General features: G+C 45.5%; 2 protein-coding genes and 1 non-coding gene across 3 annotated transcripts; 1 reads left to right on the top strand and 2 right to left on the bottom strand.

Moving 5' to 3' along the window:
- Positions 1 to 2,182: 2,182 nt before the first annotated feature.
- TRNAF-GAA lies at positions 2,183 to 2,255 on the bottom strand. The gene has a single exon. It is a non-coding gene; the product is annotated as a tRNA-Phe (tRNA).
- Positions 2,256 to 6,973: 4,718 nt separating this feature from the next.
- TGDS (TDP-glucose 4,6-dehydratase) lies at positions 6,974 to 93,763 on the bottom strand. Its single transcript, XM_040425314.1, has 12 exons — positions 93,480 to 93,763; positions 49,055 to 49,121; positions 48,427 to 48,495; positions 46,026 to 46,116; positions 36,923 to 37,065; positions 34,679 to 34,777; positions 32,662 to 32,721; positions 29,001 to 29,044; positions 27,189 to 27,354; positions 18,917 to 18,975; positions 17,063 to 17,160; positions 6,974 to 8,911 (listed from the first exon to the last, which is right to left on the bottom strand). Exons 1-12 carry the CDS (start codon positions 93,548 to 93,550, stop codon positions 8,835 to 8,837), a joined length of 1,044 nt encoding a protein of 347 aa, XP_040281248.1. The 5' UTR covers positions 93,551 to 93,763; the 3' UTR covers positions 6,974 to 8,834.
- A 51-nt stretch (positions 93,764 to 93,814) lies between these two features.
- GPR180 (G protein-coupled receptor 180) lies at positions 93,815 to 110,668 on the top strand. The gene is made up of 9 exons (XM_040425313.1): positions 93,815 to 94,009; positions 94,501 to 94,659; positions 99,578 to 99,778; positions 102,986 to 103,166; positions 104,517 to 104,566; positions 105,707 to 105,864; positions 106,564 to 106,755; positions 107,372 to 107,449; positions 109,915 to 110,668. Exons 1-9 carry the CDS (start codon positions 93,877 to 93,879, stop codon positions 110,071 to 110,073), a joined length of 1,311 nt encoding a protein of 436 aa, XP_040281247.1. The 5' UTR covers positions 93,815 to 93,876; the 3' UTR covers positions 110,074 to 110,668.
- Positions 110,669 to 118,444: the final 7,776 nt, after the last annotated feature.

Raw genomic sequence — 118,444 nt, 5'->3', positions numbered from 1 at the left:
GAGCACAGCAGTCGGCTTTCACTGGTCCCATAGACTTTGGAGTGGCGGTGTACATACCTGACCTCTGCTCCATTCATCTCTATGGAACTGCCGAAGATTCCTGGGCACAGCAGTCAGCTATCACTGGTCCCATAGACTTTGGAGTGGCAGTGTGCATACCTGACCTCTGCTCTGCCAGCGATTCCTGGGCACAGCAGTCGGCTATCTCTGGTCCCATAGACTTTGGAGTGGCGGTGTACATACCTGACCTCTGCTCTATTCATCTCTATGGAACTGCCGGAGATTCCTGGGCACAGCAGTCGGCTATCTCTGGTCTCATAGACTTTGGAGTGGCAGTGTGCATACCTGACCTCTGCTCTGCCAGCGATTCCTGGGCACAGCATTCGGCTATCTCTGGTCCCATAGACTTTGGAGTGGCGGTGTACATACCTGACCTCTGCTCTATGGAACTGCCGGAGATTCCTGGGCACAGCAGTCAGCTATCACTGGTCCCATAGACTTTGGAGTGGCAGTGTGCATACCTGACCTCTGCTCTGCCAGCGATTCCTGGGCACAGCAGTCGGCTATCTCTGGTCCCATAGACTTTGGAGTGGCGGTGTACATACCTGACCTCTGCTCTATTTGTCTCTATGAAAATGTCGGAGATTGCTGGGCACAGCAGTCGGCTATCACTGGTCCCACAGACTTTGGAGTGGTGGTGTACATTCCTGACCTCTGCTACATTCAAATGGAGACATGGTGCCCTTGTGGTTAGACCCCACTGATCTAACAGTTATCCCTTATCCAGTAGATAACTTTTTCTAGAATTCTCCGGTAAAACGGCAGCATATGCTGTAAAATAAAAACTAATACTGCCCCTCTTCCATCACCGCCGATCCACGCAGATGCTCTGGCATTTCCCCCAACTTTATTTACAACCAGCTGGCACATAACCATTACAGCCAGTTAGTGGCCTAAGTGGTCATGTGTGTAATACTGGCATCGCCGCTCAACGATGGGAGCCATGATGCCCCATAGCGTTTTGTCACAAAACCACTGCACTTTCTTGTTGCATTTTTCTTGACATTTTTGTTTTAAATGTTAGCTATATAAGATGCAAATATTAGAAGCATGACAAACTGGCCAGATTTACGTAGCCTATAAATGGTGTAAACTAAAGTCGCTATTACACTGCCTGATGTACGCTAATGGGTGAGAACACTAATTACACTGCATGTGGAGGAATGATCGCTACCGCAGTCGTTCCTCCCTCATTCTGTTCTATTCATTTTCGGCTGCACATCCGTGATTACACAGGGAGAGGCGCTGCCGATAATCAGGTATCAGTCATCCTGATCGGCTGCTCAATTATACAAGCCAATTATCGCAAACTAGCGCTTTTGTGAACGCTTGCTCTCGATAATTTGCTGATAATTGTGCTATCCCAGATTTATCACGGGGCTCAGGCTGGATAATACATGGGGTGCAGGGATGGACACCTGTTTAATTCTATATCTACTATTGGTTGACAGAGTTTACACCAAATTTTATGCCAGAATTGTTGTGTAATTTTGGCGCAAATGGAGCATTTTAGGCAGTGGCCCTTTCCCACCGAGCTCTGCCCACGTTCTAATAAGTCCTGCCCCTCATTGAGCAAGTAAAAAAAAGTGTAAAAACCCTAGTTTCGCCAAATTGTGTCACTTTTTAGACACATTCCAGGCCCTGACACATTAGTAAATCTGGGCCAGTGTGTTTTAGGGGTGGGGTGGCCATGTATTTGGGTCCATTACCCTTTTTCACATCACGCTCTGATTATAGCTTTCTTCAGAGACAGTCTCTGGCAACATGTAGACGCCGGTGATGTTGGCTGATCACACTGGGCCGCGGCCAGCCATTTTCCCTGCAGCGGGCATGAGCAGTGTTATACGGCGGCCATTCAGATGAACACCAGGAACGGCGCAAAGATACAGACAGGGGTTGTATCCATGAGACAGACCCTTTCACCAGCACATCTGGACATGCTGGAAAGGTGGCACATGTCTCCTAATAAAGGGATACATAACACAGATGACAAAAAATGTGTTTTCCAAGGCTCATGACTATTAACTGTGACCTAACGACATAAAAATGCACAAATAACTAAGAAACGTAATTATTACATCAGACTGACATAAATATACGGAGAGGAAAACAGAACCCCTGCTGCCGAAACCCGGGATCGAACCAGGGACCTTTAGATCTTCAGTCTAACGCTCTCCCAACTGAGCTATTTCGGCTCTGTACTCCCTGGCCTGAGACAAGTAGTGGTAGGAGCCCTAGTGGTCGTCTCTGTGTAATTACACCTTTCTGTGGTACATTTTCTCCCCTGCATTTCCCTCGCAGTTATAACACCACCCGCCTCCGCATATGTGCCCTGCGGAAGAGCGCCGTACACAGCCGCGCATGCGGGGTGTAGAACAGGCGGATGCCGTGAAGCGTCTGCATGGTGGTTGTAATACTTGCTGGTCAGAGCTGACTGGAAATGTCGTCGGTATCCACCTCGGGTCATGCAGACACGAGACATTTTCCAGTGTGTCTGTATGGGTCCATTCACGGATCCGCAAAATACAGACATCGGCGATGTGCATTCCGCATTTTGCGGAGCGCACGTCGCCGGCACTTAATACAAAATGCCTAATCTTGTCCGCAATTGCCCCGCAAGGAATGGGTCCGCAATATAAAGGAATGGGTCCGCAATTCCGTTCCGCAAAATGCGGCATGAAATTGCGGACGTGTGAGTGGACCCTATAATGGAGGCTCTGTATATCTTCTCTCCCTACATAGTGGCGTGCGTGCACAAGGGATGTCAGCCTTGTCCCCGTGTATAGTGAGCGTTCACACCTGTGTATAGATGCGGTTTGGTGCCTGTGGTATAGTGAGCAGGGTTGGAGCATTTTGGTACACTGCACATGTCGGGTGTACCAGGAGTTACAGCTTGTGATGACACTGTAGGCTTGTATGCCATATATAAGGGTGGCGGCGGCGACAATCCCATAGAAATGAATGGTTTGCGATTCAGGGGTCGCAGTGACGGGACACATACGACAATTCATTTCTACGGGATCACCGCCACGAAGCAGTGCTCCTGCGACCAGTGTCCCTGTACGCTTAGGGCTCATGCACACGACCATTGCCTGTTTTGCAGTCTCAATAGAACAGTCCTGTCCTTATCCGAAATATGGACAAGAATAGGACAGGTTCTGTTTTTTGGGGGGCCACGGAACGGACATACAGATGCAGGCAGCACACAGGTGTCCGGTGCGCATCTTTTGTAGCCACATTGAAGTGAATAGGTCCGACCCGCGGATCTGATGCTGCCAAAAAGTACATTGGTATGCATGAGCCCATACATGGAAGGGGCAAGGCTGTGAAACATGCTGGACACAGGCAAAAGTACAATGGAACCCTATGGTGGCGGGTGCCTAAGGCATTTGTCAGAGGCATCCGTGTATACGTGAAACTTGGGACAAAAGGGGCTGTCCCATTTAGATAACTTACCCCGCCGATCACAAGAACGTGCCCATGCTGTATGCGACTGCCAGAGATGGCACAATACAAGCGTTCAGCTAGAGATCTGAATAGAGCGGCACATGCATGACCCCCACTCCACGCAAATGAGAGAGCACGTGGATCCGTTTTTGTGACTGGCGGGGGTCTCAGTGATCGGACCCCCACTGAGCAGACACTTATCCCTTATTCTGTGGATAGAGGATACGTTGTCTTAATGGGACAACCCCATTAATGCTGAACAAAGCGGGTATCTCACCAAGACAAGCCCATTCTAAAAGAGCAGCTGGCAGAACGAGTGCCACGGCTCCCCTCGTCTTACTGTAAATTTCGCCTCCTTCCCGGACATGAGTTGTGGACATCTGGTGGCACACAGGGGCGCTCCATAGTACAAAGCAGTAGGCACTCACAGTACTTCTCAGAATACCTCCAGAGTAAGCCACGTAAGAACAAGCTCCAGCTCACACACATTTTTCTGCACATCTGCATTGTAGTGGCGGTTTTTGCAGCTCCAGGTGTTAGCTGAAGGCGTTTTATTTTACTACTGGCGTTTTCTTACTTTGGGGCCTTTTGGCATTTTTTTGGGGCTTTCTGAGATCTCCTTCACCATGGGGGAAAAAACAAGATTCACACAGCTTCGTCAGCTCCGAAGGTACATGGGGGAGGACAACACGCTACAGTGGAGCAGCTCACCAACAAAATAAACCAAGGGGCTACCAGACGTGTGGGGCACCGGAGCAAATGTCACTTCATCACTGCACCTCTAACTTATCAGCTGCAAAGGCTTCACTTTTCGCTGCAGCATCGGAATTGGACCTCCGCTAATTGGCAGAGGGTTACCTTCTCCGAGGAGCCATGGTTTCCGCTTCATCAAACTGATGGACATTGGTGTGCCAGTTGAGAAATATCAGAGAAGAAACACCCTGCAACGATTACTGGAAGAACACAAGCTGGCGATGGCAGCGTTATGGTCTGGCATTCTCTGGGTCCATTCATCCATGTAGAAGGCACTCTCAACCGATTTGGGTATGAATCCATCCTTGCAGATCGCGTACACCCATACATGCTGATTGTCTTCCATGGGGCAGATGGGGACGACGAGAAAACGTCCAACACTTGTTGGTAGAGCATGACTAAAGCCTCTTTCACACGGGCGTCATGTTTTTGGCCAGGATAAGATGCGGGTGCGTCCCGGGAAAATGAGCGATTTTTCCGCGCGAGTGCAAAACATTGTAATGCGTTTTGCACGCGCGTGAGAACAATTGACATGTGTGGTACCCAAACCCGAACTTCTTCACAGAAGTTCGGGTTTGGATTAGGTGCTGTGTAGATTGTCATTGTTTTCCCTTATAACATGGTTATAAGGGAAAATAATGGCATTCTTGATACAGAATGCATAGTACAATAGGGCTGGAGGGGTTAAAAAATAAAAAATAATAAACTCACCTTAATCCACTTGTTCTCGCAGCCCGGCTTCTCTTCTGTCTTCTTCTTTGAGGAATAGGACCTTTGATGACATCACGGCGCTCATCACATGGTCCATCACATGATCTTTTACCATGGTGATGGATCATGTGACGGACCACAGATCCTAATCCTGTGCACAGCAAAGATGAAGACAGAAGAGATGCCGGCTGCGCGAACAAGTGGATTAAGGGGAGTTAAATAATTTTTATATTTTTTTTTTAACCCCTCCAGCCCTATTGTACTATGCATTCTGCATTAAGAATGCTATTATTTTCCCTTATAACCATGTTATAAGGGAAAATAATAATGATCGGGTCTCCATCCCGATCGTCTCCTAGCAACCGTGCGTGAAAATCGCACCGCATCCGCACTTGCTTGCGATTTTCACGCAGCCCCATTCACTTCTATGGGGCCTGCGTTGCGTGGAAAACGCACAAAGAGGAGCATGCTGCGATTTTCACGCAACGCACAAGTGATGCGTGAAAATCACCGCTCATCTGCACAGCCCCATAGAAATGAATGGGTCCGGATTCAGTGCGGGTGCAATGTGTTCACCTCACGCATCGCATCCGCGCGGAAATCTCGCCCGTGTGAAAGAGGCCTAAGACTTCCAAGTATTACCTGACCCTCTTATTCCCCAGACTTGAACCCACCTTAGCATCTGTGGTACCACCTCGACGTTGTGTTCGCTGTATGGCTCCTTCCCCATGTACCCTACAGAAGTTGTGGGATGCACTGAAGTCTGCATGCCTCCAGATACCTGTGACAACCTACTAGGACCTTACTGAGTCACTTCCATCTGTCTAGCTGCAGTCCGTGCTGGATACAGTGGTTATTCCGGATATTAGCTGGTGGTCATAATAATGTGACTCAACTGCGTATTATGAGGTTCACATCTGCATCGGAGGCTGTGTTCAGGACCTCCATCAAAAACAGCTCAGAGAGAAGACCAAATGCAGGACTTCTTTCTCTTCTAAAAAAAAAAAAAAAAGCAGGATCCCGAATGCAGCCAAATATGTCCTATTATTTCCCGCAAATCACATTCTCTGGCTCCATTTAAATCAACTGGTCTGCAAAAAAACGGAACACATAAGGAATGTACTCTGTATGTCTTCCGTATCCGTTCTGTTTTTGCTGAACCATCTATTGGAAATTTTATGCCCAGCCCAATTTCTTCTATGTATATGCCGTACGGAAATAGAACGGAAAAACGGAACGGAAACAAAAAACAGAACGGATCCGTGAAAAACGGACCGCAAAATACTGAAAAAGTCATACGGCCGTGTGTAAGAGGCCTTTAACCGTTTTTAATGGACGTTTTTTCCACTGTCGTGTGAACGTGGCCTTATGTGCTAAATCCATCACTTATGTTATGTTCCAACAGAGGAGAACAATGGAAATAAATAGCAGTGGTGGGAATCCACCCTTAGTGGTCACAGTGGAAATTGCTGAATTTTAGGAACATTTTGTAAATAGAGATAATACCATGAAAAAAAAAAATATATATTTAAATCACAAAAAAAGTTTAACGTAAAAACGGTACAATAGGTCATTTTCTTACGCCACATTCTATGAGAGTGAAATAAAACCTGCTGGTAGCGCGCTCAAAGGGGCTTAAACAACAATTTTTGTGTCCACACAAATGATCTATTACCCGATAAACAGGCGTTCCCCTCGGCGGCACTTTTACACTGCCAGAGTTAGCTATTAATCTGGCGGATTCTCCACTCCTTTCCATAAAGTATGCAGGGGATCTTCCGGCTTCTCCGCGCAGAACAAAGCTGTAGTCAGATGCCTTCTAAGGATGTGTTCACATGCACAGGTTTATTGAAGACAACTGTCTCATTCATCTGAATGGGGCTTGGAGAAACCTATCTGCTTCCAATCAGATGAATGGAACGGATTTTCAGCTGTAGAAATATCTTCTGCCGCGTGTGAACATATCCTTACATTCTGCACAGAACACGGATACAGAAAGGTATAAAACTTACCATGTTTATTACTAAATTACAAATGTTTTCTTTATTAGGCACTTAATAGACAACATTTTACAGTAGAAAATTAAAAAATCTCACATTTCAGACTTCCGTTTACCATGTAATACAGTTAATTACATTTAAATAGACATTTCCATATCGGACCTGCAGCAGAAGCCTCGCTCCTCCAGGAACTGCCAATGCCAACTGAAAGGTAAAGTGCAATTGTCTATCATAGTAAATCTTCCTCTTCATATCCTTCTAGACTTTGGCGGGAACCCGTCAAGAACTTGCTGCCCTCAATGATGACCTGCTAATGTAGGTGACAAGCACTTACCGTAATGTAAAATGATAGAAGAATGATTATGTTCCCATAAAACCAGTCACTTACTAATAATAATGGGGGCCATCTACTTTTTGGCATAAAAATAGTCACAAGACTCTTTCTGCAACTTTTTTAACATTTGCGTTTTTACACTGCGTTCCACACTTCGAACATTGGCCCTGGCGAGTTTACGAACACTTACACCTGAGTGTTCGTGAAAAACTACTCCAGTCAGGCGCTGGAATCGTTTTTGCGCAAGGACTGCCGGAGGTGCGCCTAAGGCTACTTTCACATTAGCGGCAGCCTTCTACGGCCGGCTGTAGTGCCGCTAGTGCACCGTGCCGCCGGAAGTCCGCTCCGGTCCCATTGACTTTAATGCATAAAATACACTAACAAACCACGTCCCATCAATTTCAATAGGAAACACGCATTGTAGTTCATTGTACAACAAAACGCAATAAAGGCCACTTTCACGAATGCGTCAAAGAAATCCGTCAGAGAACAGCCTGCTGGAATTCTATAGATCTGGCATAGCCGGATAGTGGCCCGTGCCCGCAGGAACCCATTGACTAGATGTGGAGGGCATCCGGCTGCTTGCTAGCATATGAGCCGGGGTTCGGCTGGACAGAAATTACTGCACGTAATGGTTTTTGTCTGGCCAAATCCCGGCATGTATGCCAGGGAGCAGCCGGATCCCCACCGCATCCCATTATAGTCAATAGGGTCAAGCAGGCAAGCGGCACTATCTGGATCCAGAGGACTCCTGCCGGCTGTTCTCTGCCAGAACGGCCTGATTCCTGCCGGATTTTGACGAATATGTGAAACTAACACATGGATTTCTGATTCCGATTGCTCCCTAAATCAGTGTTGTATTTTCAGCCTGTAAAAAACATTGGGGGAAATATATCACGTTTGTATGCAAATTTTTTGGCACAGAAGAGCCATACATTTTGGCGCCATTGCTGCTTTTCACCAAACTTTTTAACTTTTTGCCATTTACCACCACCTTTACCACTTTTGAAAAGCAGCTTATTAGTTGGCGTGGCTCCGTAGGTTAGTTTCATGCTAGATTGTGGGCTCCATAGCAGCCTCTACAATAGTAGCTCTTCCAACACTTAGGGGTTTTCCAGGATTCAAATAGTGATAACCTATCCTCAGGATGGATCATCAATATCTGATCAGTGGGGGTCCGACTCCACAACTCCCCCGACAATCAGCTGTTTGAAGAGACCTCTTTTTAGGCCAGTGACGTCATGTTCACTGGTCACATGACCTAGGCGCAGCCCGCTATACAGTGTACTGTGCTTGGTTAGCTGTAAGGAGGCGCTCCTCTAAGCGCTGTGGCCCCTTCAAACAACTGATCAGCGAGGGTGCCAGGTGTCAGACACACACCATTTTAAACCCTTTGGCTATAAACTTAATTTCCTGGCAGTCAAACAGTGCTGCAGATCTACAGTTCATGTACACTGTGACATGTTAGAATCATGCCAGGAACATGCCATCGTCCACTTCATGTCCTCCAATCCGACGCTCTGTGCGAGCTATGCTTGACTAACAAACGGTTGTAACGCTTTCTCTGCATTCTTCCAGTTGTGAAAATTGTTTTTATACCATTGCACTAAAAGGGAAAGAAAAAGAATCACGTTAGGAGACCTGCCATCTGGTGATCAAGAACATTAAACACCACATTGATATTCTTTAAGGTTTGTCCCGCTTTGGACCTGTACCCCTGAGCATAACAAAGAAGACTCACCTGTCTGTGGTTCCAGCGCTGCTCCGTTCCTCGCTGCGGCCCATCACAGGCCTCAGCGGTCACAGCAGTGACGCACCATTCAAGCTTCTGCGACCGCTGAAGCCTGTGGTTAACTGCAGCCGTCATGAGACCCAGATGATTCCTGGTCTCATGGGAACTTGAAGCAGCCGGGAACAGAGCAGCAGTGGGAACATGGACAGGTGAGTATTCTCTTTTATGTTCAGGGGTACAGGACCATAGCATGAGGGTATTTGGCTCCAAGTCCAGATAACCCCTACAAATGTCTAAAATAAAAACAATCACTAGTATAAATGTATGTATGTATTAAACAAAATGGAGGGCACGAAGGTGGGTGCTACAAGCCAATATGGCCTGATCCACTGCCAAGAACAGAAGTGCCCGGCAGGCCTGTGTTACACGTATCAGACATACCTTTCTGATATACAAATGTCACAAAGAGGTAGGTACATAATATGAGTGAGAGGGGACTGCTAATCTAGGCAAAATGATTAGTTTCTGATCCATTAACGTTCACCACTTCTCCAAAGGATGGGTAATCAATGTCTGATCACTGGAGGTCCCACTCATCACTAGAAAATGACGTCAGTGAGGAGGGGTGAATGGAGCTGCGGCAGGGCAGACGCCAACCCTCTGTATTTGGCCTCTATGGGGCTGACATGGCACTGTACGCACTGTCTCCATCAGTCCTGTTGACTTTGAATGGAGTAGCACCATGACGCTCCATTCAAATTTCTCCTCAGGGAGGAGGAATGGGGGCCCTGGGACCTTGTTCTAGTGATTGTTAGTCATGTATCTCCTATCACTTTTCTCACTGGATAGGCGAAAAATCTCAATTGTGAGGAAACCCCTTTAACCCTTTGGATACCGGAGGTTTTTCATTTTTGCGTTTTCATTTTTCCGTGAGCCATAACTTTTTTATTTTTCCAGTCACAATTGTATGATGGCTTATTTTTTGCGGGAAAAGTTGTACTTTCTAATGCCACCATTAATTATGGCATAAAATGTTGTGGGAAGCGGTAAAAAAAGAACCAGATTTTCCACTTCACCACCATGACGGCCCAGAGAGATTGACCCCTGACCTCTGTAGGGGCAGGAACAGAGACAGGTTAAAAGGACCCCTCCCACCACCATTCACCAGTGTATTCCTGCCCCTATAGTGGCCAGGACAGAGAAAAGTCCTCTCTGGCTTTCAGGTAGGTGAAGTGAATAAGGACCTTTTTTATTTTCTGCACCTGGGTGACCGCATCGGCGGAAAAACTTTGCTTCCCTTGCGGGCCTTTCATCCAGGACTGCGTCCCCTGCTCTCCGGCGGACTCCGTTCCTAAGCTGACAGGGAGACGCCGGGGTCACGCTCCCTGTTGTGCGGGAGCCTGCCCTGTGCTGCCGCGGCTGTTATCACTTCCGGGCCGCCGGGTGAACCCGGAAGCTGATGTCCTCAAAGAAAAGCTCACATGCACTTTCCTGCTGCGCTCTCTGCATTGCCGGGCGAAATGTCGGACCAGGAGAAGGCACCGCAGCAGAAGGAGCAGACCGCTCCAGAGCGCCCCTGTGCGAGTAGCCCACCTGGGCATGCCAGCAGCTTAACATATGCTGATCTGGGGTCAGTGGGGAGGGTGCCTCAGTATTACTGTTCAGGTAGCCACTGGGTAGGGTCTTCTAGTATTCTGCATCTTAAGTTTATGCACCTATACTGGATCTGCACAAAATTTGATGGGTTGCTCTCTCACTTTAGGCCAAACTTGCTTTGAAAAAGCCCAGGAAGACCGCCAGATGCATCCAGTGCTCCGTTAGACTTCCCGATGACTATCCTAAGAAACTTTGCAAAGATTGTATTTCCAAGTTGGTGAGAGAAGAACAACCCTCAATTATGCAGGAATTTAGAACTATGATTCAGGAGGAAGTTAAATCTTCTCTACCCTCCCTCCGTGAGGACACCCTGGGGGCTCGCCCACCTAAGCGTCCCAGAATGGCGGACATCTCCTCCTCAGACTCCGAAGATTTGGAGGGCGAGGCCTCATCTTCCAAAAAAGAGGACGACGAATACCCCCTATCAGAGGGCGAAATAGTAGAGGAATCTAGAAAATTCTTCTTCTCCCCTAGCGAGAGGAGTGACCTTCTAAAAGCGGTCAGGGATACAATGGGGGTAGAAGACATCCAGCGACCCCACTCAGTTCAGGAAGAGATGTTTGGGGGATAGAAGGTCAAACGTTCCAGTGTATTCCCCATAAATGAAAACATTAAAGAGATGGTGATGGACGAATGGGCCCATCCAGAAAAGAAATTAGGTATTTCCAAAGAATTCAGGAACCGCCTTGTATTTGACCCGTCAGACTCTAGGATCTTTGACGAGGTTCCCAGAATTGACATCCAGGTGGCCAAAGTTAATAAAAAAAAACTAGTTACCATTCGAGGACTCCTGTCAGTTAAAGGACACCATGGAGAGGAAGGTGGACAGTCTATTAAAAGAGGAAAGATATCCTGATCCAGGGGCCGGTTCTCCATCCACATCCAGAGATCTTCAACCTCTCGGCTTGGATCCTGAGTCCGACCTTCTAAGACGCAGAGGTCTCTCAGAGGGAGTAATATCTACCTTGAAGGCCAGCAGAAAGAAAGTGACTAACTCCATCTATTTAAAAATCTGGAGAAGATTCTGCACCTGGTCAGGTGAAGGAGCCCCAGACCAGACTAAACCAAATATACAGAGGATCCTGGACTTCCTGCAAGAAGGACTAGATTCAGGGTTACGTCCATCTACCCTTAGAGTCCAGATCTCAGCGCTTAGCGTTTTTTTCGATTCTGAATTAGCCAGCCATAGATGGATCCGAAGATTCCTGAAGTCTGCAGCCAGACTAAGACCATCCCTTAAATCAAGGGTGCCTACCTGGGACTTGAACATTGTCCTTAGGGGACTCACAGGTCCGCCTTACGAACCCCTGGACTTGAGCTCCCTAAAGCACCTTTCTCAGAAAGTGGCTTTTCTTATAGCAATAACATCAGCAAAAAGACTGTGCGAGATCCAGGCATTGTCAATAAGACAACCATACCTCACAATCCAGGAAGATGGAATTACCTTGAGGCTAGACCCGGGATTTTTACCAAAAGTTGTAACAGACTTCCATAGAAACCAGGAGATCGTTCTTCCCTCTTTTTGCGAGAATCCTAAAAATTCTGGGGAGGAAAGGTTCCATACCCTGGATGTCAAAACGAACAGTACTAAAATTCCTAGAGGTCACTAAGGACCTAAGAAAGGTGGACAATTTACTAGTAGAGATGAGCGAACTTCTGTTTTAAGTTTGGCGTCTAAAATTCGGCTTCCGGTTAGCGGAGGATCCCGATATGGATTCCGAATTCCGTTGTGGTCCGTGGTAGCGGAATCAATAATGATTCCGCTACCACGGACCACAACGGAATTCGGAATCCATATCGGGCTCCTCCGCTAACCGGAAGCCGAATTTTAGACGCCGAACTTAAAACAGAAGTTCGCTCATCTCTATTTACTAGTACTCTTCAGCGGTAAAAATAAAGGGAAGGCAGCTTCCCGATCTACAATTGCCCGATGGGTAAAACAGGCTATTACAGACTGTTACATGATGGAAGGCATCAGTTGTCCAGACGTCATTCGGGCTCACTCCATGAGAGCCATATCTGCCTCATTCGCTGAAAAAGCAGGAGCTTCCCTAGATCAGATATGCCGGGCCGCAACCTGGTCCAGTATAAACACTTTCGTTAAACATTATAGACTTGACTTATCCAGGTTGCCCCACCCTAAGGCTACTTTCACACCTGCGTTCGGGTGTCCGCTCGTGAGCTCCGTTTGAAGGGGCTCACAAGCGGCCCTGAACGCAGCCGTCCGGCCCTAATGCATTCTCAGTGGAGGCGGATCCGCTCAGAATGCATCAGTCTGCCAGCGTTCAGCCTCCGCTCAGCAAGCGGACACCTGAACGCTGCTTGCAGCGTTCGGGTGTCCGCCTGGCCGTGCGGAGGCAAGCGGATCCGTCCAGACTTACAATGGAAGTCAATGGGGACGGATCCGCTTGAAGATGACACAATATGGCTCAATCTTCAAACGGATCCGCCCCCATTGACTTTCAATGTAAAGTCTGGACGGATCCGTTCAGGCTACTTTCAGACTTAGAAATTTTTCTAAGTTATAGTGCAGACGGATCCGTTCTGAACGGATACAAACGTCTGCATTATAAGAGCGGATCCGTCTGATGAAACATCAGACGGACCCGCTCAGAACGCTAGTGTGAAAGTAGCCTTAGACGTATATGATCTGTTATGTCTCTCTGGGCCGTCATGGTGGTAAAGTGGAAAGCCGGAATTAGACTTACAGGTAATTAATTTTCCACGAATCCACCATGACAGCATGATATCCCACCGAAGAAATTATTATATGGACTTGGTATGAGTTAATACCAAAAAAAACAAACAAAAAAAACCTAAATTGTTTCACTTCTTAACCAATGGTTGTGGCACTATAATCTGGAACTCACTGGTGAATGGTGGTGGGAGGTATCCTTTTAACCTATCTCTGTTCCTGTCCCTACAGAGGTCAGGGGTCAATCTCTCTGGGCCGTCATGGTGGATTCGTGGAAAATGAATTACCGGTAAGTCTAATTCCGGCTTTTGTCCCTATAGGGCCCTCAGGAGATTGTAACAAAAATCAAACCACGGTCACCTGACCAAAAACCCCTTTTAAGGGTCCTATCTATATGTTAAAACCAATACTACAAAGTAATTAAAAATATCAGGTTGCAGTTACGGGCTAAGTCAGTTACTTTATGTATTTTTTGGCCGCTGTGCTCGCTCTACATTCTATTTAAGAGGTGGTTAAGTTCATGGATACTCTGTGGCCATGTATCACCGCAGGTTAGCAGATGTGTTTTCAATGGTGAATTGTTTGGTGTCCCTATAGATCCTAAGTGTAGAAGTTTCTATTGTAAATAGATACGATGTATTCCTATATCCCTATGCGACAGACATCCATCATTCATTCACACATCTCACACGCTGGGAGATCAGGCAATTTGCCTAACAATTGCGACCCTACTGGTTGTGGATCTTGCCCTATAGTGCAACCTGTCTAAAAATTGGAGATTGTCACTACCGCACCCAAAAATGTTTGCCTGCTAACCTGTGGTGATACATGGCCACAGAGTATCCATGAAGTTAACCACCTGTTAAAGGGTTTCTGTCACCCCACAAAACTCATTTTTTTTTTTTGGATAGTTAGATTCCTTATAGCGCGATATAGGAGAATATAATAGTCTTACTTACTTTCATGCGGCCGTTTCTTTAGAAAACGAAGTTTTATAATATGTAAATCCGGTCTCTACCAGCAAGTAGGGCGTCTACTTGCTGGTAGCCGCAGCAGAAAACCGCCCCCTCGCCGTGTTGATTGACAGGGCCAGCCGTGATCTCCTCCTCCGGCCGGCCCTGTCAGTATTTCAAAAATCGCGCGCCTCTGGTCATTCGGCGCAGGCGCTCTGAGATGAGGAGGCTCGTCTCCTCAGCACTCCCTCAGTGCGCCTGCGCCGATGACGTCTTCTCTTTCGGTGATGTCATTGGCGCAGGCGCACTGAGGGAGTGCTGAGGAGACGAGCCTCCTCATCTCAGAGCGCCTGCGCCGAATGAACAGAGGCGCGCGATTTTTGAAATACTGACAGGGCCGGCCGGAGGAGGAGATCACGGCTGGCCCTGTCAATCAACACGGCGAGGGGGCGGTTTTCTGCTGCGGCTACCAGCAAGTAGACGCCCTACTTGCTGGTAGAGCCCTGATTTACATATTATAAAACTTCGTTTTCTAAAGAATCGGCCGCATGAAAGTAAGTAAGACTATTATATTCTCCTATATCGCGCTATGAGGAATCTAAATATCCCAAAAAAAAAATATGAGTTTTGTGGGGTGACAGAAACCCTTTAAATAGAATGTAGAGCGAGCACAGCGGCCCAAATAATACATAAAGTAACTGACTTAGCCCGAAACTGCAACCTGATATTTTTAAATTACCTTGTTGTATTGGTTTCTCTGAGTACTTTTGTTTTAAAAGTAAATAATAAAGGTTTAAGTTTTAACATATAGATAGGACCACTAAAAGGAGTTTTTGGTCCGGTGACCGTGGTTTGAAGCGGTAAAAAAATTCCAAATGGGGTGGAATTGGAAAACAAAACGCAATCCCTTCACCGTTTTAGGGGTTTTGTTTCCACGGCGTTTTGTTTATGGCAAAACTGACCCATGCCATTCATTCTCTGGGTCAGTACGATTACAACGATACCCCATATGTATAGGTTCTTTATGTCTAAAATAGTGTAAAAATAAATGTAAACTTTGAGAATTTTTTTTTTATATCACCATATTCCGACCCCCATAACTTTTTTATACTTAGAAATATATTTTATACTTATAAATAATAAAGGTTAAAGTTTTAACATATAGATAGGACCCTTAAAAGGGGTTTTTGGTCAGGTGACCGTGGTTTGATTTTTGTTACAATCTCCTGAGGGCCCTATAGGGACAAAAGCCGGAATTAGACTTACCGGTAATTCATTTTCCACGAATCCACCATGACGGCCCAGAGAGATTGACCCCTGACCTCTGCAGGGGCAGTAACAGAGATAGGTTAAAAAGATCCCTCCCTGAGCTGTTTAGGGCCTCATTTTTTGCGGAACAATCTGTACTTTAATTGATACCATTTTGGAGTATGCGTGACTTTTTGATCACATTTTATTACATTCTTTTGGGTAAGAGAAGCAATAAAAAAAATGGCAAATCGACCATTTTGACCCTTTTTCCGTTACGCCATTCGCCGTATTGGAATAATTTTTTTCTATTTTAATAGTATGGGCATTTTTTTCGGTCGCGGTGATACCCATGTTGTTTATATTTATTGTTATTTAGGCATTTATTCTTTAAATCACCCCCATTTCCGTATAATTAAACTTTTATATATTTTTTAACATTTAAAAAACAAAAATATTTTGTGATCATTATGCGCCTCAGATATGAGCTTATTGCATATTTTTTTTTTTTTGTTTATCAGGAATTTATTAGCTTATTTTGTTTACTTTTGCTCATTTCTTATCCTGGCCTGCCATCTGGTGGCCAAAATAAGAATTGCAGTTTGAATACTGTTAACTTACTCAGTAAGGCTACCAAGTAGCGCTTCTGGGTTTTTGCGCATTTAGGTGCCATGATCTCACTTGATCACGGCATCTAAAGCATTTAATTACCGCGATCTGCATTATTACCGGTCACGGTACTTAGCCGCAGGGCTCTACTGTATGAAACATCAGAGATCTGCTGGCCATGAAGGACGGTGCACGTGCGAGCAGGCGTCATGTTTACACATCGCACCAGCGCCGTACATGTATGGCGCTGGTAGCCTAAGGGTTAAAGGGGTTTTTCAGTATTTTGTTACTGAAGGTCTAACCTCATCACAAGCCATCAATACCACAAATTGCAAGGATCTGACACTCTGCACCCCCGTTGATCAGCTCTTTGGGATTTGCTCCAGCGCTGGAAGTTCGGCTCCATCCATTGTGCTCCCATTTCAAGCACAGCCAGCTAGAAGTCGCTACTAATTTGCTAAGAGGCCCGTAATTTGTGATACGTTTGCCACATCTTACTCCACCGCACTTTTTATTATTATTCAGTATGAAACACCAGTCTTAATATGCCCCTGTCAACAAAAAAAAAGACTAACCTTTTCAGTCCCCCACCGATCCAGTGGAGATGCTTTGGTGGCCACTCGCATGCGGTGATGTCAGTGAGTATAGTACATGACTACTGAGACTGGCAGCCTGTAAACAGAAACCAGCAGGCCACCACCACAGCATCTGCACCGATTTACAGGTGGTGGAAGATGGGAGTATTTTTTTTCATTTTAGGACATTTACTGCTTCTTTTTTTCAGGCAACCTTGTAAAATAATGGCTGACGTTCAGCTGAATGCTGGTGGAGCAACCGTTTCTATGATGAAATGATACAACATACTTGTTCTTTCAATGCCTTCCTTCCACTGTACTTTTGGTCTCCATCCCAAGCTGTGCATTTTTTCAGACTTCATCAAATAACGAAGATCATTGACAGGCCTTTATTAAACAAAACAAAATTTAAAAAAAATCTATTCCTTTAGATCAAAATTATTTGGGTTACAGGGCATGCCATGTCTTGATATACTATTCATAAATATTAAATACACTGACATGCTATACCGTATTTAAGACATATATAAGACACACATTTTTTAGCAGTCAAAAATCTTGCCAAAAAGTGCCTGCGTCTTATAAACGATAATCAGGGAGATCCAGCAGGGCCAGACCCCCTGACTGCTTCCTTAATGGCTCATCAGAGCGCACGTACAGCACTTTGCCCAATCAGTGAGAGCTATGCATCTGCACACATTTTTCTCTCCCTGCCTGCCTGCACCGATCTGTGTGACCAGCAGCAGCAGGAGAGCACATGGGGAGGAAGGTCCTACAGCTGTACTGAAAGGAAAACTCTAAGTGCAGCTTAAGGACCTTTCATGATGTCATCAATGGGAGGAGCCAGAGCAGGGAAACTATACAGCCAGCACTAGTGCAGGGAAATGTGAGTTTTTATTAAAGATGATAAATGTGTGTGTAGCAGAGCTATATGTGTGTAATAAAACTGTATAGGTGTAGCAGAGCTGTAAGGGTGTAGCAGAGCTGTAAGGGTGTAGCAGAGCTGTATGTGTGTATATTAGAGCTGTGTGCGTAACAGGGATGTATCTGTTTGTAGCAAAGTTGTATGTGTATATGGCAGTGCTGTGTGTGTACCAGCCAAATACTTTAAAATAATCCTGCAGAACAAGAAGAATGGCAGGACGCAACAGAGTAATGACAGGAGAAACATTTATTTGGATAGGTACATTTACTGAGGTGACCACATGCACCACTGCTGGTTATTAAAAGATGATACAGATGATACAGTGAAGCCTCATGCACACGACTGTGCCGTTTTTTGCGGTCCGCAAACCGCGGATTCGCAAAAAACGGAAGACGCCCGTGTGCCTTTTGCAATTTGCAGAACGGAACGGGCGGCCCATTGAAGAAATGCCTATTCTTGTCCGCAAAACGGACAAGAATAGGACATGTTCTATTTCTTTTGCGGGGCCACGGAACAGAGCAACTCCGTGTGCTGTCCGCATCTTTTGCGGCCCCATTGAAGTGAATGGGTCCGCACCCGAGCCGCAAAAACTGCGGCTCGGAAGCGGACCCGAACAACGGTCGTGTGCATGAGGCCTAAGGGTAACAGGAACTGACCAAAACTATCCCCCCCCCCCACACACAGTACACCCTAAAGTTATTTACCTTAACCGCTCCACTTCAGTAAAACACGTCCGTAAGTGTTTTGCGGCCCTATGATAGAAATGCCTATTCTTGTCCGCGACTTTTCTATCTTTTTTGCGGGGCCGCAGAACAGAACTATGGATGCAGACAGCACACATTGTGCTGCCCGCATTTTAGCAGCCTCATTGAAATGAATGGGTCTAAACCTGCAAAATTGCGGAAAGGATGCAGACCCAGAACAACAGATGTGTGAATGGACCCTAAATCACATTCCCAGTCTGTGCCTGGTGCTGCAGCAGCTTAGCTCCCCTGATATACAACAACCAGCAAGAGTGTGGTGCTGTGTCAGGTACTGTCTGCTTCTTTATTCTGACCAGGGAAAGGCCTGAGACCCCGCAATCATACATTGAATTAAAAGCCGAACTAAACCTGATGTAAGCTGTTGGCCTGTGGGGTTTTATTTCTTAAACCAGCTGCATATTTAGCAGACATATTTATAGTAAATGGCTGACATGGTTGCTGCTTGGACAATTACCTGTCATTAACATAATCCATCCAATTCTCCGTTTCTGTTTCGGATGAGGTATTCTGGATCTTAAAAACAAAACATTGGAAAAATAACTGAAAAGGCACGGAAGAAAAGTCCTTTCATTATGGAGAATATGAGAAAGTCATGAAAATAGTCATGAAGAGCGGGGTGGACATCTGGCTGTTTAGATGCCTCATACATCAACGTATAACGTTCCCTCCATAAAAGTTGTCTATTTCATTGACAACAGCTTGGCAGTAATTGGTAATCATGCATTGCTACGTGCTTTTGCTGAGATCTGAAGGGTGTAAATGAAAATCTTTAATAAAGAAGCAACATGTTCGTATAAAACTGGTTAATGTTCTTCATTGCAAAAATATTCAGTACATAGATCAGGAATGCCTTCCTCTAACCAAGCTTTCTTAGGGTACATTCACACGACATTGGAAAAGGCCATTTTCAGAATCACTGCAGTCTATGGGAGTATTCACACAGCCATTGTTTTAACGGAGTGTGAGTACCATCCTTCCAAAAACAGGACATGTTCTATTTGTGGTCGTTTTGATGGCCCCCCTGAAATCAATCGGCCCGTTAATGCCATTTAGACAGAAGTGCACAGTCTAGCGGGCGTTAAAAAGAGGTACACTATGTAAAAAATAAAAATATATACTCACCTCTCCAAAGGCACAGCTGGGAACACTTGCTCTGTACTGGAGGCAGTAGCACCTGATGCTCCCAGCGTTGTGACATCATATGATCACACTGGGAGCGTCAGGTCCTGCTGCCTCTAGTGCGGAGCAAGTGTTCCCAGCTGTGCCTTTGGAGAGGTTTCTTTTTTCTTTTTATTAAGTGGCTGGCACTGTCGTGGGTGGGTGGTTTTATATATATGGTGTTAGTTCATACACAATGGAAAGTCCACATAACAAAAATCACCTTGTTGGCAGTTCTGCCTCCAGCAGTCCATAGCAGGCTTTTAGGGGGCCCGTTTCCCTTACAGACGGGTCTCAGCCCTCCAGCACGGCACAAGCCTCAGATCCCAACACACACCTCCTGAGCTCCACTGTCAGACTGAGGTAATCCCACTCACCTGGCAGTGCTGGCTAGTTTTTAGGCCTGGCAAAACCCGGCCTGGACCATGGGGAGTAGTCACCCACCCAGCACTTTGACTACTCCCAGTAAGAGCCGTCCCGGATCAGCTATACAGCCATACTAGGTATTAAAGGTGTCAAACAGCAACTGCTGCTGGCACATAAAAACCGCCCTTACTCCACCGAAGCCAGGAACATCGGTGACACGTACCTATCATCCACGATGATTCCTTTTACCTTCTTACATACCTTGCCCCTTTGTTCAACCCTGTGGGGGTGAACACATGCCATACAGTATACTCGGGAGAGGGCATCTGCGTTTCCCTGCAACCGGCCTGCTTTGTGTTCTACTGATAACTTAACGTTTTGTAAGGACAGGAACCACCTGGTGACTCGGGCATTTCTCTCTTTGGCCTGGCTCATCCACTTGAGTGGGGAGTGGTCAGTTACCAGGCGGAATGTTCTCCCCAACAAATAATAGCGGAGAGACTCGTTTGCCCACTTGATAGCCAGGCACTCTCTCTCCACTATACTGTACCTGGTCTCGGCTGGGGTGAACTTGCGGCTTAGGAAGACAACGGGATGCTCCTCCCCGTTGACTTCCTGAGACAGTACAGCACCGAGGCCTACTTCGGAGGCGTCTGTCTGCACTATGAATTCCCGCTTGAAGTCGGGCGTCACCAAAACCGGGGACCTACACAGGGCCGACTTCAAAGTGGAGAAAGCCTCTTCTGCCCGGTCATTCCAGTGAACCATCACTGACTTGCGTCCCTTCAATAACCCTGTCAATGGCACGGCTACAGTAGCAAAGTGGGGAATAAATCTCATGTAATAGCCCATCATTCCTAGGAATGACTTTACTTGTTTAGTGGTGACAGGTCGGGGCCAATTTCTTATCGCCTCTATTTTGTTTACTTGGGGTTTGATCACTCCGCGCCCAATGACATACCCCAGGTATTTATTCTCCTCTAACCCTATCGCACATTTTTTTGGGTTAGCGGTTAGTCCCGCCTTTCGAAGGGAGTCCACTACAGCCTGCACTTTGGGTAGGTGACTTTCCCAGTCGGTACTGTGGATGACGATATCGTCCTGGTAAGCCGAAGCGTACCGACGATGTGGATGCAGCACAATGTCCATAAGCCATTGAAAAGTGGCGGGGGCACTATGCAAACCAAAAGGTAGCACCTTGTATTGATACAGCCCCTCAGGTGTGATGAAGGCAGTTTTCTCTTTGGCAGCCTCCGTTAAGGGCACCTGCCATTACCCTTTCGGGAGGTCCAAAACAGAAAAATATCGGACTTGTCCTAACCTCTCTATAAGCTCATCTACCCGGGGCATGGGATACGCATCGAGCTTAGAGATTTCGTTTAGTTTGCGAAAATTGTTACAGAACCGTAATGTTCCATCAGGCTTGGGTATTAAGACTATCGGACTGGCCCATTCACTTTTGGACTCCTCAATGACGTGTAGTTGCAGCATTAGCTGCACTTCCTCTGCGATGGCTTGTCACCGAGCCTCGGGTACTCGGTATGGTTTTAACCGGACTTTTGCCTGAGGCTCAGTGACAATGTCATGCCGGATTATGGAAGTGCGTCCAGGGAGGTCCGAGAACACATCCGTGTTCCGACTAATGAACTCCCTGGCTTCCTGAGCCTGTTTAGAGGAGAGGCTGTCAGCAATTTTTACGGTGGCAACTGCCTCTCTTGCATCAGACCGAGGAGCCTGAACCTTTTCTCCTACAAAACCCGGCCGCGGACTGTTTAGTAGAGGACCTATCTTTCCATGTTTTTTTTTTTTTTAATCAGATAATTTTTATTGAAGTAAAAGTAAATACAAATGTATTCAATAAATACAATAACAAAATCCCCCATAACCCCAACATTATAGGAGAAGAGCAGCAAATCTAACATATTAGTCAGATACATTAGAATATGTGCAATTACACAGATCACAGTAATGAATTCAATAGCGGAGACAATGGAGACGTCGGCAGACCCGCAATACCAAGCCCATAGACAGACTAGCCAAATTGATAACAATGGTTCAATAGCGAAGGTAAGAGAAATAACAATGAACTCCCCCCACATTTTACAATGAGTGACATGTACAGATGATGATCTTGGCCCCTGTATTCAAGAATAAGGAGATATCGGCACACTCCCTGTACACCTTTCTTTAACCGACAATCATACATTATTAGTTGCAGGCGCATAAGCGCCACCCATGCTTTAAGAACGACCTAGAACAATCCAGCTACTACAGTGCAAGGACAGCCATTGACTGCACACCCCTGATTTGTCTATCCATGGTCCCCATACGGAGTCGAATTTCGACAGAGTTTCTCTTCAAATATGTTCCCCTCTCTAGCCTTATAACCACATTCATCCTAGCCACAAATTCTGCAAAACTAGGAGGAGACGACTGAATCCATTTAGCAGCGATGGTTTTCCGAGCTTGATACAGGATTCTGTTGATACCTATCTTAATGGGAGGTTGCAAAGACTCAAATAATCCGAGTATGCACATTCTTGCATCTAGTGTATATGTAGCGCAGTATATTTTGTTAATCAGTTTTATTATCTTAGACCAGTACCTATGCAGAGTGTTGCATTGCCAGATCATCTTTCCATGGTTTTAGTAGATTCACATGGTACACCTGCTCATGCATTCGCCGCCCAGGCTGGTGTACCTTGTAATTTACCTCTCCCACTTTCTCGAGTACCTCGTAGGGCCCCTACCACCTAGCTAGGAACTTACTGTCTACGGTTGGTACCAGAACCAAAACCCGATCACCTGGGTTAAACTTCCGGACCCGAGCCTGCCGATTATAGACCCTACTATGGGCTCGCTGTGCTGCCTCCATAAGCTCCCTGACCAGAGGCAACACTGTCTCCATCCGTCCTTGCATCTGGGTGACTTACTCAATAACACTTTTGTGTGGTGTGGGTTGTTGTTGTTCCCACACTTCTTTGGCTATGTCCAACAGACCGTGAGGGTGTCTGCCATACAGCAGTTCGAAGGGCGAGAACCCAGTAGAGGCCTGGGGCACCTCTTGCACTGCGAACATGAGATAGGGCAGAAGAAGATCCCAGTCCCTCCCATCCTTAGACACCACTCTTTTTAACATGTTTTTTTAATGTTTAATGATTAAATCCCTCTACCAGGCCATCTGTTTGTGGATGATACACGGACGTCCGTAGCTGTTTATGTGGAGCAACTTACAGAGTTCCCTCATGACCTTGGACATAAAAGGGGTCCCTTGGTCAGTCAGAACCTCTTCAGGTAGTCCCACTCAGGAAAACATCTCCATTAACTCCTTAGCTATGAGTTTGGCTGATGTATGTCGCAGTAGCACTGTCTCCGGGTAGCGAGTGGCGTAGTCGAGGATGACCAAGATGTGTTGGTGCCCTCTAGCGGGCTTCGGTACTGGGCCTATGAGATCCATAGCGATTTGCTCGAACCGCGATAATCGAGAGAGGCACCAGAGGCTCCGAAAATGTGGCTGGGGGCTATTTATCTGGCAGGTTGGTCAAGACTTACAAAACTCTTCTACCTCTCTGAACACACTGGGCCAGTAAAACCGCTGTAGTATCCGGTCCTGCGTTTTCTGCCACCCCAAGTGACCCCCAAGAACATCTTGGTGGGATAGCTCCAATACGAGCTTGCGATACGCCTTGGGCACAACCAGCTGTTAAATATGCTCACCCCGTAGTTGGTTTACCCGATACAGCATTTCCTGGTGAAACATCGACTCGGCCCCAGGTTTTTGTGGTTCACCATTAATTATTACAACTTGCTTAGACTGGACTGTGTTTTGTGTGCCAACAGCGCCCGTCTATCCTAGGAGACGGTGATCCCGTGAGCTAATTCCGTTACAAAATATTTCTAATATATAAAGCTGAGTGTATGTATGTATGTCCGCTAAAGGAATCCGCACCGTCGCATTTACAATCACGAAATTTGGCACACAGGTACATCAGGTGTCCGGGAAGGTTTTAGACCGAGTCTCAGCTCTCTAGGACCTACCGTTATTGCATGTTTTGGAAATATCTCAGGGTCTTTCTCTTCATATCCCAACGGTCACATGTCCCTTATCAGCCAATAGAAGCTCGCAGGCCCTTAGTCTCCACATACACACAGTTTTACACCAAGTTTCCAACCCAGCCATATTACTTCACTGCTGTAGGTCCGCTATGGAGGTCAGTGTTAAGAGGCAGATTGCTGTAGAGACCACTGTTAAGGGGACGGGGTGTTGTGGAAATCACTGTTAAGGAGATGGGGTACTGTGGAGGTCACTAATAAGGGGATGGCCGCTGTGGAGGTCACTGTTAAGGGGGCTGGATGCTGTGGAGGTCACTGTTAAGGGGGTGGGATGTGATGGAGGTCACTGTTAAAGGGGAGTGGTGTTGTGGAGGTCACTGTTAAGGGGACGGGTTATTGTAAACTTCTAATGAACAGTGGCTGCTGCATGTGGCCTTAGGGTGGCTATAAGCATCAGACAAACTCTGGCTGAACTCGCCAATTTTAGCAACACAGGCCAACCATCTAATATGTATGAGGGTGTCCCTACTATCACCAACGACAGAAGGGTTGGGCTATCAAATATTAACATGTCCAATTCTTAGTTCTTAAAAAGGAGATAACCTGCCACCAGAAGTGTCTCACAGTGGCTTATTCCCCCCTCCCTATAGAGAACACATGCATGCTCAGCCAACATCTTTCTAATGTTTATGACCAGCTTTACCCTTAAGGGAGGTTGGACAGGGAAGGATTTTATGTTTTATACCTTACTAGCAGAAGGACCCGGCTTTGCGCGGGTATATTTCATCTATTTAATTTAATGTTTGTGTGTGTCGTTAAAAGATATCAACAGTATCCCCCATAACACTGACCCCCCCCACAGTGCCCCGCCACTTAAAAAATGGGACCTCCACAGCAGCCCCTTAACTTTGACCTTCATAGCAGCCTGCCCCTTTAACAGTGAGTTTCACAGCACCACACTCCCTCGAAAGTGACCTCCTCAGGGGCCCGCCCCTTAACAGTGACCTCCACAGTACCCTGCTGCCTTAACAGTGACCTCCACAGTACCCTGCTGCCTTAACAGTGACCTCACAGTACCCTGATGCCTTAACAGTGACCTCACAGTACCCTGATGCCTTAACAGTGACCTCACAGTACCCTGATGCCTTAACAGTGACCTCACAGTACCCTGATGCCTTAACAGTGACCTCACAGTACCCTGATGCCTTAACAGTCACCTCACAGTACCCTGATGCCTTAACAGTGACCTCACAGTACCCTGATGCCTTAACAGTGACCTCACAGTACCCTGATGCCTTAACAGTGACCTCACAGTACCCTGATGCCTTAACAGTGACCTCCACAGTACCCTGCTGCCTTAACAGTGACCTCACAGTACCTTGATGCCTTAACAGTGACCTCCACCGCAGTTGCCCCTGCCCCCTTAACAGTGACTGATAGGAATCTCTGAGTCCCACTTGGTACCCCTGGCACCAAAACTTCTAGTATCGGCTTGGTTTGAGTCCTTTCTGACGTCAGGAGAGCGTTTCACTCAGTAAGTAACGAAAGACACAACAGTGATGTACTGAATGAACACTCTGAGGTTTATTTTTAATGCACACAGGTTATATAGAGGGGGCTTTACCCTCTTTATTAGCATATCATCGTATGTTATGTATTTAACCTATCATATTAACACGTTTCATTCTACGCTCAGAGAAATAGAAACAAAAACGGAACTTCCATATTAGGAATATTGTCCGGGAGTAGTGCCAAAGAGATAAGATTCAGGGTTACAGAGAATAGAAACCTTACAGTATATTAGTTTCACAGCAATCAGAGTTAGTACCTAACATAGAAACAAAACTTCAGCAAAAAGCAGAATTCATTTTGACATAATAAAGAACATGTTCCTTTCAGTGACCTCCACAGTGTCTGCTTAATTGCGGAACGGATCCGGATGTGTGAATGGACCCTAAAACCTATTTTTTTTTACTGTTGGTCTAGTTTCAGTGAAACAGACATGGTGCTCTTTGCCTCTCCCCCAGCAAAGCCAATGCTTAGTAAATCTCATAACCCCCATCATAAAACTACAAACAACCATTATTTCCTAGCCTTGCAATAAGCAAAATCAAAGCTTCTTAAGGAAGTCTCAACATCTACACCACCACCAAACCACGAAAACATTTGAAAACACAATATAGAACTGGAAAATGCACAGGAGATGGCTGGGATTGCGACTTTACATCAATACCGGCAGACTTATTCCTATGAATACCCTGTTTTCGTGGCTAGAACAATGAACAGTATATGTCATATGAGGTTACAGTGAAGTCTTAGTCTGGGAATAGCTCTTAAAGAATAACTGTCATATTTTCATAAAAAAAAAAAATCTATTTTAGCATATGTTACTGCAGCAGCAGCATTATGCATTTATATTTTATATTTATTATTTTCTTTAGTTTCTTCACTTACCACTGTTTTCCTTGAGTTTTCCCCTTAGTTACGACTGTTTTGAATCCTACATTATGAGGATCTTCTCAAGATGGCTCTGCCAGTTCTCTGAGGCCAAAACTGCATTCCCTACACACTTGCTGTAGCCAGCAGCTCCCTGCCAGCCAATCAGATTGGATTACTGAGATACACGCTTCCTCACTCTGAAGCCTAATGCAGGCATGCAGTGTGAAGGACCGCCCCTCCGTATTTCTAGCCGGAGACAGATGAGCCATAGCAATGGTCTTTTAAGGGAGCAGTGGAAAGGGACAGAGGAACCTAATGAAAGCTGTTATTATAAGGTAATTACAGATCTTTTGGCAGTCATTGACAGACTAACTCAGGAATACATGCCTAGCTCTAATAAACTAGCAAATACAAAAAAAATATGACAGTTACCCTTTAAGCTGCTTACATAACAATAACAAGGGGCACAAGTCTTCTATTTCTCAGCAGTTCAAACCTTCTCCATTACAGAATCCAGACTTTTCTGTTACGCCACGCTAGACCTGAATAAGGCCAACACTAAAGTAAAGCGAGTGTGCTCCGAGTGCCTTCACTGCCCGTCCAGCAAGCTGATAAAAGCAGCGTGATCCCCTGGGAGACTAGCACCATCTCTAGGCATGTACAAGGGTTAAGGAAGGAATGATCTGAACTACTGTCCTACTACATCTTACCATTCGGATAAGTTCTTTAGCAAGCTGGGTGACAGATATTTCAAAACTGGTACCAATATTGTAGATTTCTCCAACCTTCCCCATCTTTAGAATGGTCAGTATGGCGTCCACTAGGTCAGAGGCGTACAGAAAACTCCTGGTTTGTCTTCCAGAACCATGGATACAGCTTTTAAAAAAGGGAAAAAGAACAGACAAATACTTTATGCATTCAGAAATATGCACTAGGGGGCAATTGTCATCCTCTCGACGTCAAAAAGTCGCTAACTCAGGTGCATGCTGCTGTTGTACAAAGTATTGCACTTTTTGGGGAGTTCATTCACTGCCTGGTGAGCAGCCAGAGTAGGCAATCCATCACATGTATTATAATCTATGCCAAGAAAGTGGCCTTGATTCTAGCGGAGATGTACACTAGCTCCCACGCTGGTCTAGATTTCTGCTTTGTCACACAGATGCTCCACAAATATGAAGAGGTCTGTGCATCGAAAGCAAGCAGGGGAGAGACTAAGGCTGAGTTCACACTTCAGTTATTTGATCAGTTATTGAGAGCCAAAACCAGGAGTGGAGGCTACACAGAGATAAGGTATAATGAAAAGATCTGCAACTGTTCTGTGTGTTTGATCCGCATCTGGTTTTGGCTCACAATAACTGATGTGTGAACAAGGCCTAAGACTGGCGTGTAACACACTGGTCTTGATAAATGGCACCCTAAATATTTCATACTAAATGGAAATATCAACATGGAGAGAAGCAGCAAGAGAGCTAGGCTGTGCGCTAAAGGGGTTGGCCCCACTTGTCACCTATTCACAGGATCTGTGATAAATGTAGCATTGTTGGGGATCTGGCTGCTGATTATAGAGGTACCCAAATCCCCTGTGTGAATGGAGTGATAGTAAGCATGTGGAACCACCGCTCCATTCACTTCTGCGGGACTGCCAAGTACAGCGCTCGGCTATCTCTTTCTTTCCCATAGAAGTAAATGGAGCAGTGGTCATGCATGTGCAATACCGCTCCATGCACACAGACGACTTGAGGACCCCTGTTGTCATACTCAGTTGGGGTCCCAGAGATCATACAGTTATCCTGTGGATAGGTGATAAATATTGTTAATCAGAAACCCCCTTTATGCTACGAGTGGTCAACTCCTCATATGAAGTAAATGGCTAGTGCCATTTTAATAAACCCCGTACCTGCTGCAGCTTTTTAGGGTGCCTGTACACCGCATGGCCCTGAGATCTGCATGTGGAGAACCGCTAATTGCTGGGCCATACCTGTACTTACCATTGTTTCAAACAGGAAGTGCAGATGTGGCCCCTTAGTGGTAACTTGCATCCAGATCCAGCTTCTGGGCGGCACCATGTACAGTCACCTATATGTTATCTGCATCCACATAAGCAATACTTGGCACATAAGGATTTACTAGACTAAAGGCGGGTTTAGGCGGGCCGATGGATTGTTGGGAAGGAAGCGTTCCTTTCCGACAGTTCAGTGAGGGAGAAAGCTGCATTTCCATGCAGTGATCACCTTCACAGTACGAGGACAAGGGATCGCTATAACAATCCCTCGCCCCCATACAGAATTATTGTCTCTGGGCAGCAGATCACTGTTTAAACAGCACGGTCTGCTGACCAGAAATAATAATTGGTGGTGCCTGCACGAACGACAGGATCATCCGATAAACGAGCGCTTTGCTTGTTCATCGGGTGATCGGTGGCACATTTGCATAGGCAGATTTTCAGGAACAAGTGTTCGCAGGATCGGTTGTTCCCGATAATCTGGTTGATTATTGGTTCATCTAAATCCATCTTAACTCACCATTTCCTGTTGTGCTGCAGTAAGGAGATAAACTTTGGTATAACCTGAAATCAAACAAAGACACAAATTACAGGCTTACAAACACTTTACATTTTGTTAACTCGTTTGCAACAGTGTAAAATTTAAAGGGGTTTTTCGGGTCTTCTATATTGATGACCTATCTTCAGGGTAGGTCATCAATATCTGATCAGAGGGGGTCCGACTCCAGGCGGGGTGCCTATCAGTTGGTTGAGGAGACCAGGGAGAGGCCATGGCGCTCTTGTCAAACAGCTTATCGGCAGGGGTGCGGGGAGTGAGACCCCCACTGATCAGACACTGATGACCTATCCTGAGGATAGGCCATCAGTATACAGTATGTGGGGGTGGGGTAGAAATGAGAGTACAATGCACAGCAGAATAGAAGCTGAGGAGTAGAAGCCGCCATCAATTAGACGTTTATTAGCCTACTGAGCACCTAAACACACAGAGGTGTCATTTTAGTGGGTTATTTCAGGGCCCGCGCAGATTTAGTGGTGAGTGTAAAACAGTAAAGTGCAATTAAGATCACATAATGGTTCTCTTTCACACTGTTTTACTAAAGTAATAACATGGTGTGCAGGCAATAAAACCAGAATTACAGAACAGAAAAACAGATGTTAACCACGCATTCTGCAATTAATGCCTCTACAATGTCATTTAATGCAGCATTTACAATCACGCCAGAGGAGAAAACACGTCAAACCTTCTGAATGAATCACCATCAGGAAAAAGATGGATAAAGATTACAGCAAAGTGTAAAGTTCTCCAGAAACTGAACAAACTAAGGGCTCTTTCACACTTACGTTCTTGTCTTCCGGCACAGAGTTCCGTCGTCGGGGCTCTATGCCGGAAGAATCCTGATCAGGATTATCCTAATGCATTCTGAATGGAGAGAAATCCGTTCAGGATGCATCAGGATGTCTTCAGTTCCGGACCGGAACGTTTTTTGGCCGGAGAAAATACTGCAGCATGCTGCGCTTTTTGCTCCGGCCAAAAATCCTGAACACTTGCCGCAAGGCCGGATCCGGAATTAATGCCCATTGAAAGGCATTGATCCGGATCCGGCCTTAAGCTAAACGTTGTTTCGGCGCATTACCGGATCCGACGTTTAGCTTTTTCTGAATGGTTACCATGGCTGCCAGGACGCTAAAGTCCTGTTTGCCATGGTAAAGTGTAGTGGGGAGAAGGGAGCAGTATACTTACCGTCCGTGCGGCTCCCCGGGCACTCCAGAGTGACGTCAGGGCGCCCCACGCGCATGGATCACGTGATCGCATGGACACGTCATCCATGCGCATGGGGCGCCCTGACGTCATTCTGGAGCGCCCCGGGAGCCGCATGGACTGTAAGTATACCGCTCCCCCGCTCCCCACTACTACTATGGCAGCCAGGACTTTAATAGCGTCCTGGGTGCCATAGTAACACTGAACACATTTTGAAAACGGATCCGTCTTCAAATGCTTTCAATTCACTTGCGTTTTTCCGGATCCGGCGTGTAATTCCGGCAAATGGAGTACACGCCGGATCCGGACAACGCAAGTGTGAAAGGGCCCTAAAAGCAGGTCCCCAGTGTGAGGGATCCCCCCAAAAAGTTACACATATCTATGCTTCCTGTGCTCTGTGAGTATAAAACGGGTGGAGGGCAAGACAACTGAATTGTAATTGAAATTGGGATATATAAATAATAAGTGAAATCCAAGGAGATATAGGGACTGGAAGTGGTGCTCTTTCACTTGGGTCACAACTGAGGAAGACTCAGGAACACATCCGGTCAGGACCTGAGTGGCAGAACCCACATCCAGTCCCAGTAATTGTGAGCGCGGAACAGAGATGGTGGTGGTCAGCAGGTCAGCGCGCAGCAAGATTTTTACCAAAGTCTCAAGAAGCCCATGTTCACAGATATGAATAAGACAGCACTTGGGCAAGCACAGCTTCCTTATTGAATGAATTCACACTGGAGGGGGAAGGGGGGAGGGAAATCGATGGTACATGCAACTCATGATGTTACACTTACTGACAAAAAAACATAATGCACAAAGAAGTTGTTTGTATGTGTGAATGTAATGATGATACATGTGAGTGATTACAATATTGGAGAAAATTATGTTTACTGGGGGAAACTGTACAATTGAGAGGAGACTCCAGTACCCTATTAGGCTGCCTCTAGTTTGAATACAAGAGGAGATATGGTTGGGCATGGAGGCCTACAGGTTCTATATGGCATCCTGTGGCACATATATCCACAGATGTTGCAGCTGGGCCTGTAGATCCTGCACACACATGTAGGGTGTCCCATAAATGCTCGATTAGCGATAAATTTGGCAACCAGACAGGCCAAGAAAGTGTTATAGTCTGGAGGTGCCACCTGTGTCTGTATGGTGGACAATGAAACTGTGGGAGCTGCTGTCTGTCTGGGCCATCTGGAGCCTGTTCGCCATGTGTGCGTGCCCTCATGTAACCACTAGTTTTGAGCTAGTACCTCGGAAACGAAGCGACTTCGGATGAAGCATCTGAAGCTCGCTTCACTCAATGCTAGTAACCACTGCTCCAAACACTTCCTACCAGCTAGGTTACAATGATCTAGATGGTGGGCAATTCGTCAAAAACACCATCCAACTTCTCTCAGTCCAATGACGTGCCCCCTCTCAAAGGCTGTCAACTGGGCAAAAAGTCTTTGAGTAAGTCTTAGAGGCATGTCTAGCAGTCAATGATATCTCACCAAGAGGTACACTACCCAAAAGTAGCCTCTGAAGGCCTTTTTATAGGGCAGCAAGGCAAGCACTTGTACACACCTGTAATCATTTAAATATCTGCTTGAGACATAAGTACATGCCGGGTTTTGCAGCAATCCAACATTTCTATATGGGTGCATTGTTTTATAGATTTTTGTCAGTAAGGGTACTATTATTACATAGGATCTGCTGCTAAAGGCACATTTACACTCGCCGAGGAGCAGTCAATTGTCGGGAAGGAAGCATTCCTTCTCGACAGTCAGCTGCTTGTTCAGTGCAGTAAACTGCTGCATTTACATGCAGTGATCACCTCCACAGTATGAGGAGGAGGAGGGATCGCTATTGCGATCGTTCATCTTCATACAGTTGCATTGTTCCTGGGCAGCAGATCGATGTTTAGACAGCACAATCTGCTGCCCAGATACAATCATGGATCACTCGATGAACGAGAGTTTTGTCGGGCAGACTGTGGGAAACAAACATTTGCAGGAACATTTGTTCCCGATAATCCACCTTTACAGTACACATAGCAGCATTAGGAGTGCGCATACAAACAAAGGTAACAGTGTAATGTGTGTCACAGCGCCACTTACTGGCCGCGGAGTGGAAGGGCATAGTACTGTCTACAACATCAGAGCCTGTAAGCCTGGGCCGCAATTACAGCAAATCTAGACTGAGCTCACGCTCTATGTGCACTCCATATATTGCTCCATGTTCTTTTCTTTTTTTACTATCTGGAATACAGAGGTACATTCACAACGCAGCGCTATAGTTCTGTGAAGACAACTACATGGTCATTGGTTGTTATCAGGAAGCAACCATAGAAATTCTACAAATGGTTTCAAAAATAAGTCTGGAAAATGTATTATGCAGTGAAAAAATAACTAACCCAAATGGCAACAAGCCCACTTACCTTTTCTGGGTACTGATGTGGTCCATACACATTGCTGCTTCTGGTGATAATAACTGGAAACTGCAGAGAAACAGAGTTAGGTTTGGTCATCCACATTATCAAAGACAAATATTCCCTTGGATACCTAGAACACGGATGTGGACATACTATGTGTCAGCCTCATCAAATATTACAACGCTAAAGATGGTGGGGCTCATTTACTAATCTGAAATACACCTAAATTAGGCGTATTTCAGGCGCAGATGGCCGTGCTATCTGGGACTTCCCCACTAACGCCAAGTCTAAAATTGTAGGCGTGGCAAGGAAGGGGCCGCTAGGCCTGTCTCATTCATCATTTTCTATGCCTGTTTTAGGCGTACAAAATGGTCTAAACATAAGACAGCTAGGAGGTTGTTTTATATTTAGAACTGGAGCTGGATGCACCGAAGTTATGGAGAGGCCTGCGCCTCTTCATAACTTCAGTGGTTCCACCACCAGCTGTGGGCCTTTATTAAGACCATCGTCATAAACAGCAGTCTTAATACATGTGCACCCGGTATCTTTAAAGTAATGTAATATATAACTGGACCCAGCAAGTGTGGGTGTTGTCAGGATTAGCACCATGGAATTTCTCTCTTTCGGTGTACTAAATGCAGGTGTCAATAACATGTGCACTGACCGGTATGATATGACGGTCCTCCCCGCCATCTTACACCGCAGGCTGCCGATTATTTTATAGCACAAATGAAGCAGCATCTTATTACAGTCACATGATGCCTCATTTACAATTTCAATTTTTCAGTCTTGGTGTGAAATTACTATGTGCTCCTCCTAGTGGTCGCTGTGACCTCAGTTTGGACCATAACAGAAAATAAAGGAAGCCTTTACAGTATCAATCACTATGCATCTGGTGACCTCATTTTTGGCTAGTCCTACCTATATACCATTTCATTCTGTGACACCTAGCTGAAAAATCCACCCACAAAGCAAACCTCCACCTACACTATTAGGGAACTGCAGCATTAGCAATTTCCTAATAAATACCTTATCCCAACAGTACTGTTGTCAGCAGATTACATTAGTGAAAGGAGAAATGCAATCACAAACAGCACATTGTCACAGCCCCTCTGCTCTAGTCCGCTGCCACCCTCTTAGACCCTAATGCCTTAGATTATGCTATTTTTTGCATTGTACTCATTTTGAGCTAAAAATAATTTTTTCAATTGGTTTTTATCAAAAATGATGAGCCATTTTCTCTGCACAGCTTTGAGTTTATCTACTAGCAGGATCTGTATTTTCTCTCTGCTGCAGATCCTTATCTCTGGCCTTATAAAGGCTCATTATAGCTCAATCCTTATCTTACTGATTACTTACTGGTAATTTACAGATAAGGTTTCTTAGAGGATCAGCAGAAAGTGAAAGTACCAGTCACACAGCTAGAAAAACAGTTAACCCTTTGTGAGAGAATGGCTCAAGGACATGCAGACAGAGACAGTCCTCATGACACGACCCCTTTAAGCCATTGTCTACTGTACAGTAATGCATTCTGTCATACACTTGATGACCACAGACAATGGACGCACACAGAGAAGCTCTGTGGTCCCATTACCGATACGTGGCTGGTCGTACATTTACAGGAAGGCACTGCTCATCATAAAGTATGCGGCACTGATAACTTTTCTATAATGTAAGTTTTTTTTTTTTAGAAGTGCAATTGATTAAACTGAACAATTCTCATAAGAAGTAAAAGTACCACAGATGCTGCGCTGAATAAAAAAATGGCATCAGCGTGTTTATGCCGCCATTCTGGACAGATTACGGGCTGCAGTTTCATAGAGTAAGAAATAATGACAGCTGGTGCATCGCAGAGCAGGTGGGACACTTTGGTCCACGTCCTAAATACATCCAGCAGCAGAAATAATCATTTCACACTTCACAACATATGGCTGTGTGATGCTTCATTTACACACATACCCCGCTGAATACAGCAAAGACTCCCAATGCTAATATATCCTTGGCTCTTCCCTCGCCTCCTTACCTTGTATCTTTCCCAGAAAGACAGCACAAAGCCTTCTGCAGCTGCTTTGGACGCCGCATATGGATTTGTTGGCCGTTTTGGTGATGTTTCATCAAATTCCTAATGAAATATGAATTTTTAAAGATGGCAGCGGAGTGGAATAATGTTCAGAATGCTGGGCAAAACATTCTGTAATAAAGAGATTCATCTACATAATTGTGTACTGGGAATTACACCGTCCAAACGCTGAGAATCATTGTTTACACCAATGTGACCTCTAACCACTAACCACTGGAACATGGCGAGAACAGTACAAGCCCCACAGCTCCTCGCGGGGGGGGGGGGGGGGGGGGCTGACTGCTACAACATTAGGAGCACAGTGGGGCACATTTGTAGAAAACGGCTAAATACCCCTGGACAGCCGAAATCCCAAAACTAAAATGTGGCTTTGTACTTCAGTAATAAGACCCAATTCTACCAAAATAAAGGAGTGATCGCCCATGTTACCGCACACATGGGGGCAGATCGGTAGAAAACCGCTGTTCACTAAGGAGAAGAGATTACATTTGTAGCCACATTACACTCTTAAGCTTATATTACATGGGTAGTTAATCGTTCAGATCCCTAACAAGCAATCGTAGTAACGCGCGTTAGCTATGATCTGGCAGTGCAATACTGCCGCCGATTACTCAGGCACGTGCAATCTTTTAGCAGGTTAAAAAATTATCATTTGCCGGTGGCAGATCGTGCTGTCTAATCACAAACTGCTGCCGGCAAACAATGATTTTGAATTGGGACAAGCAATGGCATTAGTGATCGCTTCTTCCATACAGTGGAAGAGATCACTGCAGGTAATAGTAGCGGTCTCCTCCGCTGACGGGCAGGCAACTGCTTCCGTTCCGACAATCACCTTGAAGATCTGCCCGGCTAATATAAGCCTTCAATAGGGTGTCCAGTCTTTACTAAGTGATGGCCTATCCACAAGATAAGCCATCACTAGCTGATTGGCAGGAGTCCGACACCCTGCACAATAATGTTAACCTTTGTGTAACCTGTGGCATAGGCAGCGCTGGCAGAGCCTTCAACATCGCAGCAGAGGATCAGACTGTCTGCTCTGCCTCATTAGTCCACTCATTCATCGGGTTCCAAAGCCCAAAAATGTCATCCCAGAATAAGAAAAAATGAAGTTTTAAGAAAAATAAGCAGATAACTAAGACATATAAAGCAAGTCCTTAAATAAAACAGACAGGCATAGATGCTGGAAGCTGTAAATCACTTTCTATGGTGAGGGCAGGAGCTTCTTCAGGGTCTTGCATTGTACATACATGGACCAGAAAAAAAAAATGGATTGCCGCTCAACTGGTGTCCAAAGGAGCAGCTGATCCTGGACAGACGGGGGCAGCACAGAACATGTGGTGTCACAGAGGAGCTACTAGACAACCAGTAAAGGTGCTTTACTAGTGAAATAGCCATGTTGATTGGGTGGATCTGAGTCTGAGACGTTGGATGTTGAGTCTAGCTTCAACTTATGATGACAATATTGTATCTTGAGGGATCACTGCATTAACCCATTTTTGAATTATCTATGGCCTATTGTATTTGATCATTAAGGTATGTTCATACAGATCCCACAGCACTGTGTCCAGAGGGAATCCACATGGCTGTTCATATGGCTACGATTTGACAGGTCACTTCTTGATGTGAAATCCGCGTGGAAACTGGGACTGGGTAGCGACATGCAGATTAGACCCCTTTGAATGAGGCTAATCTGAGGTCAGATCCATAGCGTGACAAATTACAAATCCGCTGCAGGAATCCGAGCCTTAGGCTACATGCACACGAACGTTGTTTGTTCCCATGTCCGTTCAGTTGTTTTTTTTGCAGATAGGATGCGGACCCATTGATTTCAATGGGTCCGCAAAAAATGCAGACAGCACACCGTGTGCTGTCCGCATCACTATGTCCGTTCCGTAGCCCCGCAAAAAAAAAAAATAGAACATGTCCTATTCTTGTCCGTTTTAGGCATTGTTACAATGGATCCGCGAAATAAAATGGATGGCATACGGATGTCATCCTTTTTTCTTTTTTTTTTGCGGACCGCAAATCACATACAGTCGTGTGCATGTAGCCTTAACCTCAGATTTTGGTCCCAGATCCATGTTGGGTTCTTCGGGTGTGATGTAAGCTGTGTGAACATACCCCATATTTCCTGCCACACGTTTACGCAGTTATAAACACACAGTAAAAAGTGACAATAACAGCTACCTGATCGAGACTTCCACCATAAACTTCATCTGTACTTATGTAGACAAACCTTTCCACTCCAGCTTCATAGGCAGCATTAAGAAGAACGTGCGTTCCATAGATGTTCACATACGCAAACTTAAAGGATTCCAAAAATGATAGATCTGTAGAAAAAAGGACAGTAAGTAATAAAGGAAGCCTAACATCCATAGCACATAGCTGCAGTAATACACAATGATTGCTTTAGACATACACCGTTCTCTCATTAGGATCACAAATATTAACCACCAATATGTGAATATTTCATGTCATTTTCGTTAACAAAATTGGTGGATGGTTTTCTGGATATGGTATATTTTGAAATCCCTCCATGTATTCTACTTCCTGTCCTCTTTAACGTCCTCCTTTGCTTGGACTTTTAGTACAGCAAACAGCCTCACTTGATGTTCTCAGTCAGAGAGGGAAGGGGGCGAGTGACCCAACCAGAGCATCACACATTGCACTCATACAAGACAGAGCTACCATACTGCCATCCCAATTCTACCTCTACTATTACTATGACAGATAACATTTTCCCCTCACAGCATCAGTAAACGCTACAGAAGGACAATGTTTTATATTTCATTTTTAATGGTATAGTACTGCCGAAGTGAGAAAGAAACAGTCAAAGATTCTAAATTCTAGATTTTCTATGAGTATTAAAAAAAACTTTTCTGAAGAAAGAGCCCCTTTAATATAAAAGTGAACTATTGACACTGCAAGAGGTCTTCTTGTAACTTCTGGTGTACTACAGACGATTCCTATCTGTCTGAAAGACTATCCGAAGGACAGGCCATCAACACTGGAAACTCAAGAAACCCCTTTAAGAAATCCAAGAACATAATGCCTGTCACATTGGCATCCCTGGTTATCGTTACCAACAGACTTCTGGTCGGCAGAAACAGCAAGCAGGCTATTCTCGAAATCTCAACCCCCCCGCCATATACCGTATATTTACAAAAATCACACAATTTGTGGATAAGACACATACCAAGTGTGTGTTTGTAATGTTTTTCTTAGTATCCCGGGACTGCTGGAACCTGAGCAAGAAATGGCACTGGCTCTACCTGCTCTGTATACCGCAATGGAGATGGCAAGCACGGTAAGAAAAACCATCCCCGGCGGTCACTGACTGCACGATTAGCAAGGATGTGGACTGCCAGGACATACAGTGCAAGTCAAAACAGGTTAAAGGGGAAATCCTTATCAGATCAGTGGGGGTCCGACCACTGTAGCACCTCCTGAGAGTGGATGAGGCAAATCATCCTATTCGCATTACACAAAAGGAAGATGGGGGTAATAATGACAACTCTTCTGTACTGCTATAAGCCTAGGTTTGCTAGGATAGAAAAACTATACACCCAGGTAAGACTGTATACAGTCGTGGCCAAAAGTTTTGAGAATGACACAAATATTAGTTTTCACAAAGTTTGCTGCTAAACTGCTTTTAGATCTTTGTTTCAGCTGTTTCTGTGATGTAGTGAAATATAATTACACGCACTTCATACGTTTCAAAGGCTTTTATCGACAATTACATGACATTTATGCAAAGAGTCAGTATTTGCAGTGTTGGCCCTTCTTTTTCAGGACCTCTGCAATTCGACTGGGCATGCTCTCAATCAACTTCTGGGCCAATTCCTGACTGATGGCAACCCATTCTTTCATAATCACTTCTTGGAGTTTGTCAGAATTAGTGGGTTTTTGTTTGTCCACCCGCCTCTTGAGGATCGACCACAAGTTCTCAATGGGATTAAGATCTGGGGAGTTTCCAGGCCATGGACCCAAAAGGCGTCTCCAATGCTGCTCTCCCCGCCTCCCGCCGCCTTTATTGACAAGCCGGATCTCAGTGCCGGGACCGCGCTCCCAGCCCGCATGCGCAGTAAAGGGCTGCTGTAGCGCGATCCCGGCTCCGGCTCGTACACTCAGCCGGCTTCAGTTTCGCTACTGCGCATTCGCCCGGCATCTTCTGTAACTGCGCTAGTATGTAAGGCTGGCAGGCGCATGCGCAGTAGCGAAACTGAAGCCGGCCAGAGCCGGGATCGCGCTACAGCAGCCCTTTACTGCGCATGCGGGCTGGGAGCGCGGTCCCGGCACTGAGATCCGGCTTGTCAATAAAGGCGGCGGGAGGCGGGGAGAGCAGCATTGGAGACGCCTAGGCCGCTGCCCCCATGACTTCAAACCTGACTTGAAGCAGGGGGCAGCGGCTGAATAAAAACGAGATTTTTGTGAACTCACCTGTAAAATCTCTTTCTCGCTTTATTCATTGGGGGACACAGGACCGTAGGTATAGCTTGCTGCTGCCACTAGGAGGCGACACTAGGCTGAAAGCTGTTAGCTCCTCCCCTGCAGGCTATACCCCCTCCAGCCTGGAGAGAGCATATCAGTTTGTGCTTCAGCAGTAGGAGAAACAGTACCGAAACAAAACACAACCAGTAAGGACCACTGCCCAACAAAAAAACCAAACCGGACACCAGCCCCAACCGGCAACTCGGACCCACTGGCCTCATAATAAAAGAAAAAATGGGTGGGTGCTGTGTCCCCCAATGAATAAAGCGAGAAAGAGATTTTACAGGTGAGTTCACAAAAATCTCGTTTTCTCGCTCATATCATTGGGGGACACAGGACCGTGGGATGTCCTAAAGCAGTCCCCGGGGCGGGAAACAACCACTGGCCCAGAACAAAACCAACTCCCTCCGGTAAGACACTACACTGTGGCCTGCAAAACTCTGCGGCCAAGAGCAGCATCCGCCGAGGCGAAAGAATGCACTCGGTAAAATTTCGTGAAGGTGTGTAAAGAGGACCAAGTCGCTGCCTTACACAATTGAGACGCCGAAGCGTGGTGAAGGTGAGCCCAAGAAGCCCCGACCGCCCTGGTAGAGTGAGCCGTGATACCGGGAGGAGGAACCTTGCCCTTAGAGCGGTAGGCCTCTGCAATGGCCGATCTAATCCACCGAGCAATCGTCACCTTCGAGGCTGCCAAACCTTTACGAGGACCTTCCGAGATTTCGAACAGGGAGTCCGTACGTCTAAAAGGGGCCACCACTGCCAGGTAGATCCGCAAGGCCCGTACCACATCCAGACGGTGGAGAGCCACCTCCCTAGGATGAGAAGGCTCAGGGCAAAAAGAGGGCAGAACAATGTCCTCATTAACATGAAACGCCGACACCACCTTCGGCAGGAAGGACGGCACTGTCCGGAGTACTACCTTGTCTTGATGAAACACCAAGAAGGGCTCTTTGGACGAGAGAGCCGCCAGTTCCGACACCCGCCGGATAGAGGTAATTGCAACCAGAAACGCAACCTTCCATGAAAGCATGCGAAGGGAGACTGATCGCAGAGGTTCAAATGGCTCGGACTGGAGCGCTACCAGCACCAGATTCAGGTCCCAGGAATGCAACGGTGGCCGATAAGGGACTGCGGTGTGAGCCACTCCCTGTATGAAAGTCTTGACAGGACCCAACACCGCCAGTGTACGCTGGAAAAAAAATGGAAAGAGCAGAAACCTGACCTTTCAGCGAACTCAGAGCTAGTCCCAGCTCTAAACCCGCCTGAAGGAAAGCCAGCACCGTAGGGAGGGAAAACTGCCTGGGAGGAAGATCTCTGTCCTCACAGAATTTGAGGAAAGATTTCGACGTCCGATAATAGATCTTGGCGGAGGAGGGCTTCCTAGCCCTAATCATCGTGCGAACAACCGCATCGGAGAAACCTCTTTGCTTCAACAGGAAGGTTTCAATAGCCACGCCGTTAAACGTAGCGTATTTAAACCCTGGTGGAAGACTGGGCCCTGTGAGAGCAGGTCGGGCCTGAGTGGAAGGGGCCACGGTTCGTCTCCCAGAAGAAGAATGAGCTCTGAGTACCAAGCTCGACGAGGCCAGTCTGGGGCGATCAGAAGCGTCTGAATGCCCTCCATCCTGATTCTGCGTAGGATCCGAGGTAGGAGCGGTAACGGAGGGAACACGTACAGAAACGTCAAGTTGTCCCACGGAGCCACGAGGGCGTCCACGTCGTACGCCATCGGATCTTCTGCGCGAGACAGAAAGCACGGGAGTTTGTGATTTAGCCTGGACGCCATCAGATCCACTTCCGGGCGTCCCCACCGGAGACAAAGGTCCTCGAACACCTCCGGATGGAGAGACCACTCCCCCGAGTCCACCGTCGTTCGGCTGAGGAAGTCCGCTGTCCAATTGTCCACACCCGGGATGAATATAGCCGAGATCACCGGAACATGGGCTTCCGCCCACTGCAGAATCCTTGCGGCTTCGTTCATCACCGTCCCGCTGCGAGTCCCCCCTTGGTGGTTGATATAGGCAACCGCTGTGGCTTTGTCCGACTGTATCCTGACGGCCCTGCAAGTAGGGGGTCCAATGGCAGAGGGAGAGGTAGATGGCCCGGAGCTCCAGTATATTGATAGGTAGTTTGGACTCCGATGGAGACCAAACGCCTTGGGCTGTCCGGGTACCGAAGACCCCTCCCCAGCCGCGGAGGCTGGCGTCCGTCGTGACCACCGTCCATGACACTGGGAGGAAGGACTTCCCGGAGGACAGGTGGTCCGGTACCATCCACCAGCCAAGAGCCGCGCGCACTGGGTGGGACAGAGAGATCCTGAGGTCCAGAGAATCCCGGGACTTGTCCCAGGAGGACAAAATGAGCCTCTGAAAATCCCTGGTGTGGAACTGGGCGAATGGAATCATCAGGCCCAGTACTCGCATGCAGCTGCGAATCGACACCCTGCGGCGCTGAATGAGCAGACGCACCGTCCTCTGAATGTCCGATCTCTTGTCCAGTGGTAGACGCACCACGGCAGCCTCGGAGTCCAGTGTCATGCCCAAGAATCTGATCTGAGTGGTGGGAGACAGGCATGACTTCCTCAGGTTGATTATCCACCCGAAGCGAGTGAGGGTGCTCATCGTAATCTGAAGACTCTCTTCGCATTGAGCCGCTGTAGGTGCCTTGATTAAGATGTCGTCCAGATACGGGAGAAGAGTAATGCCTCTGGACCGCAGAATCCCCAGAAGAGGGGCAAGAACTTTTGTAAACACTCGCGGAGCCGTCGCCAGACCGAACGGCAGAGCGACAAACTGGTAATGAGCTGCCTGGATGGCAAATCGAAGGAACCGTTGGTGGTCTGTGGCGATGGGGATGTGGAGATATGCATCCTGGATGTCTAAGGACACCATGTGCTCCCCTTTCACCAGTGAAGCAACCACGGAACGGAGGGACTCCATCCTGAACCTTTGAACCCGCAGATAACGGTTCAACAGTTTTAGGTCCAGCACTGGCCTCACATCGCCCTCCTTTTTGGGGACCACAAACAGGTTGGAATAAAAACCCGTAAACCGATCCTCCAAGGGAACAGGGGAAATCACCCCCCGTGAGAGAAGTGACTGGACTGCGTGCAAAAGAGCCGCGGCCCGGATGGGATCCCTGGAGGGCTGGGAGAGGAAGAAGCGGTTGGGGGGAAGAGACCTGAACTCTATTTTGTAGCCCGAGGAGACAACCTCGAGCGCCCATGCGTCCGGAATATGGGCGTGCCAAATCTCCTGAAACAGGAGAAGACGCCCCCCCACCTGTGAGGGTGGGGACAAATTTTCATGCTGAAGGCTGCTTACCTGGGGCTGTGCGAGGCTGCTGAGGCCGCGGATGCCAGGCCTGCTGGGGCTTAAAGGACGGTCCTTTCCGCCGATCCTGATTGGGCGGCCCCGCCGCTGAGGTGGGTGCTGAACGGGTGCCCGAAAAGCGGCGAAAGGACTGAAAGCGAGAAGATGAAGTTCTGGACTGAAAAGGCCGCTTTGCCCTGGGTTGGGGCAGATGGGTGCTTTTTCCACCCGTAGCCTCCGAAATAATTTCATCTAATTTGGACCCAAATAGCCGAGACCCCGAGAAAGGAAGCCTCAACAGGGAGCGCTTAGATGAGGAATCGGCTTTCCAGGCCTTGAGCCACAACTCCCGGCGGATGGAAGTGGCGAGAGCTGAGGAACGGGCGATCATAGTCCCAGCATTCAGAGCCGCTTCACAGAGATATTTCCCTGCCTGAGAAATTTGGAGCGCTGACGATTGAAGTTCAGCGGGAGGGAGGTCGGACGCTATGTCCTGGTTCAAACGGAGGGACCACTCCGAAACTGCTTTGGCTACCCAGGCAGAGGCGAAAATCGGCCGCAATGCCGAACCGCTCGCAGTGAAGATCGACTTAGAGAGTGACTCTATGCGGCGGTCCACTGGATCCTGGAGGGACGAGCCATCCGCCACCGGGATGGTAGTGAATTTTGCCAAGCGAGCAACCGGTGGGTCCACCTTCGGTGGGGAGGACCATTTGTCCACGGACTCGCGTGGAAAAGGGTAGAGTAGGTTTAGGCGTTTCGGAATAATGAAACGCAAACCTGGCTGGTCCCAAGCCTTCGTGACAACGATAGAAAAATCGTCGTGTAATGGGAACGATTTGGGGTTCTGCTTCGTACGCAGAAATGACACCCCTTGTTGGCTAGTGGAGGGAAGGTCCTCCTGAACCTGGAAGGTGTCCCTTATTGCCGATATCAGGCTAGCCACCATGGATGCAATCTGAGAAGAGTGCTCCGGATACATATCTGCATCCGAATCCCCAAGCTCTCCTTCTGACAGTGCGTCGCCTAAAAGGGAGGACGCCTGTGAATGGGATCCAGGAGCAGGGGGGATGCTGAGGCGTCAGAGGAGGAACGGGTGCCTGCTCTGGGGCGCTTACTAGGAAGTCTGCCTCTGGTTTGTGCGCTATGCGACTGTGCGGGTTGCGCCGGTGGTGATTTCTCTACCAAACGACCCAGCAATGAATGGGTGGAATGGGAGATTTTTGAGAGGTCTTCCACTGCCCGTGACAGGGACCTTGCCCAGTCTGGTTCCCCCTGGACAGGCCGCTCCAGGGCTTCTGTGGGCTGTTGTGCCCTAGGGGGATGGCTCTGTGCAGGTTTCTGAATGCAGAGCACAGTGATAGTGACTGACCACGAGGAAATTTCTCCGAACATAAGGAGCAGGCATAGTAAGTGGTCCTACAGGGTGCCTGGTGGGGGTCAGTGGCCGGGTCAGACATGGTCAAATCTGCTGCTGGATGGGGGCATCGATTGCCTACCAGTATGGAGGTCCCAGGTCCTGTGTCCTACCCACGCAGCGCCGAGGAAGAATCAGGAAGCTGAATCAGGGCGGGAGAATAAGCCACGCCCCCTTCCAGCACGGGAACGGCAAGCCACGCCCCCTTCCAGCCCGGAAGATGGAGGAGGTTCTCCTGCAGCTAGGGGGATGAAGCAGATTACTTACCTGTCTTCATCTGTGTTCTTCACCCTATGATGCAACACCAGCAGGGCCACCCTATGACCGCTGGCACCATGCGACAGGGGTCCGGGCAGAGAAGGGCTGAAGAGAGGGTGGCCCTCTTGCTGGGGGGAAGCAGGGGAGCGAGGCTGCCCTGGTCCACTTTGCCTTCTTGGGGGAGGCAAGGCGGTGACTTAGATACACCGGCCAGCCTCCCGGGGATACAGGGACGCAGGCGACCCTGTGCCCCCTTCCAGTAGTCTGTGAATTAAAGATAAAAATAATAAAATCAAAAGAAAAAATAAAAACGCCACCCTGCAAAGCAGGGAGGTCTGCCTCCTACGACACTAAGCTAAAAACTGATATGCTCTCTCCAGGCTGGAGGGGGTATAGCCTGCAGGGGAGGAGCTAACAGCTTTCAGCCTACTATCGCCTCCTAGTGGCAGCAGCAAGCTATACCCACGGTCCTGTGTCCCCCAATGATATGAGCGAGAAAGATCGATTTCTCAAGGAGGCTAAATGCGGCTAAACGATGAAAAAGTGCATTAGGAAACTACTATGCAGCACTATAAGGTACTATTAACAGCTTAGTAAGCGTTTTTTTGGTGACAGGTTCCCTTTAACAAGACGATTACTGAAATGATCTCAGCAGGTCCTTTAAAGGGTTTCTGTCACCCTGCAAAACTCATTTTTTTTTTTTGGGATAGTTAGATTGCTTATAGTGCGATATAGCAGAATATAATGCTCTTACTTACTTTCATGCGGCCGATTCTTTATAAAACGAACTTTTATAATATGTAAATGAGGGCTCTACCAGCAAGTAGGGCGTCTACTTGCTGGTAGCTGCTGCAGAAATCCGCCCCCTCGCCGTGTTGATTGACAGGGACAGCCGTGATCTCCTCCTCCGGCCGGCCCTGTCAGTAATTCAAAAATCGCGCGCCTCGCGTCATTCGGCGCAGGCGCTCTAAGATGAGGAGGCTCGTATCCTCAGCACTCCCTCAGTGCGCCTGCGCCGATGACGTCTTCTCTTTCGGTGATGTCATCGGCGCAGGCGCACTGAGGGAGTGCTGAGGATACGAGCCTCCTCATCTCAGAGCGCCTGCGCCGAATGACGCGAGGCGCGCGATTTTTGAATTACTGACAGGGCCGGCCGGAGGAGGAGATCACGGCTGGCCCTGTCAATCAACACGGCGAGGGGGCGGATTTCTGCAGCAGCTACCAGCAAGTAGACGCCCTACTTGCTGGTAGAGCCCTGATTTACATATTATAAAAGTTCGTTTTATAAAGAATCGGCCGCATGAAAGTAAGTAAGAGCATTATATTCTGCTATATCGCACTATGAGCAATCTAACTATCCAAAAAAAAAAAAAATGAGTTTTGCGGGGTGACAGAAACCCTTTAATGACAGCAATGAAATGCAGTGGAAAGTTTTTTTGGGACTAAGTTAATTTTCATGGCAAAGAAGGACTATGCAATTCATCTGATCACTCTTCATAACATTTGCTATTATAAAAACTTAAGCAGCAACTTTTCCACTTTCCAATATTTATGTCATTCTCAAAACTTTTGGCCACGACTGTACATCCCCACTGCTATGGGGGTGCCATCATTTCCTGGAGACGGGAATAATCTGACATTTCTTCCAATTGACTGCCACTGTACCGTCCATACAGGAGCAGAGTCTGTCTCCAATATGGCCGTCCACATAAACAGCTACAATAAACTAAGAAAATCTATGTAAATCTACATTACAGAAACGAGTCACGTTAAAGGGAATGCATTTCAGAGAAATAATAAAGCAGACGCTCACCTACATGGGTCTGCGCAGCAAAATGGAGAACCACGTCTATGTTTTCTGTTCCAAAGAGCTGCTTTATAAAGTGCGAGTCACAGATATCCCCCTGAGGTACAAGGACAGAGATGACAGGCAGCCATGACACATCAGCACAGTATCACATACTGACGGCACTGGAGAACACACACTGATTTCACAGCTCATTGCTGGATATGAATGGAGATATTCACTGTGCACAGAGCTGAGGCATGGCCAGGAAATCCGTGAAGTTAGGCTACTTTCACACTTGCGTTCAGAGCGGATCCGTCTAGTGTCTGCACAGACGGATCCGCTCCTATAATGCAAACGTTGGGATCCGGTCAGAACGGATCCGTCTGCATTATAGTTCAGAAAAAATTCTAAGTGTGAAAGTTAGTGAGACGGATCCATCCAGACTTTACATTGAAAGTCAATGGGGGACGGATCTGTTTGAAATTGCACCATATTGTGTCAAACGGATCCGTCCCCATTGTAAGTCTGGACGGATCCGTTTGGCTTCGCACGGCCAGGCGGATACCCGAACGCTGCAATCTGCGTTCGGATGTCCGCCTGCTGAGCGGAATGGAGGCCAAACGGTGCCATACTGATGCATTCTGAGTGGATGCGGATCCACTCAGAAGGCATTGGGGCAGTACGGATCCGTTCGGGGCCGCTTGTGAGAGCTTTCAAACGGAGCTCACAAGCGGAACCCCGAACGCTAGTGTGAAAGTAGCCTAATATGCATATTCTGCGGCAAGTAGACCAGTCCAGGATGTGACTGCATACTACATCTGCTTGCTTTATGTGAAATGTGGCAAGGACGGGGCTACACGCTGTGACTGACGTGCGGGCAAGATGCATCCCAAAACTGGTATTACCATAAAGCACCGTGGTTTTGTGACCATCTTTTTGGCCGCACAGTCTTTCCAGGTTTTATGGGGGTCATTCACTAAGAGAAATTTGCCTATTTTTGGCATATTCCTAGCACAGATTGTGGCGCAAAGGTTATTTTGCACTGCAATCTTCAACTTTTCCTCGCTCACGTCAGGTCTAAAAAAGGGGGCATGGTACGCAATGGGAAGGGTCGGCAGGCCAGTCTCACTTACCATTTTCTCCGACTGGATTAGGTGACAGCTAGGAAGTGGCGTGGATCCGCCGAAGTTATGTAGAGGACGTCTAAAACGCTGGTCTAAATAAATGACCCCTATGTGTTTTACCTGTGAAATGGCTGGTGGTAAAATGTCATGCACCTTTTTTTGCCCAGTTGCCTGAGGGTACTGCCAAATGTCATGTGTCGTGTTTTGAATGTGGCAAGAATTCATTTAAAAAAGTGCATTTTTATGCTGTTTTTTGCCACATCCAAAACGCAACACCATCACAACGTGATCTTAATCTTAAAGGGCTTCTGTCACCCCACTAAAGTCTTTCTTTTTTTTTTGGCTACTTATAATCCCTATACTGCGATATATCAATATATGTCTGCATTCAAAATCTGGCGCCTGCGCCGTACCTGTCTTCAGTCGGCGCAGGCGCACTGAGAGGAGGACGCTCGCTCGGCCGCTCCTTCCTCAGTGCGCCTGCGCCGGGTGTAGATGTGACGTCATCAGCGCAGGCGCATTGAGGATGGAGCGGCCGAGCGAGCGTCCTCCTCTCAGTGCGCCTGCGCCGACTGAAAACAGGTACGGCGCAGGCGCCAGATTTTGAATGCAGACAGGGCCAGCCAGAGGACGAGCGCGTTCGCTGGCCCTGTCAATCAACATGAGGAGGGGGCATCTTTATGAAAGTAGGATGCGACTGCCGCCCTACTTGCTGGTAGAGAGGTAATTTGCATATTATAAAAGTCCGTTTTTTTAATTAACTACTGAACCAAAATGAGTAATAGCCAAAAAAAAAAAAAATGACTTTAGTGGGGTGACAGAAGCCCTTTAAGATCCTAATCTTAAAGGGGGTTTTCCGAGACTTTTCTACTGATGGTCATCAGTATCTAAATCGGTGGGGGTCCAGCCTCCGGGAGCCCAGCCGATCAGCTGTTTGAGAAGGCACCAGTGCTTGCGGTAGTGCTGCAGCCTTCTCACAACTTAGCCGAGGCCACTGACATCCCATACATTGGTCACATGACCTAGGGGCAGCTCAGCCCCATTGAAGTGAATGGGGCTGAGTGCCATTCCAACCACAGCCTCTATACAATGTACAGCACCATGCTTGGTGAGATGACAGAAGGACACAGCGCTACTGCGAGTGCCTTCTCAAACTGTTGATTAGTGGAGGTTCCAATGTCGGACCCCCACCAATCAGATACTGAGTCCCTCTCCAGAGGATAGTATAAAAGTCTCGGACAACCCCCTCAAAGATGGTTTACAACCCAACCCAACCTGTGGTGTGTGTGGACATACCATACCTGTAAGAACTTATAATTTGGTTTACTTGAAACAGCATCAAGATTTTTCAAGCTGGCGCAATAATCAAGCTGAGGAGGAAACATAATCCATATCAGTATCGATAATTCTCTCAAACTATGAAAGATCTGTAAGCGGGAACATCTATATTATTAAAAACCCACGTGCGAATATCAGGACACTCAATTATTTAATATACTCCATACTCTTCTCTGGTTCACCAGAGACTGGAAAGGACATTTTCACAATGACCATCACATGTGGAAACCCTCCTTATACTTCAACAGTGGCCTGAGATGGGAGTGTAAGGGTGGCCTTGTTCATTAGAGGAATGCCTGCTGAACCCAATCATTTCAGCAGGGCCTGACAACCATCTAATAAGTATGGTGGTGTCCTGACTCACCCCCAGGTCCAAACATGGTTGCTGATGGAGAGGCAAGTGACTAGACCCGTCCATGAGAGGCCTCCACTAAATAACACCATGAACGAGTTTCCCACCATGCCATGCAGTGTTATTCAACTGAGGCTGCTGGCTCTGGTCAATTACCCCTCCATCTGCAGCCATGTTGGGACTGGAACGCCACACAGCAAGAAGAGTGTACTTAAACAGGGGGGTGACCCAGTACTTACCTTATCAAGATTGATAACTAGGTAATCGGAATGGTTTTCAACCAGTGAAATGATCATATGGGAGGCACTGCAAGAGAAACAGACAAGGGTATTATTCTCCAGACAGGACATTGCCTTCATGAGCATTATCTTCATTGGTCACAAACGTATTTTCTTTCTGTGTCCGTTGCATTTATTTTATTTTTTTTGCGGATCCGTGTTTTGCGGCTCACAAACTACATACGGTTGTGTGCCTGAGCCCTTATACCAGTAGATCCATACTCTACCTGTGTGCACGGTCATCGGAGCCCCGAGTTGTGACCATATGAGCTGGCTACAATACTACAGACATCTCCTATCCCCAGAAGAGTGCAGATTTACAAGGTATAAATGGACAATGTCTTTTTTTATTTCCACACTTAAAGGTGTTGTCTCATCACAGACAATGGGGGCATATCGCTAGGATGAAGTGGTGGCTGGAGGACTCCAGTCCGGCCACCACCAAGCGCTCTCCCCATAGAAGTGAATGGGAGCACACAGCGCAAGACCGGCCACCACTCCCATTCACTTCTAATGGCTCGACGGAAATAGCCAAGCCAGTGCTCGTCTATTTTTGCCGGCCCCATAGAAAATGAATGGAGGGCGACTGCGCATGCGCCCTCCACCACTTTCGGGGATCCGTTCTCGATATAGGTGTGGGTCCCAGCGGTGGGACCCGCAACTATAAGACAATGGGGAAATATCCTAGCAATATGCCCCTATTGTCCGTGATGAGACAACCCCTTTAATGCGTCTCTCCTCCATTTTTAGCGCAGTTCCGACAATTATTGCAAGATAAATGTGGGCCACGAGTTACAAAAAGTTGATAGACCTCACCTTCACCATCAACCACATATCACAAAACCAGGGAACCTCCAATTTGGAGAGCCACTTTAAGTTTTTTTAACACTGTGAAACAGAATATTATTTTCTTGGCGATATTCTAAGTATCATATTCATCATGAAAAGCATCAGATGAATATTACTGGGCCACGCACCTAAGGCGTATCCCTGCTTGGACAAATCTTTGTGCCTATTCCCGATGGATGGAGTTGGAGAAGCTCTGGATTGCGCCCATACATCCAAACGCATTATTATGGTCCCAACTGTCCGCTAATCAATTACCGCAGCTACTGGGGCCTATGCATCACACATATGATGTTTGGCAGAAGTGTAAGAGACGATTTCCCTTAGTGTCCGACAAATCCTCTCTGGTGCCCTTTCTGTTTAATCCATTGTTTCCGCCTGGTATTGAAGCGTTTTTTATTAAAACATGGTTCACTAATAAATTATATAGGTTTGTGGACATTGTGGATTATAGATCGCTCCAGATAATCCCCTTTGACACTCTCAAGACCACATATAATTTGCCGGAGGGTGCTAGGTACCAACATTCGCAAATACAACATTTTTTTAATACGCTGTTCCGTGCTGCCCAAGTGTCTACCCCAACGACGTTTGAGAAATTATGCAAGCTTTCTGACTCCACTAGGGGACTGATATCTGAGATATATGCGATTCTTTCCTCCCCATCCCCGCTGGCTATTATCAGTTATCCTTATATGTCCAAATGGGAGACGTTCCTGGGGCGAGAGATCTCTCCAGAAGCGTGGCAATTAATTTGGAGGCGGACAGCCCTGACTTCTTCCTGTACCACACACAGGGAGAACTCATATAAAATTCTGATGCTTTGGTATCACACCCCCCAATTGCTCAGAAACTTGAACCCTACAATCTCGGATAGATGCTGGAGATGTGAGTCGGAGGTTGGATCTCTGTTTCATATCTTCTGGTCGTGTCCCCTTATAGTACCATTTTGGGAAGACACGCGGAGGCTCTTGGCACAGTTGACGGAATTAGATTTCCCACTGGATCCATATATGTACCTGTTGAACATGCCCCCTCTGGTGTTGAAAAAACATGTCCTTATACTAGTGCTCCGTGTACTGACAGCAGCTAGACGCTTGATAGCTGGCTTTTGGAAACGCCAAGCCAGACCCTGGAGCACTGACCTTACTGCTAGTATCATGGAGGTTAGACGTGTGGAGTACTTAACAGCGCTTATGACGGATCAGGTGACCATATTTGACAAGATCTGGCAGCCTTGGGATACGTATACGGCCCCGCAGCTGTATTCCTCATAGTGGATCTCCTTTACCAGACCATCTTTCCCTATTCGTGTCTTGTCCTGTTGAGGTTTGTCTTCCCCTTTTGTCTTAATTTTATGTCCTGTTCTACCATTTTCTTTCTCATGGTTATTATTATTCCAGTATATGCTACTACTTTGCTTTATATATTAAAAACCAAATGCCGATGGTTGCAGTTATGTTGATGTTCTCAGGACTTTACTACTGAGGTGATACCGACCTCCCTTTTTTTTTTTCTTTGATTATATTATACTGAGATTCATATATTCTTTGGATATGCCATCCTTCTGTTACTTTTACTTACTTGAAAAAAAAACATGTAAAAGAAATGTTATTACTACATGTCTGTTTACGCATCTTTCAATAAAAAGACAATTGAAGAAAAAAAGAAAAGCATCAGATGGCCATTTCTAGTAGCACATGATCTCGGAGCAGCTGAATAACCCCCATGTGGTAGATTGCTTGCAGCATTTCTAGATACAGCAAACATTTACTAAAATATGGAATGCAAGCCAGACTACACGAAGGCACAAGACCCGCACAAGATCAAGAGGCCACCGGAGTGCTGGGCGCACAATAGGACACTTATGTCAGGGAACAAAACTGCTAGAAAGAAAGACAATTTTGTAAGAAATACTGTATGTCTGAGCATATTAACCGCTTTATGACCAATGTCTTTGCATTCCTGAACAGTGAAGTAACTGTATGCCATTAACAGTATTCATTTAGAATTATATACAGTACCGCACAAAGATTTTAGGCCTAAAACCCCCACCGATCAGATAGTGATTACTTATCCATTGGAATAGGTCATCGGTTTACGATCCAAACTCAACCTGTGATACGCGTGGACATACCGTACCTGAAAAACGTATCATTTGGTCTGTGAGAAAGTCGAGAGGGAGGGGAGGTTCACACAGTTTTTTGAGGGATTACTTTACCACATTTTTTCCACGTTACAGCCACAAACGTAAATGTATTTTATTGAGGTTTTATGTGAAGTAGCAAGTATGTGTGAAGTGAAAAGGATACTTGGTTTTCAAAAATTGTAATAAGTACAAATCTGGAAAGTGTGGCGTGCATTTGTATTCAGCCCCCCTGAGTCAATACTTTGCAGGACCTTTCGCTGCAATTTCAGCTGCAAGTTTTTTGGGGGTATGTCCCTACCAGCTTTGCACATCTAGAGGCTGAGATTTTACCCATTCTTCTTTGTAAAATAGCTGAAGCTCAGTCAGATGGATGGAGAGCGTCTGTGAACAGCAAGTCTTGCCACAGATTCTGAATGGGATTTAGACCTGGACTTTGACTGGGCCACTCTAACACGTGAATAGGCTTTGATCTAAACCAGAATGGATAAAAAACAATGATTTAAAAAAAAAAAAAAAAAAAAAAAAAAAGGATTTTTTTAAATTGAAATCTGATTTTTTTTTATACAAGATGCTTTTTGAGGAAAATATATTACCATACAAAGTTTATTCCATCATGAAATAAAAATTAGTTTTTTAATTATGTAGAATAATTATAGGTTACATTTTTTTGGTAAATAAATTCCATTAACCGCCTCCCGACCGCCTAACGCAGGGATGCGTCCTGCGGGCGGTCGATTTGTTCCTCGTAGACGCATCGGCGCGTCATCTCGCGAGACGCAAGATTTCCTGTGAACGCGCGCACACAGGAGCACGCGTTCACAGGATCGGAAGGTAAACGAGCTGATCTACAACCTGCCAGCGGCGATCATTCGCTGGCAGGCTGTAGATCCAATTTTTTTAACCCCAAAAAGGTACGGTATATCAGACGCTGTTTTGTTAACAGCGTCTGATATACCTGCTACCTGGTCCTCTGGTGGTCCCTTTTGCTTGGATCGACCACCAGAGGACACAGGCAGCTCTGTAAGTAGCACCAAGCACCACACTACCCCCCCCCCCGTCACTTATTAACCCCTTATTAACCCCTGATCACCCCATATAGACTCCCTGATCACCCCCCTGTCATTAATCACCCCCCTGTAAGGCTCCATTCAGACGTCCGTATGTGTTTTGCGGATCCGCGGATCCACGGATTCGCAAAACACGGACACCGGCAATGTGCTTTCCGCATTTTGCGGATCTGCACATTGCCAGAACTATATAGAAAATGCCTTTTCTTGTCCGCAATTGCGGACAAGAATAGGACATGTTCTATATTTTTGCGGAACGGAAGTGCGGACCCGGAAGTGCAGATCCGCAATTCCGGATGCGAGCGGGACAAAGTCTGTCCCCATAGAAATGAATGGGTCCGCAATTCCGTTCCGCAAAATGCGGAACAGAATTGCGGACGTGTGAATGGGGCCTAAGGGTCCCTTATCACCGCCAGTTACTTAGCCACTTGTTAGGTAGTTAGCGCCCACCGCACCGCAGTCACTGATTAGCGTTATCGCTGTCGCTAATCAGCACTAGTACTATATAGTATCTGTAAGTGATCAAGACTGATCGCAATCAGATCTATATCAGTACATTAGGGTCACCTTAGGCTCTACAAAAAACGCAGTGTTCACCCGATCAGGCCTGATCTTGTGCGCACACTTGCGTTCACTCCGCCCTACCGCAGTGAAAGAAATGTTTTTTTTTTCTGATCACTTCAAAAATACCGTAAAATCGCTGCGGCGCTATAAAGATCCCTTTTAAGCTTTTTGGATCTTTATTAGCAGCTTTTTTTTTTTGCACATTTTTTGGCAGAGATTTTTTCATCCACGTTGATCGATGCGAATGAAGAAATCTGTGCGTTCATTTTTTCTTTCAGCCCAGAGGCTGAACTAAAAAAAAAATATCTCATTACCCGTATGCTCAATATAAGGCCTCATGCACACAACCGTGCTGTTTTTTGGGGTCCGCAAACCGCTGATGCGCAAAAAACGGAAGGCGCCGGGAATATAAATGCCTATTCTTGTCTGCAAAGCGCGGACAAGAATAGGACATGTTATATTTTTTTAGCGGGAGTGCTAAAAAAAAAGCACGGAGTGCTGTCCGCATCTTTTGCGGCCCCATTGAAATGAATCGGTCCGCATCCGAGCCGCCAAAACAGCGGCTCGGATGCCGACCCAAACAACGGTCGTGTGCATGAGGCCTAAGGAGAATAGCAGAAACTCCTAATGCTGGCCATATATGTAATGATTGCGGAGACCCTCAAATGCCAGGGCAGTACAAACACCCCACAAATGACCCCATTTTGGAAAGAAGACACCCCAAGGTATTCGCTGAGGGGCATAAAAGACCATGAAAGTCCATGAAAGATTGAACTTTTTGTCACAAGTTAGCGGAAAGGGAGACTTTGTGAGAAAAAAATAAATAAAAAATTTCCGTTAACTTGTGCAAAAAAATAAATAATCTTCTATGAACTCGCCATGCCCCTCATGGAATACCTTGGGGTGTCTTCTTTTCAAAATGGGGTCACATGTGGGGTATTTACACTGCCCTGGCATTTTAGGGGACCTAAAGCGTGAGAAGAAGTCTGGAATCCAAATGCCTAAAAATGCCCTCCTAAAAGGTACTCGCTGGACTTTCGGCCCCTTTGCGCACCTAGGCTACAAAAAAGTGTCACACATGTGGTATCGCCGTATTCAGGAGAAGTAGGGCAATGTGTTTTGGGGTGTCTTTTTACATATACCCATGCTGGGTGAGAGAAATATCTCTGTAAAATGACAACTTTGTATAAAAAAAAAAAATGGGAAAAGTTGTCTTTTACAGAGATATTTCTCTCACCCAGCATGGGTATATGTAAAAATACACCCTAAAACACATTGCCCTACTTCTCCCGAGTACGGCGATACCACATGTGTGACACTTTTTTGCAGCCTAGGTGCGCAAAGGGGCCCAAATTCCAATGAGTACCTTTACGATTTCACAGGGCATTTTTTACGCATTTGGATTCCAAACTACTTCTCACGCTTTAGGTACCCTAAAATGCCAGGGCAGTATAAATACCCCACAAGTGACCCCATTTTGGAAAGAAGACACCCCAAGGTATTTCGTGAGGGGCATGGCGAGTTCATGTAAAATTTTATTTTTTGTCACGTTAGTGGAATATGAGACTTTGGAAGAAAAAAAAAAATAATAATTTTCCGCTAACTTGTGACAAAAAATAAAAAACTTCCATGAACTCACTATGCCCATCAGCGAATACCTTAGGGTGTCTACTTTCCAAAATGGGGTCATTTGTGGGGTGTTTCTACTGTCTGGGCATTGTAGAACCTCAGGAAACATGACAGGTGCTCAGAAAGTCAAAGTGCGTAAATTAATTTATTTGCACCATAGTTTGTAAACGCTATAACTTTTACCCAAACCAATAAATATACACTTATTGCATTTTTTTTTTATCAAAGACATGTAGAACAATAAATTTAGAGAAAAATGTATATAGAAATGTAGTTTTATTTGAAAAATTTTACAACAGAAAGTGAAAAATTATATTTTTTTGCAAAAGTTTCGGTCAATTTTGATTAACCACCTCAGCCCCCAGTGCTTAAACACCCTGAAAGACCAGGCCACTTTTTACACTTCTGACCTACACTACTTTCACCGTTTATTGCTCGGTCATGCAACTTACCACCCAAATGAATTTTACCTCCTTTTCTTCTCACTAATAGAGCTTTCATTTGGTGGTATTTCATTGCTGCTGACATTTTTACTTTTTTTGTTATTAATCGAAATTTAACGATTTTTTTTGCAAAAAAATGACATTTTTCACTTTCAGTTGTAAAATTTTGCAAAAAAAAACGACATCCATATATAAATTTTGCTCTAAATTTATTGTTCTACATGTCTTTGATTAAAAAAAAATGTTTGGGTAAAAAAAAAAATGGTTTGGGTAAAAGTTATAGCGTTTACAAACTATGGTACAAAAATGTGAATTTCCGCTTTTTGAAGCAGCTCTGACTTTCTGAGCACCTGTCATGTTTCCTGAGGTTCTACAATGGCCAGACAGTACAAACACCCCACAAATGACCCCATTTCGGAAAATACACACCCTAAGGTATTCGCTGATGGGCATAGTGAGTTCATAGAACTTTTTATTTTTTGTCACAAGTTAGCGGAAAATGATGATTTTTTTTTTTTTTTTTTTTTTTTCTTACAAAGTCTCATATTCCACTAACTTGTGACAAAAAATAAAAACTTCCATGAACTCACTATGCCCATCAGCGAATACTTTGGGGTCTCTTCTTTCCAAAATGGGGTCACTTGTGGGGTAGTTATACTGCCCTGGCATTCTAGGGGCCCAAATGTGTGGTAAGGAGTTTGAAATCAAATTCTGTAAAAAATGACGAGTGAAATCCGAAAGGTGCTCTTTGGAATGTGGGCCCCTTTGCCCACCTAGGCTGCAAAAAAGTGTCACACATCAGGTATCTCCGTACTCAGGAGAAGTTGAGGAATGTGTTTTGGGGTGTCTTTTTACATATACCCATGCTGGGTGAGATAAATATCTTGGTCAAATGCCAACTTTGTATAAAAAAATGGGAAAAGTTGTCTTTTGCCAAGATATTTCTCTCACCCAGCATGGGTATATGTAAAAAGACACCCCAAAACACATTCCCCACCTTCTCCTGAGTACGGAGATACCAGATGTGTGACACTTTTTTGCAGCCTAGGTGGGCAAAGGGGCCCATATTCCAAAGAGCACCTTTCGGATTTCACTCGTCATTTTTTACAGAATTTGATTTCAAACTCCTTACCACACATTTGGGCCCCTAGAATGCCAGGGCAGTATAACTACCCCACAAGTGACCCCATTTTGGAAAGAAGAGACCCCAGGGTATTCGCTGATGGGCATAGTGAGTTCATGGAAGTTTTTATTTTTTGTCACAAGTTAGTGGAATATGAGACTTTGTATGAAAAAAAAAAAAAAAAATCATCATTTTCCACTAACTTGTGACAAAAAATAAAAAATTCTAGGAACTCGCCATGCCCCTCACGGAATACCTTGGGGAGTCTTCTTTCCAAAATGGGGTCACTTGTGGGGTAGTTATACTGCCCTGGCATTTTCCAGGGGCCCTAATGTGTGGTAAGTAGGTAAATGACCAGTGAAATCCGAAAGGTGCTCTTTGGAATGTGGGCCCCTTTGCCCACCTAGGCTGCAAAAAAGTGTCACACATCTGGTATCGCCGTATTCAGGAGACGTTGGGGAATGTGTTTTGGGGTGTCTTTTTACATATACCCATGCTGGGTGAGAGAAATATCTTGGCAAAAGACAACTTTTTCCATTTTTTTATACAAAGTTGGCATTTGACCAAGATATTTATCTCACCCAGCATGGGTATATGTAAAATGACACCCCAAAACACATTCCCCAACGTCTCCTGAATACGGCGATACCAGATGTGTGACACTTTTTTGCAGCCTAGATGCGCAAAGGGGCCCAAATTCCTTTTAGGAGGGCATTTTTAGACATTTGGATACCAGACTTCTTCTCACGCTTTGGGGCCCCTAGAATGCCAGGGCAGTATAAATACCCCACATGTGACCCCATTTTGGAAAGAAGACACCCCAAGGTATTCAATGAGGGGCATGGCGAGTTCATAGAAATTTTTTTTTTTTGGCACAAGTTAGCGGAAATTGATATTTTTTATTTTTTTCTCACAAAGTCTCCCGTTCCGCTAACTTGGGACAAAAATTTCAATCTTTCATGGACTCAATATGCCCCTCACGGAATACCTGGGGGTGTCTTCTTTCCGAAATGGGGTCACATGTGGGGTATTTATACTGCCCTGGCATTCTAGGGGCCCTAAAGCGTGAGAAGAAGTCTGGAATATAAATGTCTAAAAAATTTTACGCATTTGGATTCCGTGAGGGGTATGGTGAGTTCATGTGAGATTTTATTTTTTGTCACAAGTTAGTGGAATATGAGACTTTGTAAGAAAAAAAAAAAAATTCCGCTAACTTGGGCCAAAAAAAAGACTGAATGCAGCCTTACAGAGGGGTGATCAATGACAGGGGGGTGATCAATGACAGGGGGGGGATCAATGACAGGGGGGGGATCAATGACAGGGGGGGGATCAATGACAGGGGGGTGATCAATGACAGGGGGGTGATCAGGGAGTCTATATGGGGTGATCACCCAACTGTCATTGATCACCCCCCTGTAAGGCTGCATTCAGACGTCCGTATGATTTTTACGGATCCGATCAGTCTATCAGTGGATCCGTAAAAATCATGCGGACATCTGAATGGAGCTTTACAGGGGGGTGATCAATGACAGAGGGGTAATCAATGACAGGGGGGTGATCAGGGAGTCTATATGGGGTGATCACCACAGTCATTGATCACTCCCCTGTAAGGCTGCATTCAGACGTCCGTATGATTTTTACGGATCCGATCAGTCTATCAGTGGATCCGTAAAAATCATGCGGACATCTGAATGGAGCTTTACAGGGGGGTGATCAATGACAGAGGGGTAATCAATGACAGGGGGGTGATCAGGGAGTCTATATGGGGTGATCACCACAGTCATTGATCACTCCCCTGTAAGGCTGCATTCAGACGTCCGTATGATTTTTACGGATCCGATCAGTCTATCAGTGGATCCGTAAAAATCATGCGGACATCTGAATGGAGCTTTACAGGGGGGTGATCAATGACAGAGGGGTAATCAATGACAGGGGGGTGATCAGGGAGTCTATATGGGGTGATCACCACAGTCATTGATCACTCCCCTGTAAGGCTGCATTCAGACGTCCGTATGATTTTTACGGATCCGATCAGTCTATCAGTGGATCCGTAAAAATCATGCGGACATCTGAATGGAGCTTTACAGGGGGGTGATCAATGACAGAGGGGTAATCAATGACAGGGGGGTGATCAGGGAGTCTATATGGGGTGATCACCACAGTCATTGATCACTCCCCTGTAAGGCTGCATTCAGACGTCCGTATGATTTTTACGGATCCGATCAGTCTATCAGTGGATCCGTAAAAATCATGCGGACATCTGAATGGAGCTTTACAGGGGGGTGATCAATGACAGAGGGGTAATCAATGACAGGGGGGTGATCAGGGAGTCTATATGGGGTGATCACCACAGTCATTGATCACTCCCCTGAAAGGCTGGCTGCATTCAGACGTCCGTATGATTTTTACGGATCCGATCAGTCTATCAGTGGATCCGTAAAAATCATGCGGACATCTGAATGGAGCTTTACAGGGGGGGTGATCAATGACAGGGGGGTAATCAATGACAGGGGGGTGATCAGGGAGTCTATATGGGGTGATCACCACAGTCATTGATCACTCCCCTGTAAGGCTCCATTCAGACGTCCGTATGATTTTTACGGATCCGATCAGTCTATCAGTGGATCCGTAAAAATCATGCGGACATCTGAATGGAGCTTTACAGGGGGGTGATCAATGACAGAGGGGTAATCAATGACAGGGGGGTGATCAGGGAGTCTATATGGGGTGATCACCACAGTCATTGATCACTCCCCTGTAAGGCTGCATTCAGACGTCCGTATGATTTTTACGGATCCGATCAGTCTATCAGTGGATCCGTAAAAATCATGCGGACATCTGAATGGAGCTTTACAGGGGGGTGATCAATGACAGAGGGGTAATCAATGACAGGGGGGTGATCAGGGAGTCTATATGGGGTGATCACCACAGTCATTGATCACTCCCCTGTAAGGCTGCATTCAGACGTCCGTATGATTTTTACGGATCCGATCAGTCTATCAGTGGATCCGTAAAAATCATGCGGACATCTGAATGGAGCTTTACAGGGGGGTGATCAATGACAGAGGGGTAATCAATGACAGGGGGGTGATCAGGGAGTCTATATGGGGTGATCACCACAGTCATTGATCACTCCCCTGTAAGGCTGCATTCAGACGTCCGTATGATTTTTACGGATCCGATCAGTCTATCAGTGGATCCGTAAAAATCATGCGGACATCTGAATGGAGCTTTACAGGGGGGTGATCAATGACAGAGGGGTAATCAATGACAGGGGGGTGATCAGGGAGTCTATATGGGGTGATCACCACAGTCATTGATCACTCCCCTGTAAGGCTGCATTCAGACGTCCGTATGATTTTTACGGATCCGATCAGTCTATCAGTGGATCCGTAAAAATCATGCGGACATCTGAATGGAGCTTTACAGGGGGGTGATCAATGACAGAGGGGTAATCAATGACAGGGGGGTGATCAGGGAGTCTATATGGGGTGATCACCACAGTCATTGATCACTCCCCTGTAAGGCTGCATTCAGACGTCCGTATGATTTTTACGGATCCGATCAGTCTATCAGTGGATCCGTAAAAATCATGCGGACATCTGAATGGAGCTTTACAGGGGGGTGATCAATGACAGAGGGGTAATCAATGACAGGGGGGTGATCAGGGAGTCTATATGGGGTGATCACCACAGTCATTGATCACTCCCCTGAAAGGCTGGCTGCATTCAGACGTCCGTATGATTTTTACGGATCCGATCAGTCTATCAGTGGATCCGTAAAAATCATGCGGACATCTGAATGGAGCTTTACAGGGGGGGTGATCAATGACAGGGGGGTAATCAATGACAGGGGGGTGATCAGGGAGTCTATATGGGGTGATCACCACAGTCATTGATCACTCCCCTGTAAGGCTCCATTCAGACGTCCGTATGATTTTTACGGATCCGATCAGTCTATCAGTGGATCCGTAAAAATCATGCGGACATCTGAATGGAGCTTTACAGGGGGGTGATCAATGACAGAGGGGTAATCAATGACAGGGGGGTGATCAGGGAGTCTATATGGGGTGATCACCACAGTCATTGATCACTCCCCTGTAAGGCTGCATTCAGACGTCCGTATGATTTTTACGGATCCGATCAGTCTATCAGTGGATCCGTAAAAATCATGCGGACATCTGAATGGAGCTTTACAGGGGGGTGATCAATGACAGGGGGGTGATCAGGGAGTCTATATGGGGTGATCAGGGGTGATCAAGGGCTAATAAGGGGTTAATAAGTGACGGGGGGGGGGGGGGGGGTGTAGTGTAGTGGTGCTTGGTGCAACATATTACTGAGCTGCCTGTGTCCTCTGGTGGTCGATCCAAACAAAGGGGACCACCAGAGGACCAGGTAGCAGGTATATTAGACGCTGTTATCAAAACAGCGTCTAATATACCTGTTAGGGGTTAAAAAAATCACATCTCCAGCCTGCCAGCGAACGATCGCCGCTGGCAGGCTGGAGATCCACTCGCTTACCTTCCGATCCTGTGAACGCGCGCGCCTGTGTGCGCGCGTTCACAGGAAATCTCGCGTCTCGCGAGAGGACGCACCGGCGCGTCCACCCAGAACAATAGGACCGCCGCAAAGACGCAATCCTGCGTACGGCGGTCCTGAGGTGGTTAATATCACAAAAAGTAAAAATGTCAGCAGCAATGAAATACCAGCAAATGAAAGCTCTATTAGTGAGAAGAAAAGGAGGTAAAATTCATTTGCGTGGTAAATTGTATGACCGAGCAATAAACCGTGAAAGTAGTGTAGTGTAGAATTGTAAAAAGTGGTCTGGTCATTAAGGGGGTTTAAGCTAGGGGAGCTGAGGTGGTTAATCCATTCACAATGTCATGCTCTTCCAGAGGTTTTTGTAAGATTATTGGACAGTTTCTCTGCCTACAAGATATTATCACAGATGCTTGGCTTACTTTTGCAGTTCTCAAAACTGAATTTGACTCAGCAGAGATCATATGCCTCTTCTTCACAGCAAAAATGTTATAACAAATCGCTAGTCAGACCACACATGGAGTACTGTGTACAGTTCTGGGCTCCTGTAAACAAGGCAGACATAGCAGAGCTGGAGAAGGTCCAGAGGAGGGCAACTAAAGTAATAACTGGAATGTGGCAACTACAGTACCCTGAAAGATTATCAAAATTAGGGTTATTCACTTTAGAAAAAAGACGACTGAGGGGAGATCTAATTAATATGTATAAATATATAAGGGGTCAGTACAGAGATCTATCCCATCATCTATTTATCCCCAGGACTGTGACTGTGACGAGGGGACATCCTCTGCATCTGGAGGAAAGAAGGTTTGTACACAAACATAGAAAAGGATTCTTTACGGTAAGAGCAGTGAGACTATGGAACTCTCTGCCTGAGGAGTTGGTGATGGTGAATTCACTAAAAGAGTTCAAGAGGGGCCTGGATGTATTTCTGGAGCGTAATAATATTACAGGCTATAGCTACTAGATAGGGGTCGTTGATCCAGGGAGATATTCTGATAGCCTGATTGGAGTCGGGAAGGAATTTTTTATTCCCCTAAAGTGGGGAAAATTGGCTTCTACCTCACAGTTTTTTTTTTGCCTTCCTCTGGATCAACTTGCAGTATAACAGGGCGAACTGGATGGACATATGTCTTTTTTCGGCCTTATGTACTATGTTAGAGTTGAGAAAAAGACCTTAATCCTAACTTCTACAAACTTATGAATGCAGAATCAACCTAATCAAACTAATATGAAAAGTTGTTATTCTAAAAATCTTCATCTACTTGCATATTATAAGTTATACCAGCAAGAATTAGTCTTTATGTAGAAAATGATGATTACACTTACCGGTAATCAAATTTTTCTGACTGCACGACAGCACCTTAGAGAGATGGCTTCGCCTCCAGGACAGGAAACCTGCAGCATTAAAAAAGGTGGAGCCACTCTCCCACCTCAGTGAGTTTCCAGAGCATGAGAGGGACTCCCCTTTATATTAATTTAATTTCACAAGCTTAAATATATATATATATATATATATATATATATATAAATATATATATTTTTTTTTTTTTGCGACACCCGTGAACACACAGAACCACCACCATAGGGAGGGAATAAAGAGGTGCTGTCGTGGGGTAAGGAAAATCCGATTACCGGTAAGTGTAATCATCATTTTTCCCCTCTCCACGACAGCACCTTAGAGAGAGAGATTTCAGAGATAACTCAAGGGTGGGAAACAGCTTCCAAAACCTTTGTGCCAAAAAGTAGGTCAGAAACAGAATCTAGTTGAAGCCTGTAGTGCAGGGCTCGACAAATCCCGGGCGCCAGGTCGCCATGGCGACCAGGAATTTGGTCCTGGCGCTTCGGTATTTGTCAGCCCGTTTTCAAAGATGCGCTCTCGGCGCGCACCATGGTTTCCTGAGCCGGCACAGTGGAGAAGGAGGAGTCCCTCCCTCCCCACTGTGCGCGGCTGCCGCTGGCCACTAAGAACAGAGTAGGAGGAGGAGGGGAGGGACTGTGGCCACTGCGCCACCAATGAATGTGCCGGCCATATCCCGGCCCCTATGACTGCACGCTGTGATCCGCGCGATTAACCCCTCAGTTGAGGGGTTATTCGCGCGGATCACAGCGTCCTGTCAGAGGTCGGGTGCCGGGAATGTTCTTCAATCTCGACTCTCTGCATTGGTGGCAGTGGGCAGTTCCGATCGGAGTCCCAGCAGTGTAATGCTGGGGCTCCGATCGGTTACCATGGCAGCCAGGACGCTACTGAAGTCCTGGCTGCGATGGTATGTTAGTAAGCAGTATTATACTCACGTGCGCCGTGGCCGCCGGGCGCTCCTTCTTCTCATAGGTCTGTGGGGCGCATTGCTAATGCTATAAGCCTTAGCAATGAGCCGCACAGACAGAAGAAGGAGCGCCCGGCGGCCACGGCGCACGTGAGTATAATGCTGCTTACTAACATACCATCGCAGCCAGGACTTCAGTAGCGTCCTGGCTGCCATGGTAATCGATCGGAGCCCCAGCATTACACTGCTGGGACTCCGATCGGAACTGCCCACTGCCACCAATGATGGGGGGAGGGGGGGGACCCTGTGGCCACTGCCACCAATGATTAATACTGGGGAGGGAGGGGGGGTGGGTTTGTTACCAGAGGGGGCTGATAAGAAGGAGGGGGGGAGGGGCTGATAAGAGGGAGGCTGGAGGGGCTGATCAGAGGCTGGAGGGGCTGATCAGAGGCTGGAGGGGCTGATCAGGGGCTGGAGGGGCTGATCAGAGGCTGGAGGGGCTGATCAGAGGCTGGAGGGGCTGATCAGGGGCTGATCAGAGGCTGGAGGGGCTGATCAGAGGCTGGAGGGGCTGATCAGAGGCTGGAGGGGCTGATCAGGGGCTGGAGGGGCTGATCAGAGGCTGGAGGGGCTGATCAGAGGCTGGAGGGGCTGATCAGAGGCTGGGGGGGCTGATCAGAGGCTGGGGGGGCTGATGTTAAGGCCACCAACAAAACTAGCTTTAGAGTAAGCAGTTTAACTGAACAGGACTCCAATGGCTCGAAGTGGTGTTTAGTTAAGGTGTTCAATACTAAATTCAGATCCCAAGGAGGGAATCTGGGGCCCTTCACTGGTACCATCCTGCCAACTGCTTTAAAGAATCTTATTAGCCATGGGTTCATAGCTAATCTTTCCACCCCCCCCCCCCCCCAACACCAAAAGTGCAGACACTTGCACCTTCAGTGTGCTTTCTGCCAACTCCAAGGATAATCCTCTTTGGAGGAATTCCAACACCTGCGTCCAAGGGCCAGGAGACTCTGTCTATACCTAAAAAAGACAATAATTTTCCCCACACTCTGGCATAAATGACATTAGTCACCTCCTTCCTACTTTTCATCAATGTGGAAACTAACTCTTTTAAAAAACCCTGGCTGGCTAGAAATGCCCTCTCAAATTCCACGCCGAAAGATGTAGGGATTTCAATGTCGGGTGAAACACTGGACCCTGCGATAACAGGTTTGGGATCTCTGGTAGAATCCAGGGGTCCGAAATTGTCATGGCTCTCAACAGTGAAAACCATGCCCTTTTCGGACAGAAAGGCACTATCAGGATTACTCTCGCCCCTTCGTACCTGATCTTCCTTATAACTAGCGGAATTAACTGCAGTGGGGGAAATGCATCCACCCCAGATGGGCACTCCCTTGGATTGAGGGAAAATAATTTCTCGACTTTCCTGTTCTCCCTTGTGGCGAACATGTCCACAGATGGATGACCCCACAGATCCACTATCTGGGAAAAAACGCCTGGATTTAGTGTCCATTCTCCTTGTCGTAACCTGTGTCGACTCAAAAAATCTGCCTGAGTATTCTCGATTCCTCTTATGTGGAGAGCTGACAGATGCAATATTTTCTCTTCTATCTCCTTGAAAATCCGTCTCTTTTAGTAAGGAAGTTGACCTGGTAACCCCTTGGCGATTGAGGTACGAGACTACTGTTCGATTGTCGGACATTATCCTGACGTGCTTGTTCTGGACCTCTGGTAAAACTGCCCTTAGTGCCAGCAGGACCGCTCGCAATTCTTTCCGGTTGGAAGAGAAACATTTCTAACCCTGGGACCACTCTCCCTGAAAAATCTGGTCTTTGACGTGATCCCCCCAACCCCATGGACTGGCGTCCGTAGTCACTATCACTGGATCCGGATAGGACCAGGGCACTCCCTGAGCTACATTCCTTGCATCCTTCCACCAACTCACGGATAACAATGTCTGATCTGACAAGTTAAAGACTGACTCCAGGGATGTACCTATCCGTCTCATTGAGGTCAAAATCTGTAGCTGGCGAGAGTGCCTCTGAGCCCACTGCACTGCTGGTATACAAGACGTTAGGACTCCTAACAGGGACATCGCCTTTCTTACAGTTAGGGTTTCTCCTGAATGTACCCTGTGTGCTCCCTGCTGAATCCGGACTATCTTCTCCTCTGTAAGGAAAGTCCTCTCCTCGAATCTAGCACTAGACCTAAGAACACCTGCCTCGTAGATGGTTTCATTCTGGATTTCTGAATATTCAACAACCATCCCAGCTTCTTCAATATACTCACTACATGTTCTACCCCTTTGACACACGCTTCCCAAGACTGGGCAACTACCAGGAAATCGTCCAGATAAGGTAGGAAAGCGATATCCTCCTTCCGGATGAAGGAGGCCATCTCCGCCACCACCTTGGTAAAAATTTGCGGTGCAATAGCGAGGCCAAAAGGCAATGCCTGAAACTGAAGGTGAAAGATCCCGGACTCTGTCCTTATCGCTACTCTGAGAAATTTCTGGTGGTCTGGATGTATCGGAATATGGTGATCAGCATCCTTTAGATCCAGAACCGCCATATGACAGCCCGGAGATAAAAGATGAATCGCAGATCTGATCGTCTCCATCTTGAATCTCCTGACCTTCAGAAATTTGTTGAGATGCTTTAGATTTATAATTGTTCGATACAAACCATCCGGCTTCTTTACCAGGAACATAGTTGAATAGAAACCCTTCTCTTCCTCTGACCCCGGAACTGGAAGCAACACATTTTTGCTTGTTAATTTTTGTATTTCTTTCATCAATACATGAGAGGAGTTTGAAATAATGAACCTTTCTGGTGGATATCTCTTGAACTCTAGCCTTAGTCCATCCCGCAGGAGTCCTACCAGCCATGTTCCTGCAATTTTTTCCCAAGCAGGTAGGAAGAACTTTAATCTTCCCCCTACTGGGATCATGGCATCATTGTTTGGATTGTTTATCCGAACGCGCGGAGGCTGATCCAAACAAAAAACCTTTATTCCCAGGTCTAGCACTTGCTCCCTGTTCTCTAACTCCCGTTTGCCTTTTACTTTGGAACCTGGATGATGGCCGAAAGGGCCACTTATAATTTTTAAATTGAACAAAGGTTTCTTGAGGAAAAATGTTTTCTTCTTATCTGCAGCTTTTTCAAGTAACGTGTCTAGCTCAGACCCGAACAGAAACTGACCCTCACAGGGAATGCTGCATAACCTTGACTTTGAGGGCATATCCCCACCTCTCCAATTCTTCAGCCATAGAGCACGGCGCGCAGAATTAGAAAGGGAGGCTGCTCTGGCCTTCAGTCTCACTGCATCCATGGAGGCATCAGCAATGAAATCCGCAGCCTTCTGGAAGGTAGGAATAGAGGCCAACAACTGTTCCCTAGGACACTTGTCTCTGATCTGTCCCTCCAGCCTATCTAACCATATCAACATGGATCTGGCGGCCACCGTGGCGGCAATACTGGGCCTGAAGAAGCAGCTGAAGCCTCCCAAGTACTCTTAAGGGATGAGTCTATTCTTTTGTCTAAGGGGTCTTTAAGGAAACCCATGTCCTCAAAGGGTAAAGAAGGTTTTAGATATAAAGGGCTTCTTATCAGGTTTTTTCCATTCTTTTTCGATTACCGTTGCAATAGCTTTGTGCAACAGAAAACATGGGCGTTTTTTCTCTCGAAGACTTTCAAATACTGAGTCCGCCACTGATCTATCTTCCTTGACATCCTCTAATTCCAGGGTGGATCTTATTACTTTCAATAACTTATCTGTATCCTCTGCAGGAAACAGAAACTTTACTTCCTTTCCTTCTTCCTCTGAAGAGGAGGAATCGTCAGAGTCCCCATCTCTACAGGGAGTCTCAGTATCATCAGATGACTCCATTTCCGACTCCTGCTCTACCGTTTTTTCCTGCTTTTTACAAGCTTTTAGGGACCCTTTGACTTCGGATCTTATAAGCGATTTTAAATCCTTTAAAAAACTCTGCGTCTCTTCCACCACTGTTTTCTCAATACACTGCTGACAGAGCTTCTTTGCATACGAAGACGATAGCGGACATTTGCAGATAGCGCACTCTATTTTTTCTCTTGGCCACCACCTTCTTAGGCGCCATCTATAGAGAAAAAATATATCCATATCTAAGAAAACGACCTTAACCCTTTAAGGACCAACTAATACCGGTGGCAAAATTTCAATGTCTGTGTTCTCAGACCTCTTCTCTTCCTCCATACCTGCCGCTAAACCTGCATGCAAGCAAGATTATCCATTACCATCAGTTATCAGAGTTTTCTTTCACCTGAGAGTCCTTCTTCTCTGTCTCTGCAGACCCACCATGCACCGGACGCCACCTGGAATAGGGATATTGCCGCCAAATTCAGGCTTATTCCTCTATCCTTCCGGTACCAACACATACCTCTTCGTTTCATCCTTCCCGCCCTTTTCCTGCGTTCAAATGCCGAACTTCCGGTCAGCTGACCGGAAGCTCCCGGCCGTGAAATGCACGCTACTTCCTGCTGATGTCATCAGCCTGCGTCCACCTCCGATCCCGGCCTGTGGCGTCCCGGTCGTTCTGCAAACATGTTGGGGCCTTCTGGTCACGCTTCCACCGATGCTGTAATCTTCCTCACCTGAGGGATCGACACCTCCTGCCTTCTTGAGGAACAAGCGGTCCCTGGATTACTGCCGCTCCCCACATTTCTCCAATCCCCAAGCCTATGGGAGAAGAACTACGGCAGGTACACCAATCTGCCCATGACCCTCTGGCAGCTACTGGTCATGGGCCCCTAGAATGCCGAAAACTGCAGGCTTCCCGCTCCAGGACAGGAAACCTCACTGAGGTGGGAGAGTGGCTCCACCTTTTTCAATGCTGCAGGTTTCCTGTCCTGGAGGCGGAGCCATCTCTCTAAGGTGCTGTCGTGGGGGAGGGAAAAAACTATGATTTAAATCAAGCGTTACTGACTAGTGATTTAAATCGTGATTTAAATCAAATTCACCCTGATCTAAACTATTGCATTATAGCTGTGGCTGTATGTTTAGCGTCGTTATCCTGCTGTAAAGTGACCACCTCCCCAGTCTGAAGTCTTTTGCAGCCGCTACCAGGTTTTCTTCCAGCTCCATCCATCTTCCCATGAACTCTAACCGGCTTCCCTGTCCATGCTGGAGAAAAGCATCCCCACTGCATGATGCTGCCACCACCATTTTTCACGGTGGGGACGGTGTGTTCAGGGTGATGTGCAGTGTTAGTTTTCTGCCACACATAGCATTTTACATTTAGGCTAAAAAGTTAAACTTTGGTCTCATCTGCCCGGAGCACCTTCTTCCACATGTTTGCTGTGTCCTCTATGTGGCTTGTGGTAAACTGCAAATGGGACTACTTATTGCTTACTTTCAAAAATGGCTTTCTTCTTGCCACTCTTCCATAAAGGACAGATTTGTGGAGTACACGACTAAAAGTTGTCCTGTGGAAAGAGTCTCCCCCTTTCCCTGAGCTGTGGTCCTCTGCAGCTCCGCCAGATTAACTGTGGGGCTCTTGGCTGCTTCTCTAATTAGTGCTCTCTTTGCCTGGGCTGTCAGTTTAGGTGGACAACCATGCCTTGGTGGATTTGCAGTTGTGCCATACTCCTTCCATTTTCAGATGATTGAACAGTGCTGCATGAGATGTTCAGAGCTTGAGATATTTTTTTTAATACTTCTCCATAACTTTATCCCTGTCCTGTCTGGTGTGTTCCTTGGTTTTCCTCATGCTGTCCATTAACAAACCTCTGGGGCCTTCACAGAACAGCTGTAGTTATACTGAGCATAAATTGCACAGGTGGACTCTATGTACTAATTAGGCGACTTCTGAAGGCAATTGGTCACACTGGATTTTATTTAGGGATATCCGAGTACAAGGGGGCTGAATACAAATGCATGCCACACTTCAGATTATTATTTATTCTAAATTTTGAAAACCACGTGCCATTCTCTTTTCACTTCATGCATATTTGCTACTTTGTGGTGGTCGATCACATAAAATACATTTAAGTTTGTGGGTGTAATATGAAAAAATGTGGCAAAGTATGAATACGGTATGAATACTTTTTCAAGACACTGTATATGATTACTGGGACCCGCAACACAATCAACAACCACAGTTCCATTTACTGTCTATGGGAGTGCCAACTACAGCACCACAGAAGTAGGGCCAGACTGGGCACAAAGTTGGCATGTCAACACTGCCAGAAGGCGAAGCAACACAGTTAGGCAGGGCCTACAATACCACAGTGCAGCATAATATACACAATCATAGCTGTATCCATGTGTGACATCTATACACAGCCATGACCGTATCCATGTGTGACATCTATACACAGCCATGACCGTATCCATGTGTGACATCTATACACAGCCATGACTGTATACATGTGTGACATCTATACACAGCCATGACATGTGTGACATCTATACACAGCCATGACCGTATACCAGGGTGGATAAAAATAAATGATTTTTTTTATTTTAATAAAATGCTTTTTGAAGAAAATATATTACCATCCAAAGGTTATTCCATCATGAAATAAAGATTAGTTTTTTAATTATGTAGAATAAGGCTGTATATGTTTAATTTTTTTGGTAAATAAATTCCATTAATCCATTCACAATGCCATGCTCTTCCAGAGGTTTTTGTAAGATTATTGGGAAGTTTTTCTGCCTACAAGAGATTTTCACAGATGCTTGGTTTACTTTTGCAGTTCTCAAAACTGAATTTGACTCAGCAGAGATCACATGCCTCTTCTTCACAGCAAAAATGTTATAACATGAACAGAGTTGAGAAAAAGACCTTAATCCTAACTTCTACAAACCGATGAATGCAGAATCAACCTAATCAAACTAATATGAAAAGTTGTTATTCTAAATATCTTCATCTACTTACATATTATAAGTTATACCAGCAAGAATTAGTCTTTATGTAGAAAACTATGATTTAAATCAAGCCTTACTGACTAGTGATTTAAATTAAATCCACCCTGCTGTATACACGCGTGTGACATCTATACACAGTCATGACATGTGTGACATCTATACACAGCCATGACTGTATACATGTGTGACATCTATACACAGCCATGACATGTGTGACATCTATACACAGCCATGATTGTATACACGCGTGTGACATCTATACACAGCCATGACATGTGTGACATCTATACACAGCCATGACATGTGTGACATCTATACACAGCCATGACATGTGTGACATCTATACACAGCCATGACATGTGTGACATCTATACACAGCCATGACATGTGTGACATCTATACACAGCCATGACATGTGTGACATCTATACACAGCCATGACATGTGTGACATCTATACACAGCCATGACATGTGTGACATCTATACACAGTCATGACATGTGTGACATCTATACACAGCCATGACTGTATACATGTGTGACATCTATACACAGCCATGACATGTGTGACATCTATACACAGCCATGACATGTGTGACATCTATACACAGCCATGACCATATACATGTGTGACATCTATACACAGCCATGACTGTATACACGCGTGTGACATCTATACACAGCCATGACATGTGTGACATCTATACACAGCCATGACATGTGTGACATCTATACACAGCCATGACGTGTGACATCTATACACAGCCATGACATGTGTGACATCTATACACAGCCATGACATGTGTGACATCTATACACAGCCATGACATGTGTGACATCTATACACAGCCATGACATGTGTGACATCTATACACAGCCATGACATGTGTGACATCTATACACAGCCATGACATGTGTGACATCTATACACAGCCATGACATGTGTGACATCTATACACAGCCATGACATGTGTGACATCTATACACAGCCATGACATGTGTGACATCTATACACAGCCATGACATGTGTGACATCTATACACAGTCATGACATGTGTGACATCTATACACAGCCATGACTGTATACATGTGTGACATCTATACACAGCCATGACATGTGTGACATCTATACACAGCCATGACATGTGTGACATCTATACACAGCCATGACCATATACATGTGTGACATCTATACACAGCCATGACTGTATACACGCGTGTGACATCTATACACAGCCATGACATGTGTGACATCTATACACAGCCATGACATGTGTGACATCTATACACAGCCATGACGTGTGACATCTATACACAGCCATGACATGTGTGACATCTATACACAGCCATGACATGTGTGACATCTATACACAGCCATGACATGTGTGACATCTATACACAGCCATGACATGTGTGACATCTATACACAGCCATGACATGTGTGACATCTATACACAGCCATGACATGTGTGACATCTATACACAGCCATGACATGTGTGACATCTATACACAGCCATGACATGTGTGACATCTATACACAGTCATGACATGTGTGACATCTATACACAGCCATGACATGTGTGACATCTATACACAGCCATGACATGTGTGACATCTATACACAGCCATGACATGTGTGACATCTATACACAGCCATGACATGTGTGACATCTATACACAGTCATGACATGTGTGACATCTATACACAGCCATGACTGTATACATGTGTGACATCTATACACAGCCATGACATGTGTGACATCTATACACAGCCATGACATGTGTGACATCTATACACAGCCATGACATGTGTGACCATCTATACACAGCCATGACATGTGTGACATCTATACACAGCCATGACATGTGTGACATCTATACACAGCCATGACCATATACATGTGTGACATCTATACACAGCCATGACTGTATACACGCGTGTGACATCTATACACAGCCATGACATGTGTGACATCTATACACAGCCATGACATGTGTGACATCTATACACAGCCATGACATGTGTGACATCTATACACAGCCATGACATGTGTGACATCTATACACAGCCATGACATGTGTGACATCTATACACAGCCATGACATGTGTGACATCTATACACAGCCATGACATGTGTGACATCTATACACAGCCATGACATGTGTGACATCTATACACAGCCATGACATGTGTGACATCTATACACAGCCATGACATGTGTGACATCTATACACAGCCATGACATGTGTGACATCTATACACAGCCATGACATGTGTGACATCTATACACAGCCATGACATGTGTGACATCTATACACAGCCATGACATGTGTGACATCTATACACAGCCATGACATGTGTGACATCTATACACAGTCATGACATGTGTGACATCTATACACAGCCATGACTGTATACATGTGTGACATCTATACACAGCCATGACATGTGTGACATCTATACACAGCCATGACATGTGTGACATCTATACACAGCCATGACATGTGTGACATCTATACACAGCCATGACATGTGTGACCATCTATACACAGCCATGACATGTGTGACCATCTATACACAGCCATGACATGTGTGACCATCTATACACAGCCATGACATGTGTGACCATCTATACACAGCCATGACATGTGTGACCATCTATACACAGCCATGACATGTGTGACATCTATACACAGCCATGACCATATACATGTGTGACATCTATACACAGCCATGACTGTATACATGTGTGACATCTATACACAGCCATGACTGTATACATGTGTGACATCTATACACAGCCATGACTGTATACATGTGTGACATCTATACACAGCCATGACTGTATACATGTGTGACATCTATACACAGCCATGACCGTATACATGTGTGACATCTATCAAACTAATATGAAAAGTTGTTATTCTAAATATCTTCATCTACTTACATATTATAAGTTATACCAGCAAGAATTAGTCTTTATGTAGAAAACTATGATTTAAATCAAGCCTTACTGACTAGTGATTTTAATTAAATCCACCCTGCTGTATACACGCGTGTGACATCTATACACAGTCATGACATGTGTGACATCTATACACAGCCATGACTGTATAAATGTGTGACATCTATACACAGCCATGACATGTGTGACATCTATACACAGACATGACATGTGTGACATTTATACACAGTCATGACATGTGTGACATCTATACACAGTCATGACATGTGTGACATCTATACACAGCCATGACTGTATACATGTGTGAGATCTATACACAGCCATGACATGTGTGACATCTATACACAGCCATGACATGTGTGACATCTATACACAGCCATGACATGTGTGACATCTATACACAGCCATGACATGTGTGACATCTATACACAGCCATGACTGTATACATGTGTGACATCTATATACAGCCATGACTGTATACATGTGTGACATCTATACACAGCCATGACTGTACACATGTGTGACATCTATACACAGCCATGACTGTACACATGTGTGACATCTATACACAGCCATGACTGTATACACGTGTGACATCTATACACAGCCATGACTGTATACACGTGTGACATCTATACACAGCCATGACTGTATACACGTGTGACATCTATACACAGCCATGACTGTATACACGTGTGACATCTATACACAGCCATGACCGTATACATGTGTGACATCTATACACAGCCATGACCGTATCCATGTGTGACATCTATACACAACCATGACATGTGTGACATCTATACACAGCCATGACCGTATACATGTGTGACATCTATACACAGCCATGACCGTATACATGTGTGACATCTATACACAGCCATGACCGTATACATGTGTGACATCTATACACAGCCATGACCGTATACACGTGTGACATCTATACACAGCCATGACTGTATACATGTGTGACATCTATACACAGCCATGACCGTATCCATGTGTGACATCTATACACAACCATGACATGTGTGACATCTATACACAGCCATGACTGTATACATGTGTGACATCTATACACAGCCATGACTGTATACACGCGTGTGACATCTATACACAGCCATGACCGTATACACGTGTGACATCTATACACAGCCATGACTGTATACACGTGTGACATCTATACACAGCCATGACTGTAGACATGTGTGACATCTATACACAGCCATGACATGTGTGACATCTATACACAGCCATGACTGTATACATGTGTGACATCTATACACAGCCATGACATGTGTGACATCTATACACAGTCATGACATGTGTGATATCTATACACAGCCATGACTGTATACATGTGTGACATCTATACACAGCCATGACATGTGTGACATCTATACACAGCCATGACATGTGTGACATCTATACACAGCCATGACATGTGTGACCATCTATACACAGCCATGACTGTATACACGCGTGTGACATCTATACACAGCCATGACATGTGTGACATCTATACACAGCCATGACATGTGTGACATCTATACACAGCCATGACTGTATACATGTGTGACATCTATACACAGCCATGACATGTGTGACATCTATACACAGCCATGACATGTGTGACATCTATACACAGCCATGACTGTATACACGCGTGTGACATCTATACACAGCCATGACATGTGTGACATCTATACACAGCCATGACTGTATACATGTGTGACATCTATACACAGCCATGACATGTGTGACATCTATACACAGCCATGACATGTGTGACATCTATACACAGCCATGACATGTGTGACATCTATACACAGTCATGACATGTGTGACCATCTATACACAGCCATGACTGTATACACGCGTGTGACATCTATACACAGCCATGACATGTGTGACATCTATACACAGCCATGACATGTGTGACATCTATACACAGCCATGACTGTATACATGTGTGACATCTATACACAGCCATGACATGTGTGACATCTATACACAGCCATGACATGTGTGACATCTATACACAGCCATGACATGTGTGACATCTATACACAGCCATGACTGTATACACGCGTGTGACATCTATACACAGCCATGACATGTGTGACATCTATACACAGCTATGACATGTGTGACATCTATACACAGCCATGACATGTGTGACATCTATACACAGCCATGACATGTGTGACATCTATACACAGCCATGACATGTGTGACATCTATACACAGCCATGACATGTGTGACATCTATACACAGCCATGACATGTGTGACATCTATACACAGCCATGACATGTGTGACATCTATACACAGCCATGACATGTGTGACATCTATACACAGCCATGACATGTGTGACATCTATACACAGTCATGACATGTGTGACATCTATACACAGCCATGACATGTGTGACATCTATACACAGCCATGACATGTGTGACATCTATACACAGCCATGACATGTGTGACATCTATACACAGCCATGACATGTGTGACATCTATACACAGTCATGACATGTGTGACATCTATACACAGCCATGACTGTATACATGTGTGACATCTATACACAGCCATGACATGTGTGACATCTATACACAGCCATGACATGTGTGACATCTATACACAGCCATGACATGTGTGACCATCTATACACAGCCATGACATGTGTGACCATCTATACACAGCCATGACATGTGTGACCATCTATACACAGCCATGACATGTGTGACCATCTATACACAGCCATGACATGTGTGACATCTATACACAGCCATGACCATATACATGTGTGACATCTATACACAGCCATGACTGTATACATGTGTGACATCTATACACAGCCATGACTGTATACATGTGTGACATCTATACACAGCCATGACTGTATACATGTGTGACATCTATACACAGCCATGACTGTATACATGTGTGACATCTATACACAGCCATGACCGTATACATGTGTGACATCTATCAAACTAATATGAAAAGTTGTTATTCTAAATATCTTCATCTACTTACATATTATAAGTTATACCAGCAAGAATTAGTCTTTATGTAGAAAACTATGATTTAAATCAAGCCTTACTGACTAGTGATTTTAATTAAATCCACCCTGCTGTATACACGCGTGTGACATCTATACACAGTCATGACATGTGTGACATCTATACACAGCCATGACTGTATAAATGTGTGACATCTATACACAGCCATGACATGTGTGACATCTATACACAGACATGACATGTGTGACATTTATACACAGTCATGACATGTGTGACATCTATACACAGTCATGACATGTGTGACATCTATACACAGTCATGACATGTGTGACATCTATACACAGCCATGACTGTATACATGTGTGAGATCTATACACAGCCATGACATGTGTGACATCTATACACAGCCATGACATGTGTGACATCTATACACAGCCATGACATGTGTGACATCTATACACAGCCATGACATGTGTGACATCTATACACAGCCATGACTGTATACATGTGTGACATCTATACACAGCCATGACTGTATACATGTGTGACATCTATACACAGCCATGACTGTACACATGTGTGACATCTATACACAGCCATGACTGTACACATGTGTGACATCTATACACAGCCATGACTGTATACACGTGTGACATCTATACACAGCCATGACTGTATACACGTGTGACATCTATACACAGCCATGACTGTATACACGTGTGACATCTATACACAGCCATGACTGTATACACGTGTGACATCTATACACAGCCATGACCGTATACATGTGTGACATCTATACACAGCCATGACCGTATCCATGTGTGACATCTATACACAACCATGACATGTGTGACATCTATACACAGCCATGACCGTATACATGTGTGACATCTATACACAGCCATGACCGTATACATGTGTGACATCTATACACAGCCATGACCGTATACATGTGTGACATCTATACACAGCCATGACCGTATACACGTGTGACATCTATACACAGCCATGACCGTATACATGTGTGACATCTATACACAGCCATGACCGTATCCACGTGTGACATCTATACACAACCATGACATGTGTGACATCTATACACAGCCATGACTGTATACATGTGTGACATCTATACACAGCCATGACTGTATACACGTGTGTGACATCTATACACAGCCATGACCGTATACACGTGTGACATCTATACACAGCCATGACTGTATACATGTGTGACATCTATACACAGCCATGACTGTAGACATGTGTGACATCTATACACAGCCATGACATGTGTGACATCTATACACAGCCATGACTGTATACATGTGTGACATCTATACACAGCCATGACATGTGTGACATCTATACACAGCCATGACATGTGTGACATCTATACACAGCCATGACATGTGTGACATCTATACACAGCCATGACATGTGTGACATCTATACACAGCCATGACATGTGTGACATCTATACACAGCCATGACATGTGTGACATCTATACACAGTCATGACATGTGTGACATCTATACGCAGCCATGACTGTATACATGTGTGACATCTATACACAGCCATGACATGTGTGACATCTATACACAGCCATGACATGTGTGACATCTATACACAGCCATGACATGTGTGACCATCTATACACAGCCATGACATGTGTGACATCTATACACAGCCATGACATGTGTGACATCTATACACAGCCATGACCATATACATGTGTGACATCTATACACAGCCATGACTGTATACACGCGTGTGACATCTATACACAGCCATGACATGTGTGACATCTATACACAGCCATGACATGTGTGACATCTATACACAGCCATGACATGTGTGACATCTATACACAGCCATGACATGTGTGACATCTATACACAGCCATGACATGTGTGACATCTATACACAGCCATGACATGTGTGACATCTATACACAGCCATGACATGTGTGACATCTATACACAGCCATGACATGTGTGACATCTATACACAGCCATGACATGTGTGACATCTATACACAGCCATGACATGTGTGACATCTATACACAGCCATGACATGTGTGACATCTATACACAGCCATGACATGTGTGACATCTATACACAGCCATGACATGTGTGACATCTATACACAGCCATGACATGTGTGACATCTATACACAGCCATGACATGTGTGACATCTATACACAGTCATGACATGTGTGACATCTATACACAGCCATGACTGTATACATGTGTGACATCTATACACAGCCATGACATGTGTGACATCTATACACAGCCATGACATGTGTGACATCTATACACAGCCATGACATGTGTGACATCTATACACAGCCATGACATGTGTGACCATCTATACACAGCCATGACATGTGTGACCATCTATACACAGCCATGACATGTGTGACCATCTATACACAGCCATGACATGTGTGACCATCTATACACAGCCATGACATGTGTGACCATCTATACACAGCCATGACATGTGTGACATCTATACACAGCCATGACCATATACATGTGTGACATCTATACACAGCCATGACTGTATACATGTGTGACATCTATACACAGCCATGACTGTATACATGTGTGACATCTATACACAGCCATGACTGTATACATGTGTGACATCTATACACAGCCATGACTGTATACATGTGTGACATCTATACACAGCCATGACCGTATACATGTGTGACATCTATCAAACTAATATGAAAAGTTGTTATTCTAAATATCTTCATCTACTTACATATTATAAGTTATACCAGCAAGAATTAGTCTTTATGTAGAAAACTATGATTTAAATCAAGCCTTACTGACTAGTGATTTTAATTAAATCCACCCTGCTGTATACACGCGTGTGACATCTATACACAGTCATGACATGTGTGACATCTATACACAGCCATGACTGTATAAATGTGTGACATCTATACACAGCCATGACATGTGTGACATCTATACACAGACATGACATGTGTGACATTTATACACAGTCATGACATGTGTGATATCTATACACAGTCATGACATGTGTGACATCTATACACAGCCATGACTGTATACATGTGTGAGATCTATACACAGCCATGACATGTGTGACATCTATACACAGCCATGACATGTGTGACATCTATACACAGCCATGACATGTGTGACATCTATACACAGCCATGACATGTGTGACATCTATACACAGCCATGACTGTATACATGTGTGACATCTATACACAGCCATGACTGTATACATGTGTGACATCTATACACAGCCATGACTGTATACATGTGTGACATCTATACACAGCCATGACTGTACACATGTGTGACATCTATACACAGCCATGACTGTATACACGTGTGACATCTATACACAGCCATGACTGTATACACGTGTGACATCTATACACAGCCATGACCGTATACATGTGTGACATCTATACACAGCCATGACCGTATCCATGTGTGACATCTATACACAACCATGACATGTGTGACATCTATACACAGCCATGACCGTATACATGTGTGACATCTATACACAGCCATGACCGTATACATGTGTGACATCTATACACAGCCATGACCGTATACATGTGTGACATCTATACACAGCCATGACCGTATACACGTGTGACATCTATACACAGCCATGACTGTATACATGTGTGACATCTATACACAGCCATGACCGTATCCATGTGTGACATCTATACACAACCATGACATGTGTGACATCTATACACAGCCATGACTGTATACATGTGTGACATCTATACACAGCCATGACTGTATACACGCGTGTGACATCTATACACAGCCATGACCGTATACACGTGTGACATCTATACACAGCCATGACTGTATACACGTGTGACATCTATACACAGCCATGACTGTAGACATGTGTGACATCTATACAAAGCCATGACATGTGTGACATCTATACACAGCCATGACTGTATACATGTGTGACATCTATACACAGCCATGACATGTGTGACATCTATACACAGTCATGACATGTGTGATATCTATACACAGCCATGACTGTATACATGTGTGACATCTATACACAGCCATGACATGTGTGACATCTATACACAGCCATGACATGTGTGACATCTATACACAGCCATGACATGTGTGACCATCTATACACAGCCATGACTGTATACACGCGTGTGACATCTATACACAGCCATGACATGTGTGACATCTATACACAGCCATGACATGTGTGACATCTATACACAGCCATGACTGTATACATGTGTGACATCTATACACAGCCATGACATGTGTGACATCTATACACAGCCATGACATGTGTGACATCTATACACAGCCATGACTGTATACACGCGTGTGACATCTATACACAGCCATGACATGTGTGACATCTATACACAGCCATGACTGTATACATGTGTGACATCTATACACAGCCATGACATGTGTGACATCTATACACAGCCATGACATGTGTGACATCTATACACAGCCATGACATGTGTGACATCTATACACAGTCATGACATGTGTGACCATCTATACACAGCCATGACTGTATACACGCGTGTGACATCTATACACAGCCATGACATGTGTGACATCTATACACAGCCATGACATGTGTGACATCTATACACAGCCATGACTGTATACATGTGTGACATCTATACACAGCCATGACATGTGTGACATCTATACACAGCCATGACATGTGTGACATCTATACACAGCCATGACATGTGTGACATCTATACACAGCCATGACTGTATACACGCGTGTGACATCTATACACAGCCATGACATGTGTGACATCTATACACAGCTATGACATGTGTGACATCTATACACAGCCATGACATGTGTGACATCTATACACAGCCATGACATGTGTGACATCTATACACAGCCATGACATGTGTGACATCTATACACAGCCATGACATGTGTGACATCTATACACAGCCATGACATGTGTGACATCTATACACAGCCATGACATGTGTGACATCTATACACAGCCATGACATGTGTGACATCTATACACAGCCATGACATGTGTGACATCTATACACAGCCATGACATGTGTGACATCTATACACAGTCATGACATGTGTGACATCTATACACAGCCATGACATGTGTGACATCTATACACAGCCATGACATGTGTGACATCTATACACAGCCATGACATGTGTGACATCTATACACAGCCATGACATGTGTGACATCTATACACAGTCATGACATGTGTGACATCTATACACAGCCATGACTGTATACATGTGTGACATCTATACACAGCCATGACATGTGTGACATCTATACACAGCCATGACATGTGTGACATCTATACACAGCCATGACATGTGTGACCATCTATACACAGCCATGACATGTGTGACCATCTATACACAGCCATGACATGTGTGACCATCTATACACAGCCATGACATGTGTGACCATCTATACACAGCCATGACATGTGTGACATCTATACACAGCCATGACCATATACATGTGTGACATCTATACACAGCCATGACTGTATACATGTGTGACATCTATACACAGCCATGACTGTATACATGTGTGACATCTATACACAGCCATGACTGTATACATGTGTGACATCTATACACAGCCATGACCGTATACATGTGTGACATCTATCAAACTAATATGAAAAGTTGTTATTCTAAATATCTTCATCTACTTACATATTATAAGTTATACCAGCAAGAATTAGTCTTTATGTAGAAAACTATGATTTAAATCAAGCCTTACTGACTAGTGATTTTAATTAAATCCACCCTGCTGTATACACGCGTGTGACATCTATACACAGTCATGACATGTGTGACATCTATACACAGCCATGACTGTATAAATGTGTGACATCTATACACAGCCATGACATGTGTGACATCTATACACAGACATGACATGTGTGACATTTATACACAGTCATGACATGTGTGACATCTATACACAGTCATGACATGTGTGACATCTATACACAGTCATGACATGTGTGACATCTATACACAGCCATGACTGTATACATGTGTGAGATCTATACACAGCCATGACATGTGTGACATCTATACACAGCCATGACATGTGTGACATCTATACACAGCCATGACATGTGTGACATCTATACACAGCCATGACATGTGTGACATCTATACACAGCCATGACTGTATACATGTGTGACATCTATACACAGCCATGACTGTATACATGTGTGACATCTATACACAGCCATGACTGTACACATGTGTGACATCTATACACAGCCATGACTGTACACATGTGTGACATCTATACACAGCCATGACTGTATACACGTGTGACATCTATACACAGCCATGACTGTATACACGTGTGACATCTATACACAGCCATGACTGTATACACGTGTGACATCTATACACAGCCATGACTGTATACACGTGTGACATCTATACACAGCCATGACCGTATACATGTGTGACATCTATACACAGCCATGACCGTATCCATGTGTGACATCTATACACAACCATGACATGTGTGACATCTATACACAGCCATGACCGTATACATGTGTGACATCTATACACAGCCATGACCGTATACATGTGTGACATCTATACACAGCCATGACCGTATACATGTGTGACATCTATACACAGCCATGACCGTATACACGTGTGACATCTATACACAGCCATGACCGTATACATGTGTGACATCTATACACAGCCATGACCGTATCCACGTGTGACATCTATACACAACCATGACATGTGTGACATCTATACACAGCCATGACTGTATACATGTGTGACATCTATACACAGCCATGACTGTATACACGTGTGTGACATCTATACACAGCCATGACCGTATACACGTGTGACATCTATACACAGCCATGACTGTATACATGTGTGACATCTATACACAGCCATGACTGTAGACATGTGTGACATCTATACACAGCCATGACATGTGTGACATCTATACACAGCCATGACTGTATACATGTGTGACATCTATACACAGCCATGACATGTGTGACATCTATACACAGTCATGACATGTGTGATATCTATACACAGCCATGACTGTATACATGTGTGACATCTATACACAGCCATGACATGTGTGACATCTATACACAGCCATGACATGTGTGACATCTATACACAGCCATGACATGTGTGACATCTATACACAGCCATGACTGTATACACGCGTGTGACATCTATACACAGCCATGACATGTGTGACATCTATACACAGCCATGACATGTGTGACATCTATACACAGCCATGACTGTATACATGTGTGACATCTATACACAGCCATGACATGTGTGACATCTATACACAGCCATGACATGTGTGACATCTATACACAGCCATGACTGTATACACGCGTGTGACATCTATACACAGCCATGACATGTGTGACATCTATACACAGCCATGACTGTATACATGTGTGACATCTATACACAGCCATGACATGTGTGACATCTATACACAGCCATGACATGTGTGACATCTATACACAGCCATGACATGTGTGACATCTATACACAGTCATGACATGTGTGACCATCTATACACAGCCATGACTGTATACACGCGTGTGACATCTATACACAGCCATGACATGTGTGACATCTATACACAGCCATGACATGTGTGACATCTATACACAGCCATGACTGTATACATGTGTGACATCTATACACAGCCATGACATGTGTGACATCTATACACAGCCATGACATGTGTGACATCTATACACAGCCATGACATGTGTGACATCTATACACAGCCATGACTGTATACACGCGTGTGACATCTATACACAGCCATGACATGTGTGACATCTATACACAGCTATGACATGTGTGACATCTATACACAGCCATGACTGTATACATGTGTGACATCTGTACACAGCCATGACATGTGTGACATCTATACACAGCCATGACATGTGTGACATCTATACACAGCCATGACATGTGTGACATCTATACACAGCCATGACATGTGTGACATCTATACACAGCCATGACATGTGTGACATCTATACACAGCCATGACATGTGTGACATCTATACACAGTCATGACATGTGTGACATCTATACACAGCCATGACATGTGTGACATCTATACACAGTCATGACATGTGTGACATCTATACACAGTCATGACATGTGTGACATCTATACACAGCCATGACTGTATACATGTGTGACATCTATACACAGCCATGACATGTGTGACATCTATACACTGCCATGACATGTGTGACATCTATACACTGCCATGACATGTGTGACATCTATACACAGCCATGACATGTGTGACATCTATACACAGCCATGACATGTGTGACATCTATACACAGCCATGACTGTATACACGCGTGTGACATCTATACACAGCCATGACATGTGTGACATCTATACACAGCCATGACATGTGTGACATCTATACACAGCCATGACTGTATACATGTGACATCTATACACAGCCATGACATGTGTGACATCTATACACAGCCATGACATGTGTGACATCTATACACAGCCATGACATGTGTGACATCTATACACAGTCATGACATGTGTGACATCTATACACAGCCATGACTGTATACATGTGTGACATCTATACACAGCCATGACATGTGTGACATCTATACACAGCCATGACATGTGTGACATCTATACACAGTCATGACATGTGTGACATCTATACACAGCCATGACTGTATACATGTGTGACATCTATACACAGCCATGACTGTATACATGTGTGACATCTATACACAGCCATGACCGTATCCATGTGTGACATCTATACACAACCATGACATGTGTGACATCTATACACAGCCATCACTGTATACATGTGTGACATCTATACACAGCCATGACTGTATACACGCGTGTGACATCTATACACAGCCATGACCGTATACACGTGTGACATCTATACACAGCCATGACTGTATACATGTGTGACATCTATACACAGCCATGACATGTGTGACATCTATACACAGCCATGACATGTGTGACATCTATACACAGTCATGACATGTGTGACATCTATACACAGCCATGACTGTATACATGTGTGACATCTATACACAGCCATGACATGTGTGACATCTATACACAGCCATGACATGTGTGACATCTATACACAGCCATGACTGTATACACGCGTGTGACATCTATACACAGCCATGACATGTGTGACATCTATACACAGCCATGACATGTGTGACATCTATACACAGCCATGACTGTATACATGTGACATCTATACACAGCCATGACATGTGTGACATCTATACACAGCCATGACATGTGTGACATCTATACACAGCCATGACATGTGTGACATCTATACACAGTCATGACATGTGTGACATCTATACACAGCCATGACTGTATACATGTGTGACATCTATACACAGCCATGACATGTGTGACATCTATACACAGCCATGACATGTGTGACATCTATACACAGTCATGACATGTGTGACATCTATACACAGCCATGACTGTATACATGTGTGACATCTATACACAGCCATGACTGTATACATGTGTGACATCTATACACAGCCATGACATGTGTGACATCTATACACAGCCATGACATGTGTGACATCTATACACAGCCATGACATGTGTGACATCTATACACAGCCATGACATGTGTGACATCTATACACAGCCATGACATGTGTGACATCTATACACAGCCATGACATGTGTGACATCTATACACAGCCATGACATGTGTGACCATCTATACACAGCCATGACATGTGTGACATCTATACACAGCCATGACATGTGTGACATCTATACACAGCCATGACTGTATACACGCGTGTGACATCTATACACAGCCATGACCATATACATGTGTGACATCTATACACAGCCATGACATGTGTGACATCTATACACAGCCATGACATGTGTGACATCTATACACAGCCATGACATGTGTGACATCTATACACAGCCATGACTGTATACATGTGTGACATCTATACACAGCCATGACATGTGTGACATCTATACACAGCCATGACATGTGTGACATCTATACACAGCCATGACATGTGTGACATCTATACACAGCCATGACATGTGTGACATCTATACACAGCCATGACATGTGTGACATCTATACACAGCCATGACATGTGTGACATCTATACACAGCCATGACATGTGTGACATCTATACACAGTCATGACATGTGTGACATCTATACACAGCCATGACTGTATACATGTGTGACATCTATACACAGCCATGACATGTGTGACATCTATACACAGCCATGACATGTGTGACATCTATACACAGCCATGACATGTGTGACATCTATACACAGCCATGACATGTGTGACATCTATACACAGCCATGACATGTGTGACATCTATACACAGCCATGACTGTATACACGCGTGTGACATCTATACACAGCCATGACCATATACATGTGTGACATCTATACACAGCCATGACTGTATACATGTGTGACATCTATACACAGCCATGACATGTGTGACATCTATACACAGCCATGACATGTGTGACATCTATACACAGCCATGACTGTATACACGCGTGTGACATCTATACACAGCAATGACCATATACATGTGTGACATCTATACACAGCCATGACCGTATCCATGTGTGACATCTATACACAGCCATGACATGTGTGACATCTATACACAGCCATGACTGTATACATGTGTGACATCTATACACAGCCATGACATGTGTGACATCTATACACAGCCATGACTGTATACATGTGTGACATCTATACACAGCCATGACATGTGTGACATCTATACACAGCCATGACATGTGTGACATCTATACACAGCCATGACATGTGTGACATCTATACACAGTCATGACATGTGTGACATCTATACACAGCCATGACTGTATACATGTGTGACATCTATACACAGCCATGACATGTGTGACATCTATACACAGCCATGACATGTGTGACATCTATACACAGTCATGACATGTGTGACATCTATACACAGCCATGACTGTATACATGTGTGACATCTATACACAGCCATGACATGTGTGACATCTATACACAGCCATGACATGTGTGACATCTATACACAGCCATGACATGTGTGACCATCTATACACAGCCATGACATGTGTGACATCTATACACAGCCATGACTGTATACACGCGTGTGACATCTATACACAGCCATGACCATATACATGTGTGACATCTATACACAGCCATGACCGTATCCATGTGTGACATCTATACACAGCCATGACTGTATACACGCGTGTGACATCTATACACAGCCATGACCGTATACATGTGTGACATCTATACACAACCATGACCGTATCCATGTGTGACATCTATACACAGCCATGACCGTATACATGTGTGACATCTATACACAGCCATGACATGTGTGACATCTATACACAGCCATGACCGTATACATGTGTGACATCTATACACAACCATGACCGTATACATGTGTGACATCTATACACAGCCATGACCGTATCCACGTGTGACATCTATACACAGCCATGACCGTATACATGTGTGACATCTATACACAGCCATGACATGTGTGACATCAATACACAGCCATAACATGTGTGACATCTATACACAGCCATGACCGTATACATGTGTGACATCTATACACAACCATGACCGTATCCATGTGTGACATCTATACACAACCATGACATGTGTGACATCTATACACAGTCATGACATGTGTGACCATCTATACACAGCCATGACATGTGTGACATCTATACACAGCCATGACTGTAGACATGTGTGACATCTATACACAGCCATGACATGTGTGACATCTATACACAGCCATGACTGTATACATGTGACATCTATACACAGCCATGACATGTGTGACATCTATACGCAGCCATGACATGTGTGACATCTATACGCAGCCATGACATGTGTGACATCTATACACAGCCATGACATGTGTGACATCTATACACAGTCATGACATGTGTGACATCTATACACAGCCATGACTGTATACATGTGTGACATCTATACACAGTCATGACATGTGTGACATCTATACACAGCCATGACTGTATACATGTGTGACATCTATACACAGCCATGACATGTGTGACATCTATACACAGCCATGACATGTGTGACATCTATACACAGCCATGACATGTGTGACATCTATACACAGCCATGACATGTGTGACATCTATACACAGCCATGATATGTGTGACATCTATACACAGCCATGACATGTGTGACATCTATACACAGTCATGACATGTGTGACATCTATACACAGTCATGACATGTGTGACATCTATACACAGTCATGACATGTGTGACATCTATACACAGTCATGACATGTGTGACATCTATACACAGCCATGACTGTATACATGTGTGACATCTATACACAGCCATGACATGTGTGACATCTATACACAGCCATGACATGTGTGACATCTATACACAGCCATGACATGTGTGACATGTATACACAGCCATGACATGTGTGACCATCTATACACAGCCATGACATGTGTGACATCTATACACAGCCATGACTGTATACACGCGTGTGACATCTATACACAGCCATGACCATATACATGTGTGACATCTATACAGAGCCATGACCGTATCCATGTGTGACATCTATACACAGCCATGACCGTATACATGTGTGACATCTATACACAGCCATGACCGTATACATGTGTGACATCTATACACAGCCATGACTGTATACATGTGTGACATCTATACACAGCCATGACTGTAGACATGTGTGACATCTATACACAGCCATGACTGTAGACATGTGTGACATCTGTACACAACCATGACATGTGTGACATCTATACACAGCCATGACATGTGTGACCATCTATACACAGCCATGACATGTGTGACATCTATACACAGCCATGACTGTATACATTTGTGACATCTATACACAGCCATGACATGTGTGACATCTATACACAGCCATGACATGTGTGACATCTATACACAGTCATGACATGTGTGACATCTATACACAGCCATGACTGTATACATGTGTGACATCTATACACAGCCATGACATGTGTGACATCTATACACAGCCATGACATGTGTGACATCTATACACAGCCATGACATGTGTGACATCTATACACAATCATGACATGTGTGACATCTATACACAGCCATGACTGTATACATGTGTGACATCTATACACAGCCATGACATGTGTGACATCTATACACAGCCATGACATGTGTGACATCTATACACAGCCATGACATGTGTGACATCTATACACAGCCATGACATGTGTGACATCTATACACAGCCATGACATGTGTGACATCTATACACAGCCATGACATGTGTGACATCTATACACAGCCATGACTGTATACATGTGTGACATCTATACACAGCCATGACCGTATCCATGTGTGACATCTATACACAGCCATGACATGTGTGACATCTATACACAGCCATGACTGTATCCATGTGTGACATCTATACACAGCCATGACATGTGTGACATCTATACACAGCCATGACTGTATACATGTGTGACATCTATACACAGCCATGACATGTGTGACATCTATACACAGCCATGACTGTAGACATGTGTGACATCTATACACAGCCATGACATGTGTGACATCTATACACAGCCATGACCATATACATGTGTGACATCTATACACAGCCATGACCGTATCCATGTGTGACATCTATACACAGCCATGACTGTATACACGCGTGTGACATCTATACACAACCATGACCGTATCCATGTGTGACATCTATACACAGCCATGACCGTATACATGTGTGACATCTATACACAGCCATGACATGTGTGACATCTATACACAGCCATGACCGTATACATGTGTGACATCTATACACAACCATGACCGTATACATGTGTGACATCTATACACAGCCATGACCGTATCCACGTGTGACATCTATACACAGCCATGACCGTATACATGTGTGACATCTATACACAGCCATGACATGTGTGACATCAATACACAGCCATAACATGTGTGACATCTATACACAGCCATGACCGTATACATGTGTGACATCTATACACAACCATGACCGTATCCATGTGTGACATCTATACACAACCATGACATGTGTGACATCTATACACAGTCATGACATGTGTGACCATCTATACACAGCCATGACATGTGTGACCATCTATACACAGCCATGACTGTAGACATGTGTGACATCTATACACAGCCATGACATGTGTGACATCTATACACAGCCATGACTGTATACATGTGACATCTATACACAGCCATGACATGTGTGACATCTATACGCAGCCATGACATGTGTGACATCTATACACAGCCATGACATGTGTGACATCTATACACAGCCATGACATGTGTGACATCTATACACAGTCATGACATGTGTGACATCTATACACAGCCATGACTGTATACATGTGTGACATCTATACACAGTCATGACATGTGTGACATCTATACACAGCCATGACTGTATACATGTGTGACATCTATACACAGCCATGACATGTGTGACATCTATACACAGCCATGACATGTGTGACATCTATACACAGCCATGACATGTGTGACATCTATACACAGCCATGACTGTATACACGCGTGTGACATCTATACACAGCCATGACCATATACATGTGTGACATCTATACAGAGCCATGACCGTATCCATGTGTGACATCTATACACAGCCATGACCGTATACATGTGTGACATCTATACACAGCCATGACATGTGTGACCATCTATACACAGCCATGACATGTGTGACCATCTATACACAGCCATGACTGTATACACGCGTGTGACATCTATACACAGCCATGACATGTGTGACATCTATACACAGCCATGACTGTATACATTTGTGACATCTATACACAGCCATGACATGTGTGACATCTATACACAGCCATGACATGTGTGACATCTATACACAGTCATGACATGTGTGACATCTATACACAGCCATGACTGTATACATGTGTGACATCTATACACAGCCATGACATGTGTGACATCTATACACAGCCATGACATGTGTGACATCTATACACAGCCATGACATGTGTGACATCTATACACAGCCATGACATGTGTGACATCTATACACAGCCATGACTGTATACACGCGTGTGACATCTATACACAGCCATGACCATATACATGTGTGACATCTATACAGAGCCATGACCGTATCCATGTGTGACATCTATACACAGCCATGACCGTATACATGTGTGACATCTATACACAGCCATGACATGTGTGACCATCTATACACAGCCATGACATGTGTGACCATCTATACACAGCCATGACTGTATACACGCGTGTGACATCTATACACAGCCATGACATGTGTGACATCTATACACAGCCATGACTGTATACATTTGTGACATCTATACACAGCCATGACATGTGTGACATCTATACACAGCCATGACATGTGTGACATCTATACACAGTCATGACATGTGTGACATCTATACACAGCCATGACTGTATACATGTGTGACATCTATACACAGCCATGACATGTGTGACATCTATACACAGCCATGACATGTGTGACATCTATACACAGCCATGACATGTGTGACATCTATACACAATCATGACATGTGTGACATCTATACACAGCCATGACTGTATACATGTGTGACATCTATACACAGCCATGACATGTGTGACATCTATACACAGCCATGACATGTGTGACATCTATACACAGCCATGACATGTGTGACATCTATACACAGCCATGACATGTGTGACATCTATACACAGCCATGACTGTATACACGCGTGTGACATCTATACACAGCCATGACCATATACATGTGTGACATCTATACACAGCCATGACCGTATCCATGTGTGACATCTATACACAGCCATGACTGTAGACATGTGTGACATCTATACACAGTCATGACATGTGTGACATCTATACACAGTCATGACATGTGTGACATCTATACACAGCCATGACTGTATACATGTGTGACATCTATACACAGCCATGACATGTGTGACATCTATACACAGCCATGACATGTGTGACATCTATACACAGCCATGACATGTGTGACATCTATACACAATCATGACATGTGTGACATCTATACACAGCCATGACTGTATACATGTGTGACATCTATACACAGCCATGACATGTGTGACATCTATACACAGCCATGACATGTGTGACATCTATACACAGCCATGACATGTGTGACATCTATACACAGCCATGACATGTGTGACATCTATACACAGCCATGACTGTATACACGCGTGTGACATCTATACACAGCCATGACCATATACATGTGTGACATCTATACACAGCCATGACCGTATCCATGTGTGACATCTATACACAGCCATGACTGTAGACATGTGTGACATCTATACACAGCCATGACTGTATACATGTGTGACATCTATACACAGCCATGACTGTAGACATGTGTGACATCTATACACAATCATGACATGTGTGACATCTATACACAGCTATGACTGTAGACATGTGTGACAATGACAAGGCTGTCATGTTACAAGCACAATGGCGGCGGCCCTGTCACTTACATGAAGCCCGCCCCGCCGGTCACCAGCAGCCTCTTGCTGAAGCCCCCGGGCGGCTCGCCGTCAGCACTCATAGTTACGAGGTAAGAACTACCACAGGGCCGGAGTAGAAGGACATGCTGCTGCGTCCCGTCTAATGGCCGGGTCTTGGTGACGCTTCTGTATAGAGCACATCATAAGTCGCCGACACAGGCAGCGCTCGTCTCACGAGTCACGATACAGCATTGCGACAGCCGCGCTTTACGTCTCTACCTGGTGACAGTTACACGTAGCCAGTGTTTCGCTTTCTCCAGGGCCGCCAGCTGATTGGACGCGCGGCGTGACGTCACGGCCCGCCCCGTTGCCTCTGCAGATGTGGCGGCTGGCGCTGCACATGTCGCCGGGCAGGGTATAGGAGGAGATGCTCGGGCGGCTGCTGGCTTTGTTGTCGCTTCTTCCACTCACTGCATGGGCCAAAACTGTGCATGGCAGCTTTGACAGCGCCCTGGCGTGGCACAGCCGCGGGCAGCACATCTTCACCTTCCTATTTCATGGTGGGTACACGGTGGCAGCTGATGCTGTGCAGCTCCTGGGCCTAGTGCTGGGGGGACAGAGAGCAAAGGCGCTGCAAGTAGTGATGTAACGTACTGAGCCCTATCGCATGGTGTGAACATATGTTTACCTATAAACCTGGTGTCGATGGGCAGCTCACTTACTAATTAGCGGAAGGGAAGGGGTTATATAGTGCAGATCAATCTGATGATCCCACCCTCAGTACAACCGCCCTACCACCCCTGATCACTGCCATGTTATTCCTGAGGGCATTAGATCTCTAATAGACAACTGCTGGCAGTGCAATTCCAGAATATAAAGCCGTGTCAGTGTATACCTATATGGAGGCATGTACTGAAAGTATCGGGGGATAATGCAGTTTACAGTTTGGGAAGGGTTAACACCAGCCTTGTATGAAGGGGACACTAGAAGAAGGATACTGGTGTCCTATTATATATGTGCTATGAACGTCTTCCGTGTCTCCTGTGACTAGGGGAACAGGCCGTGCTGCGGGTCCGGATCAGCAATGTGGCGGCAGCGGTCGGGAAGGATGCTGCGCTGTGTCTGTATCAGGATGAAGAATGGGTGAAGATGCACAGGAGCCTGGAGGAGTACAGCTGTCCTGAGAGACTGGCGCTAGCACAGATAACGAGTACGTATAGATATCGGGGGCTTTTATAGACCTCTAGGTGCTTTGTAAGGCGAAGGTCACATGATCAGGATTGGAGGAGGAATTAGCCCACGTTGTTGGAATAATGACAGTGCCAGCCTTGGATTCCTTGAAAAATTCAGGTTCAGAGAGTTCCTGAGTGTGAACATACCCTTAACAGTGCCACTTGTGAGTGATGGACTGGCACGAGTCGCAGATACAAGGAGGATGGGGCAGCAGTGTTCCCGCTCTCCCATGATGGCGTCCAATCCCATTTAAGGCCATCGAAAAACCACTCCCAAACGTAGTGGTAATATGCCTGTGTATATGACACTTATAGGGTCTGTCTCATTCCGTAGGGTATATGGACATCATCAAGGGTTATGTGGGCCCCTGGGTGAAGGAGCTCACTGGGCCCCTTAGTGGTGGGTCACATGTGGCATTAAGGGCACATGAGTGTGTCCCTTGCGGGACACACTCATGTGCCCTTAATGCCACATGAGTGTGTCCCTTGCGGGAATCACACTCCATATGAGAGAGGGATCGTGCTGTCTGGACTACAGAAGCTCATGGCATTATCATGGTTGATAAGACTGTGCCTCTGTGGGACCTTCCTGACATAAAGCTGTCAGTGTGATTCTGTTACAGAAAGGTCAGGCAGAGGCACAGTGTTATCAATCATTATCATAATGATGTGCGCTTCCTAAGTCCAGAACACATGATCCCTCTCTCACACGGAGCGTGATTCCCACAAGGGATATGCTAGTGTGAAAGCACCCTAAAACTGCAAGTGTGTCAAAACCGAGACCGCAGTCCAAAATATGTACGACATCAAATAAGCACGACATAGTGGAGATAGTACATATGACAGCGACGTTTAGGGCCACAGAGCATTTTGGAATATTCGTGTATAATTTATCCCAGTGATGGAAAGGGGAAAATAGAGGAGCACCCAGCAAAAGCCTGAGAAGGAGAGGGTGCTGTTGTCACCTACCAGCGAGCAGTGTTGTAGATTTCCCCTGTGTAATACAGTAATTAGAGCCGCTGATTGAAATAAATCAACCGACCATCTAACAGGCATATAGATGTCCTAACCAGAGGTCGCACTACATTTTTTCCAGGTTATTAAAGTTACTCCTCTTACCATTTTTGATGAGTATTTTTAGCCAAGGAGGAGCACGAAAGCTGCAGTAATAAAAATACATAATGTTAAAGGGGTTTTGCCATCACAGACAATGGGGACATATTGCTAGGATATGCCCCCATTGTCTGATTAGTGCGGGTCCCACCTTTGGGACCCGCACCTGACCAGAGCGGGGAAAGAAGTGGAGGGCGCACTTCTTACGTCGGTGAGGTGCGGGTCCCAAAGGTGGGACCCGCACTAATCAGACAATGGGGGCATATCCTAGCAATATGTCCCCATTGTCTGTGATGGCAAAACCCCTTTAACATTATGTATTTTTATTACTGCAGCTTTCGTGCTCCTCCTTGGCTAAAAATACTCATCAAAAATGGTAAGTATAGTTCACATCTGCACTGGAGGCTCTGTTCGGGGCTGTATGTCGCATATTCTGTTAAAAAGACATGCAGGACTTTTTTGTCTGGTAAAATAGAAGATCCCGAATGGAAACTGAACAGATCCCGTTCGGGTCAATGGAGTCTGTTAGGTTCTGTTCCTTCAGTTATGTGCCTGATTCTGCTCATCTGACAGCGCAGAACAGCAGAAATAAATAGCAGTGGTGGGAACATGGCCTGAGAGGTTGGTATTTATGCAGGCAAACCATTACTGGTCTAACATCTCTCCCCTTCATTCAGCTGCTCCAACATACAGTCCCATGTAAATAACATCAGTGTCCTCCCTTCAGCTGCTGCAACATACAGTCCCATGTAAATAACAGCATTGCCTTCCCTCCAGTATATGGTGAATAAGCCCCTGGGGGGTCTGGAGTGATTATAGCCAAGTGATCCAGTCCAGTATACTGTATGAAACCTCCCTGTACTTTATCACTCGTCTATAATTGCCTGCTCTGCATTCACCCCAGACAGGCCAGCATTCACTAATGCCCACCAGGAGGCTGCTTACCTCGCCAGGCCACCACTCCGCTAGCAGCATTGTAGATCGCGGCACCGCTGGACGAGTCTCCCTCCACAGCTTCAGAGAGGTGCGCTGTATGGTCCAGCAGCCCACCCAAACTGACCAATAGACAGCATCCTCACAAATAACACAGCTCCTTGCTGTACAGAGCTTTGTTATTGGATATTTCATGCCCCCGCAGTATCGCTGCGCTGCCTGTGCCGCTGACAGCACGCATTGTGCTCATAAATGGCAGGGAAAAGTCTGCCTCAGACTATTTTATAGCGTAAAATGTCCTGTATAGGTGACTTTTTCCTGACTGCAGGTGTTGGGGCAAAGTAAGGTTGGGCATGTTGGATTTCAGGTTGCCTAAGGGTAATTTCACACCAGCGTTTTTCTTTTCCGGCACCGAGTTCCGTCATTGGGGCTCAATACCGGAAAAGAACTGATCAGTTTTATCCTAATGCATTCTGAATGGAGATAAATCCGTTCAGGATGTCTTCAGTTCAGCCACTGAACGACGTTTTGGACGGAGGAAATACAGCTGCGGTATTATCTCCGTCCAAAATTCCGGATCAGTTGCTGGCATTAATTTACATTGAAATGTATTAGTGCCGGATCCTGCATTAAAAATACCGCAATGCCGGATCAGTCTACAAATGAAGTCCATTTGCATGCAGATTGCCGGATCCGGCAGGCAGTTCCGGTGACAGAACTGCCTGCCCGGATCACTGTGCCGCAAGTGTGAAAGTAGCCTGATCCTTTTGTGATAACTTTCCTCTGCCCCACATAGGACATAAGGTTTAGATCTAGGGCCTCAGCAGCACAATGTATCCGCATATACAGCGCTTTATGATGAAAATCAGCACTTTGTAGCCTACAAATAACAGACATAAAGTTACCAGGTTCCACCAGAAGTTACCATTGTCACCATGCATGTTACCATCATACTGTTACTGACCAAAACCCATTATACCAAGTCCAACGTCCAACATACACTATGTAATGGCCAAATAATACCGCCAGACCATAACCACATACTACCACCACATAGTGACTGAATATCACCATACTGTTACTGAAAAAACACAATATACAAATTTTGCAAGCATACAGTGCCCGTGTAGCAGTAAGTAGCAGTGCTACACAGCGCTCTGTAGACTGCTAGTTAACCAATATGTAGCCCAGGATAACATCGTAAAACCTGGATGGGATTGTTCTGGAATAATAAGGCATTTCTATACCAGATACCTATAATACATACAGAATATTTCATCTCAGAGTGCCGTCTTCTGTTGGGGTACTACTATCCTCAGGATAGGTCGTCAGTATCTGATCGGCGGGGCTGTTAGTGAGCAGGACAATGGTAGCAGACAGCAGTGCTATAGTAACCAGCTCCGGACTACTGACAGTGCGGGTTTGGGATGTCGGACCCCCGCCAATCATATATTAATGACCTATCCTGCGAATTGTTCCCCAATATAGGAGTGGACAACCCCTTTAAAGAGTTCCTTACGAAGTGAGGGATATGCGTCTAATTTTTTAACCTCTAGGTGTTGATGGCTGGGTTGAGATCTGTTACATGGATTCATATCTGAAGGATGGGCCATCTATTGAGGGTGGACAATTTAAAACATTGTCTGCTTCGGTGTTTTCTGTGAATCTGTTCTGTATCTAGCAACCATCAGTGAAAAATAGACCGTCCTTCAGTGTGGTTGAGTTTTTCCAGACCCATTGACTTGAATAGGTCCTGCATGAAAAACGCATGATGCAATTTTTAATTTCACGCAAAACTGTTGTGCGGGGGTGGGGGAATCATGCCCATATGCATAAACCCATTGATCATAAAAATCATTTATATGCATGAGCCCCAAGCCTTGGCACTTGTTTCCAGCATGGAACTGGAATATCATGTGAAACTATACATCTTTCTTCATATTCAAATGGGTTTTCTGAGGCTCCAAAAAATGAACAGTAGGCAAAGGCAGGAAGTATCCCGAACCACTCTCCTGTCCGATCCTCCGCAGTCCCCGCCGCTCGGGTCTTCCATTGCGGCCTTTCCTTCTGGACCCGCAGTGATAACATCCCTGACTACTCTGCCTGACTGATGAGACCATTGATTGGCTGCAGAGATCACATGATGTAGTCGGGGACATCATTGCTGCAGCATTGGAAACTGGTGGGGAGCACCAGAACGTCGACACAGGGATCGGACAAGAGGGCTTCTTGTGTTAGAACACTCTCTGTCTTTATCGAAATTTTATGGGGTCTTTGATAACTCCTTTAATGTTAGAGGGGTTTTCAGGTCTTTAATATTGACAACTATCATTAATATCAGAGCTGTTTGAAGAGACCACAGTGCTCTGGTGAGCGCCGCAGCTTCCTCGCAGCACTGGAGACTGAAATAGGTCTGAGCTGTTTCTGGGCCATTTGACTAGTGTTGAGTGAACTTGTGTTTTAAGTTCTGCGTCTACAGTTCGGCTTTGGGTTATCGAAGAATCCATAACGGGATTCTTCGATAACCCGAACTTTAGACGCCGAACTTAAAACACAAGTTCGCTCAACAGTACATTTGACCAATGAAGGTAACGTCGCTGACCTAGGAAGGATACAAACGGCTGATCGGCCGGGCTACCAGTCCTGAGTTATCAATATCAAAAACCCCTTTAACACTTCATTCCTAAATGTGCTCTCCCGTACCAGTAAATGTCATACTCTTTTAATCTACCCATCTGCTAATGTAGAACATTTGCAAATCCCCTACATCCCAGGGCTGCCAAATTAAAGGACTTTACTATAGCCACTAAATGAGAATGTCTGCTTATATGTTACACTTCTTATTTCCAGTTCCTTTGAACCAAACTGAATATAACTACACTCTGCCACAGATCATCTCTCCTGTGGCATGGTATGCCATATATGTGGACAAATACACCTGTCTCATGAGCTATGAGGACCCCAGGACAGACGAGATCACGTTTCAAGTCACTTTGCTGAATCCTGATGCAGCAGGGAATCCTTTTGATCATTTTGGGGCAGATGAGTCCGGTAAGGGTCGACATGCATTGGTTTTCTTATAACCTGTCATTTCTATGTGACTGGGACCAGTTTAGGATTTCTGACTTTAGTTGGGCGATACACAGAAAATACAGTAGCTTGTACCAGAGAATTTATACCTAATGTACTTTATCAGGCAAAAAAAAACAGTGACTCTGGTCCAATATAATGAATTGTCCAATAACAAACACATTCCACGTTGTTATCCAAGACTATAAAATGCTCCCCCATATGCCTGGCCCCTCACAATGAATATACTTACCTGGCTCCCTGTACCGCTCCTTGTCCCACACTGCCGCTGCTGCTTCTCCCCGTGCGCGGATGAAAACATCTGGTGTCGGGGGGGGAGCAGCCAATGGCAGGCGGTGAGGGGACAAGCCTCCCTAGCGTCACCCGCGATGCTAGGGAGGTTTGTCCCCGCCTGCCATTGGCTGCTCCCCCCGACACTGGATGTTTTCATCTGCGCATGGGGAGAAGCAGCAGCGGCAGTGTGGGACAAGGAGCGGTACAGGGAGCCAGGTAAGTATATTCATTGTGAGGGGCCAGGCATATGGGGGAGCATTTTATAGTCTTGGATAACAACGTTTTTGTTTCCGTGTGTCTTCCTTTATTTTTGGAGGATCACAAGACATGAAGGAAAGTAAAAAAAAATCTAAGACAGGTTTGCCATGCAAATGATAGGAAAGAAACGGACGCGGATGACAATCTTCCTCCGTGTTTTTTAGTAGTCCCATTGACTTGAATGGGTCCGCGAACCGTTTTCCGCGAAAATAATAGGACAGGTTATATTTTTTTGACGGACTGGAACCACGGATCACGGACGCGGATGACAAACGGTGCATTAGCCGAGTTTTCAACGGACCCATTGAAAGTCAATGGGCCTGCAGAAAATCATGAAAAACGGAACAATGGACACGGAATAAAACAACGGTCGTGTGCATGAGGCCTAATCCTGAGAAATGCTTCTTTTTATATTTATATGAATGAAGTTTTCATTGCAGCATTGCTCCGCCTAGGGCTGCAGTAAACGATTATTTTAGAAATCGAGTATTCTATCGATTATTTTTTACGAGTAATCAAGTAATCTAATAAGAAAACATGAATTAAGACTGTTTTCCTTTATAAAAACTCATCCGTCCCCAACACCCTTCGTTCCCCCCTGTGCGATCAGCTGCCCCCTCAGTCCTACCAGCTGCCACCCCAGTGCCATCAGCTTCACTATCTCTCAGTGCCATCAGCTTGCCCCCCAGTGCCTTCAGTTCTTCCTCACCCCAGGTGCCTTCAGCTTGCCCCCCAGGTGCCTTCAGCTTGCCCCCCAGGTGCCATCAGCTTGCCCCCCAGGTGCCACCAGCTTGCCCCCAGGTGCCACCAGCTTGCGCCACCAACTGCCCCCCAGTGCCACCATCTCCCCCTCCTAGCCATGTCCCCAGCGACAGGACTTACTTTTCCTGTAGGGGCGCCGCTCCACAGCTCCTCCATCTTCTTCTCTGCGCGCTGTACTGACGTCATGACCTCACACACCGTCGGGACATAGTGTGCGCTTACGTGCACTATGACCTGATGATGTGTCAGGAAGAAAGTGCAGCGGGCCGGCGGGTGACCACGGAGCGGTAAGTAATAGCAAGTGCTTCACTCCCGCTCCATGGTCACAAGACACAAACGAATCCTTGATGCAAAAAAGTTGCATCAATGATTTATTTATTTATTTTGTGTCGAATTACTTGATTAAATCGAGTAATCGTTTCAGCCCTAGCTCCGCCATTAAGGCCATCCAGATCTTGCCCGCTCTTGTATGATTAACACGCCCTGAGATTTTAGAGCCGGTTGTGGTGATTCAGGGGACGACAGGTACCAAGTGGAGCTCCTTCCCCCTCCAGTTCACCAAAAACCTTATTTGCATAAAAATAAAAGGAAACATTTCTCCGGATTAGAGGACCAGATTATCAAAAAGGTATAGTTATTGTCAAGGTCTCACTCCTACATGGTGGTGTGCTTACTTTAAAATTGATTTTGGAGGTGTCACACTACCTTTAAAAGGGATGAGGGGTGCTGTTTCACCTTGTGGAGACCACCACTTGACATGGAAGTCTTACAGGCATGGCTCCCTGAAAAAGGTATGGTAATTATCTCTCCTCGAGAATGAAGGAAACGGTCTTTCTAAAGCCACTCATTGGTAGCTACCCTTTGAGTTAAGGGGAACCTGTCATCAACTTTATGCCGCCCACAGTGACAGCAGTGTAAAGTTGTGACAGACACGCTGATTTCAGCGGTCTGACATTTATGTAACACTGTTAGGTGGTTGTGGAGAACTTATGGTTTAACCCTTACAGTCCATTCTGGAGAAGTCACAGAAAAGAGTCCAGCTTGTCCATGAGCTTCTGCTCACCCTGTCTTCTAGCCATACAGACTGCTGAAATCGGCATGCCTGTCACTACTCTATGCTGCCCTTTGTGAGGGCAGCCTAAAGTTGATGACAGATTCCCTTTAAAGAGCCTTGAAACATGACTAGAGATCCATGTCTATAAACTGCTTTTTTGGTTCTTGTCCCTGTCAGTAAAGAGCAGGGTGCTGGCTGGTTAAGTGCGAAGACTTACTGTTTCTCATTTTGGAGACCACCACTAGGAGTAGGGAGTCTTGCAGGCAGTGCTCACTGGGAAAAGGTATGCAAATTGGTTCTCCTCCAGTAGAAAGAAAACTTTCTGTTGGGGCCGTCGTAGAAGGAGTCTCTCTCACAGGACCCCCATCTATGACCAAGAGTGGAGAGCCATTCAAGTCCTTTTTGTATTACATGGAAGTAGTATAACATAGCTGCTAGAAGGAAGGAGTCTGTCTGCGCCGTCTTCTGAAAAAAGCTTCTCATGATCCAACCACTTTAATATGGTTTTTGGGTATACATATTAGAGAGTATATCCGTATTTGCCCATTTATCACGTATTCCCCATACCCGGTCCCAGTCACCTTATGAAAAAAACTCTTGTAACATCGCATTCCTGCGCTCACAAGACTATCACATGACTGTGTCATTTCTTGGCTCAGCACATCTTTCTGTAAGGAGAAGGTGGTTCATTCATGGCCTTATATTCAGATTTTTCTATAGGCTCCTGGTCTGGATTGGTAAAATATACATGGTGATCATTACTTGTGACTATTGTCGTTACCATTATCATCCCAAAATATGTGTTTTTTTCTTTTCTGCAGGTCTCCATGAGTTCTTTTTCCTGCTTGTGCTTGTGTATTTTGTGGCTGCTTGTATATACATCCAGGCCTTGTGGCAGACCATTAAGAAAGGTGGGCCCATGCACACTGTCCTCAAGGTGCTATCAAATGCACTATTGCTGCAGGTAGTATCTGCCTTGGCAAACTACCTACATTTCTCATGGTAAATATTCTATGTCGTTTTTTTTTTTACTTAGTTTGCTGTGGTATTTATTATAGGGGTGCACCGAAATTCCGGCAGCCGAAAATATTGGCCGAAAATGCACCTAATCCACTTCGGCCGATATTGTTACATATCGGCCGAAAATATAGGGTGTGGGATTTGTCACCCACCATCTGAGGGCGGGCGCCGGGCGGGCGGTTTACTTTGTCACTGCATCTTTATTTTATCTTACAATCGTGACGCTCCAGTAACTAACAACTCTGCAGGCAGAGCGGAGGCCGGCGTAACGTCACTTACTCACGTGACGCGCCTGCTCCGCCTCCTTCATTCATAAAGTGGGCGGAGCAGGTGCGTCACGTGAGTAAGTGACGTTACGCCGCCCTCCGCTCTGCCTGCAGAGTTGTTACCGGAGCGTCACGATTGTAAGGTAAAATAAAGATGCAGTGAGTGATGCTGTGAGCAGCAGGGCTGGGGCTGTTATGGGTAGGGGGATCGGTCTATGGCACTGCTATGGGGAGGGGGGATCTGTGCACTGTTATGGGGAAAGGGATCTGTGCACTGTTATGGGGAAAGGGATCTGTGCACTGTTATGCCCATAACAGTGCACATATCCCCTCTCCATAACAGCGCCACCCACAGATCCCCCTCTCCATAACAGCGCCACCCACAGATCCCCCTCTCCATAACAGCGCCACCCACAGATCCCCCTCTCCATAACAGCGCCACCCACAGATCCCCCTCTCCATAACAGCGCCACCCACAGATCCCCCTCTCCATAACAGCGCCACCCACAGATCCCCCTCTCCATAACAGCGCCACCCACAGATCCCCCTCTCCATAACAGCGCCACCCACAGATCCCCCTCTCCATAACAGCGCCACCCACAGATCCCCCTCTCCATAACAGCGCCACCCACAGATCCCCCTCTCCATAACAGCGCCACCCACAGATCCCCCTCTCCATAACAGCGCCACCCACAGATCCCCCTCTCCATAACAGCGCCACCCACAGATCCCCCTCTCCATAACAGCGCCACCCACAGATCCCCCTCTCCATAACAGCGCCACCCACAGATCCCCCTCTCCATAACAGCGCCACCCACAGATCCCCCTCTCCATAACAGCGCCACCCACAGATCCCCCTCTCCATAACAGCGCCACCCACAGATGAATTTCATTCATGAAAAATAATTATTAATAAAATCATTAAAAAAAAAGTATTTTAAAAGTATTTGGGCAAAAAGGCAGTTTCGGTCAAGGGCATCCTGAATTTTCGGTTTCGGACCAGAATTTTCATTTCGGTGCACCCCTAATTTATTATGTTGTATTTACAACCGTTCCTCTTTCTCAGGTATGCCAAAGATGGCAAAGGAGCCCCTTTCATTGGCAGTTTGGCAGAATGTGAGTATTAGAATACTGGTAAAATGTTATTTTATATATGTGAGCCAAGAAGTGGTCACTGTACTAAACTTGATTTCTGGGTCTGGTGTCATGACAGGTTTTTACCACCCAGTACATTAGGCCCCCATTGGCCCCATTAGTTGCATGGTCTGCCTCAGGAAGTGCTACCTAAACTCTATACCAACTGGTACATTTTCAGAGGTTCTCGCTCATTGCTCTGGCTCTTCTGGATATCAATCATCTTGGGACACACCGTATATCTCCAGCTGGTCCCCAGTTCACCTGTTTCCTGGCTATGAGCTTCTGCTCTAGAGGCACCTAAGGATGGTTGTGGTCAGAGAGGACAAGGTCACATGGCGGCAAAATCCACCACCGAATCTGCAGCAGAATCTTGAGACCACCCTCAAGTTTTTGCCACTGTTTGCGTTTTCCACCTGTTACTTTAGCCCCATTCAATTTATCCTTACTTGGCTCAGTCTAGAAAACTGCTCAGAAAAAATCTGCAGCAATATGAACGCCAGCATGGACTCCCATTGGCAACATTCATGGTTTTCAGTGTGAAATTCATGCACACAATCCACCATGTGAAATAGGCCTTACAATATTTATAGTGTGTAAATACACATTTCTGAAAAATGCTGTACTGTATATTACAGTACTGTATATTCTTGGAAGGGGTTGGCCACTTCCTGGTTTCTGTTGACCAATGTGTCTATAAGATGACTACAGTACTTTCGGATAGTCTTCAGACCCTTTCGGGTTTTTTTTTTGTTTTGTTTTTCACATTTTGTTGTGTTGCTGCCTTGTGCTAAAATCAAAAAAATTTAAAAATCTGTTTTTTGCCCATCATTCTGCACTCAATACCCCGTAATGAGAAAGTGGAAACAGAATGTTCAAAATCTTTGCCAATTTATTGAAAAGGAAAAACTTAATAAAATAAGAAAAAGTGTAAAGGCCTGAAGACTTTCCAAATGCATTGTACAGTGTGTGTGTGTATATATATATATATATATATATATATATATATATATATATATATATATATATAATTTTACATATTTCCTTTGAGCCCCTAATTTGTATTAAGATGCCGAATACAACATAGCACCTCTTTCACGTCTTTCTATTTCTCTGTTCTAGTATGTGACATAGCCTCCGAGGTACAGATGTTATACTTGCTCCTCAGCCTGTGTATAGGTTGGACTCTCAGCAGAATGAAGAAATCTCAGGGGAGACCTCTTCAGTGGGATTCTACACCCACTTCTACAGGAATCGCTGTGATTGCTGTCATTGCTCAGGTCTGTGTGTTTGCCATATTACTTTAGACCAGGCATGCTCAACCTGCGGCCCTCCAGCTGTTGTAAAACTACAACTCCCACGATGCCCTGCTGTAAGCTGATACCTGTAGGCTGTTCGGGCATGCTGGGAGTTGTAGTTTTGCAACAGCTGGAGGGTCGCAGGTTGAGCATGCCTGCTTTAGACAGTCAACCCCTACAAAGTGATGGATGATTATTTGGTCATGTCCGGAAATCATATTTAATGGGGTTGTCAACTACTCTATTACAGAATTCTGTTTTAATACGATCCTGACCTCTGCAGTATTTGAGCAGTGTAACCTGCCTTAGGCGGTATTATTTGTGATGGAATGATTTATGCATTCTTCTTGTGACACATCCTAATGCTGTGTCACTTGACTAATGACCCCAGAGTTTTATAAAGGGCTTGTCTTGTGAAGACAAATTCTTTCTTCAATGTTGCTAGCCTGGCAATCCAATTTGATGGCTGCTTGAAGTTGCGGCCAGCCATATGCACCACTGCAGAGGAGATGTAGTACTACATGATGCCCATTGTAATGGTACATAATGGGTCCCCTCTGTGATCATTCAGAAGTATGCCAAGTGAGGCTTATGGAAAGGGGGTCGTCCTAATGAGAGCCTCCAGTTCACGTATGCTACAGGTGAAGTTATACATATGTTATATGTGTGTGTTTATTGCAGGTCATTTTGCTTGTTTGGGAACAGTTTGAAGACACCAATCACCACAGTTATCATGCTCATCAGAGCTTGGCTGGCATACTCCTCATTGTCATGAAGGTTTGCTTGGCTGCATCATTGGCATGTGGTCTGTACCAGATTATCACAGTTGAGAGGAGCACAATGAAACGACAGTTCTACATCACGTTTGCCAAAGTACGTGTCTCGCAATGAACCTTGTGCTTCATGATCGGTTTGTTACCTTCGCATACAATACAGTTGTTTCTGGATACTTACAGGCGACATTGCTTGGTGTCTTAGTCTACTTTCACACTCGCGTTTTTGGCTTTCCGTTTGTGAGATCCGTTCAGGGCTCTCACAAGCAGCGTTTTGGTGTCCGTCTGAGGAAACTGACCCAAACTGATCCATTCTGACACACACAATGTAAGTCAATGGGGATGGATCCGTTTTCACTGGCACAATAGAAAACGGATCCGTCCTCCATTGACTTTCAGTGGTGTTCAAGACGGATCCGTCTTGGCTATGTTAAAGATAATACAAGCGGATCTGTTCTGAACGGATACAGACGGTTGTATTATCTGAACAGATCAGTCTATGACGGATCTGCACAAACCACGAGTGTGAAAGTAGCCCAAGCCTGAAAAATCCCAGGTTTATGGCTGTGTAACATTAGTGTCGAAACTGGGATTACCACAATGCAAACTCAGTAGGAAGATGGTTGAGGTGGCCTTGCTGTAGCTCTAGACTTGGAGTTTTATTCTGTAAGTATGGTGATTTAGAACTGAATCAAATTGCTGTTTTTTTTTTCCAGGGTTGTTTATTATGGTTCTTGTGCCACCCGTGTTTCGTTGCCCTCTCTTACTTGTTTAGAGAGTATCAAAGAGAAAAGGTAAGCACTGTTTTTTGTCTTTGCTCATCTTAATGGGTACCTAGAATTTTAACAAACCTTTGAAGTGTCAGGAGAGACCCCCCCCCCCACCAGTCGCTAAAACAAAGGGCAGTAGCGCTTACCTAAGCACTATGTCCCATTGTCTCTGTTTGCTTCTGCTTTGCCCTCCTCCAAGGGCGTGGTGGGCAATGTACAACACTTGCTTAGATAGCTGAGCAGTGCCAGACCTAATAGAGAGGCACAGTACTCAGCTCAGCACTTCTACCTAATCATTTTTGTGATTGGTGGGGGCCTCAGCACCCAGACCTGCAACGATCGATCGAAAGGATAGATAATCAGTAAGAAAAAAGTAGAGAACCCCTTTGAGTTTGGAATAATATTATAGAGATTATATCGATAAAGTTTAACCACAATTTGAGATTAAAAGTGTCACTGTACTTTAAAAAAACCTTGACACATCATGGTGACATATCAAAAGTTTTGATCAGTATGGAGGCCCCCACAATTGCTAGAACGAGGAGAGAGCAGCACTCGCCTTTAGGCTACATGCACATGAACGTATTTTGTTTCCGTGTCCGCTCCGTTTTTTTAGCGGATAGGATGCGGACCCATTCATTTCAATGGGTCCGCAAAAAATGTGGACAGCACACCGTGTGCTGTCCGCATCAGTGTGTCCGTTCCGTAGCACCGCAAGAAAAATAGTGCATGTCTTATTCTTGTCCATTTTAGGCAGTTGCAATGGATCCGCAAAACATATACGGTCGTGTGCATGTAGCCTTACTGTAGGTCACAAAATCGAGGTGGCCCCATGGACTTTCTCTTGAGCGAGGAGAGAGAGCATGCTATGTGAGGGCTTCCCTCTCCTCGTTCCATCAGTTGGATGGGGTCTCAGCATTTGGACACCCACAGTTCAGAGCCTTTGATTTGTCGCTATAATGTAACAACAAGTTTTTTTGCAGAGATACTTTAAAAACTGATTTTAGGGAATTGTTGGGTGATGGACATTGTGGAGCCTCATTATATTTTTCTCAGATACTGTGTGCATTAGGCTTCCTTCCTTTGTTTTACTGTTAACGGTTTTACTTGCAGCTTTCTGCATACTGTTTGTTTTATTCTTCTATAGAAGTGGATGAAAATCCATCTGAAAAAAAAAAACTGCATTGCTTCAACATGCTGCTTAGTACAAATGATCAGAAATGCAAAGTTCGCCTCTAAATTGAAAAAGAAAAAGTAGAAAAAAAAAATGCATATGTGTTTTGCAATTTATATTTCCCATAGACGTTCAGCTAACATCTGGCGCTGGCATTTTTTAAACAAAAACTTTTAAACTTTGTCCCAGATTTACTTGAGTCTGAACCTAAAATCTGTCTTGAAAGTGTCTCAGATTGGCACAATTTTAGTGCAGTTTGGTGTAACTTTCTACACTTGCTCAAAAAGAGCTGGTCTAAGCTTATGCTTAGGTTTAGTAAATCTGGGCCTTTGTGTTTGCAGGAAAATCTTTGTCCAGATGTTAGTTGCAAAGCGGTAGATAATTTAGCAAAATACAATAACCTTGATTTGTTAGGGCAGGCTTGTGCCACACCGGTCTTGATGGGGCCGCAGGAGGCGCAGTCCTCGTCATAAATGACATGTCTGCCAGAATGAAATCTATGGCAGCTTGGAGCTGACCTCACCCCATCCCCTTTTAAAAAAAAATTGATGAGGGCGGCATAAAATACCAGTTGCAACTAGAATAGTTGCAATAGCATTGAAAAGTCAAATCCTGTGGATTAGCAACTTTTCTATGCCCAAAACAAGCCTAGGGGAATAATGAATTTCCCCCTACCACTGCATCTGCTTTTTTTTTTTTTAAATTCAGCATGCTGTAGTTATGGCTTTTTTCAGCAATTTTTCCCATAGACTTCTCTATAGAAAAAAAAAATATTGTGTAATAATTGGGACAAGAAAAGAAAAAAAACACTTATGTTTCATGGACTTTCCGTGTGGCAAAACCACATCATTGTGCAGTGAATGTGATCGAAAAAAAAACGAAGTGTCCACCCCAGAATCTGCACAGAACTGGACTCAGGGTGTGGATTGTAAATCCGCAGCAATTTTGTTTGCCGATATCGGCCTCCGATTTCACCGTGTACAGTACGGAGGGTGAAATCTGCAGAAATCCACATGGAGTTGTAATTAATAAGACCGCCATGCTATGTGTCTTCAGCACCGTTTTCATCTTCCTCGCTGCACTGTTCTCATCTTCTACCCCTACATTTGGAAAAATGATTCTTAATGCTAGGGCTGATCTACTCCTCTCCTATTTGGTTTATTAAAAGATGTGGTGAAGAACATGGGAAAGCTCCGAACACTCATGACTGTATGCAGGCATAACCTAATCTAATAAATGCTGCCATTCTAAAATCGAAGGGCTTTATATTAGCAGTATCATCATCGCACTAACCGCCAGTGTTTTTCTTCATCAGGTGATCACTGTGGGAGTCATCCTGTCTCAGTCTCTCTCCATGATTATACTTTATAGACTTTTCCTCTCACATAGTCTTTATTGGGAGGTATCTTCTCTTTCATCTGTGACCCTTCCATTAACGGTATCATCAGGACACAAAAGTCGGTATTACTCTTGATGTCACCTGGATGCTAGGTTTTGGTCCAACACAGAGCCTGCAAGGATTCCTCCACCCTATGGGGAAGAAGTATACATAAGCCTGCATCCTCGGATCTAACCTGGATGATTCTGCCCCTCCTAGAGGTGGTTGGGGCAGGCATCTCTGAGGACACTACTTTGGGTCTCTCTAGTAGGAGGCAGCCATTGAATACTAGCAAGGACTCTGAACACTTGTGTACTGTACTGCTCCTTGTGTATTTCAAAAGCTAAACCTTTTTGGTGCGGATTTGTTTGCAGTAGTGGACTGATTTTTACCACTAAAGTAAATCTAGATGAAGGTGCGTTCTCATCTTTTTTTTATATATGTGCATGTTATAGAAGTGTTTTTATTTATACAACTTGTGACTATTGTATGTGCGATGTCTGAAAAAACGCTAATGTTACTGGGGCATAAAATGATTTTTATTTTTTCGTATTGTATTATTGATTTTATCACTCCAACACAAAAAAAAAAAAACAAATTCTGTAAGATTTCACTGCTTATTGCAAATGTCCCCAACCACTTTCATTACCTCTGTCAAATAATGAGCTGAAAATACTCTAATAAACCAAGATTACAAGCTATGTAAAGTATCATTATATACAGGTATGTGTGTCGTGCTGTGATAGAAGGGAATGATCTGCAGGTGGCGGTGTCCCTCCATCTGATACTGAAATCCTCCCCTGTGGGTGAAAGTAGTACTCTAGATCTGTGTCCAAGGTAAGGTTGCACCGATACTTTACCCGGTTTGATACGATACCAGCTTTGGCATTTTTGCTATACTATGAAGCGCTATTGCACAGCTTAGTATCAGTCACTATCACAGAACATGGCATGTGTTCTAAGTGGCCACACAGTGGAGAAAGAGGGCGAGCGTCCCTACCTCCTCACTGACGCAGCAGGCCAGTGCCACCAATCTAAAAGCGTAGTGGCCCAGTGGGGGAGTGTCAGGAAGGGACGGAGAGGGGAGACTCACTGCTGTCCTCGCGGTGCTAGATGCTGATAAGTTAAAGGGGTTTTCCGAGATATTCTTACTGATGACCTATCCTCAGGAAAGATCATCAGTATTTGATCGGTGGGAGTCCGACTCCCAGGACCCCGCCAATCAGCTGTTTGAGAAAGAAGCGGCGCTCCTGTGAGCACTACGTCCTACGTCCTCTCTGTTTTTCCCTAGGCCAGTGACGTCACGTTTATCAGTCATGTGGCCTAGGAGCAGCTCAGCCCCATTCAAGTGAATGGGGCTGAGCACGATGGTAAGCATAACCGCTATTCAATGTATGGCGCTGTGCTTGGTGAGCACAGAGAAAGCCGTGGCACTCACAGGAATGCCGCTGCCTTCTCAAAACAGCTGATCAGTGGTGGTGCTGGGTGTTGGACCTCCACCGATAAGATACTGATGACCTAGCCAGAGAATAAGTCATCAGTAGAAAATTAATCTCAGAAAACCCTTTTAAAGGACCTTTAAAAGTCTTTCTTGTTAATGTCATTGGGGGACACAGCACCATGGGTATACACCCAGCTACTACTAGGAGGCGACACTAGATATGATAAAATTTGGCACAGCCCATGTGGGCTATACCCTCTCCACAGACACTAGGCTATACTGTTTTAGTCTAGTGTCCGTAGGAAGCAGACAAGACCTGCTTTTCTCCTGCAGGTCTTGCTGCAACTTTTTTCTTCTCTTCACTTTACAGGTGCAGGTTTTATCCTGCAGCAGGGGGTCTTCATCGTGGAGGTCCACTTTAGTAGCACCCCCTGCGGGTGCGTACCTTGGTACCTCGTCAGTCACCCAGTCCCCCATTACTGCATCCGCAGTGGAGTCCGGTAATCCCACTCTAGTGCGAGTTTACCAAAGACGCCAGATGGTAAGTTTGCTCCCTACCCTAGTTACGGACTCCTTCCCTCCCATCCATCCATACTCCATCAGGGTCCCCTTCCCTTCATCGGACTCCTAATTACTCTAGTTCCCGGCTTGTGCCTGGACTAGGCCACGCCAGTTCCTTTTTCCTGGCATCCAGGGTCTCTGTGTGGCTCATTTTCTCTCTATATGGGGATCGCTATGACCCCTCCCTTCCCTCCCCCTTCACGGCATTCCTTTCCTCCCCTCCCCAGGTCCCGCGGTGTCCTCACGCTTAAGGTGCTTCATATTCGGCTGCGGCATCTACTTTAGTCCCCGACTCCGGCTGTGTAAAGGCCACATCTGTTTTCTGATTTTCCCTGCCATCCAGGGGTTCTATTGGATCATTTTTTCTCACCAATGGGGGTCGCTTTGACCCCCTTTCCGTGCATACCCTTTTATGTAGCCTTTTGGAGCTTTTTTTCTGTTTCCCAGCACCCTGCGCCGGGGGTATTTCATTTTGGGCTACACGATCTACTCTACCCCCCAGCTACTGCCGGGATTAGGCCGCACTCTTTCCCGCCTTTTTTTGTTTTTGCTTCCCGTTTTTTTCTAGGTGTGTTGCCTCCCTCATGGCCTTCTAGAGGTCTGTCCTTCACTGTCCAGTCCTGGTCCTGCACGGAATTTCCTGTGGGAGGACAAGATGTCCTTCCCCATCTTCACAGTGCCCCCCACCTGCATGCATCATTGATGGGACGTATTATCTTGTTGCGGTGGATCCCCCTGCCCTCCATCCCTCTCCATGGGTTGCTTCTGCTCCTGCGGTGGCTGGGGGTTGCTGTGCTATCGGCCTGGCTGGTCTGCATGCAGTGACTGGATCCTAGGCTCAGTCGGGTTACCCTAAACTTTGGTCAGGGGTCACCTTCTCCCCACGTGGGTCCCTCACCACCACTGTAGCCTGTGCCAATTCTCAGCTATGATTGATATTATGGCGCTCTTCCCTGCCCTTGTGCAGCAGCATCTGCCCCTCTGGGAGTCCTTTGCTTCCTGCCTTATTCCATATCAGGGGCAGAGTCTAATAGCGGCCTAGGGTCTCCCCTCATAGGTCCCGCTCATCCCCTGCATTCTGGTTTCCTCTCAGGACGGGACTAGCACCGAGGGAAACACCTAGGGTTGGGCGATATCAAAAATATTCCCACGATAACGATATTAAGAAATTTATCGCGATAACGATATATATCGCGATAAATACCCATTTAGCAGAAAAAAACACTTGGGGCCACAAGGAGACATTATACTGTGGGCAGCCACAAGGAGATATTATACTGTATGGGGCAGCCACAAGGAGACGTTGCACTGTATGGGGCAGCCACAAAGAGACGTTGCACTGTATGGGGCAGCCACAAGGAGACGTCTTAATGTATGGGGCGGTGGGCGACAAGGAGACGTTATACTGAATGGGGCAGTATGTGGTAGTGTAGGAAAGCCTCTTACGATCCATCTAACTGGGGTAAAATCCTATTAGGATAATTTGTGGAGGAAGTTTTCTTTGGGAGATTTTAAAGAAGAGGAAAGGGCTCCACATGGGCTAGAAGTGACAACTGGTATTGGGGGGAGGGGGTCATTCTGTGGTGATGTCACTCTCTACCCCCAAAATAGCAGTACATGAAGTTCTCCTACCCCTATAAATCACCCCAATGGACAGTGACTGCAGTAATTAATGAAGAAGTAGTGAAATAGCCAGGGGTTATGTTAGCAGTCAGTAGTGGGCTGTCGGTCACAGAAAACACCATCAATGTAAACCATCAGTCTACCGGAGCCCAGTACACACGATATATACACGTCATGTATGTACACAGTGACATCTCTATTTATATGCATATCATATCACAGGTGGACACTGGAGTGAAGACACATGCGTTGGTGACACATATTAATGTTTGTACAAAGTCTTGGTAAAGTTGCAGCAGATGGCAGCAATATCACTTACTGCTTTATATGTTGGCTGCCCCATGGGTCAGAGAAAAGTCTATTTGTTAGGTCCCAACGAGTTCTAATGCGCCCCACGCACCCTATTACTCCATTATTGGGAAGAGTACCTGTACCATCTTTAGACGCTATAGCCATTTTACCTGTCTGGTTCTTGTGTGCACCATGCGGCCACATTACTCCTTTATTAGGTGGAGTACCTGTACCATCTCCAGAGGCTGTAGCCATTATACCTGTCTGGTTCTAGTGTGCACCATGCAGCCGTACTTCTCCCTTATCAGGCAAAGTACAGGTGCAATCTTCAGTTGCTGTAGCCATTGCACCTGTCTCGTTCTAGTGTGCACCATGCAGCCACATTACTCTTTTATTAGGCAGAGTACCTGTACCATCTCCAAATGCTGTATGCTGTACCTGTCTAGTTCTACAGGGTGGGCCATTTATATGGATACACCTTAATAAAATGGGAATGGTTGGTGATATTAACTTCCTGTTTGTGGCACATTAGTATATGTGAGGGGGGGAAACTTTTTACGATGGGTGGTGACCATGGTGGCCATTTTGAAGTCGGCCATTTTGAATCCAACTTTTGTTATTTCAATAGGAAGAGGGTCATTTGACACATCAAACTTATTGGGAATTTCACAAGAAAAACAATGGTTGCTTGGTTTTAACGTAACTTTATTCTTTCATGAGTTATTTACAAGTTTCTGACCACTTACAAAATGTGTTCAATGTGCTGCCCATTGTGTTGGTTTGTCAATGCAACCCTTTTCTCCCACTCTTCACACACTGATAGCAACACCGCAGGAGAAATGCTAGCACAGGCTTCCAGTATCCGTAGTTTCAGGTGCTGCACATCTCGTATCATCTGAAGGCAATCGTCTATGCTGTGAAGATACGAGATGTGCAGCACCTGAAACTATGGATACTGGAAGCCTGTGCTAGCATTTCTCCTGCGGTGTTGCTATCAGTGTGTGAAGAGTGGGAGAAGAGGGTTGCATTGACAATCCAACACAGATTGTAAACTTGTAAATAACTCATGAAAGAATAAAGTTACGTTAAAACCAAGCACACCATTGTTTTTCTTGTGAAATTCCCAATAAGTTTGATGTGTCACATGACCCTCTTCCTATTGAAAAAACAAAAGTTGGATTCAAAATGGCCGACTTCAAAATGGCCGCCATGGTCACCACCCATCTTGAAAAGTTTCCCCCCTCACATATACTAATGTGCCACAAACAGGAAGTTAATATCACCAACCATTCCCATTTTATTAAGGTGTATCCATATAAATGGCCCACCCTGTAGTGTGCACCACGCAGTCCTACTACTCCTTTATCAAGCAGAGTACCTATACTATTTCCAGATGCTGTAGCCATGTCTCCACTCTCATTATAGTGTGCACCATGCAGCCAGATTACTCCCATTATCAGGCAGAGTATTTGTAGTATCTCCAAGTGCTGTGTCCTATTGGTACAATCTGTGGCCCATACCCTTTCCTAACTCTAATGTGTGCTAGGCCCCTCTTTATGTGGAGTGATGGTACCATCCCCAGACTCTGTATTCATCACTCTTTTCTGGTTCTAGTATGCATCTGGCACCCATTACAGTCGTCCTCGGCGGTGTACTTGTACTATCTCAAGGCGCTGTATCCGACAAACCATCCTGGTTGTAGTATGTACCAAGTAACCATATGTCCCCCCCCCCCCCCTCCCCGGGCGAATGATAGTTGCAATTGTTAGATCCAGTATATGGCTGGCTGTTCAGATCTGACACCCGTTGCAGTACCTCCTGAACCAGGCCCTCTGAGTGCACCAAGTCTTCTCATTGCCCCTGTGCTAGGCATGATTTTTACTTTATTGCTTGACGCACTATTTAACAAGACTTCTCAATCCTGTTATGTACCAGACAACCACACTCCCTCCGCAATGGGCAGGTTGTTGGCTATCATGCTAGGTTTGTTGTTTGTCAACCCTAAACTACTGTATTCCGCACAGCTGCGTTACCCCATTTCATGGATGGAGTAATCGCGTTGTTACTGCCTCTCTGCTTTGTTTTCACAGAGTTACATGGCCCAGTCCTGGAAGAGTACCTGGATCACCACTGGATACTCTATCCGGCAGGGATACGCAGCATTGTGAGCACCAGCCGCTACTGCAGTTTTTGGGTCATTGCTGGACGTCCTCTCTGATATGGCTGTGACAGGACTGGTGAGCGCCACACACCTACTTGGTGGGTAGAATTTTCCGCTGCTCGCTCTGGTATTGGAGATGGTCCCGTAGTTCTTCCATGGTCCAGGCATCCTTGGTACTTCCTTATGTTCTCTGAGTAGTTCTGCTACATCGCTTGGCCCTTGCCGTTGCCTTCCTTGGGGGTTTCATTGTGCTCTGCTGTTAGCTGGTTTCTACATGACAATGTAGTTTCTCCCGGCTCCTCCTGACAAATTCTGCATCCTTTTCTGACATATGGATGTCTGGCAATTCTTTTACTAAATCCAGGATGCTGTACTTGCCCCTTCTGGGGCATTGTTATACAGTATGCTAATCACTACACTTGGGATGGTTGGTTAACCATGGCTGATGGTTTTTCTCTATGGTTGCTACATTTCATTTTTCCTTTCATAATCTGTCCTTATGTGGTCCAGTTCTGTGGACCCTGCTTGAAATCCCTGCCCCAATGATTCTTAGACCATCTAGCTGGCTGGTTTCCTCTGGGGAAGCTACTCATGGCTTCCCTGACCACGCATGCTCTGCATGACCGCTGCTTCTTTGGGCCCAGTTTGATTCTTTTTAGGGTTGCACCAGGTATCGAATTATCTATACCCAGTCGATACTTTTGTACTGGTATCGATTCGATACCGGGATATGCCCTTTACCAATACTAGGCTGCGCTACTGCACAGCCTAATATCAGAGTATATGGGGCGTGCTGCTCTTAGCGCGTGCCATGTTACCTCAGCAGCACAGTGAAGGAGTTTCCCCCCCCCCCCCCTGTGCTGCTGCTGCTGCTGCTGCCACCAATGAGAAGAGAGGGGAATAGGAGGGGAGGGGCTGTGGCCACTGCGCCACCAATGAAGATAGCTAAAGCATTATTACAAACACAGGAGAAGGATGCCGGAGGCAGAAAGGCATAGCTGGCACCCGACCTCTGTGACAGGGAGCTGCGATCCGCGACCGTTAACCCCTCTGGTGCCGCACCTGAGGAGTTAACTGCCGCTGATCGCAGCTCCCTGTCATAGAGGTCGGGTGTCTGCTATGTGATTCTACCGCCGGCAACCGCTTCCTGTATTTGTATTAATGGTTTAGTTATCTTCATTGGTAGCGCAGTGCACCCCCCAACCCCCCCCCCCCCCCCCAGTATTAAATCATTGGTGGCGCATGGTCCCCTCCTCTTCATTGGTGGTGCAGTAGCAGTTCTGATCAGAGCCCTAGCTGTGAAATCCCGGGGCTCCAATTGGTTACCATGGCAGCCAGGACGCTACTGAAGCTCTGGCTGCCATGGTAAGCTCCCTGCTGCTGTGTGCACAAAGCCCAGAGCAGCAGGGAGAGTGTAAGATCCCAGGTTCTAGCCCCTAAGGGGGGAAATAGTTATTAAATAAAAAGTAAAAATTAAAAAAAGTAAAAAAACAAAATATTAAGTATAAATCACCCCCTTTCCCAATTTTACATATAAAATATATAACAATAAATAAATAAACATTACATATCGCCACGTCTGAAAAGTCCAAACTATTAAAATATTAAATATATCTCCTATGCGGTGAACGCCGTAACAGAAAAAAATAAATAAAAACTGCACGATTCACTATTTTTTAGTCACCTTGTCCCCGCAAATAATAGGATAGGACTCTTCGATTATGGGCCTGACGCTCCGTAAAATGCGGAATGCACACAGCTTTTTGGTGTATAATTTTTTTGCGTGGTATCGAGTATCGCAATTATGGTATCGAAATTGAATCAAAAATTTTGCATTGTAACAACCATAGTTCTTTTCCCTCCTGGGTCCCCATAGGCTTGTTTTCCTCTTGAGATTCTAACCTATCTTCCCATCTCCCCAGGTTCAGGTCCTGGTACCTGGGAGTTTGTTGCTCCAGTTTGCCATTTACATTCATATTGGCCACTTCTGGGAAGGAGCTTTCCCTCGATTTAAGAACTGCTCCTCCTTAGGGCTCATGCATGCGACCGTGCCGTTTTTTGCGGTCCGCAAATTGTGGATCCGCAAAAAATAGATGCCGCCTGTGTGCCTTCCGCAATTTGCAGAACGGAACAGGAGGCCCATTATAGAGACAAGAATAGGACATGTCTCATAATTTTTGCGGGGTCACGGAACGGAGCAACGAATGTGGACAGCACACAGGGCACTGTCCGCATCTTTTGCGGACCCATTGAAATGAATGGCTCCGTATACAGAATCAAAATACGGTCCGTATACGGAACGCAAAAAACTTTTCTGTGCATGAGCCCTTAGGCTGTTTGGAGTCCTCCCTCTTCTACTCCAATATCTCTCAGAAGAGTGTGTCTCCGCC

Source organism: Bufo bufo, chromosome 3 (genome assembly GCF_905171765.1).
Source record: "Bufo bufo chromosome 3, aBufBuf1.1, whole genome shotgun sequence".
In the NCBI taxonomy this organism is placed as follows: Eukaryota; Metazoa; Chordata; class Amphibia; order Anura; family Bufonidae; genus Bufo; species Bufo bufo.
Note: the sequence above shows the minus strand (reverse complement) of the source record. Positions and strands in the feature narration are given on the sequence as shown.

Bases quoted from the DNA above. Each gene is read 5' to 3' on its own strand.
- GPR180 (XM_040425313.1), top strand. From the start codon at position 93,877: ATGCTCGGGCGGCTGCTGGCTTTGTTGTCGCTTCTTCCACTCACTGCA. The intron at 106,756-107,371 runs GTACGTGTCTCG...TTTTTTTTCCAG, and splicing joins TCTACATCACGTTTGCCAAA to GGTTGTTTATTATGGTTCTT. The intron at 107,450-109,914 runs GTAAGCACTGTT...TTTCTTCATCAG, and splicing joins GAGAGTATCAAAGAGAAAAG to GTGATCACTGTGGGAGTCAT.
- TGDS (XM_040425314.1), bottom strand. From the start codon at position 93,550: ATGAGTGCTGACGGCGAGCCGCCCGGGGGCTTCAGCAAGAGGCTGCTG. The intron at 27,355-29,000 runs GTGAGTTAAGAT...CTTTTTTAAAAG, and splicing joins CTGCAGCACAACAGGAAATG to CTGTATCCATGGTTCTGGAA. The intron at 18,976-27,188 runs GTAAGATGTAGT...TTTGTTTTTAAG, and splicing joins CTAAAGAACTTATCCGAATG to ATCCAGAATACCTCATCCGA.